This window comes from Pelecanus crispus, chromosome 1 (genome assembly GCF_030463565.1).
Source record: "Pelecanus crispus isolate bPelCri1 chromosome 1, bPelCri1.pri, whole genome shotgun sequence".
In the NCBI taxonomy this organism is placed as follows: Eukaryota; Metazoa; Chordata; class Aves; order Pelecaniformes; family Pelecanidae; genus Pelecanus; species Pelecanus crispus.
This window is the reverse complement of record NC_134643.1, coordinates 23,553,189-23,697,367: the sequence shown is the minus strand read 5'-3', so window position 1 is coordinate 23,697,367 and position 144,179 is coordinate 23,553,189. Positions and strand designations below refer to the sequence as shown.

At 41.9% G+C, this 144,179-nt stretch overlaps 1 protein-coding gene across 1 annotated transcript; it reads left to right on the top strand.

Moving 5' to 3' along the window:
• Positions 1-36,407: 36,407 nt before the first annotated feature.
• On the top strand, positions 36,408-116,396 carry PLXNB2 (plexin B2). Its single transcript, XM_075707333.1, has 35 exons — positions 36,408-37,505; positions 39,215-39,397; positions 42,088-42,210; positions 46,025-46,125; positions 48,326-48,452; positions 50,105-50,255; positions 52,567-52,681; positions 53,410-53,512; positions 53,985-54,086; positions 59,705-59,797; positions 60,977-61,058; positions 65,394-65,566; positions 68,376-68,524; positions 71,541-71,649; positions 84,332-84,468; positions 85,107-85,274; positions 86,881-86,989; positions 88,732-88,959; positions 89,442-89,618; positions 90,086-90,225; positions 91,187-91,287; positions 93,501-93,730; positions 94,723-94,904; positions 95,670-95,736; positions 95,853-95,999; positions 99,273-99,429; positions 100,433-100,533; positions 101,434-101,518; positions 107,111-107,265; positions 109,039-109,199; positions 109,790-109,937; positions 110,428-110,492; positions 111,220-111,295; positions 113,283-113,357; positions 116,292-116,396. The coding sequence occupies exons 1-35, from the start codon at positions 36,408-36,410 to the stop codon at positions 116,394-116,396; spliced, it is 5,523 nt and encodes a 1,840-aa protein (XP_075563448.1).
• Positions 116,397-144,179: the final 27,783 nt, after the last annotated feature.

The window sequence follows — 144,179 nt, the reverse complement described above, 5'->3', positions numbered from 1 at the left end:
GCACTTCTGGACAATTCCACATGTGTGTGATGAGTTTGTACACGTGAAAGTTTTTCTTGAGTTACTTTCACGTTATTCTCACCATCTCGATCTTCAGCTGTTTCTCCTAGGAGACTTGGGAAGAGATGCTATTGTCTTCAGTTCCCATTTTTTGTGAAATAGGCAGAATTTGGGGGGTTGGTTTGTTTGTGGTTTTTTAAGTGCCTGTTTAGCAGGAGATCACCATTTGAGTATGGGCTGAATTGTAAAAGATATCTGTCCAGTTAAAATGTCATTTCATATATGTATGTATGTGCAAACAAATAAAAGACATGAAGTAGAGCTGTATTTCACGAAGTCCAGTAGTAGACTATTGGCAACGTGATTATTAGCTGGTCATGAAACATCCTTCTGGAGAGATAGACACACTTTGTCCTTGATGTAAAAATAAATATGATCTCCGATAGATGTTATTTTTCTGATATTTTAATTTTGTGCATGTGTAGACTGAGCTCCTGAATGGAAGCTGTCTTCTTGATCTGGCTCTTGCAGCTATCTGACATTAAAATTACAGATTTATCCTTCTAAACTTGAATAATATGCAAAAATTAATTGGCCTCATGTTGGCTGGGATTTTTGCAGTAACACCAAATTAACAGGTATATGTGGAGAGGAGAAAACACCTTTTCATATCTACTTTTGGTTTTGTACCACAGAAGTGGCTACGGAGACATTCTCATATAAAAAGTCAGCAGAGCCCAGGAGAGGGAACAAAGCACTTAACGGGAACTAAGAGGAGCAGTAGCTTTACCTGCAGTCACTCACAAACTGGAGGTAGAGCCCTGAAACTATGAAATCCAGCACCTTCTCTTACAATCATCCATTTTGATGTGTAGCACATCCAGAGATATTTATTAAAAATTTTTGGTTTAGTCAAAATTGAAAATTAAATCTGGAACTTGAGTTTGAATACATTATAATGGTTTGGTAGGACAGCTGGTAGGATTTTGGCTTTGGTTACCCATGAAGCCAGAAAGTGGAATAAACTTGCAGAAACTTCCTCTTCCTCATTCTCTTCCAACAAACTTCTGGACTAACCTTTCATAGAGTTGAAAGCCAAAGTTGGGATGCTGGAGGAATCCAGTGAAATGTTGGTTTGCTGTGTTTCTTCACCTGGTGAAGAGGAGAGAGGAGATGGGGAGAGAGAGGGTTTTTTTCCCCTTATAAAGTAGAGAAAAGCTGGGAAAAATGTAAAATGGACTGGAGGGGATGATAAACTGCTAATTATATTGCATTATACTGAAACATCAACATAATCTTGAGGCAGTGACTGCAAGGAGAAGGAAGGACAGTGTGTACCTTATGGAATCAGGAGCAGGCACCGTTAAGTGCAGAGCACAGGCAGGAAAGCGCACAGGGTAGGGGGGAAGAGCACCCAGCACTAAATAGATAAAAATTAGGTTCTCGCTGCACATCTTGTAATCCGAGATCCCTGGAACAAGTTCTTAATGTAGCATTGACTGGTTTGTTCACTGTTCTCAACAGTATTTCTTATATAAAATGCGTGCACTGGTACTGTAAATAGTCTGGTTCAAACACCCTTGTGAAGGGTGAGGACCTCGTCATGTCATGTGCCGTCACTCAGCTCGGCTTGCTGGTAGGCAGGTTCTTTCTGAAAAGACTATGGAGATGCTTTTAGACTTCTAGGATTATGAAGTAGTTGCTCAAAAACAGTGCCCATCCCAAAAATGTCCACCTTCATTTCAGGATCCAGCTGGGTATTGTAAAATTAATTGTTGTTTATAAGAACTTGGGTCCTATATCGTGAATGCTATAAATAATTCTCAGCAGCATTTGGATAGCATGGTAAATAAAGCATAGAGCCACACTGGATAATGAGGAGAAAAATAAATATTGAAGAGCTGCTAGTTCATTAAGTAATGTCTATACTGTGCATGAAATGAGACAGGGGAACAGGGGAAAAAGTCTCCCATTGTAGAGACTATCATGAAGCATTCGCATAAGGAACTGTAATTCTAGTATTTTTTAGATATGACAGTCAATCAGACGTGAGTCCCCAGAATCACCTCCAAGACTCATCTTTAGATCCGTAGGACTTAAGTCACCAGAACATCGGGTAACATTTGTTCAGTATCTTCTGCATGTCTTGGGCAGTGGGCGAGAACGAGACGTGGGCTTTGCGAAATGTTCTCACGGAATTTCTGCTGTCGTCACCCTGAGACCCTAAAGGGAGTTTGGGGGGACTACACAGGGGTTGCATCTATCTTCATGCAAGTGCTTTCTGGCATCTCTTCCAGTACCCGTGTCCCATCTTTTTCTCTTTCCCTCCAGCTCTGTCTTCCCTGTGTTGCCTGGCTGACAGTAAGGAAAATACTGCAGCTCCAGGAGAGATGATGTGTCTGCACTACCAGCACAAGTAGCCTGTGACACCAGGTCAGGCTGTAACCACCAGCAGTAGCAACCACAGGAAAGCCCTGCATAATGATCTCTCTGGGGTGTGCAGAGCAGCTTATTTGGAGACTTATGCTGCTGTTTTCCCATATGCTATCAAGTACAATCTTTTATTTCCCTCTAATCTGGGTTTATATTCACTGGGCCATGTAAAGGCCAAATGTCATGCCTTTGCTGCTAGATCTTTGTGACAGGAGTGCCCATGGTGAAAGTCCTGCCCTTATTATTCAGTGTAGAGTGGCTGGGAGAGAGCTGGCTCCGCAGGCAAGCCTTGGCTCTCCATCTTTCCCTGGCAGCAGCCTACATGGGTGACCCATCTAGCAAAAGCGTCGCACAGTTTTGTACATATTTCATATCACTGGCTACAGAAGAAACTGTAATAGAGTTTCACCCATATGTTGGCACCTTTCCCTCTATGGAGAAACGAGGCCACGCTTTACCAGTAGGTGCAGTACTTGAATTCACCCGCAACATGTTATGAACTTCTCGTACTTCACTTTGAGACCTGCCTTGTAAATAATACTAGTAAGTTAGTTATAAAAAGGTGACTTATTGAGGGATAGGGGTGTCCTTTCTCCCTGCATTCAGTAACATTTGACCTAAGTCCACAGGTCTGGCTACAAGACCCACAGGAGAGAAGGTTCTTGCAACAAAATGCAGCTTTTTATTTAGAGGTATCTGTTCATCTTCCCTGAAACATAGATCCGCATGTCAGTCTGTCTTTCTCATATTTCTCTGAAATAATCTCCTGGGGAATATGTAGAAAAACAAACAGTAGATTCTTTACCATTTTAGGAGAGGGATGGAGACAAATTCAACTTCAAAATACTAGCTATTTTAAATGCAAAATGATCCTTCCTTAATTAATACTTGGCAAAGCATTTTAAAGATCAAAGTGTCAATATTAGCTAATTCTCATGACACACCTGTCAGGTAAGTAAAAATTATATCCATTTATAGTCCAGGAAGCTGAAATACTGTCTAACATCAGCATTTTCACAGTTGCTACCTAGTTAATTTACTGAAATAACTAGTCTAATTCTCAGAGGTTCTGCATATTCTTAGTTGTCCTAAATTACAAGTGGAGCTCAAGAGTATTCACAGTTTTGAAACCGAGTGCAAGTATTTTGTTACAGAAATGTGGGTATGGCAGCTGAACCTGAGGCATCCACACTTAAGGCTTTTTCCAAACTTAAGCATCCCTAAGAAGTCTAGAGCTGGAACTTGTGTGCTGTCGACTCCCAAGCTGGACTCGGGCTCCTGTACTGCCCAGCTCTCATAGCTTAAGGCATAGGGTTGTTTCTCTGTGGACCTGCAAAAGGTATGAGGTATAGCTGGGCTTGGGAAGGTGAGTCTAGAGATTTTTTTTTTTGCAGGAAGGAGTGTTTAGAGAGGGTGCTTGAAGTGGGAAGAAAAATGGTGTGAGATGGCAGTTAATTTTTCTACCTCCTGCTGTTGCTTCCATTAGAGATGCAGGTTACCTTTTTATTTCTGTCATGGCTCTTTCCCCTTTTGCTACAGCATCAGCAGAGTGGTATAATTGGGCTGGAGGACAAATTTTTTGCTGCCCCGTTGAGCAACGATGGGAAAGGAGAGGGGATTTTGAACAAATGCTGTCTCCCCTTCAGTATGCAGTGCAGCTTGTTTGCAAGTGGTGTTTTAGTTGGAGCGGTGGTGGTGTTCAAGTGCCTCGCTTTGTCTGTGGAAACAGTTTTTGTAACCTGTTTGCTCTGTTCGGTGTGGCAATGCCCAGCCCTGAATACAGCACAAAACTTAAGGATGGCGTCACTCCGTCCCAGTCTGTTCTCCCTCTTGCAGGAGCAGGTGGGAACAGACAAAATCCCAGCCAAAGGCCGTCGATGGGTTGGCAGTTAAAGGAGGGAAAAGCCTAGGCTACAAAAAGGGGTCTCAAGGGATTGAACAGCCTGGAGCAGGCGTGCACGGCTGAATTAGGAGTTGGAATTGTTTGGCTTTCAAATTCAGAGGACTTGTTTGCTGTCTTGGCCCTGCTCAAAGTGAATAAGCGCTACTGCTAATAACAAAGCCCAAAACAGAGGAGGAGTGAAGGATTAAAACCAGAAAATGATGATTCACCCTCCCCTCTCCCCCCTCCCCAGTTTCAGTCCCCATTAAACCACTTTACCTCATCAAAGCCCTGGTGGCTTTTCGTTTATAAATAATCATGTGTTTGAAATGTTAAAATGTGTAGGCAGGGATTAAAAGGATATGTGATGCTACAGCATTAAAACAGTGCAGACCTCTGCAAGGGAATTGTGAAGGAAAATTAAAATGTAGTTATTTTTGGCAGGGGCTGCTGCATCCTGGGAAGATCAAGAGAAAGCAATAAGCAGTTTACCCAAGCATAGCAAAACTGAGTAGAATAGTGGGGTGCAGTAAAGTAGGGCTTTTCATCAGTTCTTTGTCCTACTAAAGCTGAATTTGAAGTTTTGAGGTTCTCTCAGTTTTAGGGGGATGCAGAGAGGAGATTCACTGAGAAATTTCTGTTGAAGGTGCCAGCCTAAACTGTCCTTTTCCTCCTGTAAAGGTTGGTGAATACAACTGCTTGGTTATTACCCACGTTGTAACAGGTTTCTTCCTTATAATCCACAGTGGGACTGAGAGGTGGATGGATGCCTGTAGCACTCCCAGTTCAGTCTGTCAGCCCACAGGATTTTACAAAATAAACAGGTTGCGATGCCTGTTTGGGGTATTATTCCGTATTCCCACAGAAGTGAGAATATTGGCACCAAGTTTCTTGTTGTGTCTGGCAATGAAAATTGAGAATTGTCCCTGCTTATAAAAAGAAATGCATTAAGGACTTAGAGGGAACTCTTGCAAAGCAGTTGTCAGCATTGACTCTAGCATTGATTCTGGAGTTTGAATATCATTTTTAGTGTCATTCTGAGATGCTATGTTAACTTTGTCTCCATAAACCTTTGATTCCTGGCCAAAGTGAGCCCTTTCGTGGGACTGCCGATGTTGGAGCTGGTGAAATCTGCCTCCTCGCCCCCCTTCTTTTTAATTTTAGGCGAGTGAATGACACCAATGTGAGAATACCAGTGTGAACAGGCACAGATAAGGGCACTGTTCTGCTGCTTTTCTTGCTCGTGATCTTGCTGCTGTCTGCTTGTTGGTACAGGGGAAGCCTCTGAATGCTATGCCTGTAGCAACTGTGCAATTACTAATAAACAATTTTAGGAGGCCCCATTCATTTCAGGTCTAATTAATTTTTGACACACACTCCGAGCCTACAGAACCCAAGGAGCAGGGCTTTGGGGGGATCGCCTTGGAGGAGGCAGGGCGGTGCCACCCCCCTCACCTCAGCTGCCCCGCAGGCTGGAGTAGTGGCCCCTGCGGCTCCCAGCTCCCTGCACCGGGCTTTCACTCCATGGCTTTCAGACCAGGGCTTCTGCAAAAGTCTATCTGAAGCCTTCACGCTGCTGATCCCCCTGGGTTTGGTGCTGGAACAGCCTGGCTGCGGGGGCGTTACGAGTCTCTTCATAGCTAGCAGTTTGAGGACTTCTGCTCCATTCCTGCCCTGCATCCTCTTGCTTTATGATAGCAATGGTGGTGGTTAGGCGATTGTCTTAGGTGAACTGGTATGTGGCTGTGATAAAAGGAAACGGTTTGCATTAACGTGTTCATTTGTATGGAACATGCCACCTCCGCTGCTCTGAACCTTTGCTGTTACTTTTGTGCTAGCAAACATGAAAAGATGCCCTGTGCTCTGAGGGTGTTACTTTTTTAATGCTGTTTATGTGAATCTGTTTATAAGCTCAGCTTGTGTTCTTGTTTTGTTTTTCTCCCTACTTTAATGCATTTAAATGTATTAGTTGAGAAAAATCTCTATAATAATCTTTAGTTCAATTAATGTTATATTTAATTAGAGGATTTAACAAGGATAAAAGTAAGAATTAAATACTTTTCTGATTAATAATTTTTTAGGTGTAAATTCAAGGCAAGCCTCAACCTTATTTGATTCAGTTAATGCAGTACGTGCAAAAGACTTGATATTTAAAAATAGCTGTTCCTTTGGACAGCTAGACAATATTCTAGTGCCCTGTTACTGCAGCACTCAATTTGATCAAGCACAATGTCATGAAGTAATGTCAAGACGTAAAAATATCTAGTTTTACAGAGGAAATTTCTCATTGTCAGTCAGTAAGCCGATGACTTTGTAAACGGAAGTATTCCAGGGACACACAAAAACCAGTCTTGTTATCCATGCTGGTTTTCCTTAAAATTGCATCAGTTTAATTTGTGACGAGTTAAATGAATCTTATTAAATTACAGTTCCTGGGAACTTCTGAGTTTGCGAAACAATGCAACTCTTGTGTTTACACATAGCTAGTATTTTCTTTAAAATGTGTCTGGAAATTTCCAGACAACTGAAGGGACCTGCCACGGTTTTCTTCAAAGCTAGACCTATGTTTTCAAAAAGCATGTTTTTTAGAGCTTGTTCTTTGGGGTTTTTTTGAACCTGGAGGAAGAATGATGGTGCTGGTTGCACCGAGGAGGCAGAAGGTGTGTGTTGCTTTGAGAGCTCTGGCTGATTATTTTTCATACATAAACACAGAGCTGTGTTTAACTTTATTTCTAAAAATATTTTTTTCCCCTCCTGTAGAAATGATGACTTCACAAATCATGGTACCTGTTATGGGCAATGTTATGGGGATTTATACTCTGACACCGTCTCTTGCCTTCCTTTCTTGAGGTGTTTTCTGCCAAGATCCTCTCCCTGCATGTCAGAGGAGTCCTGAGGACACTGCAGGGGATGCTGGGGAGCCCTCACTAAGAACAGAAAGCTGGGTCACAGTTTTGACTTTGGCATCCTCTGCATCAGTTCCACATCCAGAAGTCTCCACCACAGGCTACTGGCCATTTTACTCATAGAGGGGCGGGAAAACCGGTCACAATACCTTTTCCATTGTAATGAGCAGAAACATACAGTACAGCTGACGTCAGGGGTAGTGGAGCAGATTCCTGAAGTCCTTTAGCACTTCTTATAGCCAGCATCTTTAGAAAGCATGAGCTATATGATTCTGTACAGGAGAAACTGGACTAGTTTGGTCTCTGCTCTGCAGTGGCATTGATTGCCAGTGCTTCATCAGAAGTATCCAGAATTGGAATGACTGTAGATAGGTCTACTTGGTTGCAAAGCCAAGGAGATCCTGTTCAAAGGCCAGGATGGTGCTAGGAAGGGAAGGTCTGTGTGGTCAATAACCCAGGGATCAGCTGATTCGTTACATTCCCAGGTTTTTCATACCCTTGGGCAAACTTAAATCAGGCCATCCATCCATATGTGAATTCTTTGGTTGATTGACTCAAAAGATATATTGGATAGAGTTTGTTTATAGCTGCAGGATATGGATTCTTTCTGGCATATAAATATTTGTGGTGCTACCCTGGGTTTGCTTTGCAGGATGTGTACGCTTCCTTCTTGAGCTGCGCCACATGGGAACGTTCTACCTGTTTGCATGATTACAGATGTTGCCTAAAGGAGCTCTATGCAAAGAAGTTATCTCTCCGAAGGGAGGTATATGTGAGCAAAGCTTTTACAGCTGGGGGGCAAGCTATGCTGAGAGAAATTGTTCTTTGAAAATATGTCTTTGAAGTATATATAGGACCAGGAGGAAAAGAACAAGTAAATGACGTAGATGGGGAATGGAAACAAAAAACTAAAGAAAGGAAAATGTTCCCAATACATCTATTTTGCACGACTTGAGCAAAATTGAATATGCTAACATTTTTGTAAGCAAAAGCAGTACCCTGAAAATAGTTACCTTATACAAAAGCAGGTGTTTATTCTCATGAAAGAAGAACGAGCAGAGATAACATCCTCTCCCAGCAAGCCTGTCTGTCTGTTGTCTTTGACAAGGTGAGAGGCAGGGCCTCTTTCTCCAGTTGTAGGAAACCTACTGAAGGTGTTTTACTTAAATTGTGTCAGGACACGTTTATACAGTCACTTCATTGGGTACCAGTCCATGCTGTTGCCGAACAAGGTAGGTTGGTTCTCCCATCTACCCTAGCTGCTTGTTTCTGCTGCTTCCATGGGTGGGATAAGTATGGGTGCAACCAAACCTCAAGCCTAAGCAAGAGCTGAAAACTAACCTGGCCAGGAGCTGAAAAATGGATAGTTCCTGCTGGAGCAGCTTCATGAGTGTCTTCTCACTGCCTCTTGCATGCCAGTACCAGCCCAAAGCAGAGACTTTCCTTTCAGAGCAAGGGACTGCTGCGCTTAGAGGCAACACAGATTCTCTCTAGTGATGAACTACGTATCAACTGTTCTGCCCAGATGTTAGGCAAAGTATAACATTTACCCAAGATCTTTCTTTGAAATGAATGTCAGGACAACCTGTGGAGAGAAGGGCAAGCTGCTTGCTGTCAGATTCACTAGACAAAACTGAAACTCTGACCCTGTGGGACAGTAGAGGAAAAACAGGGTGTCCCAAGTGGGGCGTTAGGCATGCTGTGATCTTCTTCATGCATCTGTTAAGCAGCTGACAGAAGCCTTGCCTGTGACTCCAATTGCTGAATAACTGGGGAGAGGAAAGGGAAGCGGGGGGGGCACATTTGATGTTTTGTGACACATGATTTTGAGGCAAGCATCTCTGCAATGATGCTTCTTGTCTTGTTCTACCAACTCCTTTACTGAAGTTGAACTACATTTATTGTCTTTGGCATTAGTCTAATACATCTAACATTCTTGGGCAAGGTAAATATCTGACAGCCCCTGTGCAGTTAATTCGTCCCCATGCTTTAAAGATTTGCGGTATCCTTGTAAAATATTGTCATATAAGTAGTGGGTGGTAGAGTGCATGCTGTTACAGTAAGGAAAGTAGGGCCTTTTAAGTAAATTCCCTAAGCAGATGCACATTAGAGCGTACAACTATGTTTTCTGGAAGTGGTTGGAATTGCACTAGGGTCTCAATTTTACATTCACCGGCACTGGAAAAGGCATAAGCATCTAAGAGATGGAAATTAGTACAAATTGATCTCATAAGTGCAAATTTTATTAAAATTCTTGTCTGTCAGTGTGTGAGTGATCTTGATAAATTAGATTACCAAATTATTTTGTTCACGACAAGTTTGCTTTCATTATGGGTGAAATATGCAAAATAATATCTAAATAAAGACTAAGTTAAGCTGTTAAATGCTGCTTCCGGGAGTAATCAGACATGTTCTGGCTTGTGCTTTGATTTGAAGGCTGTCTGTCAGCCTTCATCTTTATTCGTGGTAAATAAAACCTCTTCCCTGAAGGGATCAAGGTATGAGCTCGTAAGAACCATAATATTATGCCTACCGTAATCAGTGATTTTGTAGGGATCTCGTTAAAGTTCAAGTTCTTTCCCTGCAATTGAGCAGAAATACCAGTATATGCTGGAAATAAATCAGTCACTGTTAAAGGGGATCAAGGAAGCTTAAAATACAGGGAGGCTGCTCAAGGCAGGTGTCAGGACCCTTTGGGAGAGAAGACGCTAAAGATAAAATGATAAACACCAAAGACTCTAGCTGGGTCTCTCCCTCAGCCCTTCCTCCAGCCAGCAGTTGTTGGTCCTGTGCTAGTTTGAAAACCAGGGAGGTCACAGCCTGGGGAAGCACAGAGAATTCACTCGATGAGTGGATAGCAAAGAAAGACTAACCGAGGGACCTGCGTGAGGAGAGGCACATACATGCATTGAGTAAACTCTTGGGCATCATACAAATGGATACTCGGGCAATTTACTTCACATGACCCTTTCTATGTCCATTGTCAATGGGACTATGAAAATGTCAATATGCTGAAGAAACCAAAACCTCTGTGAACATCCTCTCGGCAGTTGACCTTCCATGGTGATGATCGTCAGGCACTAGTCCAAAGGCAGCAGGTAAAGTGCTGCCCGCGGTCATAAGCGATGGACTGCGCACCAAATTTTGTCACTGGGGACAGAGCAAGGCTCCGAAGTGGTTAGTGCTGTACCAGTCCCTAAAGGTTTGATGGAAGTTAAGGCAGATCTGACTGAAAAGCTCATTCGGGAGGAGGCAGCTTTTCATAACATGATCAAGTATTTACATGAAGATCTAATAGATGATGGCGTGGAGAGGACTAACAAAGTCCGTTGTAACAGTAATAAGAAGCCCAGGTAGGAACAGAAAGAATATCATGTATTTGGGGAAAAGAAACTAGCATATGCAAGTGGCTGAGCATCAAGCTGTGTAGGATTAACTGATCTCGGAGCTCTTTTAGGCACAAAAGGGCCTGGCGGTGTCTGATAATAAGCTCTGACTGAAACATGCTGCCTAATGGCAAAACATTGATTGACTCTCATTTAGTATTATTTCTGGACTGTGGTGTATCTGACGTGGCCCAGATTTTGAATTTTAGTGTCTCTTCTTACTGGTTTATTTTTGTGTGTATGGCCACTATAGCACAGTGCTTTTGTAGGGTAGGAGTAAAAGCACCATACAACAGATTTCTCAACTATATATCGAGATCGTACATCACTTGACAGAGTGTTGCTTTCACGTTCGCACAAATGTAATTCCCTTTTGTTGAGAATACAGTAAGAGAGTATAACCGCCATAAGGACCAACAGATGATGTAAAGTATTTGGTGAAAAATTAAATTGCTCAAATACTTAAGAATTGTTGTATTAACTGTTTTCATGGAATAATGAAATGTAATGTTCTAAAAAGCAGATGCCAGATTTTGCTTATTTAGTGATCTGTTGCTGCTCTACAGTGTTACATTATTAAAGGCATCTCTGTCTTTTTATCTGTTTAGTTATCCCTTGTCCTCTGTCCTTACTGCACAAATCAAGATTTTTGCAGTAGAGAGCCTGAGGGTTTACCCTGTGCCAAATAGTGATCCACAGGCTGAAACAGGGTTAGAAATTCTTGGTTTTATTCCATAGACCATCCTGGTTTAGAGTTGGGACTATGAAGACTGCGCTTCTTCCCTACAGACCACTCAGTTCTAAAAATAACTATTTTCTGAAGGGTTCTGTGTGAAAGTGTGTATGTATGCTTATTACACATAATTTCCGCGTTGCTTTTGCTTGGGTGTCATTTCTTTGTCCTGCTTTGGTTCCCTCTGAATTTTGAGCTGAGCTCTCAGGGGATGAGCGCGCTGGAGATCACCATGGCAACACTCCGAAAAACGCACACTGCAGGCGCCAGGCTTCGCGCCCTTATCCCTGCGAGAGCTCTGATGATCTGTGGACTTGCGGACTTATTCAGGAGCTGTGAGAGGGATGGAGTCAGTGGCTGAGAGCTGGGGATACCGTGCCTATTAAAAACGTTTCCTGTGTAAATTGAGGAACTCTGGATATTGTTCACTGATGTACAGCACTAGCATCCAGCATTTTCATAGCTTACCACTGAGATTTCCCTTAGCAGACTGTAAACCCTCTTTTTTTATTCCACATAATTCTAATATTAGTCTCTTACGTCTTAGCTCTCCCCATTTTCACTCAAGACTACTGTGGGAGCCATTGCAAATGCAAAGATTGTTATCCTGGTAAAAGCTTAAAGATGGTTGATGATAAAACATGTCATAAAGATTATGATGCAGAGTTTAAAAGAGGTGAGTGCTTGTGTCCCTGCTGTTCCCAAATCCTTTTTCAGGAGAAAAAGAAAACATTCAAGGAAGGGTTATTTTATAGATGAGTATTTTACGGCAGTGGTTGGGAGAGAATGGGTTCTCTCCAGCAGCAGGAAATAATGGAAACTGGATAAAAGTGTACTGCCTTCTGAGACAAGAATTAGGGGCTCTAGTTTGTGTTCTGACAGGGGAAGTGTGACATTGGAGTTTTGTTTTATATTACTGAAATAAGAAGTACAGCATACCCCAGTACGTGGAGGGGTTTTTTGGTGGGTTTTCTTTCTTTCTTTTTTTAAAGTACTACCTCAGTCCAACAGCCGTAAGGCTAGACCATCAGAAACACGTGGGCTTGTAATTCTCAGAGCAGTGACTAATTCAAGTGTGATCAGCAGCCTTGAATAAGGTACCTCCGCTTCCAGTTATCACATGGGGACCACTAAGCCCATGAGAGCACAGTTCGTGAGCAAGCAGGATGCAGAGCAGGAATGCCCAAAATAGTTGGCAGGGAACGCTTAGGAGGAAAATGTATTTGAAATCTTCCTTTCTAGGGGTTTTCCCAGTCCTGTTTGTGGATGCATAGGGGTCAATACCCATGTTAAACTCAGTTTCACAGCACAGACCCTTGCACAATCAGGTCTCCAGTGCTGTTCTTTAGGAGAAAATGGAGCAAGGCTCACTCTCTCTTCTTTTGAAATGCACTGGACCAGGAACATGATGTGGACACTGGTGCCCTTCCCTTTACATCCATTCTGAAGAAGTGTAGGACCAGGGTTCGTTGCGTTCCTCAGCATGAGGAAAGAGGGGGCTGAGGCATCAAAACCAACTCCCCTTCCCATTCAGATAGCTAAGAGAAGGCTGTGGTGGCTGTGCCCACTCCTCTCTTTCCTCGCCCTTTCTAACTTGGCAGAAAAAAGACTTGAAAGCTCCTGGCCTGGGGAGGGAGCATGCGCAAGGAGCGGGACATGGGCACCCAGCTCCCCTGGGTGGGGAGGAGCAGCAGGGGGAAGAGGGAAGCTCAGATTCCCACTCTGAAAATGGGTTACACGTTTTGCATTCATCACTGGGTAAAATGCACAAGCTGGGCTTGTGCCAGGGAGCCCAGATCACCCATGCAACTGAACACCTTAGAAGTCAGGTTTCCCTCAATCTGTTCCTATAAACGTAGAAGCGTTTCTTCTACAGCACTGGATCAAGGAGCCCCCCTCCGGGCAAAAGCATCTGGTAGCAAAGCATCAGAGCAATTGGTACGGATCCACTCAACAGCCTGAATTGAGATTTCCCAATTCCTAAAAAAAGTGTTCGTGCTACAGAGCTACTGTACAAGCACCGCCGCATTATCTGCATGCTCCCGTCCGCTCCCTCCAGCCAAGGGCATGCGTTTCTTCCTGAATGTAGGTGGCTCTGGCATCTAAGTGCAGAGATCCACGCTGCTGTGTTTAAGTGCTCAAAATCCTGGATTGAGCTTCTACTCGAGACAAGGATAATAGTGTTTAGTCTGAGGTTCCCAGACAGGCTTGAGCATGAGAAAAAGAGCAGAGCCACTGAGTGCTGAAAAGGTGAAGGTAGTTCAGCTTCTGTAGAATCCAGAATTTTGGGGAATTTGGGGGGGAAAAAATAGAAAACTAATGGTATGCAGGGGCAGAAGTTATGAGAACGACACTCTGGTATGACAAACCTTAGGAATGCTACTTTCATTTTTTGTTTTTATAGGGCTAAGAATGGCTTATGTAACCATTAATGTGGAATAAATCGGCCAATTTCCTTCTAAGGCCAATTAATTAATAAACTACACATGCCTCTTTGAAAGAAGCAGTAAAATTATAAGCGATGCCATGTATTTTAACCCATTTATACAGAATAGAACTTCAGCAGATCAAGAGGTGTGGAAACATTCCTGTAAGTGCTAGCCAAAGAGTCCAGCACTCTTTTAAGAGATTCACTGAAGAGAAACAAACTTCATGGGTTATTATAATTTCCTGTTTATCTATTTAAAGTTCATATTTTGAAAACAGGACTGAAAAAGCATATTCGTGCATTTTGGAAGAATCTCATTCCCAAGATTTCATCGAGATAAAACTTTTTAAAACTTAATGTTAAAAAAAGTATTTATTGGTGGTGATATGGTTCTAGGCAACCCCTCAACTCCAAATGCAGTTGGCAGGGATGCCACAAGTCAAAAAATGTACCTGAGCCCTATTTTTTAACTGTAACTGAGAGAACAGTGTGGAGGTTATGTGCTGCCAGAATGCATAACGTAAACAGGATAAAACGGTTGGGAGCTCATGGAATCTCGGCATGAACAAAGTTTTAAGAAGTGCTGACTTCCTACTACAACTTCTAGCATCAGCATTAATCGAATCCAGTATATTTATCTTCCTTTGCCATTCTCACTAAAATTAGATTGTTTACATTTTTGAGCAAGCTAATGGCACACTTACTGCTCACCTCTACTAGGCAGAAACAACCTAGCAGAGAACCAGCCTGCTCCTTTCACCGCTAAAAACACAATAGAAACGTTTCTCCTAGATGAGAAAGTTGAGAAGTTTAGCTCAAAGAGGCTTCTGATTCCTTTCCTGTGCTGAGATGTATAGCTGTCTTGAGGTACGCAGTACTCAATTCTGCCAGTTCAGTTCCTGAGGGCTCTGCAGAGAAAAGAGGGCAAAAAGATCTTCAGAAGCTTTCCCAGAAAACCAACTTTAGATGCTGACCAGGATTAATACCCAGTATTGTTTGTTACAAGTCTGCTTGTTCCTAAAAATGTAAATGTCTTATCCTTGAGGTTCTTGCACTAACTCATTATTTGAATGTGTCTCAACTTTGATGTGGAAAAGCAATTTCTGCTGTGTATATAAAATGTTATTTGGAAAAATACATTTTGCTGCTCATACAGTGAAAGAATTCTTCAATTCAGCCACATTTCCCTACCTCAGCCCTGTTGTTTCTAACGATGCTTTCACCTAGCAAATCCAGGCCTTGAAGAGAATAATGCAGTAGGTAACGCTTTTAATCAGTATAGGAAATATGAAACAGCAGGGAATTAATTTCCAACTGAGCAAACAAGAAAAAAAAAAGGAAACATGTGAAAGCTGGTTTTTTCATTTCTTTCTCCTTAGATTGGGCTTACCCATGGGGCTTTTATGGTGCCACAGTTGCATACTTATCAATAATTGTTTCCTAATTCTGCTCTGTTTCTGCACTGAAGCAGTATAAAATGTTGAGCTCCATGCAGCCAGTCAATTTTCAAGATCCCATGTGGACAACAGAAACCAGTGTGCTGTTAGTAATCTGTTAAAAGGATAATTTTCCTCTTGTATCAGTGTTTAATTGGATGGAATCTCAAATCTTAATAGTACCTACATCACTTAAAATACAGTTCTTGTCAAGGCTGCTTGTTTGAACAGGAAGCTTCTGTCTAATTAGTCTAACCCATACCTGAGTGGGCAAAAAAAGAAGTTTACCAAAGTCATTTCAAGAGTCAGAATTGGATACTTGCTCGTGGGAGCTGTTTGCTCATACTGGGGTGTTATTAAATAATGTGTAAACTGAACATGTGTTTGGGGAAGGCTCACATCCACAGGCATTCAAGCAGGGATGAGGGATGTACTGTAAGCACAAGGTCAGCAGGTGGTTTTTTTGAATGGCCAGGGATAAGAAAGACAGGTGGAGTATCTGCACTGGTGGTCAGGGATGTTATTAGAAATGAGGAAGCATCGCTCAAAATGCACCCCAGCTTGAGTACTGCATCCAGCTCTGGGGCCCACAGTACAAGAAATACATGGCCCTGTTGGAGCGGGTCCAGAGGAGGGCCACAAAAATGGTCAGAGGGATGGAACACCTCTTTTATGGGTAGAGGCTGAGAGAGTTGGGGTTGTTCAGCCTGGAGAAGGCAAGGCTCCAGGGAGACCGTATTGCAGCCTTTCAGTATATAAAGGGGGCTTATACGAAAGATGGAGAAAGACTTTTTACCAAGGTCTGTAGTGACAGGACAAGGGACAACAGTTTTAGACTGGAAGAGGGTATGTTTAGATTTGGTATAAGGAAGAAATTCTTTATGATGAGGGTGGTGAGACACTGGAACAGGTTGCTCAGAGGAACAGGTTGCTCAGAGAAGTTGTGGCTGCCCTGTCATTGGAAGTGTTCAAGGTCAGGTTGGATGGGGCTTTGAGCAACCTGATCTAGTGAAAGATGCCCATTGCTATGGCAGAGGGCTTGGACTAGATGGTGTTTGAAGGTCCCTTCCAACCCAAACCATTCTATGATTCTATAAAGTTGATTCTATAATGATTCTGAAGTCCTGTCCAAATAAAGAAAATTAGAAGAGATTTTTAACTCCAGCAGGTTGAATATAAAAGTTTCAGTGCAATTAGGCAGGCTAAAAGAGGCTTTTGAAGAATGACTTACCAGACTAGGCTAAACTAATACTCAGACCTCCTTCAGACATGCCAGGAACAAAAAGCTCACTGTAGGGGCCAACTGGTGGCTGGGATTTGAAAGGACGCTCAGAGAAGATGAGGCCTTCATTCTTGCTACATCCTGTTCCCTCTGGAAGAGGTCAGGGATTTTTCACGGCGAAGTCCTTTGGGTGGTTGGGACAGGGGAGCGCTGCCACAGGCTCGCTTGAGAACCTGTCTCAGTGGGAAATGACCATGCGATAGATCTCATGTTTATACAGAATAAAGATGAGTTTAAATACACAAAAAGGAAATGTCTTTGACTATCCAGCTCCACACTTAAGAGCTAAGACCTTTTTCTTCCCTCTGCTGTCACTGGGCTCTGGCATCAAGGCTTTACCATGCAGAAATGTAGTTTTTCTAGCAATTGTCATGGAGCCATTAGGAAGTGACTTATTTCTAAGTTATCTCTCGCTGTTACTCACTGTCCTCTTTCTTCCTACTCTGTCTTCCATTAAAAAAAAAGCCCCTGGCAAGTCAGTCAGGGGTAGTGAAAAACAGTTGAAATCTTTCCATAAGAAATGGGGTTTGGCAGTTCCCCAGGATGAAAGGAAAAAAGATGATGTGAAAGTAGCAGCAGTCCTGATTCCTTATTTACCAATTCTTGGTTCAAATAAATAGGGTCCAATTAAGATATAGGCGATTAGGGCTAAAAAGGAGTGGGTTAGAAAGCCATTTATTTCCAAACATCTTTTTGAAAGAAGCAGTCATGCCCACGATGGTCACCCACTGTGGCATGAAGGGAGCACCATACGCTTGGGTGTTTCATCACTGGATGCAATACAGTGCAAAGCTCTTGAAAGCTTCCAGTCATTAAACTTTGCTAAACAACATAAAGCTTTTTTCAAAGAATGGTACTCCTGCTTCAGTGAGCTGGCCACCATCCAGCCCTAATTACCTTCTGCCTATCTAAATTGCTCTGTTTATTTAATTGGACAAGGTCATATGTCAAAAGATGTTGTTGGGTAGGGTGGGTGATGCTCGGACAATAGGTACTGTGTCACCCGCCTCATTCAGGGCTGGGTGAAGCAATTCCTATGTGCAGATCATAGTGATTTTGTGCAAATCACTCTGAAGCTTGCAAAGGACTTCATAAATCAAATAGCAGTTCCAGTAAGTTTAAACAAAGTGTTATTAATACAAGTGCTGATCCCTGTCAAGCTACCTAGACCACTGTGGGAGTTGTATGTGAATATTGTTATAGTAATCCAGAATGTATGAAGGAGAGAGGCCTGGCTGGTATGAGAAATGAAGAAATTTATCCATATGCATCTACCACAGGCTAGTGGCCATCCCATACTGATGCAGTGCTGGAGGAGATAAGGACAATTGATTCTTTTGAGCAAAGGTGGTTGTCTCTTCCAAGTAGATTTTTTTTTTCCTGTCACACTGCTGCTTAAATGCTCATACAAACCTTAATAAAACGTTAACGTTTGTGTCATCAGTAAGATACCCAGCGCACTTCCTTGAGCTCCGTATCCATGCTTGCGGTGTGGGAGGGACTGGGGGATGCGACTGTCAGATTGAGACCCTGGTGTTTCAGGTGCCTGGTACAGTGAAATCAGCTGTCCAACACAAAGTATGGCAGACTGCTTTGTCAGCGGTTCTTAAACTTACTCTCAGGATTTGACCTAGACTGGAAGGATATGAAAAAGACATTACAAGTTGAAGAACTTCTTCAAATAAGCAAACAATGGTCCTGCTGAGCAGAGCTGTTTTTGAGGGGGGGAGATGTTTGTTTAATCACCTAGTGGAGCTGGTGCATTTTTTCCAGATGTACTCAGATCAAGCAGCGGCCTCTGAAATCAGTACTGTAGTTGTCTTGGATTTGTTTTTCTTTTGTGTATGGAGGTAGGGATCCGGCCGCCTCCCCTAGCTCTTCCTGTGGCAGTGAGCATGCTTTACATACTGGTGAGACTGAGCAAGGTGACCTTGCTTTGCTCTTTGAATTATAACCTCCTCAGTTTGAACATTTGCAGTGCTTTAACACTGAACCACTGCCTCTCTTGCTGAAGGCACTGTACAGTGGGAGTAGAGACAGTTTAAATCCATTGCTAGAGAGCGAGAGAGATTTCCTTAATGTCTGGAGTCTTTGAATCCCACCGGTGTTACTGTCTTTAGCATCAGGGATCAATTATTTCAATGAAATAACAAGTGCACCCAACACAGGCAATTCTTACCTCCATTCAAACTTAGTAGGCAGTTTCCCTATAGCTGTGTCTTCTGGGTGGTGGTACTGGGCAGGCGGGGTGTCCCAGGGGTTGGCCAGTTTCCCAACAGAGTTAAAAAGTAAATGACGACTTCTCACCATGTTCTTGTTTCATTCTTTTCTGCAAATCTTTGTGCTCTCTACTTTTCAAAGGCTTGTGTGAATTCCCAAGATGGTTTAATGTTACTGAATGATTATATCAATTTAGCTGAATACTCTTATTTGACATAAGCCTAACTACGTCTAAATAAATATTTATACTCAGCCTAAACAAACCTAAGCATCAAGTATTGAATTAAAAGTATTTAAGTGCCTGATTTCAAAACCTTATTTAAGAGACGAATGAGTACAGGTAAAGTTGAAACCTAAACAAGTGTGCTCATCTAACCATGTGTTTTTACAGCCTGCTGGATATCACACCATAGGAAAAGCAGTGCAAATCTATGAAAGCTGGGGCTAAAAATGTGTTGTCTTTTTTTCTCTAAAAGCAGTTTAGTGCTTTCACTAAAATTAGTGGGTGAGACTGTATGAGAATTTCTGGGCATTTTGGTGACAGGGCATGCTTTCAAACATCTAGTTAGCAGGGAGAGTAGGGTGGCTGGGCATATACTGGGCAACATGGACTAATTTGCATGATAGTTTCCCTACTGTGCAACCATAGTTCTTTCTAAATGCACGGAAGCAGCGCTCTTGCTTACCATTTTTTAATGACTGTACGGTTAGACCTAAGGCCAAGAGGCTATTGTTAAAAACCCTTCTTTTGCCTGCATGGGAATCCTGCCCACCACGTTTCTGTGAAGCAAACATGGTGGCGATGGAGACCAGAGCGAGCGGCAGAGTCCTGGATCCATCTTCCTCTGCATGATGTAGCAGAGCCGGAGACACGGTAGTGGAATTCAGGCCTTCCCTCAGTCGCTGTGAGCAGGGACCAGCCAAAGGGCAGTGGCTGTCCTTTATAGACACTCCAATTGGAAAACTAAGTGGAGAGACACATTTCTGTCTGAAATGCATATGAATTTTCTGCCTGAAAATGTTTACCCAAAACTTTAAGGAAAGTTTAATACTGTGGCTAGTTTTAGCAATGTACTGGACCTGTCTGGGTGCTTGTTTTGGCTTTTTGAATCTTGCCATGAGGTAAGTTCTCATTTTATGTAATGTTTTTCATCCGTGTGTCACACATCCTTTGCAAAGGAATAAAAACACTGTACCCCAGTCTTGCAGCCAGGAGACTGAAGCATTGAGCCTTCAACTTGCTCAGCTTCATGGTGGAGTAACCTTCTGGTTCGAGCCCCTTGTCCAGCATGGTTCCATCTTTTGGTACCAACCGTTTTCCGTGCCATCTTTCTGTGAATCACTATTAGGACTTCACTTGCCAGTCACCTTAACTATATCAAACGGCAGTGTACTCAGCCTGAATGAACTCCAGCTTTTTATGGATGCTGATCCAGAACTAGTCCAGAGACAAAGCCTTGGTGAGTTGCTGTTACTTGAATTCTCAGAGCAAGCAAACACAGATTTCAGACGTAGTCAAAGAATGATCTTCATCATCTTGAGGTGGGTGTTGGTCTCTTCTCCCAAGTAGCTAGCGATAGGACGAGAGGAAATGGGCTCAAGCTGCGCCAGGGGAGGTTTAGGCTGGAAATTAGGAAAAATTTCTTTACGGAAAGGGTGGTCAAGCATTGGAACAGGCTGCCCAGAGAGGTGGTGGAGTCCCCATCCCTGGAAGTGTTCAACAAACAGGTAGATGTGGCACTTCGGGATATGGTTTAGTCTAGTCTACCCTTGATTGGTTTAGGTGGGCTTGGGAGTGTAGGTTAATGGTTGGACTGGATGATCTTAAAGGTCTTTTCCAACCTAGACGATTCTATGATTCTATGATTCTATCTCAGACATCCTTACATTTCAGTACTTTAGTAACTAATTTCTGAATATCTCTGTAATGTCAGTTACAATTCATGCCTGCTCTTCTCCCATCAAACAAACGGGGAATAGTAAGTTTGAGTTTCCTACTGGCTTTTCTTTATGTCATTGTTCAAGTCCTATAGAAAGCTAGTGAGAAAAATCTGTGCTCAGATACACATGTGCAACTCCCACTGTTTTCTGTGGGAGATGGTGCATAGTTATTTGATGGTAGATTGTATTAGCAAAATCATTTGCGAAGCATCATAGGATATACAAGTCATTTATGTCTTGGAGTGAAGCTTCCTCTGATGTGACTCCACAGGCTCTGTACACGTGCAGCAAAAACCTGTTGGAAATTTGTCTCTTGTTGAGGACTCAGTCATACTGCGATTTCCAGGTGTGAAAATGGGATTTCTGGCCTCTGGGACTGATTTCTAGCTTTGTTTTGGAAGGGCAAACTCTTGCACAGCGGAGTTTCCAATGCTTGAAAGCCTTCCTGTGCCCAGCAGGTTCTAGCCTCGCATGTTTAACAAACCTCCATGGTTATCTTACTGTCATGAGCTCGATGGTAGGCGTATTTGAAGCTTGCAGATACGGTGTTTCTGATGGCAGTCATAAATGCCCAAAATATTAGCATCTGAATGTCTTTAGAAATTCACATTGAAAAGACCAGGCCAAGGGGTAGGAATTTTTAGTCTTGTGCTAGCACTCTGTCACGGCTACAGATTGCTGGTACGTCACATCCAGGGCATGCAGCCTGAACAGGCAAATATCTCTCTACTGTGATGTGACTGATAATACTTTGCAAGCATCATACATTTCCACTAATTGGATGCTATTACTACCTGATGTGTAGGTCATTGCTCCTAATTAATTAAGGGCCAAGAAGGTACTTAGTACTTTACAAGATGCAGATGAAGACAGATGTGTGCTTGGGAAATTAAAATGTACCAGTTTGAGGGTCTTATATAAAACCAGATCAACTACACAAATCTGATATCTAGATCCTAATCAACCTGATGAAAATTAGAGAAATTAGATCAGCTTAAAGCTAATAAAATGTGACAGAAATGTTCAAAGTTGTCTGCAAAAACGCTTTCAGGCAGAAGGATTAGCATGAAGCATATTTTTACAAGGATTAGGGAGAATATTTTACAGGGTAAACTAGCCCATAAAATTTCTCTTTTTTATTTGAGTCTATAGAAGGACTTCTCTCATGAGATACATGGCCCAAAGAAAAACTTTCAGTCTTTGGCTATTGCAATAACAGTTTGTTCTTTCCCTTATGCACCATATGTAAAATCAGAAGTGGTCCTGAAACAACTGAGCTATGCATGCTGGTTACTTGGAAATAAGACTATCCAAACAAATGCTTCAGAAAACATATATTAAACAGTGTAATTCTGACTGTCCTTCAGTTATTTGCAGGGGAATGCAGGGTCTGTTTTCAGTGATGTCATGCTTTGGGGCGTACACATGCGCACTATAAACTTTATGTCTTAATGTAGCCCTATAAATTTTCATCTTATTTGCTTTCAAAGAGTTAAAGAAAAGTGTTTATGCATGGTGATCATGTTTGAAGACTTTCCTAGATATATATTCTCTGTTAGAAAGTGTGCAGACTGTGTTTGAATTTAGAGTTTATCTACTGAACAAAATTTCTAAATACATTGAGTGGCCACTGTAAATCCAAATTTGAAATATATATATACCAAAGTACCCCATGTACAAAGCAAACATTGTAAAATATACTTGGATTAGACCTTTTAACCACATCAGTGGATGCCATAAAAGAAACATTTAGCCTAAGAACTCAGAAGATGCATGACGAAAGCTGCCCAACAGAAGTCTTTGGAGGCTGCCTGAATAATTAGGGTTGTGGGATGAAATTGGTCATGCAAGGAAGAAGATTTACACTGCTCTCCTATTTGCCTCATATAATGTAGCTGGCCCTTATTGGCTCTACTAACTTGTGTCCACATGCACGTACCAGTGAGAAAAATGTTCCCATCAGCTGCCGAGCAGCCTTGCAGTGGCTTCTCTATCCTGCTACAAACACACAGAAGAAACTCATCTTGTTGCAACCACAGTTCAGCCGTGCCCTGCAGCAGCAGAGGCTACAACACTGGGGAGCAGGTATCTTGTCACCGGGAGCATACCTGGCATTTTATGTCAGGTCTGTGGGAAGCCAGTAGTTTTGGTCAAGACCTCTTTTCCATTTGTTAGTATTGGCAGTTTCATGGGGCATACTGTGCATTTATTCAAACATCAAAACGAAATGGTGTCAGGAAATGGGGTCTCCATAGGCAGGACTGTGTGTGAGGCAAACGCTGTGCCCAACTGGTCCTGCAGCTTCTCTGGTAAGAAAGTAGTAAGTGTTTGCATGGCTTTACTCATGGGTTTGCATCTTTTGTTGTGTGTTTTTTCATAGGGACGCCTTGGCAGCACTCATTTAAGCAATAGGTTAAAGATGCACTGTGCTGCCAGAAGCGTGAAAAGTGCTGCTCCTTTATTTGAGCATGGTTAGCCCAGCTCATCAATCAAGGACAGAGAGGGTTTAGAGTTACCAACTTTTTGGAAGAGTCAACTCTGAGTATTAGGAAACCAAAACCAGATGCTTTATTTACAGCACAAACAGTGCTTCCCCCCCTCCCCCCCTTTTTTTTTCTTTAAAGATAACATTTCTGAGTTTTGCAGTTGTTTTAGGTTAAAATAAAATTTGAGAAAGGCTTGATTGCAAAATCAGCAGGCAGATAAATAAATCCCCCAAACCATGGGTTGTTATTGGTAGTAGTGGAAGGGCTGGTCTGCTTGTCTGTCCCTGTTTACTTCCATGCATCTCAAATTGCAACCTCTGATCTTTAGGAGCATGACTTGTGGTTCTTGAAGCCTTTGAGGAGACGGGAGAAAATTGTAAATATGGGACCAGTAATTATAGGGACAAATTCTGGGACTTAGGCCTATGTTTTTTTCAGGACAGAAAGGAAAAGACCATACATATATGTGCACTTACTGGACAGCAGCATTTCCAAGTACAAATTGCACCCTGTGTAGGGGGGCCCTGTTCAGTACTTAAAGGGGGCTTAGAAGAAAGATGGAGAGAGGCTTTTTACCAGAGCCTGTAGTGACAGGACAAAGGGCAGTGGTTTTAAACTGAAAGAGGGTAGGTTTAGATCAGACATAAGAAAGAAATTCTTTACGATGAGGGTGGTGAGGCACTGGAACGGGTTGCCCAGAGCAGCTGTGGCTGCCCCATCACTGGAAGTGTTCAAGGCCAGCTTGGATGGACCTTTAAGCAACCTGATCTAAGGAAAGATGTCCCTACCCATGTCAGGGGGCTTGGACTAGATGATCTTTGAAGGTCCCTTCCAACCCAAACCGTTTTGTGATTCTCTGCAAGTTTATGCATCACCTAAATCCTGTTGGAGCCCTCAAGACAGGCCATAGACAGTTCCTGGCCTGGTTGGCAGGTTCAGATGGAGTGGGTCCTGAGCCCACCTACGCAAACTGGCTGGTTTTATTCACATCTGTCGCACGTGTTAGAGCCACTCTGCAGAGATTGCAGCATTGTGTTCAGCGTGTCTGAGGACTTGTAATTTTAAAGGAAGGACCTCTGTTTTGCAGGGGTTAGGCAGGGACTGGTGTGAAATGGCCGGTAATATATCTTCATCACACATTGTATCGTGCTCCTTTTTTGAAATAAAGTGCTCCTGGAGATGAAATCGTGTTGGACAGTTCTGAAGCTAGGAAAACACATTTTATGACTGTGTTATGCACCCATAAAAAGGGGATTTTATAATTCTTTTGCCGACAGGCCCTTAAATAGACAGGCACAGGTAGACGCTGCTGTCAGGTTCGTGCAAATTACTGGTTAACTGGCTATATAAATTTGGAGTGAAATATAATGAATAGAAACATAGAAGAAGTGCACACAGTATCTGTCCGGGTAGATTGGATCGGCACAAGCCAGCGCTGCTCTGTTAGAGCAGCATTCATTTAGATGAGCCTCACATGTTTATTTAAAAAAAAAAACAAAACAAAACACCAGGAAAAGGTAAACACAAGTCAAAATGCTGCAATTCTGTTTTGTCTTTTCTCGCCTGCGGCAGCCAAAAACCACAATGGATAAATGAATAAGTGCAATCAAATGCGACTTGGTAACACACAGCCTGCTCTATATTTGTTTGCATCTCCAGTGCTTAACCCTTTACACTGTGTATGGTATTTATTTTAGCACGTTCAATTTCTTGCAAGCCTTCTTTATTGTGGATTCTATTTCACTCATCTCCCCACTACCTTAAAAGCCTCTCCAAATATTTACCACGTGCCCTTTCTTGCTGCGCTTCTCTTCTGCTTCTCCAAGCTTTTTCTGCCCTGTTGTCATGGGTCTCCCAATCTTCTCCTAGCTCTCTTCTCAGCTGCAGGAGTTACCTGTCTGTGAGCAGAAGCAGCCCCCCCAGTTTGTTGTTTCTGCTGTGCTGCTTCACCCGCACCGTGTACCGCTACCCCTTCTTGGTTCCCTGGGGCAGGACACCAGTTCACCCAGCACAGTCTCTTCTGTGCCTACGTTCCCTCCTCCTCAAACTGGAGTGAACATTGAGTATGTAAAATCAGCAGGTGTCATGAAGTTAAGGATGTCTCGCTGTATTTTTCTTTCCTCTGAAAAAGCAGGAGAAAACTGAAGAGGAGGAAAAAGCAGTCAAGAAACAAAAGAGGTGTTTCCAGATAAGGCTTGGAAAGAGATAGGAAGTCAATGAGGTAGTGAGTACGGCTGAGCTCCCCATCAAGGTCTGAAAATCACCTGAGGTTCTTGTTCTTTTTTTTTTTTTTCCCCTCCCTTTTTTATTTCTACCTCCTGCTTTGTCATCGAGACTTTCCACCAGAGTATTCAAGCTGTAGTAGCAGCAGCTGTAGGAAAGGAAAACTTGGAGGCTGTGCCTGAGAAGGAAAGAAAAGAAGGTGGGGGGAGGAGGTGCTGTAAGAAGATGTGAAAAGATGTGTAAGGGAGGAAAAATAAAAGGGCTTTTTAAAAACTGTCACAAACATTCATTTGAAGGGCAGACAGAAAAAAAAAAAAAACACTTTAATCTCAGAGCAATCAAAATGAGCAACACCACCATGGACATACAGATGGTCCAAATGAAAGTTTAAAGAATTTCAAGAAAGACAAACCCCTGTGATTTCTCTCCAGCAGCAAAAGCCAGGAAAATTCTCCATTCCTTAGCTATGTGTTTCTTGGCTCCTTACATTCAATAAACTTTCCGTTTCAAGAATTTTCCCCATCCTCCTCTGCCTCTCTCTCTTTGTGGCTTGCATTATCAGCTGCCTCAGTACAATATATATTGTAGTACTCCATTTAGTGCGGTTGACAGCTTCCCATTTTCATAGAGCTTCTGCCCCACCTCTCAGAAGTTCTGGATAGATTGCTGGCACAGCCAGATAAGTACATTAAAATGAAGAACACAGGAATCTGTTAAACCCAAATGGGAAAACAAAATCAGGAGAAACAGAAGAATAAGACGACAGCACGATGATGAGACAGGGAATCTCACAGCAAACACCACCAAGTGAGAGGCAGAATTAGAGGGAAAGGATTTCATTGCATGGGGCTTTATGAATTACTCACCGTATTTGCGTTTCATTGATTTAAGGGTTAAAATTGACTTATCCCACTGATTTATGGGAAAAATTTCATATAGCCTTATCATTTCAGCTTGTTACATGATTCTTCTATTAAGTCCTATGACATCATAATGTAACGGGAAGAAAAAAATTATGGCTCTGCCTCGTGCCAAAATGCTGCTTAACTTTGAAAGTCTGTATGCCATCCTGTGCAGCCGTATCGCAGCGAGGAAATCCCTGGCTGTTTCCAGCTCTCCTCTCACTGCACTCGAGTCAGGAGGGGCTGTGTGCAGGTTCGAGCTGCTGCCGAAGTGGGCTGGTGTCTCCACAAAAGGCTGCGGCTGCGTTGGACAACCAGAGCGTGGTTTGGTGCTTCTGTTTTGAGGAGAAAGGCGAGATGGATTGTCTGCCTCTGACCTCTCGAGTCCCGTTTGTACAATCTGTAGGGAAAGGAAAGCTTCACACTTGCTGGAAATGTCATCCTTTTGATTTGATTATTTTTTGTGCGTGTGATTAATGGTTAATTACGAGGAAGAACTGGTTCTGGCAAGGAAGGAGCCGGAATACTTTGTGTTTGTTTCCACATGGTCATGCTCAGATTCCCCCACACTGGAAAAAAATCCGCCTCCTTTCTTGTTTCTTCCAGGGGAAGTCCAAAACCAGTCCTTGAAGATGACCTTAGCACTGAAAACAAGCAATTCGTTGTTGTAGTGTGGAGCTGGTGACACAGAGTCCTTTTACTATCAGTATAAATGCATTTTTTGCCTTGTGCTGTAATACCCTTATTAGCGCAGGGGAAGTCAGCAAATTAAAGCTATCCTAACTCCCTGGGTTTTCCTTGCCATGCTCCAGGCTCGCTCTCATTTTCTGCTGGTCCCTCAGAAAAAAGAAAACAAAAAAGTTTTCCCGAGTTGCAGAAGGGGTAAAATAATCCAGAGCTTGCACAGAGCTGGTGGACAGGCACGGGGCGGTCCCTGGCTTCTGCCGGGCTTCTGTGGCCGCCTTGCATAGCACTTGCTGCAGGGAGCCATCCCCCCTCGAAGCTCAGGCAGCTCGGACACTGTGGTGGGTGTTTACACTTAGGGCCAAATTAGATTTGGCCATTTGCAGGATCAGGGAGGATAAAAGTCTCTCTAAGTGACTTTGGGAGTGTCTGGAGGGGCCTGTGGTCCTGTGCCAACTGCAGACTGGTGCACCTGGGTATCGGTCCATATGGCATCACGGGGCTTAGCGTTCAATGAGGTTTGGAAAAAAAAATAAAAGCCTAAAATTTTGTTAGCTGGGAGACCTCGTGGTTTTTACAAAACCATGCAGTGGGTCAAAGAGGGGATTCTGCGGGTTCAGATTCCTGCCGAGTCAGCTGCTTGCTATTAAACACGTCACTTGGCTGCTTCCCTTGCAGATCAACTACATCTTTGTAACACTGGGAAAGCGAGGCCTCATTAAAATGGGTGCTTCATTTCTACTGAGAGAACGCAAAAAAGATGGAGGGGTGAATGTAGAAGCCCAAACTGAAAGGGAGGTGTGGTCCAGGAGGGCAGGAATGCAGGCCTTCTCATGCAGCGTTTCTCTTCCCTGTGTGCGCTCCTGCCTGCATCGGTGGGGCTGGATTGTGTATATGCAGCCCTCTTATTTGAGTTGGTAATGTGAACGCTTGTCTTCATAATAACAATTACAATAAGAAAAATTAGGATTTGAAGAAACCTTTCTGGCATAAGCTACCTGTGTCTCAGACTGGTTTATACTCTGTAATTGCTGGTAGTTAATACTGTGGAATGAGATCTTTCTACAGCAGTTATTTTTATTGACTTTTTTTAAGCTACTTGGCATTGTGAACTCTTGAAGATGCTTTCACTTAAGAGAATCTTTGTTTTGATTCCTAAGAGCAGCAAAAACCCCAGCCTTGGACTGTGGCAGAACCCATGATATAAAAGATTTTCAAAATCAAAACACTGGCAGGTCTGGCTGTAATAAACCAGGGAATTCATTAGAGTTCAGCTTTGTATAGCACAGCTCTGCTTCTAAGCGTGCATATAAATCTGCAAAGTGCTGCTCTTCTTTTTTGTTTACCTGCTGATGTTGCAGAGACAGCACATTACTGGAAGTTCTTGAGTGCAGTCACAAAATATGTAAGTATGCATTTTCTGAGTCTCATTGCCTGTTGTTAATGCTCTTTTGAGCGACTCCTAGTTGAAAAATTAAGACTCACGTTGCTCCCTCTTGCTCTGAATTTAGATCTGGATCAGAATATTAAATACTTTGGAGTTCAGGTGTGCACGGATGAAAGGTTTTGATTCAGACTACTAATAGTGTTATTAATTTAGCTTGAAGCTAATGACATAATTATTAATGTGAACTCTGAAGTTTCTAGCTGTTTGCCTCGCTTAAACTTTTGACCCAAACCCTGCTGATTTTGCACCAAGTTCATGAGAGTCCGTGACATGGAGATGCTGGTGGATACAGGACCTACTGTGAAAAGCAGTTGTGCTCCTCAGCTGTTAATTCAACTGCAATGCCTGGAGAAACCTTTTCCATGTTCGGACAGGAAAACATTTCTGTTTGGGTTGCTGGCCTGTGTATATGTGGCAATACTGTTTTACTGTAGTTGCCAGAGATACTGGAGCTGGATGTCCCTGCTCACTGCAGGGGGGTTGGGCTAGATGATCTCTAAAGGTCCCTTCCAAAGCAAACCATTCTATGATTCTGTGATTCTATGAGATCCCCTGTTTAATCCCTTCCCTACCTTGTTGGAGATTGTGGTACATGAGGAAGGTTTGGTGATCTTTAGTAAATGACTGGTGGTACAAATTCTCCAAACTCATCTTCTGCCTTTGTGGGAAGCTTGATGGGGATGACCTTGTAAGTAAAGGTCAAGAAAAGTCCTTAAAATTCTCTGTGAGTGGCCTTGTTTATGCAACACTGCGTCATCCTTTCAAATGCATCCCTTTGCCCTTGAGCTCCCAGCTAACCAGACTGTGGGATGCCTCAGTGTCCACTGGAGTTAATGGACTCGGTCAGGGAGTGAGTTACCCAAGCTCTTTCTCCTGCTGATACCTCAGATCTGAAAGATGAGAGTCTCCAGAGTGATGTAAGGATCTTGCCCATGCCCCTTTCCCAGGGGAACCACGCAGTGCACGCTCTCCTCTCCCAGTCACCGCTGGCCTCTGCTGGTGCTGCAGGCGCAAGAGGTAGATGTACTCCTCTTTGGGCCCCAGAGTACAGCTCATTCTTTCCAGATGAAACCATGGTATAGGTGTATTGGGTTTGCATAGCAAGGTTTTGGCAGTGGGGGGGGCTACAGGGGTGGCTTCTGTGAGAAGATGCCAGAAGCTTCCCCCATGTCCGATAGAGACCATGCCAGCCGGCTCCAAGATGGCCCTGCCGCTGGCCAAGGTTGAGCCTATCAGCAATAGTGGTAGTGCCTCTGCAATAACATATTTAAGAAGGGGAAAAAACTGGTGCAGGACAGCAGCCAGGAGAGAGGAGTGAGAATACGTGAGAAAAACAGCTCTGTAGACACTAAAGTCAGTGAAGAAGGAGGGGGAGGAGGAGGTGCTCCAGGCGCCAGAGCAGAGATTCCCCTGCAGCCCATGGTGCTGGGGGATTCCAGAGATTCCTCTCACCACCATGGTGAGGCAGGCTGTCCCCCTGCAGCCCATGGGGGTTAGTGGTGGAGCAGATCTCCACCTGCAGCCCATGGAGGACCCCAGGCTGGAGCAGGTGGATGTGCCTGAAGGAGGATGTGACCCCATGGGAAGCCTGTGCTGGAGCAGGCTCCTGGCAGGACCTGTGGCCCCGTGGAGAGAGGAGCCCAGGCTGGAGCAGGTTTTCTGGCAGGACTTGTGACCTCGTGGGGGACCCACGCTGGAGCAGTCTGCTCCTGAAGGACTGCACCCTGTGGAAGGGACCCACACTGGAACAGTTCACAAAGAAATGCAGCCCGTGGGAAGGACCCACGTTAGAGAAGTTTGTGGAGGACTGTCTCCCATGGGAGGGACCCCACACTGGAGCAGGGGAAGAGTGTGAAGAGTCCTCCCCCTGAGGAGGAAGAAGCGGCAGAAACAATGTGTGATGAACTGACCGCAACCCCCATTCCCTGTCCCCCTATGCTGCTCAAGGGGAGGAGGTATAGAAATGGGGAGTGAAGTTGAGCCTAGGAAGAAGGGAGGGGTGGGGGAAGGTGTTTCAAGATTTGGTTTTATTTCTCATTAGCCTACTCTGATTTGATTGGCAGTAAATTAAATTAATTTCCCCAAGTTGAGTCTGTTTTGCCCGTGACAGTAATTGCTGAGTGATCTCTCCCTGTCCTTATCTCAACCCACAAGCGTTTTGTTGTGTTTTTCTCCCCCTATCCAGCTGAGGATAAAAGTGGCTTTGGTGGGCACCTGGTGTCCAGCCAGGGTCAACCCATCACAACTCATTTTTGCTGGATGAAACCATGGTATAGGAAACCCTGGTTTTCGGTAACCCGAGTTTGTGGTTTCATGTGTCTTCCATTTGTTTTACCCAGGGATTGCAGAAAAACACCTGCAGAATGCGCAGGGACTGAGAGCGTAACATTCATTATTTCCTTGGCAAATCCATAATTTCCAAGCAGTCCTTGTAAAAGAAGATTCATATCAATATAACTATTACACATATTAAAAAAGAAACCTTGTATTATTGAAAATTACTCAAAAAGATGAAGAAAAACTATTGAGAATTTGCCTTTTGAGAGCAATGAAAACTTTTGTCTTCCACATCAGGACTAGAATCTGTATTATAAGTATTTGTCCATTTTTTGCCACTTTTCCAGCAGTTTGACCAGATGGGATGGTTTGTCCCATACGAAGATGCCCTATATCTTAGCAAATTGTGTTTTGAGGAGCAGTGAAAGAGAAGGAAAATGACTCCTTTTATGTTTGGTTAGTACAGGCTATCACAACTTCTAATGAAATGGATATTGGTTTTTCATTCTCCACAAAGTGACCTTCCGGAGCTCACTGACCCGCAGGTCCCATCTGCTAACAGCAAACCGTCCCAGCTAGAGGGATGGACACCCATCACAGTGACCACTATTCTCAGTGGTTCTACTAAACCAATTTTGGACCTATGCCATAGTCTACAAAGAAGTCATTATTCTCTCTCCAAAGCCTTTGCAGCATGTTGCTGTGCCCTTGGGAAGCAGGTTTGAATCCTGCAGAGTGTTTTTCCAGGTGATTCCTTCACTGAACCAGCGAGCTCCATCGTTCATTGGTTTTAGGCAATAGTAATAAAAGCGGTAGCTGGGGAGGAGAGTGCTTATGTTTACCTACAGTTCTTACAGAAGTAGAAGCTTTGAAATCCAAATTGAAAATCTGCTCATCCCCTGCCTCACACGCATTCTCTAGTTTCTGTTCTGAATTCCTTTGAGCTTAAAAAGGAAAGCTGAATTCTTTTGGACTTGTGGAAAACCTATTGGAAACTAAAAGCAAAGTTACTCAAAATTAGGGGGAAGATAAATTTCTTTCCATTCCTCTTTCCCCAAATATCTACACCATTTGGGTGCATTCTTTGGACTTTTACCTTTTTTATGTTGCAATTTTGGGGTCTTTTTACCAATTTTTTCCCAATTTTAGGGTCTTTCTGATCTTTTGGGGTCTTCCTGATTAGGGGAAAGTGTGCAGGGAGAACCACAGTACTCTGCATTGCATACCATTAAAGCATATCAGTATATGCCTCTCTTGGCAGAAGCGTTTGTCTCTAGACCCAGAATTTCAAGTAACAGAACTTTGTCTGGATGAGATGACGTAACAGAATTTAGTTCAGTGTATATATATGGTTAGTGAAGAACGACTCTGCAAAAACACCACAGAAGCTAAACTGGTGAGATTATTCTTTTGCTGAAGACTTTTTTGTCCATCATTTTAGGAATAACTTTTGTTTTAGTTCTCAGTTATTCCGATTTCAGGCAAAATTTGGTATTCTTTCGCTTCAGCTGAAATGAATGCAGGAAATTAAGTAACATAAAGCTAAAGTTATATTGAAGGCTAAAGAAAAGTGACTGGCGATGGCTGAAAAGTTGAAGGTTCCCTTATAGAGGTACAGCAGAGGATTGTGCAGTGAAGGAGGAAAACACTTGCCACATCCATGTCAGCATGTTGCTAGTGCTAATTCTTGAAGGTATTTATAATAGTCTGAAGTCAATTTGAAACTCACTTTGTGCTTGTAGATTATAGATGCTCTTTTCTTCTGCGTGCCTTTTGAAAAATTGACTGTTACTTAAGGTTATGGGACTTGCTTGAGTAGAAAGACATAAAGTTATGGGTACTTAAAATTGATCTAGCAGTGGGACAGAACTCTGGTAGCTGTGTCATTGCAGCACAGTGTCACTTTATGGCAGTTCCCATGTATGAAGTGTTCTCCTGGGTGCTGTGCATTTTCTGCACATAACTTCTAGAGTTTCATATTTCTTGTAAGCGGCAAGATGCTTTCTTCAGTGGGTTTCTTTTAAAGTGCTTGGTCGCTGCCATCCCGCTTTCCTTGTCGCCTGTCGTGTCTCCAAGAGACTGGGCGTATGTTATCCACACTTTCTTTTTAATTAACACACACCTTTTTATAGTAATTTTTTCCTGCTTTGGGAGTGTGTTTATTATTACTGCCATCCTTCTAGGATACTCATCAAAATCACGTTCAGTTGTTTCTAAGGTACGTAAATCAGAAGAGGAGTATGTTTTGAGACGGGGGAAGGGATAGGGAAGGCAATGATGAAAAAGGGAGGAATCCAAAAAGGAAATAACTTTGCAATTCAGGTAATCTTGATGGGAGAGTGATAAAGATGATTCTAATGATATCATGGGGTGTGGGAAGCAAGAGGCAGGATGAAGACAAGAGTTTGAGAGAGAAAAAAATGATGTGGTCAACTGCTCTGTTGGGCTTCTTTCATCTTCAGTGTGCCAAGGGCTTAAAACTAAGTGCAAACTGAGGTCAGAGGGTGTATGTCAGCTCTCAGTACTGGGGCGTGACTTTGAGTAAGCCACACATGCCCATGTGTAATTAAAGTATGTGATTAAGCCATTAGAAATACATTTGCCATGCTGAACACCTCGCATTCCATGCTCCAGCCTGGGCTTCTTATTCATTTTCTCTTGTGTTTCCATGACTTGTTCATTTAAAACTGAGGTTTTTCACAGCAGGAAACTGTTCCTTGATACATTTCCATAGCACCTAACTCACTAGGGCGTCTGTGTTAATAGCAGCCCTGTAGGTCCTACCACATCAGCTGGTCATAGCAGGTTTCCTCCAGCTGCTACTTCCCGATTAAGTTAAGATCAGGTGAGAATGAGCTGTGGTTATAGTGCATCTCATTTCGTTTTGTTTGCTTTTTTCTTTCCTTAAGCCTGGTATTTGAGAATTGCGTGGGAATTTAGTTCTGGATCTTTTCCATAGCATATCTAAATTTCTTTACTGTTTGCTTTGGGCGGGGCAGGGGGGAATGAAACAAATAGGTACAGAGAATGAAGAACTGTTACCTTGCATAAAAAAAAAGGCAGAATTAATGGAGAATGCATGTAGTTCTGAATAATTCAAGTCAAAAATTGGTAAGCAAACAAGGCAGCGAATCAGTAGGGAGGAAGCATTACCCATTTTTGTACAGAGAGATTACTCCTGTTAGAGTCTGCTTTAGGGGTGCAAAATGTACTTTTCCTTAAATCTTGGCTCTGGCATGAACCAGCAAAACTCTTTGTTCTGCCTGTGGGATGAAGGCAGGTGTATTGCAAGTGTAGCCTCCGTGTCATTAAGCTGGGTGCCACAAATGGACAAAATATTTTATTGATCCACTGAAATAAATGGACATGGAGGTGAACCAAGTACAGAAATTAAGGTACAATAAATTACTTTCCATTCATTTGAGGCATATTTTCTAAGTATAGCTATTTATGGCTTTTTTTTTGACTGAGAGCAGAGATGATTGTAATCTAACAATAATTACGTTGTGGGAAAAACAGGAACGATGAATCTGAATTCCTTGGCATTTGATCCTTGTGCAATAGATAGTAGAATGATAAAACTTTTATGAAACAACATTGCAGTAGTATGTCAACCTGTTTTTCTATTTCATTGCAGATAACTGTAAGGGAAAATATTTGAAACTAGATAACATGCATTATAACATACCATTTAGCGACAGAGGTGTAAGCTGGGATCAAAGCTTTTTTGGAAAATTGAGGTCCTCGGGAGCAGGAAGAAAGGAGGAGTTTCTAACAAGTAATGTCAGAATTCTTCTGGGTTCCTCAGAAGAGGTCTAAGGTTGTTGTAGAGAGGTCCAACACTTCATTACATTGCAAGGCATGTGCCGAAGTCCATGTGTCTGACGAATGGGTTATAATTCTTAGCCTTTTCTTGGTCACTGTCATATGAGGTCAACCTATCATTAGAAGTCAGGCTTGTGCTGTTGGTAATGTACTGTCTCTTCTTTGACCTCATTTTACAGTTAGCTACTCAGTTTGGTACATGATAAGAGCTTTAGCAAAACAAGATTGAAGTTAGCCTTTTATTTTGCCTTCATTATTACCCTGAGTTACATTTAGTAGGTTTTTGTTTTTTTAGAAGTTAGAATCACTCTGCTTTTAGAAAAGCTGTTCTCACCATTGCACACACGTTTTCTCCATAGAGGAGCAAAATGCAGTCAATGCTGGAGGGCAGGAGTTGTCTTTCTGCATTGCTGGCGATGCTGGGATGGTCTGGGGAGCTGGCAGATGGCTTGTGCTCACGAGAGTCCTTCTGTCCCTGCTCAAACTTTTGCAGCCCAGTTGTTGACGTTTAACCTTAATTATCCAGTATAAATGATGATTCAGGCAATTCTCTTTCACATCCCACCAAAGTCTATTGCTGCTGCCAAAACAGAAGTTATATCTGACACAGGAGCATGGTTCCTTTATTATTATTTTTATTATTTTTCTTTTATTTTTTCCGATCCTCGTTTTGGCATTCTGTGCTATTCTCCTCCTCCTACAAGGTTTTCGCCTGTTAGATTACTTTGTTAAATGTTTCTCTTCTCTTTTCTGGGTTTTTATTTTTTCCTTTTTATTCACAGTTCCAGATATTTTCAGATTTAACTTGAGATTCCCTGTAAGGTTACAGGTTCTTTCCTCATCAGACTATGGAGTCACATGGCTAACTTGGAAAATTAAAATACTGTGGATCATATTTGTTTTTCAGCACTTCCTCCGAAGAGTATTTATCTTTTCCCCCTAACATCGGTGTGTCCAAGCATGCCACCTTCTGTTTTCTGCTCTCAGAACTACACACTTGCAGAAAACATTGACAAAATGTTTTCTGCTTAGGAAGCCAATTGGGACTTGCTTCCTCATTTAACTCTTCAGGTTAAAATTAGAGCCCTTCTTATAAGTTTCAGAAGATCTTTGTCTAATTCTAAACAGCCAGATGATCTGCTTGGGAAGTAAAAATTGTGGGAAAAAACCCCAGTAACAGAATCTTAAGCCCATAAATCTCTTAAGTGATGTTCTTAAGACAGATTTGAAACTATTAAGTTGCAGTGCTCAAGTGAATTGAAGTGTTGGACTGTAATGCACACCGGCAGTCAAAGGCAATGTTGCATATTAAGGGCTCTGCTGTCTTCCAGCTTTACACTGATGAAGGATTAGCGTAACCCCTTCTCGAAGAGCATCAGCAGCCAGATCCAGACTTACTTGTAGTCAATGGAACGCTTTTTTCCTTTCTGAGGAAAGTCCTGCAACACCAAATGTCGTCTCAAACACTTTTATGTGAATTCTTCCCCTCTATTAAGGAAGAGCCACCTGAAACACTGCAATCTTCCAGCTTATTTTAAAATCTCAACAATAAATAATTCACACAGTATGAAACTGTCTGGAGAAGCACTGCCACTTCTTGGCACTCTACATTGTTTCAAATTTCCTGTTGTTCTCATTGTGCTTTAGCATAGGATTGATTATCTAATTGGTTATATGATAATCAATTAGACATATGGCCTTGTTTAATCCTCCCCCAACATATTAAATTGCTAGGCAATTAACAGGGTTTGAGGCTTTCCATAATCTTCATGGTGTCTGCGCATGCATAAGGATAAGTATATTTGGGTCTGAAATCATGAAGGAAAGAACCCTTCATGTTGCTGAATTTTGTGTAAATTTTATTTTTCAGTATGTTTCATGTTGCTCTTCTTTCCCTTTTTAGGTATTGCATAGAAATGGCTTTATGGATCTGGACACTGAGCATTTTGAGCTGTTTTTGCATCACCTTATCCAGAAATGAGGAACTGAAATTTTTTCAGAGTGCTACAGAGCTAAATCACCTAACAGTGGATAATGACACTGGGACAATTTATCTGGGAGTGGTAAATGCTCTGTATCAGCTTACAGAAAACCTGGACGTAATAAGGTCTGTAGAAACAGGTCCAAAAAAGGACAACAAAAAGTGCACACCTCCCATTGATGAAAACCAATGTAAAGAGGCAGTACTGACTGACAATTATAACAAATTACTGTTGCTGAACAAGGCGGATCAAGCAATTGTAGTGTGTGGAAGCCTTTTTAAGGGAATCTGTGCCATCAGAGATCTAGAAAACATTAGCAAAGTGACGCATTATGTAGACAGTAGCGGAGAAAAGTCCTTTGTAGCAAGCAACGATGAGAATGTATCAACTGTGGGACTGATCACTTCCTTGAATAACGACCGAGTGCTGTTTGTTGGCAAAGGGAATGGACCAAATGATAATGGGATAATAATCAGCACTCGGCAGCTCTACCAAAGGGATGGAAAAGACTTTTTTGAAATGTATACAGACTCAGCAGCTGTTAAGTCAGCTTATCACTCGTCAAGCACACAACAATTTGTGGCAGTCTTTGAGGATAAAAATTATGTTTATTTTATTTTTAATCAGCAAGAGAAACAGTCTGTCAATAACCGCACACTGATTGCACGTCTGTGCAAAGATGATGCCCATTATTATTCCTACTTTGAAATGGACTTGGGTTGCAAAGATGATGATGGTGCCTATGACCACTGTCATTCTGCTTATGTCACTACCCCAGGAGAAGAGCTGGCTCAGAGCATGGCTCAGCAGAGACAAACTACGGATGCTCTCTCAGATGACAAAGTTCTTCTTGCACTCTTCAGCAAAGTAAACAAAGATAATGGCTCTCTAAAATCTGCCATGTGTGTGTTTTCCTTGCGGCACATCAATGAAAAGATGGAAAAAAACCGGAACGATTGCTACACTAAAAAGAATACCAGCTCATTTTACAAACTTTTTGCAACAGAAAACCCGTGTGCATCACATGGACTGGTAATATCAGTTCTAAAACTGATGTTTTAGAATCTGTGTTAGAATTACTGGAAAATATACAACTGCGTGGTTTTGGGGGGACTTGAATTAAACTATAGTGGGATCAGATGACTGAAAACTCAATAGCTGGATTCACTATAGAAATGGAATGTGGTTGGGGGGGTTACGGAACAGGTCAAGCAAGAAGTGGCAGGAGAGTCATAATTTTAAGTCTTTTAAAAAAGATTTGATGTCTTCTGAAAGATGAATATTTGTTTCCTAAATGCATTTCTTTTAAGGGGTTCCTCATGGTATGGAAATTACTGAGTCAAAGGCAGTGATTTGTTACGCCCATGATCAGCTTCCAGATGATCACTGTAGACAATTCTGGTCTCAGCAAACATACTCGTAATGTTTTTAAATGGTATTAAGAATCTTGTAGGTGATATATGGAGTTCAGTATTGTTTCTCACTTGGATTTGAATTTTCAGATAACTGGAAATATGCTTGTTTCTTATATTCAGGTGGCGTTCGTATTTTGCTCTGGCTCAAAATATTTCCATAGCATGATGGCCATCTTTCTTTTGGATATAACCTTGGCTGTAAGGTTTTTGGAGGGCACTATTACACCCCTCCAGATATTGTTCTTCAATTTATGACTGAACCTCTGAGAGGCAGTTTTCAGCATCTCTGTTGACTTTATGATGTTTTTGCCCACACCACGCAACCTATTCCCAAGTCCTACTTGTGCATGCCATTCGTTACTGCAACCAATCCTGAACTGGGTTGAGGAATTGAATCATCTTAAAAATAACTCAGCCACCTTTTAGGAGGATGTCTTAATTCTCCAACCTGAGCAAGTTACACACTTGCCTAAGCAGGTGTTTTGAGCACAGCTTGAGAAGTGGTGCGCTGTGGTCCAGGGGTAGGAATGAACAGCTGAAGAGATGGGACATGGGAATACCTTACATTGGTATTGACCCAGAATCCTTCACCTCATGAAATCACAGCCCTCTCCCACACAGCTGGTTGCTAGCACTGATAAGAAGCCAAAAGAACACTCTTTGCTTCCAACACCAGCATTAGTCACTGCAGTACCCTGCATCTGAGGTGAGCATCAAACATAGAAATCCTGAATGTGACAAGTGGAGTGGCCATGGCATCCAGCAAAAAAGAGGTGTGGATCTGAGATCAGAAAGACAGTCTAATTACTAAATATAGCAGGAAAGGCAGGGTGTGAATGAACTTCCTTCTGGTGGCTCTCCCTGCAGCTCAGGATTAAAGCGTAGTGAAGAAGGAATGTGTTGAAGTTCATGAGACAGTTGCCAGTGGGTTGCTTTTCTATGCATAGCAGGAAATTAACAAACAAAACAGCATTAAAAAAACAGTCTTCAACACAGAATTCGTCAACCCAATCCGTATGACACGTTCATGTTAATTAAACAAACTGGTTACTTTTTAAACTGTGCTGCTATAATGAAAGAGAAACAAAAAATTTTCTCCCCCCATGTCTCCTGGAAAGTGAAAGCATTGAAGCAGTTTGCAATTAGCAGGCTGCTTTCTGATTGCTGCCTGTTGGCTGGGGGAAAATGGTCAGACAATCCATTACTCTCCGCTCCTCTATGTCTGAGGGGTATTATACTGTCTGGTAATAGGGTTGCACTTCATTCTTAGCTGGGAATTAGTGATCTGAATGTTTAACATCGCTCTGTATTGCTATTCCTTATTAGAATGCAAGCAAAAATTTCCCCTGTGGCTCCGAACACTTGCCGTACCTTTTGGGAAGTAAGAACGGTGTTATAGAGAAGCCGGTACTACAAAAAGAAGGCATGAATCTGACAGCCGTCACTGTGGCTGTGGAGAATGGGCATACCGTGGCCTTTCTGGGAACATCAGATGGTAAAATTCTTAAGGTAACAAATCTGACTTAAAAGACAAACGTATATAAAAGGTCGCAAACTGTAGAGATAGCGTACTTCCACTCTAAAAGTAAATGGGATTTATAAGATCGCATACCAGGAGCAAATTCTCTTGGAGCTTGGTATTTTTAATTTCAGAGAAAAACCACATATTTCTGATGTACCTCAGGTATCCAGTACACAGGTTGAATTAGCATTGCCTGAATGACACTTTTCCCGAAGGATTAGATACCTACTGAGAGCCCTGTATAAACAGCCTTAGGTAATCTAACAGCTGCTCTAGCCTTATCTCTATTCAAGCCCATAGTAGTTTAAGAGCAGCTTCTCATTTTGTAATCATTCTGGCCATTCAGTGAATAGAGATGGCAATACAAAGCCTAAGCTGGAGCTCTGCTAAGTTCTGAGTGTGTCCTGTAGGGCTCAAGAGTTCACGTGTTTGTGGTGTTAAAATGTCAAGACTGCAACACCAAACACCTTCTTTTGCTTGAAAGGGGAGCGATGGCCATGTACCACTACATGGTTTGAGATTTGAAGCTGAAGCTGTTGGTTACCATAAGGAAAGACAACAAATTTGAACACCTTCAAATGCAAAGACTCTGCGCTGAAAATTTTAATTTTACAGCACTAAAATAAATAGGTATTTACAAAAAAAGATACAAATATTAGCTATTGTGAGCAGTGAGCAATTTCTTTTAATGAGTTCTATGTTTTGCTTGCTGCTTTTAATGCCATATATTGCAAATTGCAATGTTTTCCCTAACATGAATTTGTGAACTCGAGGAAACAGGATTTTCATTAGTCATAGAATCATAGAATCATTTAGGTTGGAAAAGACCTTTAAGATCATCTAGTCCAACCATTAACCTAACACTGCCAAGTCCACCACTAAACCATGTCCTTAAGTCCTACGCATATTTTAAATACCTCCAGGCATGGTGATTCAACCACTTCCCTGGGCAGCCTATTCCAGTGCTTGACAACCCCTTCAGTGAAGAAATTTTTCCTAATATCTAAACCTCCCCTGGTGCAACTTGAGGCCATTTCCTCTCATCCTATCACTTGTTACTTCGGAAAAGAGACCAACACCCACCTCGCTACAACCTCCTTTCAGGTAGTTGTAGAGAGCGATAAGGTCTCCCCTCAGCCTCCTCTTCTCCAGGCTAAACAACCCCAGTTCCCTCAGCCGCTCCTCATAAGACTTATGCTCTAGACCCTTCACCAGCTTCGTTGCCCTTTGGACACACTCCAGCACCTCAATGTCTTTCTTGTACTGAGGGGCCCAAAACTGAACAGAGTTTGAGGTGCAGCCTCACCAGCACCGAGTACAGGGGGACAATCACTTCCTTAGTCCTGCTGACCATGCTATTCCTGATACAAGCCCAGGATGCTGTTGGCCTTCTTGGCCACCTGGGCACACTGCTGGCTCATGTTCAGCTGGCTGTCGACCAACACCCCCAGGTCCTTTTCGGCCAGGCAGCTTTCCAGCCACTCCTCCCCAGGCCTGTAGCGTTGCATGGGGTTGTTGTGACCCAGGTGCAGGACCTGGCAGCACTCAGCGTTGTTGAACCTCATACAGTTGGCCTCAGCTTATCGATCCAGCCTGTCCAGATCCCTCTGTAGATCCTTTCTACCCTCAAGCAGATCAACACTCCTGCCCAACTTGATGTTATCTGCAAACTTACTGAGGGTGCACTCAATCCCCTTGTCAAGATCATTGATAAAGATAGTAAACAGAACTGGCCCCAGTATTGAGCCCTGGGGAACAGCACTTGTGACTGGCTGCCAACTGGATTTAACTCTGTTCACCACAACTCTTTGGGCCCAGCCATCCAGCCAGTTTTTTACCCAGCAAAAAGTATGCCCATCCAACCCATAAGCAGCCAGTTTCTCCAGGAGAATGCTGTGGGAGATGGTGTCAAAGGCTTTACTAAAGTTGAGATGGACAACATCCACAGCCTTTCCTTCATCCACTGGGCAGGTCACCTTGTCATAGAAGGAGATCAGGTTGGTCAAGCAGGACCTGCCTTTCATAAACCCACGCTGACTAGGCATGATCGCCTGGTTGTCCTGTATGTGCCGTGTGGTGGCACTCAGGATGATCTGCTCCATGACCTTCCCCAGCACCGAGGTCAGACTGACAGATCTGTAGTTCCCCAGATCCTCCTTCCGGCCCTTCTTGTAGATGGGCATCACATTTGCTAACCTCCAGTCACCTGGGACCTCCCTGATTAGCCAGGAGTGCTGATAAAGGATTGAAAGTGGCTTGGTGAGCACTTCCGCCAGCTCCCTCAGTACCCTTGGGTGGGTCCCATCTGGCCCCATAGACTTGTGTGTGTCGAAGTAGTATAGCAGGTTGCTAACCATTTCCCCTGGGATTATGGGGGCTTCATTCCACTCCCTGTCCCTGTCTTCCAGCTCAGGGGGCTGGGTACCCTGAGAACAACTGGTCTGACTGTTAAAGACTGAGGCAAAGAAGGCATTAAGTACCTCAGCCTTTTCCTTATCCTGTGTCACTGGGTTTTCCCCTGCATCCAGTAAAGGGTGGAGATTCTCCTTAGCCCTCCTTTTGTTGTTAATGTATTTATAGAAACATTTTTAATTGTCTTTTTTGTTAGCAGCCAGGTATAATGATATTTGGGGGAAAAAAAGCAACATTAACCACCTTTCTTTCTTCCATGAAATAGGTGTTCCTGTCATCCGCTGCAACTGAGTACAGCTCTCTTACTATTGAACGAAACAAACCCATAAAGAATGACCTGGTCCTTGACCAAACCCAACAAAATCTCTACGTGATGACCACAGACAAGGTAACATGTCCTGCGTGCATTAAGGACCAGGTCCGCTTTCACTTTTTCTGCAACTTTACCTGAGATTTGTACGTTTCTCTGTTGTTCCTGGGAGTTGTCCCATTTGGTGGGGCTCCTCCCCACTCTGTGTATGTGAAGACCTTTCTCAAGTCGAAGCTGATGGACTTGATTGTTGTGACTTGGAGAACTGTTATATCCTTGATGCTTAGTGATTGGGAATGGAAGTGCGTTCACCTCTAAAGCTCTCTTATGGGGTGTGTGAGAAGGATGAAGTTGAGATGTTTGCACCAGCACGCCATGGGGTCAGGCAGCCCTAGCATGTGGTGTGGTGTCCATGGGGTACCGGTGGATGCTCTAGCTGCCATCGGTCCTTTTCAAGAGTACTTCAGGATTTAGGATGCTGGCAGCTGACATAAAAGCATTTTGACGCCCGTAAAGCCACCAGGAGTTTTAGTGGGTCTTTCTGTCAAAAACTAAGAAGCAATGGAGAGAACATCTTTGGGAAACACTTTTGTTTGAGCTTCTGCTAGAACCAAGCAAGTGTAGCAGGAGAGGTCAGACTTTGCTACGAAAGGCACAGGCAGTCTCTTCTAGGTTCCCCTTCTCTGTGCTGGCAGGTGAGGCACAATGGAGGTTTGTAAAGAAAGGAAGAAAAAAAAGCAAGTAGGAGACAAGAGGGATGCCAGATTTCTCCTTCACCTCCAGCTGTAACCCTCTTCTAACACTTCTCTTTGTGGTGGCCGGAGCTGCCAGCCTCAAACGCGTGGTTCAGTGGCTCTCCAGGATGGGGTGGGTGACAGGCTGCCACCATCTGCAGCACTGATAGTGACACAAACTATGTGAAACAATAGGACATGCGAAACAATCCCGCAGCAGTAACATGGGGAGAATGAGGGGGGCTGTGAAAGGAGAGTATTTGGGGAAAACAGTGCAAGAGGCATGTTCTTTGTCTGTTTTATAAAAGGATTAATATAAATTCCTGCTGTCGGAATGTTATATTCTAGCTGAAGGTTTTCAGGCTAGAAGCCACATTGGAAAAAGTGCAAGATAGGTGACTGATAAAGCATTTAATAATATGACAGTGTGTGAGAGAGGTTACCTCATTTTTTTGTAGTAGTAGTTGATACTTCTTATTTGGCTTCTGTTCAGATTTGGAACCGAACTCCAAACTTCAGCATTGTCCACAAAAGCTTGGGCATTCTGGCACCCTGTTGAACAAGCTGGCACGTTGTTTAAAAGCCCTGAGGTCTCCACCAGGCTGTGGCATGAGCTGCTGAGCAGTGTAAAGGGTGGCAGCAACCTTGAAGGAAGACAAGTTTTCTGGTGATAGTGTGCTTGAACTGGTAGAATTTAGGAAGGCCACAGACAAATTTTTTAGAGAAAATTTGCAAATAAATAATTCCATCTCTACAAAATGTTTAAATTTAGAAAGCAGCGAATGTCTGCATAAGAAAGGATTTCAGTTTAATCTTTTCCAGATAGCTCTCACAGACACTGCGGTTTCTGAATAATGCGAATAATAGTTTTCTTTTACAAAACCTGTTCAGTTCAAATATGAATAACTAAAGTTGGGAGCTCTGTAATGGCATTACATTACTGTCATCTCCAGGAGTTAATTACAATGAGCAGTCCCACCCACTTTTAGAAGCAGATAGACAGGAGGAGAATGGAGGCCTTCGGAGCTGGGAGAAAGGAAGCAACGTAAGCGAGGGGAGAAGAATAAATGCTGAAACACGCACTTCTGGGTTAAGCACGTCTGGGAGTTGTGGGAATAGAGTTATCAGAACCCTGCCCTGGGAGTTAAAATGGTTTAGAGTTATTTAAAATAAGGTAAACAATAAAGGGCAGGCTAGCTGCACTGATAGGCGTGCTTAATGCTAAGCTACCTGGCACATGCAGCCTGCCTCAGCATTTGAAATTAATTGCTTGGGCTCTGTAAGCACTTGAGCAAAGTGAAAGTGATGATGTGGTGGGTGATAACTTGAAGCAGCCTTTAAAAAGAAATCAGATTGAGAGAAATACAGGGAAGAACGATGGAGAGGTTAAGAGCCATCGTCAGAAATAAGGTCTTGCTTTCCAGTTTCACTTCTCCTCCCCCTTCTCCTCCCAGCTTCTGCTGCTGTGTCAATAGCAGTGGGTGGCTTGGAGCAAATGCTTTCAAAAGTCAGCCCCCTCCTCCCCGCTCTGCAACCAGAGCTTGGGCAGAGAGCAGGAGAAACCCCTTGCAGCTTCTTGGGGGACTTGGAAAGGAGCGTACCCACCCCTGCCATGCTCACACTCATTCATTGCAAGTGAACATCACTGGTAGGATCCCAGATCCCTTATTGGAAGGAATACTGGGAGGAAAGCAGAAGCCTGTGGCCATCACTTACCACCATCACTAGCTTCTTTGCTTGTTTTAGCTTTTACCACCCTCTTTGAGTAAGAGTGCCAATGAGAAAATCTCTAAAATCAGTTTCTCTGCATTTTGAAGCTGGCTGTAAACGGAGCTACTATTTTTTTTTAAAATCCATTAAGTTTACATAAAACTTGCAGAGACGGCAATCTCTAGGGCTTGTTTCTGCCCGCCAGAATTATGAAATAAATACTTTGTCATAAAAAACCCATTCGCTGGATATTAAATTACTCATGGGTACCAGTTAGTGAAACAGAGTGCCAGTAACTCATGTCCAGTTAGGTAAGAATCTGTGGAAGAAGAGAATGCTGAAAAGGTAAACCTCTGTATTAATAAATGCAAGAAAACTACCCAATATTGACATTTTCCTTAACTGAGTCAGACTGACCTCTCCGAATGTGAAAGAAAAGGCCAAACTCAGACTTTCGAAGTAGATATGTGAGTGCCACTTGTTTTAAGTGAGAGGATAAGGTAGAAAAAAGAAAGCTTGCATCTCAGAGTTACTGTTGCTAGAATTTTGTGCTCTTTAAAAGTAAAACATAGTCATCGACAGGAAGACGTATGTCCCGTTCTCCTCTTGTATCATTTCAGCAGCATAACTAAAAGGGATGGTTTTGTGCTGGCTCCCTTTTCTGTGCACCGAAGACAGACAAAATTATTTATTCTCAGCACCAAAGGAAATCAAAACCACAAGCTGTATATTTACTGGGAGACTGAGACATGAGAACTGATGATGCTCTTTTCCCTGCTGCTTATATTCATAATTATTTCCATTTTCTTTGGTGAATGTATTGCATGGTGGAGGGTTATGCATGGAGAAGTACAGTAACGCAAAGTGCCTTGGCTCTTTCATACTTGCAAACTTTCCGAGATGCCTTCTGGCTAAAAGTGCCACTGACGGTCATGTTTCCAAACGATTTCATCTCCATGTCAGCAATATGGAGGGGAGGATATTCTGTTTAAAAAAATGATCTAGCCAGTACCAAGTTAGCCTTTCAAAAGTATCTGTCCTGCAGTAGCTGTTTCTTGAATTCGGAGAGTGGTTCATGCAGTTGCTGTTCTGCAGTGGATTGCGGATTTCCAGAAGTAACGTAACTGGTGGGACTGAAAAGCTCAATTTTTGGAGACTTGCTCATGATTCTTGATTATAACAATGTCCTGCATTACTTTGGAGAGAGATTAGAGACTATTGGAGAGAAAAAGAGCAGGAAAAGTGTGTAAATTTGGACTTTGTTAAGGGGGGTAACCACACTCCAGTATTGTACAGATTTTCTTAAACTGAGCTCTGATCATAATAATACTGGGTCAAGTATTCTGCTGCCACAGGCAATGGCGCTGTACGATCCTGTCCACAAACATTCCCATCTCCTTGTGCCTTCTTCAGATCCTTTACGGTTTGCCTTACTTTTGGTTCTTCAGGTGCATCGGCTACCTGTGCAGGACTGCCACAAGTATTCGGACTGTGAGAAGTGTACTCAAGCAAGGGATCCGTACTGCGGCTGGTGTGTGAGAGAGGGCAGGTGAGTGCCACTGGTGTTTTCTCAGGTGCAGGCAGTGGAAGAGCTCAAATTTTGATGCGTGCTCTGGGTTACTGCTTGGCATAGCAATCCCAGCTTTTTGTTCTCAGCCTTACGCTCCTGATAGCGATTTAATTTTATCATGCAGACATCGATATCAATCTTCTGTGCACACAAATAAGACCCCATTGACTTCTGCAGATTTGATTAGTTTGGGAAAATGTATACTTTTCTGCTGGTACTGAAAATCAGTATACATCTTCTAACTGCATGTATTGCCATTCTCTGAACTGTACAGTCAAATGTTCTCACAGAAATTAAAAGAGTGCTCCCTATTTAAAATTCAGAAAATATAGGATATATTTTAAATAGAGCAGGAAAGTGTAAAACAGAGCATAAAAGAAAAAACTGATCACGTCTGAAATAAAGTATATAGCTCACATGCTGTTTTTGTAGAAACATCATCTATCAAGGCATGTAGCTACACTGAACCCTCACCCAACTGTGGAAGAGCAGAAAGTGGCAGTTGGCTGACTATCTGCAGAGGTTAACTGAATTAATATTCAGACACCTGTAAATTAGGACAGCACTGAACAGCTCTAGAATGTCTCTTCCTTGCACTCTTCATTGATTGGAGTGGTGAGAGGGAAGAGGGGTCCTGCAGCTCTCTTTTTGACTACTAAGTTAATTAACCCCTTGGCATGAGCAGTTGGGAATTCGTGATTCTAAGTACTTGCTGTTGGAACAAAGGGGCTATTTAATTATAGTATGCAGATGAATTTCAGGCTTCTAGCTTCCTGTCTGAAAATGTGAACTATCACATTAAGTTACCTATCAGCCTGATGTGTAGCATAATATAGAGCACTGCAGAGAAACTTATGCAGTGTGTGCAGGTTTATGTAATATACTGTAACTCTTCCAGTCTGGGTTTCAGTTGCTGTGGATGAAACCTGGGGATTTGGAATATACACCTCAAACTCCTCCTGGGCTGCTGGGAGTTGAAGGCCACATCATATATCATACAAAACGCAATTTTCCTTAGATTTCCCTTCAGGTTTCTGATACGACCACTGACCTCAATATCTCAAAGTATTAGTGGTCTCTGAGAACAGGCAAACATGAATTTTTGCATTTGCTAGTATTTATTTCCAGTGAGGGAAAGAAAGTGTTTAATTTCTAATGTTCTTCTCATCTGCAGCGAGTTCTGCCACATCATCACACACAGCACTTAATAGTGTGTTTAGGGATATGTTATATGAATGTAGACTCTGTTTGTAAATAATATCTTTAAGGGTAGGGTTGACAGAACTGTGCAGCAACTGCACTGTGCTAAAGCTCCTGACAAGTTAATAGTCTGCTACAGCAGACAGAGATCCTACAGCATTTTCTCCTAAACTTTGCACAGAATGAAAAGAATACACATGAGACTGTCCCGACACACACACACTTTGACAAGCTTTTATCGCCACATATGCAGCTTCTGCACTGCAGCATCTCTTCTTTCTGTCCTTCTTGTACGCGAGTTGGGAAAATCTCCCAATATTTTTGGTGAGGCTGCACATCTGCTGTTGTCTTACCACAATGGTGGCGGTGCCCTGGCAGAGAGACGTCTTAAATAGTGGCAGGAGTTAATGAGAACGATCACTACAAAAGGAACATTTCTAGTGTTACAGTTTCACAGGAGCTCTCTGCAAGCCTGTGTGCCTCCAGCAATACTCCTCTATTGCATTTGTACTGTCATGCATCGGGTGTCTTTTTACTGGCAACACATCGCTGTCTGCCACTTGACCTGCAGAAAAGCTAGACTGTGCCCACTCATTCAGGAGTTTGTTATGTATTACAATGAAGATTAATCAGCCTGGTTTCAGATGATAAGGCAATGGCTCCATTGCCTGATGGCTCCTGTGCTAAATATTACTGCCTCTGTATGGATTTGGGTTGTCTAATTCAAGGTGGTGTCCAAAATATTATAGGTATATGTTTCCCCACTTGCTTTTGACAGCTCAAACCATCAATACTTATTCCTCCACTTACTCTATTAAAAGTCATCTATTAGCAACCTGAATAGTCAAAATTAAAGGAAATTCCCAGTCATCTTGTGTTGTAATTTCAGTCTCTAATGCTGAAAGTGTTGTGCAGTTCAGAGAAAGCAGAGTCCAGCTGTAATATTGCTTTGCTTTGGTTTTTGTTCCTGTTTTGTCAGGTGCACAAAGAAGGCAGATTGTGGAACAGCTGATAAGGAGAACCACTGGCTGTGGAGTCCAAGTGGCACATGTATGACTATCATTAGCGCAGACCCTCTAAATATGAGTCGCAGAGCCCCTGAAAAGGTATGACAAGAAAGTGCATTCCCTACATGTTCTTAAAGCACATTGATGTGACTACCAGGAAGATGAATATCTGCGTTTCTTTATGCGCAGTGGTGACTAGGAATAGGATAGTGTTTGGGGTATCAGTCTCCAGCATTTCTCACAGTGCCGTCAAAATGGTGCACTAGTATGGATGATAAAGCACTTCGACTTATCTGAATATTATGAAAGTGTTGCACAATGTTGTGTAACCCATAAAAAGTAACTGCTAGCAGAGATTTCATGCTGCCCTTTCAGCTTACTTGAGCATAAACTTAAGCAAGCAGTGAAGCTTTAAAATCAGCAGTGGATTTGCCTACACAGTGAAGTCTAGGTACAAGGAGGAGGTAAATTCAGCACACAAAATGACTCTGTGGCAAAAAAATGAGTGTTCAGAGTGTGACCAGTGTGTCATAGCTTGCTTTAACTCCAAATGGAGCATGCCAGTGCAGACTGAGGGCTTCCTGGGGGTGCTCAGAAAGTAAAATCAGTAAAATGGCTTTTAATCCCTCTTAATCAGAAAGAAAGAGACTTTAATTCAAGTCAGTTTAATTCCATTCCTAAATGATGTAAACAGCATTGTGTTAAGGCCATTTCTATGTTGAATAAAAATGTTAGTAGAGTGCAACTAGTCCGCTTAAAATCCACACCTTCTCTGAGTTCAGATCTTGTCAACTTGTGTTGACAAGTCTCTGGTGTCTCACATCAGCACCTGAGGCCAAAATACCTAAAAACCAAAACCAAACCCAAGTTCAGATGAGCATTTACATGCTGGCCGTACCATCACTAATGCCGCTGTCTCCTCGTGATTCCTTTACTCACTGAAAAACATTGCAGCTCATAACATAGTGGACTGGTTTCAGTGCAGAAGGGATGATTGTCATTTCTACTGGCAATACAAAATGGAAAAAGTTACACTGTGTAATTAACACATTAGCATTAAATCAAGGACAGCATCCAAAATTTCGTTTCAATTTTTTCCTCTTTCCTTGCTAAGTTTTCCCATTTTATTTTGCTTTTAGTTTCTCACATGCACTCTGTATTGATAATTTCCTTGAGGAGGTGAAGATCTCACCATCACTCTTTCAGAAATCCTTTTTCAGCAGTAATGATAGATCTCAGTGGGTTTCTTGCATGTACATTGAGTCTTGAGGAAGCCACTTTTCTGTTCAGCCCTTTCAAACTCCAGCTTTTCCAGCCCATCCAGCCTTGGTTTCATTATTCACTAGTAACACCTAAAGTTAATGTAATTTTAATTAAGTTTGTCAGGATTTAAGTGTTAACCACTCTGTTTACTGTTGTTAAACTGGATGCTGAGGACAAGAATAAAAGGCTTAGGGTGTGTCTGTACAGACATTTGTGTTCAGATCTACTACGTTGACAAGACAAGAAGGTTTTGTACCAGTCTAATTCAACATCGACCCAGCCTGGAAAAATTGATAGAGGTATAAGAAAAAAAGATTAGCAGACAGGAAGAACTAAAAATTGAAAAGGAGAACGATATTCTGTGATACTAGACAAAATATCACTGCTGGCCAAAAAAAAAGAGCAGTTGAAATTCTCTGGCCATAAACCTTACTGGGTCTTGGTTCGCTTCTTTCAAATACTTTACCCTTTTTAAATTTTGTTTCCAGGTGGAACTGACTGTAAGTCCATTGCCAGCTTTGACTGAGAGTGACCAGGTTTTGTGTACATTTGGTGAAACAACCCATTACGCTCAATTAAGAGAAGGAGGAGTTATCTGTCATCCACCCGATATAATTCCTCCGACACCAAAAGGTCAAGGTAAAGAAATACTGCTACCCTCTATGTATAATAAGAGGAAAGAACATAGCCTGCCGCTTCTAATGTGATGCTCTTATATGAGCTGCGTTCAAGTTTTTTTTTCCTCTTCCAGTCCCTTTCCCCAAATAGTCTATTGCTGAACTTTGTCCATTCAAACATTTGAAAAAAAAAAAAAAAAGGTTTGCTCAAACTGTTTCCATTGCTGTATTTACAAGCTGTAACATTCCCAGTGTTCCTACCAGGAACCTGAAACAGGAGCTTGGCAGAGGAATAGACATGGAGCCAGAGAAGTGCTATTCTATGTCCCAAACAAAACCCAGCTTCTCTGATCTTACCCTAATCACTCCAAGTTGTGGAGCCCGAAGAGCCACATATGCACTTCAGATGTGAAGTTTTTCATCTCTGATGTCTTAGTTTTGCTCTCGTCAGCTGTAGTTCAGTGGCGTGTTTTCTGGTCCATGTCACAAGGGTGTTCTTTCTCTCACAAAGCCTTCTGCCTCTTCTACTATGTGCCCTCCAGCTTCTGCAATAGTAAGTCCGGTGGAAAAATACATGATCGTATAATTAAAGACTGTATCATTGTTCTGAACCACTGATTATATGCTTAAGGTCTGTTGCCAACCATAATTCTTGTGCTATTTCCTAGACAGTGCTTTATTCGTGCTTTAAGTTCATACATCTTGATGCATAAACACATGGAATAAAACTAGTTACGCAGCACTGTTTATTATGTATCAAGTTTAAAAAAACAAAGAAACAAAACCCCCACAAAAAAACAGGTGGTCTTGCAGCAGTACCCCTGAGGATAACCCTTTTATATGTATCACAACAGCCATGAACTGTCAGTTAGAGCAGTGCTTGGAAGCACTTTTCAAGGTAAGTTTCAATTCTCTTAAGGCTGAAACAGGCCAAAATCCAGTTTTAGTTGCAGGAAGAGTAATGATGTTAAAATCTCACTCTCAAGTTTTAAACTAGCTGGGGTGTGTCACGGTATCAGATACTGCTAAGTGTTAAAGCAGCACTCTGTTACTTAGGGCCAACTCATATTCCCTAAATATTTTGTAAAGCAGGACAAAGTGACCAGGTTGATAAACATGACATCTTGATGTCTTCCAGCATAAAATGTGAGACTAGAACCCTGTGACGGATGGCATTAGAGTAACCAAGTCACCCAGAAATAAGATGCGTCTGAGTTGGTTGGACAGGGATCCATCTGAAAGGATGTTCAAAAATAATATAAAGATGCTCAGAAGCTTGGCAGACACTTCAGCAGAAGGCAGACGTTTATGAACACAGGTGGTGGTTCCTGGCAGCATGTGGCAAAAAATCCTGAGCCATCCACTTGCTGTTAAGAAACCCTACTGAGTTTGGAAAAGTCTGGGTTACTTTAGTTGTGGTTGGTTCCAAAAGGAAGAGGACAGTTCTAGAGAGGAAGGATGCTTTTTCACAGTCCTGTTGTTAGGAAATCCCCTGGCATTCCTATCAGTCTGAAATATTCAAGGGGACCCAGTGCAGGCAAAGGTGACTTCCAGCCAAGCAGCTTCTTTGAAGAACCTTTTCAAGGAAAGCAGAGTTTGAAATTGCCCAATAGCTTGTGAAATAGCTTGTCATAAGGGCTTAATGATTTCTCCAAAAGGTATTTCAAACAGCTTCGCTGAGGAAAGTACCCGTTTCTGAAGATAAATTTTCCACTCTTAGTTCAGTAATGATCCAGACAAAGTACGTTTGTGGAGAAATCATGTACAGCAAACTGAAGATCACAAGTGCCTGTGGTAACTTAGTGTTGCAGGCATTGTTGGGCATTAACCACAGAGATCACTTGGTTTAATTCACATGACAATGACAGTTTTAATCCACAAATGGAACAACTAATTTTACATGCAGACATATTCATATTTAAGAAAATGTTTTACTTAAAATTACTGTTCTCGTGCCAGTTTTATCTTTGTTCAATTATCTCCTTTCTCAGTTTTCCTTATTCTTCTAGACTCTTTAAAATTCTAGCATGATGATAGCACTGCTGAGAAACAATTCTGTAAAACAAAGCTATTCTATAATTTTGCTTCTTCCCTTTATCCCATCTCTGCTTTTCTTCCGACAACCATGTGCTGAAAAATTTGCAAAGCTTAAAAAGACAAATCAGAGCTTATAGATCTGAAGTATAACAGGTCATGAGATCCATAGTGTCAACAGTATAGTTAAATATTTGTTTATGTCCTGTAAAATAATAAAAGTATTATCATTGTGTCGTTCAGCTCAAGAGCTAAAGAATTCAGCAACCACTTAGATTTTCTTTTTTCTTTTGTGATAGATCATGTTTCAGTTCCACTTCAGTTAACCTTTGAAGAGAACAAGGTATTTTTTGCATCACATACTTACCCTTTTTATGATTGTGAAGAAGCAATGCATCTTTTGGAAAATCAGCCGTAAGTATCTCAGCTTCTTAACTTAGGTGTTTAGATCCTGTAGCATGGTGTTTCAGGTAACTGGCAGCTGAGTTACTCAATCATTTCATAATTAAGCCTTTGGCACTCTAAAAATCTGCCAGTGTCCAAATCCTTTTTCTTACATTTTAATGGAGTTGGAAAACGGTTGAAGGGCACCAGGTGAGCTGGTAACATAAACCACGTGGACTGGGAATATTCATGGCACATATAATTAAGGGCCAGTTCATTGGATTGCCATTGCAGGTGAGCTGTGTGGACATCTGCTTAACTTACTTGTTCCCTCAAACGTTAGATTGGTGCTTTGGGTTGCAGTGCATTCAAATAGGACAATCAAAACTGACTCTGCCCCCATCATCTGCCCTGCTCGAGATGTTGCTGCCCCAGGGCAGGCGCAGCCAACCCAAACGCCACTTTGTTCCATCTTATGTATGAAAGTTGATCGAGATCATTTCCAGTCCTCTCAGACTTGATCTCAAATTTTGTGCGAGATGCTGTGGATTTCTGATACTTGTTCAAATATTTAAGGAGAAAATAGCTTTTGGGGCTTCTTGAACTGTTCTTACTATCAAGTTTTCAGCTTAATATAGTAAGGACACTGTAACAGATTGATCTACCCTCTGTGAGTAAAGATGGAATTTCATTTACTTTTTTTGTCAATGGGGGAAAAAGCCTGACAGTTTGTCATGACTATCATGTTATATTTGTAGATGCTATTCCTGTGCAAGCAATAGATGGAATTGCCAGTGGGACTGGAAGAGACATATCTGTGAAGAGTCCTCTTCAAAACAGGATGTGATTAAACAAAACATGGTAATGTTTAAAAATAAGATTATTAGGTTTTTATTAGAGCACTTCAATATTTTATTTTCTTTTTCTCTCATATCAGTTGGTTGAATTAGGGATTTAAAAACGATTCTAAAGTTAACTCCAGAAGTGTAAGATATGTTTTTTTAGTGACAGTGCGGGGGTGGGAATTTAAGGGTGTGATTGAGGAGGGGCAGTGAGACTGAATAACTCCTGAAAGGATATTTTTGTTCCTTTTACTATTTTGCTTCAATGGGAGGAACAAGATTTCAAGGCTGGGAAAGATAATCACCCACAGCTTTGACATATGCTGCAGTCATTTTTAGCATGTCTAATTTGAAAGGGTGTAATCAAATCTGTCACTGTATTTTAAGCATGAAGTTCTTCAGAACAATCATTCCATTGTCCAAAGGCCATCGGAGCTTGTTGTGATAAGACTTTTTATTTGGAATAACATACAAAATATTTCTTTCCCCAGGAAGAAGAATGCCCGCAGTTTCTAAACCCTAACCCTCCAATAATACCCATGGAGTACCCAACAATGGTGTATTTTGAGGGAAGACATCTAGTTTATTATCAGGTAAGCAGATTAATTCAAAGCTAGCTGTCATTTGAATTCCACTTAAACTGCGGCCACACCCCTAAACTAAAGCATTAGTTTCAGTTCTTTGGAGATCCTGCTCGTAATTGTTTTAAAGAACAAAAAGAGCTACACATTCAAGTTTGATATAATATGGGTTACTGTGGTAGAGTCATCACCAAGACAGAATCAGAGCTGGACAAAATATTTTAACTACTAGATATGGGGGGTTTTTTAAAGTATGTAAGTTGGACCTACTGGAACACTTGACAATTATTTTTCATCTAATGAAATCTTCTCTGAAGATTTAGGAATTGTGAATGTTTCATGACTCAATGATCTTAAAGGTCTTTTCCAACCTAAATGATTCTGTCATTCTATCTGTATCTTTTTTCTAATTAAATACTCGCCTTTTTTTTTTGCTCTAGAATGACATCACTCGGTGTGCTTACTTCAGTTTTCACTTTTCAAACAAAAAAATGCACTCAGTTTTCTTAGTGGGGATAAAACAATCTTTCGCTTTTTTTTTTTTTTTCATGTGTGTGTGACCATCAAAACAGATCAGGTATTTTCTCAGCTGTAGCAAAGGCTTCTCTTTCTCAGTACTCGCTGCCAGAAAGTAAATTACAGAGCTTCTAAGAAGCCAGACTTTGACTCCACAATGTATAAAATGTTATTGTTAGTTTGATAAAAATGAAGCTTAAAAAACACTTCTTTCTTCTTAGTTTTGCTCTTAGTTTCTATTGTTTGTTTCTGTGTTGTCTTTTTGTAAATGCGAATTGATGATAGATATGCTGGAGATTGCATCGATCACTTTAACTACCAGACATCTATCAAGGGAAAGAAGGCTCTTGTTTTTTGAGGTTTTTTCCTTTCCTTTGCCAAATTGAAGTACTGTATAGCCTACAAGGTCCTTTCATCACCTCTGCTACACCTGCCAAGGGATGGAAAAGAGTAGACAGGTCTGGAGAGTTAACAGTGTAAGAAGGGTATTCAGAGAAGGGTAAAAACAACCCGTAAGCGCTGTGTATCACTACACTATACATATATCAAGACCATGCTATACAAACGTATGTTCAAAACCAAACATTTTTGCTTGACGACCTTAAAATAGATGTAAACAAAGAAAAGCAATTTGGTGAATTTGATCTGTTCTCCGAGGTACCAGAACTGGTCCCTGGTAGGATGTCTGGCTGTGTGCAAGATGTGGGACACAACACTTGACCTAAAGGCCACAGATCTCTTTGCTAAAAATGGAAAAGTATTCCAGAGAATTTACTCACATTTCTTTTGTTTAGTATTGTGAAGAGCTGTTTTTCTGCACAAGAGGAAAATCTTTCCCTGCTTCCTTGATATAAGTGGAAGAGCCCATTCTCTCTTGAGAACAAATTCAGAGCAGTTGAATAATCTAGATGTGCTGAATTTGACTTCTAAGGGACCCTTTTCCTCCAAGGAGGAGAAACAGTAGCAGGAACCCAGAAACTCCTTCATCTAGTGTATCATTCTGTGAATAAGCACTTTAATCTTTCTGAACTAGTAGTAGAGAAAAGGGAGAAAAGAAGTAGAGAAGAAAAAGTAGAAAAAAGTGAAAAAAAAGAAAAAAGTAGAGAAGTAAAGTAGAGAAAATGCTTCTGCCCTTTTTTTTTCTTCTGTGAGGTATCACTTACATTTAACAAAGGCAGACACATCCTGTGGATTCAGTGCTTTGTCATGGGTAGCAGTGTTTAAAAGTTTGCCTACAGACCAGACCTAGTATGCATTTATTTAACTTGGAACTGGCAAGGCTTACATGGAATTCAACTCTCTGTAAGAAGTAAGATGAATGCATGGGCCCTAGGCTGGAAAGATGCTGGAGAGCAATGAGTGTATGAGTGTCAAATGATGTCAGAATAATTTTTTTTAGGTGAGAGCCATGTAGGAACATCATCTCTGTCATGGGAGCAGCCCCATATATCCTGGTACAGAGGTGCATTTTTAAGCCAAAGTAATAATGCCTTCAGTGCCAGGACTTGAATAGGCACACACAGTGACTACAGCTGTATACACAGACCTCTAAGTATATGTGAAAACAGACAAATAAGGCATGAAATAGTTGTAATCGTACAGGCACTCATGCCTGTGGGGTCATGCTATCTGAAGCAATAACTTTGGTTACTGAAAGTTCGTTTGAGTAAGGGCATAACTTACACTTGGCCTTTGGTAAACATGTCATGGAGGGCAGGGTGGCTCAGGAGAAGCCATGGATGAATATTTAGTAGGGGTTGGCCCGTAGTGCAAAGGCAAAATAGCATGTGGCTTCTCATGCGGAACAATTTTGCCACAGGTTATGCTGGACATTACAGCGTGTTTGGAGGTAGCAGTCATGCAGCTATGAGCACATTTATAGTCTTTATTGATTAGAACATTGGTATGTATCCATTTTCCTTGTATTTTCCTTGCCTAAATTTGTGCTTACAAAAAGTTGATCAGCAAGAACGAATGTTCTGTTGTCACTTTGAACTACTAGCTCTATTATATTGGTTTAATCTGTGCTTTGTTTTAAAGGGTGGTGCACAACGTACTTAATCATGGGTGACTAAGTGCACTAGCCAGTAGCATGCGTATAAACATCTCTGTTTATAGGTGGAGATTAGCAGTGAAGGTTTGGGCTTACCCAGTGAATAGAAGATGTGGACAGCTTCTAAAACTGCTATTGCAGAACAGAGGGTGGAAGAATAAGCTCACACTTCTTGTACGCGCCTCTTAACTTGTGAACGCTTACAATACAACAACCTCATGAGGGCTTCCACTGCAGGGAAGTAGACTGAAAGAGAAGCTGTTGGCAAGTTTTCTGCCCCTCCTTCCTCTGAAAGAATTCCAGTGGGAAGGAGAAGTAAATCCATGCTGTCATCATTCTCTTGGGAATAGCCTCATCCAGGACAAGTGGGTGAGAGGAAAGTTTAGTACTGATCAGTCATATCGCATGCAACTTCTGAGAGGCATTCTCCAGCTAAGTCCTTGAGAGACTGGCACAGTAGAAGAGACAGATGTACCAGCATCAAGATAAGCTTATTAGCCCTCCAAAGATTTTCGTTAAAAGTAATTCCCCATTTGGATTTGTCTTTGTCATGTGTGTCTGATGTGTAATCCACTTCCCAATGTTTGCTACATGTCTCTTCTTGCACCCAGACTGCTGAATGTGAGCTCTGTGGCCTTCTGCTCGAGAGCCTGGTATAGCAACTCCTGATTTCAGTTCACTCCAGGTGGCAGCTGTCATGCACACCAAAGCTCCCCTCCTCTCCCAGCACCTTCTGTTAAGCATGTGGGAAAGCCTTACGCAGCAGCAGCAGAATTTGAACACTTTTGAAAAATACATGATATATTGAAACATAGAGTAGGGAAAGCGAGGCAGCATTCCTCAGAAAAGAGATTTGTAAGATACTTTAAAACTTGGAGTATGTAGGCATTTTCTGTAAAGCAGAATGGGCTGTAAAACTTTCAGAAAAAGCTTTTCAAAGCTCAGTCAGTAGCTTATTTTCTGTATGCAGCTTCTGAGAAGGAAGAAGTAAAAGGTCTGTTCCCCCCTATAACATAAACCTCCCAGAGACTGGAGTCAGGCCCTTTACCTGGTTAAAGCGTGTGCTCCTCCTCAGCCCCAAACCTTGGTGGGCTCTTGTGTCTGCTACCCAACCTGTCACAGTGAAGGTACAATAGGAAAAGTTTCCACTGCACTAATTAGATAAGCCTAGTGGCCCATGAGTTACCAGTGATTCCACCATTGGAGAAGTAGCTACAAATAAACAGGATAAGATCCTCATACACAAGTCTTAGATGACAGCAGGAGATAACTTACTAATCCTTGAAGCAGGAAAGAGGAATCAAGTAATCTTTTTTTTTTTTTTTCCATCTACTCCAAGACTCAAGCAGTCCTGGGCAAAAGCAGGGACTAGTTCTTTACATCCACAGAAGGTATCAAAGTGAAGTTCTCATGAAGTTCAAAAAGGCCAAGTTCAAGGTCCTGCACCTGGGTCAGGGCAATCCCCAATATCAATACAGGATGGGGGATGAATGGATTGAGAGCAGCCCTGTGGAGAAGGACTTGGGGATGCTGGTGGATGAACAATTAGATACGAGCCAGCAATGTGCGCTTGCAGCCCTGAAAGACAACCGTATCCAGGGCTGCATAAAAAGAAGCGTGGCCAGCAGGTCAAGGGAGGTGATTCTGCCCCTCTACTCTGCTCTCATGAGACCCCACCTGGAGTACTGCGTCCAGCTCTGAGGTCCCCAGTACAAGAAATACCTGTTGGAGCAGATCCAGAGGAGGGCCACAAAAATGATCAGGGGGCTGGAACACCTGCCCTATGAGGAAAAGCTCAGAGAGTTGGATTGTTTAGCCTGGAGAAGAGAAGGCTCCAGGGAGACCTTATTGCAGCCTTTCAATATATAAAGAGGGCTTATAAAAAAGGTGGAGAGAGACTTTTTACCAAGGTCTGTAGTGACAGGACAAGGGGCAACAGTTTTAGAATGAAAGAGGGTATGTTTAGATTGGGTATAAGGAAGAAATTCTTTACGGTGAGGGTGGTGAGACACTGGAATAGGTTGCCCAGAGAAGTTGTGGCTGCCCCATCGTTGGAAGTGTTCAAGGTCAGGTCAGATGGGGCCTTGAGCAACCTGGTCTAGTGAAGGATGTCCCTGCCTAATGCAGGGGGGTTGGACTAGATGATCTTTGAAGGTCCCTTCCAGACTGAGGCATTCTGTGATTCTGAAAAGGTGAAGGTGTTCTTGTCCCCCAGTGGGCCCTGATTTCATAAGTCTTTACCAACAGTACTGCCTGAAAATATCCTTGCTACTTATTTCTTTGGTTCTTCTGGCAAAGCTGTTTGCACAGCTGTGCTGTGGGCCAGAGCAGAAGAATGACCCAGCATAGAAACAGTGTCATGGCGTGATGTGTTTGTATTTTAGCCAGCTCAGTTCCTCAATTGGATCAGACAACAGCCGAGCTGAGAGTTTCGCCAGTGCAGTGCAGGTCAGTATGTGCTGCAGCCTAAAGGCAGGAATGAATGGATTTAGGGCCTAGGGAGAAGAGAGGGGGAAGAAGGTGTCTAGGTGGTAGGAATACCCTTGAGCTGGTGCTGCCATCAAAGACTGTCCTGTGAAAATACAGCTTGAGTTATGGTAAAACAGGAGAAACAAAGCCAGCAAGGCCTGCGAGATGTTTGTTCCGGTTTCCCATGTAATTCTTGCATTCTTGCTCTGCCCAGGATCCCTACAGAGAAAACTTTAAAGGGCAAAACTCACACAGCTCTGTTAATAACACATCTGATGTGTGAAGCCATCCAGTATTCACATCTCTTGGCTTTTTCTTATTGTTCCCTGAAACAGAGTGCTAGATACGTTCTTGCTTTATTTGTACTGCTCTAGTGCTTCCACCTTTAATGAATGTTGGAAGGGTGCAGCAAAGCAGCAGATTGCGCTGGCTCGATGTTTCACTAGCTTTGTTTTCAGGGGATGACTTTAACAGGTTAGCCTTCTCCATTTGGTCTTATTACTTCCTGTGCTGAACAGGATATTGCCTGGTGATATTTTATTACATTTGGTGATACTGTACAAATTTTAAGCTGAACTTTTCTCTTCCATAGGGTAAAAAATTTGTGGTTGGGAACAGCCAATTTGAATTCAAAGCTCCTGTTGATGAATCACATGAAGGAAATTTTTCATTCATGAGTAAAGAGGTAAATGCAAAAATATGATTCAACTACCAAATATAATCACTTCTTATAGTTCCAGTGTCCACATGTGTCCAGAAATATAGGGGTAATACTGGTTTCCCTCAGAGAAGAAAGTCAGCTCTGATGGAGATTCTCCTTTGGCAGTAGTAGTCAAAGGCAGCAGCTATGGCTTAGAGCTCTTGGGGTCTCCCCTCAAAGCCCTCCATCTTTCTCCTTGATTTCTGTATCTGTGCAATCCATGGATTCATTGAACTGTCCCTGGAGGAATTCAGGACCATTCCTCTTTTATTCTTCACTTTTTATGCAATCTCATTAAATCATTGAGGAGAGAAGATGAGAATTTCAGAGGTCTCCCTCTCCAATTCATTGTCTTTCCCATTTTACATCTGTAAAAATGGGAATGGTAACAGTATGCTGTTGTTTGGCTACTTACTAGCTGTGCTTCTTTCACTCTGGTTTATTTTACAGGGAAAGGAAATAATATTTAAAAAAATAGTCTGTTTACCAAGCTCAAAGTTGGACTCACAAATGTTATGCTGACTTGAACCTTTATGTCTTATAAGCTTACTAACAAAGTAGTTTTGAGAACTAATTAGCATTTATGCAGCATTTGAGCCTAGCACAAAGCATTTGCTTTATAAAGCCACTGTATTTTTCTTTGCTCTTTTTCTTTCCCACCGTTTGTTATTGCTGCTGTCTTTCAACCTGAGCAGAAGCTCGTATCTTGGAGCATGTGAACCTTGTGCTTTGGCTATAACGAGGGGGTTGCACTGCAAAAGATGCAAGAGATTTCCCCTCCATGTGGTGCGAGTCTGCCGTGTCCACAGAAGTAATGGGGCCAGATGGTGTGGGAAGGGAGAACTCAGCAGGGTCGGCAGTTATACTTACTGAATCTGAACAGTAGCTTTGCTACTTGGATACTTATAACCAAATGTAAATTAAATTAATGAAAAGCGGTATTCAGATACTGCTGTCCCTTGATACTTGAAAATTCTGATTGTGAAGGATTAGGTTCATTAAAACATTTTTCTATAAATGTATTTGGCCAAGATGAAAAAAAGACCATAAGGTTTGGGATAGTTTCTAAAACCTTCGCAGCTCTGATTATTGAATCATAGAAAACGCGTGAAATAACCTTGCCAAATGAAGGTATAAATATCTCTATTGTGTCATCTTTTCCAGTTCTCCTATAGTGCAAATGAAACCGTACAACTTAACTTATCCATAAAAACAGATAAGGTCCAGATTGACAGCAAACTGATGGGTAAGTATGAAATATGGGATTAAAGAGAGATTAATTACAGTAAACAGAAATCTATTCCTTCATAATTTGGAGTCATGTGAATAAGAATGTTACCTTTGTAGGTTTTACTCGTTTGGGTGAAACAATTAAATCTGACAGATCAGAAGTTATTAATACTAAACTCGTGAATTAAACATCAGTGTTGTATGTATTAAAGGCTGTTTTAAATATGCTACCATTATTTTCAAGTTTGCTTTTGCTCTGAAGGGCAATCTTAATTGCAAAGCTTCACAGTTCAAATGTACTTAAGTAGTTTGATCTATCTTTTTTCAACAGCCATTTCCCCTTCCCCAATGAACTTGCCCCCTCCGATAGCAGAAAGGGGACCCTTCTCACTGCCACTTGTATGGACCTCACCTGAAATCTCAACTTTCAGCTGGATCTCAGCTCAGACAGGTTCTGAAGTCTTTACATCTGCTGGCGATCAGCAATACACAGAAACATTCAGCGTGCTTTCAGCTGATTACTTTATTCATTAATTTCTATGGCAACAAAAAGTATATTAAGTTTTATAGCACAAAGACTTGGTCTCTGATATAAATTGCTTATTTCTTTATTTTTATTTTTTTCAATCTACAACAATGAAGCAATTATGTCTGTGAGCCTAGTCCTGAGCTGAGGAAGCTCCATCAAAATCAGTGGAGCAGTATCTGGGAGCTAGGACATACCTTACACTCCTTTGGACTGAAGTTTAAGGCATAATCTTGCAAAAACTGCCAGGCAACACACTTGTTACTTGTGTGATGAGTCAACGTCAGGAAAACTAATACTGCCCCCAAGTAATTTCCCCTGCAGATTAAATCATCAGACCATATTTTTCCATCTGTACAATATTTAAATTTACTCCCTTTCTTATTGACAGCATAGAAGTATGTTTTTAGAATATTTTTCTTACAGCTCTGTGTGCAGTGTTGAAAGCACTTAAAAGAGGACCTGGCATGAATGTTATGGGGAGGTCATATTGCAATCTCACACCATCTTTAATTTGCATTCCAAAGGTTGTGGTGTTTAAAACTGCAGAATTTTGACCAAATATCCCCACCATCTTTTTTCCCAGTCTGGGAAAAACATGGAAAAAAAAAGTAGCTAAATTATTAAAGCAATGTTATAATTTAAATTGAAATATAGAGCCCTTGCAGAAGGGGAATTGAAAAATTACCAACAAATGTCTCTTTTTCTTATAAAAGGGATTTTTTTTAATCCAAATTCTCTCCTGCTTTTAGATTTCCCTGCCATATGAAATCCAGAGTGTAATGTTTTTTATGCATCTTGAAAAGAATTGGCTTTGGGTATATAGTTGCTGCTGAGAAGCACCTTTGAACCTGCCAGTGAAAGAACCCTTTCTTTGTATAACACTTAGTGAATACTAAGTTACGATAGCGTTTTTACATCTCAAGCCATCAGGGGTTCTGAACAGTATGAAATCCAATATATCCCTTTTATCCTTTGTCCTTTTTATCAGTGATTTCACAGCTGGTATCTCAAGGTGATGGATAAGAGTCTGAATCTAATGAGTGGCTTGCTGCTGGTACATTTAATGAGCTGATCAGTGAACAGGGGGAGTGTTTAATGCTTTAAGGCCGTAGATTTCTCCATTGCATTTATGCAACTGGATGTGAGGGACATCAAGATGTTGCAGCGCTAACATTGTTTACTGAGGGATGGGATGAAAATCCCTGTCCAGCCAATGCAGGATAACAAAGTAATTCAATAAGCATATTCCCATGCTTTATCAGGTGGCCATGTGGCAGGGTGGGTGGGAAATGCAGGGTTTAGGAAGCCAAGAGGAAGATTTGTTTGACAATATTACCTGCTCAAGTCCCTGTGCAGTAGCAGCCTTTCAGAGTGCTGGATTAAGAAAGCAATCTGGTTCCTGCAAAAGCAATTTGCAGCGTAGACACGAGGAAACTTTTCCTTGCCGCTGCCCACACCATCTCTTCTGCTTATAAAAGCAAACAGCAACATACCAGGGCTGTCAGTCTGGTGCTTTTCCCCAGCATTACATTCACATCCAACATACAGAGTGAATAGTTAATACACAAACTGTTGAAAATATTGCTTGCGTTATATTTGTTGCTCAATGACATCTGTATTGATGTGCTCAGTGTATGAAGCAAATGATGCTACTCCTGCTTTGTGCTCATCGATTTCCTGAGAATTCAAGATAGGGGTTGAATCAAATGGATGCTCTTTCTCATCGATTCATTCTTACAAATGCCAAAGTCCCTCAGCTTTGCATACACCTCCAGTGATGTCTCGACTGAGCTTGTGCTGGTAGAGCTACTTGAAATCAAGTGGATATGCTGATTAGATGTAAGAAGGGTTAAAACCAGCCTTCATCATCACATTAACTCCTCAGTGTAAGGAAAAGAAAAAAAAATGTGTTATTCTGCTAAAGACTAGCTGTGAAACTGAATGCTGAGGTTTTAAAATATGCATCATTTAGAGAAAAAGTGCCCTTATGAGGTTGTATGCTCTCATGCAAGTGGCAGAGAGACTGTAGCCAAGTTTTGGGCATCTGTAATATTGTTCATGCATGGCAGGGGAATAAGGCACTGCTGAAAAATAATGGAAAACCAGCATTCTCATTTTACTTTTTCATTTCAGTAGGTATCTGACATGGTAGCCTCTTGGAATTAGATTTAAAAAGCTACTGCTGCCGCTGTTATCTAGGAAGATATCAAGTGCCTTGAAATGTTAGTGACTGGAGGGTGCTTTTACTGGTGTCCTTCCTAGAGTCCTGCTCCTCTGAGAATAAAAGCTTTCTTTAAATAGATGTTTTTGATGGCCTTTACCATATGCAGTCTCAAAGGGGTTTATCGTAGTCTCTCTTGCCCACATCTGATCACCTCTGTTTACTTTGCTTTGCTTCCTGCATCTTTAAGGATGAAACTCCTTTGAAAAAAGCCCAGTGTCACAAAGGGTACCATTTCTTGAGACTTAATGAGCACATAAAACAGCTTTTCACTACTGGAAAGGGGAGATGTTTGGTCTCTGTCTTGTACTCCCCACTCCCATCTGTGAGCACATTTAACTCTTGAAAGACCACAGGAGGAAACCTGGATAGTTTTCTGCTGTTCTGGAAAGTTGATTTGCAAGAAGACTCAACAAGTGCCAGAGCCTTGGTGGCAGAGGGTGAGGCTGTGTGGCCAGAAAAGAAGAGCAGCCAGAAACAGAGAGAAGCAGGGATGAAAGGAAGGAGGAGAAAAAGAGGGAGCAAGAAGTTCCCCTCTTTACAATAATTGTCTCACCTTCCCGGGGAAGCACAGCACTCAGGCACTGAGTAATCTATGCAACTTGCACGCTTGCACTAGAGAAACGTGTGGCATCTTTTCAGTCTGTCGTCTTCTGGGCTAGCTCTCAAGTGCATCTCCAAATGTTTTCTTGCAAGCCCAGGCTTTGCTTATGGTGCTGAACCACCCAGCTACGTCTCAAGGCTTTGCATCTATTTGGGAAAGTTAATTTTGTTCAGTGACTGTGCATCATGCTAGAGATTGATGGGAGCCAAAACAAGCTTAGTGTCTGGGACAGTTGGTGCGTGGTTCATCAGTAAGAGAGGCATGACTGTCAGACCTGATTTCTTGGCTCAGAAAAACTAGAATTAAACCCCACTACAGAAGGAATAAGGCATACATCAGGATGGCAATTCAAGACAAAAGGGAAAACAAAAGCAAGAAAGTAGAGGAGGATGGAGAAATGAAGAGGTATTAACTTGAACAAAGGATAACACTTCAGTAACTGTTAACTTTCTGTTCAGTTCAGGCTTTAGCAATGATTTTGGAAAGGCCCAAATGTCCTGGAAACGGCCAACAAAGGCAGCTCTCTTCCTTTAAATATGCAGCTGGCAGAGGTCCCATGCCAGCTGATGTCTGTCCCTACCGACACCCATGCAGAGTTTATACCCTTCCACATCTGACTCCTGGTGCGCCAGGAGGACCTGTTTGTCTGAACTAGTCTTTGAACAGTTCTATAGGCAGGTTCATTGAGGATAGTCAAAGAAAGGACTTTGTACTTAAACATTTTGACAATGCCTGAGTGACAAAAATGTGTTTCGGTTCTACTTGATAGTTTATTCATACTCTGCACATGGATAGATTTCAGGTTTTTCCATACAGGGAAAAATACGGTTTTCTCTCTGCATCATTCAGGGGTTAAGTACACAGCGTGCATATTCTTCACATGACTCAACTGAGCAACAGGCAGGCTTTGTACATAGGATTAGTTTTCCTTCCTATAACACACTGAATATCCTTAAAACAGGAAAATGTCTAAGTGCCTTTACCATTCATATTTCAGTGACTCTGTACAACTGCTCTTATGGACGAAGCGACTGCAGCTTATGTCTCGCGGCCCATAGCGACTATAAGTGTGTCTGGTGTGAAGAAGATGGCAAGCCCAGCAAGTGCGTTTATGAAAAACTCTGTCACGTTTCTCCCACCGACACATGTCCTCATCCAGAAATCACTCGCGTAAGATTGCTTTTTTCTCTCCCTACCAGTGTATTATTTTTCAGGAGAAGGCATCCAAGCAAGTTCATACGGAAAGGCAGTTTTTTCCTAGGGTGTTAAGTAAGCCTCTGAAATAGCTGCAAGGAAATAATGCCAGTAGTGATGTGTGTGAGAGATTTGTAAAGACTCAAAATAAGAGACTGAATGGAGTCTTTGAGACTCCTTGTTTTTCAAGCCTTGTCCTCACTGTGCCAGAAGCCAGGCTAGCAGTGTACGCTTAAACGTGGCACTTGATTCTTGGGAATTAGCATGGATTTTTTTTCTCTCCTGAAGTCTTTTCTACCAGAAATAAGTCTGTAAGAGAGGTTCAGTGCTCCTGGAACTACAAGCACTTGCAGGCTCATTAACCAGCTTCAAACTAGACTTTTAAATAGTATTTAATAAGGGAGCAGGTTGTTTCTGCATTTACAATGTGTTTTCCAGGTGTCAGTGATATTTTCCAGTCCACACCGGAATCAAACCCAAGGCTGTAGAAGTTGAATGTAAGGAGTCAGAGAGGCCAAATGTGCACCCTCAACTTACTCTGTGGTTGGAGCATTCCCCTAGGGCAAGGGAAGAGCGTTGTCCACCTTGATGGACCAGTAGCCAAAGCGAGAATTGATAAATCCTTGTCCTTTTCAGCAACAAGCCAAATGCTGTTTTTCTGGGCATAATTGTCGAGAAAAGAGTGATATATACTTCCATTGGGCAAATCTAAATTGCTGCGACAGTAGTATCAGTACTTTGAAACTCAGACACACCGTTTGATGAGAACATATCCCAAGCTATCACAAAATGTGGTAACTGTATGACAGAGGTTGAGAGTCGTAACAGGGGTGTTTCACTCAGTAGGAACTGTTTAATTCTGAAACCTGTGGCTCAAACTGGTAGAGATGCTGAATCTCCTGAGGCTGCGCAGTTAGAGGTGCAGTGTGGGTACAGGCAGACCGGCAGCAGGCTGGATGAGGTTGGCCACTGTCGGGGTTTAGCCCCAGCCAGCAACTCAGCACCACGCAGCCGCTCGCTCACTCCCCCTGCCCTGGTGGGATGGGGGAGAGAATCGGAGGAGTAAGAGTGAGAAAACTCCTGGGTTGAGATAAGAACAGTTGAATAATTGAAATAAAGTAAAATAGTAATGATAGTAGCAATAATATACAAAGCAAGTGATGCACAATACAATTGCTCACCACCCGCTGACTGATACCCAGCCAGTCCCCGAGCAGTGATCGCTGCTCCCAGCCAGCTCCCCACAGTTTCTATACTGAGCATGACGCCATATGGTATGGAATAGCCCTTTGGTCAGTTTGGGTCAGCTGTCCTGGCTGTGCCCCCTCCCAGTTTCTTGTGCACCTGGCAGAGCATGGGAAGCTGAAAAGTCCTTGACTAGCATAAGCAGTACTTAGCAACAACTAAAACATCAGTGCGTTATCAGCATTCTTTTCATACTACATCCAAAACACAGCACTATGCCTGCTACTAGGAGGAAAATTAACTCTATTCCAGCCGAAACCAGGACAGCCATGATGGTATATCTAAGAAGAAATGGTGGGTAAACAGTTGAAGTCTGCCAAGGAGGGCAAATACCCTGAAATCTCGACAGAAAGTGTGGAGAAGAATACTTGTGTGATAGCTGGCCCAGATAAAGACAATTTGAGTGGGAAAGAAAAGGAAAATTAAGAAAAAGTGTTTTCACCTGGGATACTGCTTGTACATGATTGTGGATTAAATATTAAGTACTAAAATACTAGTTTTTTCGAAGCTTTTGTTAGCTTCAGATTTGAACAAAGTAGTTGGAAACATTTACACAAACCCTTGAGTCATTTTTCAGCTAGTGTATTTATGGGTTGAGTGCAAAGTGATGGTCCAGCAGGCAGAAGCTTTAGAAAGTTGAACCAGTGGGAAAACAGAGCAAGTGATTCTGGAGCTGGGCTGGGCAGCAGGCAGCAGCAGCCATGTCTCTGTGCTCAGGCTTGCTCAGATCTAAGAAATTCTGATTTTGATGGAGCAGACATTAAAGTCCAGACTTTCAGAAGCTGTATTTGTTTGGCTTCCAATTACTGCATATGGAACTGTGCAACCTCCCTCTTCTTGATGGAAAACTTGCAGCCCTCCAAAGCTGAAGACCTGAAAAGATCTTGCTGGAGGTGCTCCAAATATTACATAGGAAAGCAGATTAGTCTCCCAACAAATACTTGGAATTCAAGTGCCTGTTCGGGCCATATTTCAACCTGAGAAGTCCACTGCAACTGCAGGATTTTCTCAGTCCTCATTTTAATTGCAAATTATTTAGTTAGCATCATGAGATGCAGTAAGGAAGATCAGGGGACTAGAGGAACTTTTGAAGACACTATGTGGGGCAGCACTGTGTGTTAGGAAGGTGCAGTGTTCTGAGGTGGACCTAAGGGGAGAAAATCATGGCAAAAAAAAATGCTAGAAAAGCTCTGTGGAATGACTGTGAGAAGAGCCAGATCCATTTGCTTTTCAAAATCACAGTGCTTTAGTGGAGGAAGCAAACTTAAACCAGAGTAAACACCAGGCAAGGGTTCTGTACATAACAGTCTGCCACAGGAGATGCGAAATCTGCAGCTGATGAATACTGGTTCTGAGCAAGCAGATGATTAATTAACATTAAAAAGTTACATAGCATGTTTTTGCGGGGGTCCTGCAAGAAACATCTTTTTGCATTTCAAGCACAGGTAAGTCAAAGTAGCTTTAAATAATATGGAAGAGCAACATGGTCACTGCAGTATTTAATTTTGCTTTTTTTTTACTTTCCCTCATGCAAACACAGATTGAGCCAAAAACTGGACCACTAAGTGGTGGAATTCTTTTGACCATAATGGGTTCTAATTTGGGAATAAAAGCAGAAGACGTAAAAAATATAACGGTGGCAGGCGAGGAATGTCTTTTCCAAAAGGAATTCTACTCTGTTTCCACAAGGTAATTGCTGATATTTTTCACAAGATTTTAGAAGAAAAAAGGAACTTCTGTGCATTTTCAGGAGAAGATGATCTTCCTGTGCTTATAAAAGATTATCAATACAAGAAAGAACTAGTGAGATATACCCGCAATATTTCACAGTAACATGTCTGAGTCTTTATTTAAAATTGTTATAGATTCTGATACAGCAATAAATTTACAATGGCATACTACCATCCTGCTTCTGTATTGGTTGAATTTTTTTTCCTTATTTGTTTGAAAAGCTTTCGTAAACTATTACTGCAGGTATCTCAAGACTATTTATTTGGTTTTAAATTAAAGGCATCGTAGGTGTGCATCTAATCATTAAAATCTTTGCTAAATCTGAACCACAGTGCAGCCAAGCATACAAGATTTATGGGAAAGTAGGCAAAGCAAGAGAAAGCTTAAATCTTTTTGGTTTAGTCCAGCCACAAAGTTTCTTTCCTGGGGGCAGGGAGGGAGCCCAGAGTTTTGGTTTAGCTTTAGATGACTAAGTTTCATCGCAGAGCCAACAAGTCCATGGATGTTGAATTGCCTAAGCAGGTTGGTAGATGTTTTGCAGATTACTTGTCACACTCTTAAGCATTGCCAAAAATTAAAACAAAGTGCTTAAATTCTTTTAGGTGTCTAGGTGTTTACTACAGATTATATCAAGCATCTAATTTCAACAGGGAAATACCCTTTTGATATTAGCTGATAAAAAGCATAGCATGAAGGTTTAGTAGTAATATTAAGAGTAATGACATATGTTAAACAGTGTGATTTTTCTTTCATTCACTTTTGATATTTAAAGCTGCAGTTGAAACCTTGGCTTTCTTTCCCTTCAGTTAAAGTGTAATACAGTAACTTTTTGCTATTTCTGTGGTGTGTTTTGAAAGAGATTTTGAAGATACCCAAGTGATTTTTTTAGCTTTTGAAAAATGTTTAGCTTTAGTTAGGTTCTGGATCAGGCATTTAGAAGCTTCCCAGGCCCCTAGGACTTAAGAATGTGTATATAGCTGTATATCTCTTCCTGCTTTCCAAATCCACTGCCATCACTCGTGCATTTACATGTGCATCACCATCCACAAAATTCCCAATTCTTTTACAGTCATCTTTTCCCATTCCCTATTTTCAGCATTTGCAAAAGCTGCACTGAATTACAGCATAGCCTTACAAGAATTTCCCCAGCCTCTTGGCTTTTTCTAAAGCTTCTTGATATTTTTAAATACATGGAAAGGAGCCAGAACTGAGATGACTGGTTCCTTGTATCATAGCAACATTACTGGTTTCCTAAGCTCTGCCAGCGTGGTAATGGGTGAGAACAAATGCAACTTGCATAATGTCATTTATCAACAAATTAGGGGGGTTTGAAGGATGTTCTCCATTAGGGAAGCCTTGAAAAAGAAGTTATTAAAAATCTCCAAATAGGTATATATAATTTTCTGTCTTTATCTTCCTCCATTCTTTGCTTTATTATTACCTTCTTTTGTTTTTTTTTTTTTTTTTTAAAAAAAGTGCCTAGTCTTGCTCCCATATCCTTCTGCAGTAAAAAGCTAGTCATTTTTAGGAGACAGTTGCTTCCATGGGCAGGATTGCAGCAAAATTTAAGACACTTAAGGCTGCTTTGTGGCTCTGCAGTGATTTAATTGTTGGCCTTTGAGAAGTCGTGTTCTCATTCTTTGTAGTTTTCCATTAGTACTGTGGGGGAAGGGAGGCAATTCCAATGCTGGGGAGGGGAGGGAACTTTTCTCAATTAAAATCCCTGCTAACCACACTACGGCATTTCCCTCCCGCACACCCCCTGGTCCCGGCCCCCAACTGCTTTCCCTAGTTTGACATATGGTAGAAATTCCTCCAAAGGCACCGTTTCCTGTTTCTGCCTGACAAGAAGATACAACTTCCAAGAATACAGTAGAGGGATGATGAGGAACAGACTCAGGCAGCCGTACACATGCCAGGACATGCAAGAATTTAGAGAATTTTGTCCATTTGCCAGTACCCAGGCAGAAAAGTCTGGAGTGATCTGCAGAGGGACTGGACAATCCTTTTATTATAAGTCCCAATTTAAGTACATTATACCCAGTAGTTTGGGGTTGTTGTGGGGTTTTTTTTCTATTTGAGGTTTTTTTTTTTTTTTTTTTAAAGCAGTTATGCACTGCTTAAGGAAGAATAGCAATAATGCTGGAGGGAAAGAGCAAAGGAAATGATCAGTGATCCTTAGGGTGTGTCCTATATGAAACTGTCTGCCTGTGCAGGTTGCAGACATTGTATACGTCCTTATCTAGCTGTATTATCAGCTCTGCATTAAGCATTTGTCCCAGTTTTCAAGTGTGTCGAATCCTTATTGCATTTTCATGCTTATATTCTGAGGATCACCTATTTGAAATAAAAATTTAAACATCCGTGCTATCACTCAGCAGCAGTGTTAGCTAAGGCACTGTTTTCTCAGCCAGTGTTCCTTGACCTCTGATTTTGTGGGGGTTATCTGAGGATTTATTTTCAGAGAACAGTAATTCTAAAGGGATTTTGATCGTAGGTGTGAAAATACAGTAGCTTAAAGCTGAAAGATAGCAGGATGCACAACAAAAGTATCAGCAGCTAAAACAGACAAAGTTATAAGATAGCTGACGGTCTGATTCCTACATCAAGGTGTGTAGGGAGGTCCTTTGTTTTTCTGACATGACCAAGTCCAGTGAAAACCTTGTGTAGGGTTGAAGAGGTTCATCTCTGACTTCTGGGCTGAATTTGAGTCTTCTGTAGAAGGCAGCTCTACTAACTGACTCCTAAGCAGTTGCTGTGTACAGTGCTCAGGTTTCAGCTTTACCTACCTTTAGATAGAAGATTAAACTATTGTTGCATGTTTTTGCTGGTAATCTGAGGCAGCGTTCAAGTACTTGTGTAGGATAAAGTGAAGTTAGCGCTTTTGCTGACAGTGCGTGTGGTAGCTCATATACATTGCATTGGTATCGCAGCTGTTACTTCTAACAGATAAACTTACATTCTTTCTTGCTAGGATTGTATGTCAAGTTGGACCAATGAATGAAGCAAAACAAGGTCAAATTGAAGTTAACATCAACGGAAAATTAGGTAAATCATCAAGTGTAGAGCTGTTTACATACCAGGTAAGTGCATTTTTTTCAGAGACCTGTTTTATACCTTGTGCATGACTTAAGTTAGAAGTTTACCTGTTAACCACAGAGTCTCTTGTATTTCCCTTACAAACTGTGTTTCATCAATAGCACTGTCATTTAAGTATGTTAGAAAACCTAACTCGAGCATTTCTTTATACAAAGGGTATACCAAAAATCTATTCTGATCAATAGATCCAGAGTCTCAAAACAGGATGATGTTGTTTGCAATTCATGTTAAAAAGATGTGGTAGAAAAGAAACTGTAATAAACTTACTCAGTAGTGACACAATATCTCTTAAGTGCCACTACTGAATATAAAAAAATTAGCACTGGAAAACATTAGATATTCTTTAGACGCACAGTTGGTGCGCTGTTTTAATCACTGTGTTTAGTCTAGCCAATGTTCTTAATTACAAGAATGAATGCAGAGCAGAATAAGTAATGAAGGTACATTAATTTTTTAATAATTTATTTCATTCAAAAATATGGCATGCAGAGCCACAGACAGCATGATGTGTGTTCGTATTATACGTGTGCTTTTTTTTCAGTGTCACTATGAAGGAGAATTTCATTTGTGTCTTAATTGCTCTTACCCTAAATGTGGCCCTAAGTTATAGCTGGTCTAGCCTGTGGGTTTAGCAGCAAGTAGCTTTATCTGTATCTATGAGGTCTTCAAAGTTTATAAGAGCCTGTGATAGTTGAGAGGTTTAAATAATCTCTGTCCTCATATTGATACTTAAAATTACACCTATATACTGTAAATCTATAAAACATAAAGGGTGGGTTAGGCTTTTATCTTCTCCCTTATTTAAAATTCTGTCTCATTAGTTCTTGATATCTTGTGAGAAGGAAAGGAGTCGGCAGTAAGAGGTGGACTAAGTCAAGAATGACATTCAACTGAGAAGAGGATATTCGTGTTTTTGCAAAACAGGCTAGAAGTGGTTTTTCCAAAATTTCCAAGCAAATACCTCCTCTTCCTGGTGATATGTCTGCAAAACCACCCTTTTTGCTTGAAAATGTCCTCTGTTCCTTTGTGGAAATGCAGGTTATAATTAAGTCTTTCTTTGTTGATCTCATTCATCTTAACCAGAGAAGAAGAACATAATCTCCCATGTTTATGTGTTTGTGGTCTCTAGGACAGAGCCTATGACAGTAAACCCTACATGAAACAAGATTTTTGTGGGGGATGTGTTTTACACCAGTTCTCCTATGCTTCTTCTGTGTGTAAAGATTCTCCCATGGTTTGCATAAAAACCACACAAAGAACTTACAGAGTGTGTTGAAATGTAATCTGAAGCCCCCAGGTAGGCTTTTGAAGCCTGGCTGTGAACTTGTTCTGGTGAGATTTCCTGCTCAGCCCATCTGGGAGGCGAGATAAGCAGCCACCGCTTTTGGCTACTTAAGGGAAAGATTCTTGATGGCCCGTCAGTGAGGCGCTAGGAGAAGCCGCTGTGCACAGATGTCATCCAGGTGGAGGTTTTCCTGCACATCCAGGACTTCCTCTGGGCTGATCTCTGCCTGCATTGAGGTTACTGAAATGTCAGATACCTAAGCTAACTGCTGATAAAGAGCATTTTTATTTACTGCAAAAATCTTTCCATGGGGACTCTACTTGCAAAATGCAAAGCAATGGCAAGTAATACAGTTCATGCCTTAAAACTGGTGAAATTGGTTTCGAGTTTCATTTCTCTTTATTCCACGAGAAAATGAAGCCAGCTGTGGACTGCAGTAGGATTAAAAGTCAGTACAGGGGCGTCGCATTCACGCGCACCTCTACAAGTGTGACACGAGCGCTTTTCACATGAGAACAGACAATCAGAGCAGACGGTCGCGTCATTGATGTTGTCTTAAAAGGTACAATCTTGTTTCACTGTTGTTTCTAGGCAGGTCTTTGGTGACTTCTTTCAGCAGACATGCGAAATCCGTGCTTTGTTTAAAACCTCTTCTATTCGGTATATACAAAGGAAAGAAAATACTCTTCTTTCCAAGAGCCTTCCTAAAATAAATTTCCTATTATGTATTTCCCCCTTTCTTTGGCACATTGTCTGGCTACCCTCCTGCTAGTAATTATCACTGTTTTTACTGTGTGCTCTGATCACCTGAAGCACAATAGCTTCAGCTTTAGCAGTGACCACTCTAAATGCGGTGCGTGGCAGCACAGGGCAAAAGTGCACAAGTAGCGCACAGGGAGACACTGCAGCTGCTCAACCCGGTGTGCCCATGTGCACCGGCGGTGTCACCATACTCCCCACAGTCTCAGCCTCGAACATGTGACTAGCATCTACCACCAAAAGCACATAGTCAGTTATCAAGTAGGTTGGATATAAGGAAGAATTTTTTTATGTTGATGGTGGGGACACAATACTGGAACAGGTTGCCCAGAGAAGTTGTGGCTGCCCCATCACTGGAAGTGTTCAAGGTCAGGTTGGATGGGGCTTTGAGCAACCTGATCTAGTGAAAGATGTCCCTGCCCATGGTAAGGGGGTTGGACTAGATGATCTTTGAAGGTCCCTTCCAACCCAAACCATTCTGTGATTCTGTAAGTACTACTACATTTGGCTCTTGTTGATACCCAGTCTGAACGACGGGATGCGTTTTTAAAGCTGGATTGATGAGGATCAATAGGTAGCACAACTCAGGGCTCAGAGTCGTGCTTCTGCCCCATCTGCTAGCACAGCACCTTTCTGAGCCAAGGAACGTGCAAGACCTCCATTAAATGGTTCAAAAATCCAGTTAAAAGGGAAGCCATGATTTCAATTTAAAATGATTTCTGAACTAAAATGCCCTGGTTCACAAGAGTCTGTGCTGTGCAGTAAACACTTCATTTATATTTGCTGCGTAACAGGGGAAGAAAGCTCTGTTTCTCCCTACCTGTCACAGTTTCTCTATCCAACCTGAGTGCTGTTCAAGTCCAGCCATTCCAATGAAATTAAATTCTGGTAACCCAGTCCTCCTCTACTGACATTTCTGTTGTTTCACTATAAGCAGGATCAGGCAATAACCATTCTCCTGTTTAGTGAAATAGAAATGAAGTGATGCTACATTTTAATATCCAGCTATGCGGTACATCTGGAGCACTGACATCTTGGCCGGTCTCTAAGCAGGTGGAGCAGTAACATGGCTAAAGGCCATTCCTGCTTTTTCATTTGTTGTTAACTTTATCTGATTTGCTTGGTACTATGGTAGTGAGAAGCAATATCAAAGGAAGGAGTTAAACTTTTCCTAGGTGTGTGGCCCAGATTTGCTGGGCCACAAGCGTGATTCCTGTCTCAGAATGCCTTGTCTTCAGACCTGAGCCACCAGAAACGAGAGCTTGCAGCTGGTTCTGGGATCTCCAGTGTCTGTTTGCAAGAGCAATTCTGTGAGGTTTAGGCTGTGCAGGCTAAAAAGACTATATGGTTTCAGAAAGCTCAAATAAATGTAAGATGGTGAAATTAGAGGTAGAACTTTGCAAAAGTGTAATACATTTCTGAGGTGCTGAAGGTAGTTTAAGGGACTGGCTTGGAAATAATGACTTCTAGTAAACCAGGAAGTCCATTTACCTGAACAAGATGAGATGAATAACCCAAAAGACGAAGAAGCAGGGATAAATTAGAGTCTGATCTGAAAACAAACATGCACATGACTACCATACTGGAAGTTTGAATGTGAACCTGAACAGCACAGTTACATTTAACAAGGTGCAGACTTCCACCTTGATGTTTGAAGCAATTGCCCTGGGAGCTCTCACCAGTGCAGTGCCGTTAGTGCCACAGGGCTTTTGGGGAGAGCTTTAGCTCACTCCTTGATTTTTCTCCCTGAGTCTTTACCTCAACACATGCATTTTACACTGTAGTTGGGCGTTTTGGGTGGATTTTTGCAGGGGGGGTATTACATGCTTGTTGCCATTACGATTGATGCTCATAAACCACACATCCGCAGCAGTCTGGAATTGCTTCCAGAGGATCTTACTTTATTCTTGAGTGCTGGAACACATCTTGTTTGTGTGTCAGCCTGCATAGGGGCCAGGAGAACTCCTGGGTAGCTGAGAGTTTTAGCAAAGTTGGCCCTTCCTCATGTGGATATTATTAGACTTAATTCTCTGTCATCTGAGCTATGCACTTAAACACATGTCCCACCATCCAGTGCTCGTGGTTCTGCTTGAAAGCTGCCAGTGAACACTGGCTGTATGATAATGCAGACTTTCCAGTCATGCATGCTTCCATTTCTCCGTCAAACCTGTCAGCAAAGGCTCTGTGGTCTTTTCAGAAAATCATGTGGTGTCTGCCTCATGATAAAAAGATGCTGCCTGTAGTCCAAAAAATTAGTTGTTTAAAATACCAACCTTTTGCGTAAACATCCCATCCACAGCAGACAGCACACAATGTGCATTGCCAGGCAAATGCTCTGCCTGAGCACCTGGAGTGGCTGGAAGCATTTGATCAGCTCACATGGTGTGACGTTTAGGCAAAGCAGCCCCAGAAAGGCAGGACTCGGCTCACTTCTCTGCTGTTGCAGAAATAACCCAGGAACCGAAGCCTGGCTTGTGTTGTGGATGCTCTGACGAGGCGAGCTGGTGGGTCAGGTCAGCCACTGCGGTGAACACCAGGCTGCCAAGAGTGCGCAATGGAAACTCTCTGGTTGAATATCCTGTGAGTGGGTGGCTTGTCTGAAGAAACAAGAAGCAGGCTCCCTTGAGTCTGAGAAAGGAGGGAAGTGGAGGGGGAAAGAGCAGTTCCTAATGACTTGCATGCCCCATTCAGAAGCTTAATTTAGCTCCCGCGGTTACCTTTGTAGGCCATGAAATGACATTTTGACCTCCAAGAAGGTGTCCAGAATCTACAGCACTTCATGGGCTATGCCTTTAATGCCTTTAATTTTTGTGTGCATTATATGCAAGGGTTGGCAGAATAATCTGGCTTTCAGTGTGGCACAGATAATTTTGGTAACAAATTAGTTGGTTTACAGACCTGCTTCAAGAGCCAGAACTTACTGTAGCTTGGACCAGGATGAGGAAAGGGAAAGGTTACTTGTGGAGGAAAGGGTGGATGAGATACATGCAGAGCAATAATGTGCTCTGTACATTTGTGAAAATCTTATCCACATGTGTGTGCATTGTCATCAGGTCCTTGACACAGCATCCCTGTGCTCTGCTTGTGTGGAACCACAAGAGCCCGTTCCTACTTGTGAAGATGTGCACTTGCATCAAAGGCAAACCCCCAACCAGAGGTCACTGCCTACAGGAGCTGGCAGAAGGGAGCTTAGGTGGCTTTGCCATTTGCTGCCCGTCATGTCCATTTGAACACATCCATCTGTTGCTGGCTTCCCCTTGTGCTGCAGCTGGCATCTCTGATGGCATCATGGGGATATACTCTGCCATCATCCTCTTTTCCCTCCCCAGTTGTCTCTCTGCTTGTGGTCTGGCACAGTTGTGTTTTCTCCAGCATCCCTCTCTGAAGCACAGACTTCATGCCAAGGTTTCTTTGCATCTCCGTTAGGCTCCCCTCCTCTGTTGCCTTCCAACTGTTCCTGATTTTCTGGCCCCTCTTGTGATCCACCAGTAGCCTCCTTGGTGGCTGTTTGTTTCTCCCTTTGATTTTCTGCATCAGTGAAGGATAAAGGGTAACCACTTTTATTTCGGTGGTGTAGTTCTTGGGCTAGAAACTGCCTACCACAGAGGTAGATAGTATCCCTATTTACAGAGTCATGCCCAGGAATACAAAAAGTTGAGGATGTGCTTGGTGACAGATGAGTGGAAAAGTAGAGAAATGGAAAAAGAAGACATGCAGAACTTCGGTGATGCTCCACAGGAGTGCACTCCTCTTGTTCTTGAGTACTGTGTAAGGGACCAGAAGTGAGTTGGCGGGACATGACAGTGTAAACCAGGAAAGCTGCAAAGCAAACAATCCGAGCGAAAAAGAATGTGAATCAGTCTGGCAGATCAGATCCCAAATGCAAGTCGGGTGAGTGAAAAAGAGGCTGGGGGAATGGTTCTCTTTTGCACCTGCCTATCTTTAATGGGAAAATTGCAAAGAAGCTGGATAAAAAAAGAAGAATAGCAGGAACGCCACTGTTAGCCAGGTAAAAGCTGTGCTTTGATTTGGCACCAGCAGACCACAGAGATCTAAAATGCTGGGAGCTCTCTGAAAGCATTTTCAGCCTGTAAAAGGTATCTTTTACTAAAACTGTAATCAGAAACCTGAAGAAATAAGAGATCGCCTTCCTAACTGTGCAAAAAGACTAACTCCAAGTCATAAAATATTAAAGATTAAAAAGTTCATTCTAGATTAAGCCGGCTGAAAAAATGTAAGAGCTGAAATGCGAATGCTCAGAGGGTCTGCAGTAGCTCTGTTAGAGCAGCAGTCACGTACATTGCTAATAAGTAAGTTCGTGTCTAAATGTGATTATAAGCAGAACAGACATGGAGATAATTTACCCTCTAGCACACAGAAAGCATGAAACAACAATGAAAAATACACCAGCATTTCTGCGAACAGATTTGTAAGTAGGAGGTAAAGGATACAAACAGAGCAAGCAAAGCAAAGACTTCTGGCTGGAGAAAACAGGACGCTGGAAAATGGCCTGAGAGTGAAGACATATACATACTTGGGCCAGCGCAAGCTGGTTTGCCAGCACTATGGGTTTTTTTCCAGTACCTCTGAGCTGACAAAGCACAGAGCACCTCAGAGGACATACTGTTGCAAGACCATGACATTACTGTGAGGAGAAACCAAAAAATGTAGTTTGTGAATCTCAGGTTAGTCCCTGATGAAAAGATAAGTCAGTGGCACACAGGAATGTAAATGCCACATAAGGGAATTCATTGGTATTACAAAGAGAATAAATGAATTTGCTACCAAACAAGCCAGCACTATTTGAACGTTACGTACCATAAGCAATGTACAAGGACTTAGAATTTGCCATTGTCTCACTGTTTCAAATTGGAACAAATAACCACTGCTTTCAGGTAAACCATATCAATGGGATGGGCACCAACCACAGTCATAAAACAGAAGAGGTAACCTATTTGTAGCATTATTATCCTTCCAGCCAAGCTGCCTAATGGTTATCAAAGTGCTGGGAAAGCTGCTTATCAGTTCAGGAGTACTAACCCAGCAGTCTGGTACACCATGGGCAAGTTGGGTTGCAGGTGGGCTTTGAGATCTCTAGCTCAACATTATTACACCTAAGTAGGATTTAAGGAAGGTTTGTATATAAGATATGTAAAATGCTCAAATTTCACATGACTGACAAGCTACAATCTGCTCAGACCTACAAGCAAGAAATCCTGTCGAGATCAAATTATTTCTTCAGGATAAGCCATGCAGTAGGGAGCAAGTTACACCTGTTGACAAGTTGGACAATATGATCGTTGTAGGTCCCAGCTGAACTATTCTGCTGTGTTTTATTCTGAGTAGCGTAGCTGTGGATGTGCCTATGTTTTACCAAAACTGCAAATCCACTTCCTACAACCACGGGGCATGATCATGAGAGCTTAAGGCAGTGGAGTCCCGGTGGTGGGAAGTCCTGCTGCTGGGAGATGGCTTACCCGACTCGGCAAGAAGCAGGCCACTGAACAACTGACAGATGTTGGAACAGGCTTTTTTAAACTAGACTATCAAAAACCCCACATAACAAGGTAACCTGTTATTGCAGAAAATATTTATGCTCAAACATTAAACTACCTGGAAGACATGAACAATATTTTCCCGGTGACAAAAGGAAAAGTATAGACCTGAAAGAACATTCCTCATTTCAAGCAAAATAAGAAAAGGACAGAAATATGTATGAATTATGATTTTCTACACTTTAAGGAATTATAAAACAAGGGTTAAATTAGTGTTTGCAGGGTTGTTTAAATTTTACTGTGTCCATGAGAAATGAAGTATTGCCAAGTCCTCAGAACGGCTGATGTTTTCCAGAATTATTACAAGACTGCTACAAATTCCATATAGGACACATAATCAAATGTTCTGCTTAACATCATAATTGCAGTGAGCACTGCGGTGTGATGTTATAGTGGTGCGCTGCGCTGTGGTGTTATAGAAAGTGTGACTTCCCCCAGGCCAACAAAGATCCCGAGGTGCAGAGGGCTGAAAATGAAAGTGGGGTATTTATTGTGGCGGCAGGCATACTTCTGATTCAGAGACTGAAATGAGAAAAGGGCAGAAACAAGGAGAGAGGAAATCCTTGAGGGGATCTGGAAAAGGTGGCATCACTGATCTCGCAGCACTCAAGGTCCTAGGTTTATCAGTGCTGTTTGTAATGGTTGAACATTCAGTATTGCTCGGGGTTGAGTCCAAATTAAAGGGGGTTGCCTCTTGGTAAAAGCAGCTTTTTTATTATCCCTCAAACAAAGTCTGCAGTGAAGGATTTACCCTTTGCCCCTCATTTTCCTCTGCAAGGAGAAGGAATCTCCTGCGGGGCTGCGGTAAGCAACGTAGAGCTGTGGGTTCGGTGCAGCTTTGCTAGACTGCGTAAGATCGGGCTGTGTAAGATAAGACCGGACCTGGCAGCTTCCAAGGATCTGAACCTGTCTGTCCCACTGGGAGTGCCATGTCAGCCGTGGGAAGGGGCTACCTTCTGCTTAGGTAACACAGTTCTTGCTGAAGGCTTGTACTGATGGTACTTACGCTGATGGTACTTTTTCGAATTATCTTGGCATTCAGAAAAATATCCTTCTCCTGCTGATCCTATCTACCTAACTGCATTTTTGAAAAATGCTTTCTAGTTGAGCATTTGGACGACCCAATTTTTTTTTTTCTCTGTTGGTACTCTTAAGCAGACCATCAGGTGGGCCAAGGTAGCCTTGCTCTTTGAGCCATCCATGAATATTTTAGAAGAGCACTAAAACTTGCTCGTAGCATATTGGTTTTGCAGTAAAATGGTTATTAAAATTGTTAAAATGCTTGATAATTTGTTTTAACTACTTATTTTTTCTGGCAGGTCCTTAAGAGGAAGGGAAAGGAGGAAAATGTGAAACAGAAAATAGCAAGTTAAAATTAGTCAAATCATTTTCCTGACAAGTTTACAGTAACAAAGTGTTACTATATGATGCTTTGTCTTAGCAGTCATGCTGAAGAATTCCTCTGCACACAGAGCACAGTTCAGCTTCTCCTTATTAGATCATCTTTATGAGGCATCCACATTATTTGGTCTCTGGAGAGCTCTTGGTATTTGCAAAATTACTTTAAATACGTTAAATATGAATACTTAGAATTAAGCTGGTTTAAAATGGTCCTTTGAGGAAATGCTGCAAGGTCAGCGATTAAAGAGAAAATAAGGGTTAAACATAACTATTCCACCTCCTCCTCGGCTGCTACCCGTGTTAGCTCCCAGAGCGGTTCTTGGCCTCAGCTCTCCGTTCAGCCTGAAGTGCAGCCAAGCCGTGCCCACGCCGTGGTGCGGCTGCGCCGTGGACGGGGTGAGGTGTGGGTGGCACGTTCTCCCGTCCAGCGTAGCTGGGCTTTAACTTCCAGCAGAGTTGGAGTCTTGCTAAGAAAAGAAAGTTTCTGGGGAAAACGGAACTCGTTTCACTTCCCCCTTGTGGCTGTGTTATTCAGAGATAACTTTGCTATTTGGTTGCCTACACACCCCTATTCCTAGGAAGGCAATCACAGGCCACCACTAAAAGGTCCCCCACAGAAAATGGTGCTGGATGGTTCTGTTTCAAGTTTGCGGCTCACTCGATATTTGCTGGTTGTTAGCAACAGAGCCAGCTGACGCCCTGCCAAAGTTACCCATCAGATAGTCCAGCAGAGCTTTAACAGGGCAATTATTGCCCATTTTTGCAGGAAGAAAGGAATACGGCTGTCTAGCAGAAGTTCTTAGCAAGCTTCCTTTCATTTTTTATGCTGAGGTTACAGAGAACAGGGGTTTGTGATGCTTCAGAAACCTTTTCTTGTTCCCTTCCCTCCTAAGTCTGTCCTTAGAGGCTAGGCTTTCAGTGGAGGCAGTATTTAGGGAGAAGGCTGTGAGTTTTAAATAGTTTTTCTGAGGTTCAGGGATAACGAATTTGTCCATTCTGATTCTTCAGTGGTTCTTGGGGGATACTTTCGTCTGAAAGCTATCCCAGGCATGTTATACAGCTAATCATTGCTGTGGATTTTTACTGTGGATGGTAACAGAGGTCCAACATGCTTAACAATTTAGAGCAATTAAGATGTAATTTGAGGTTAATAAAAGGTATGGTTTTCTGTCAGTGTGGTGAGGTTATACTTAAAGTATTTGATACATTTTTATGAACTATTTATTGACTCTGTATTTTTTATACAATTTTGATTGTAATTTTCTTAGCAACAAAATTGTGTTACAAAAAAGCACAAAGGAGTTTTTCTGTGAAGTGCACGTCTGGATTTCTGTAATTGAAACTTCAAGTGTGATTTTTAAAACTGACCCCCTCAAACTTTATTTACCCTGGCGTGACTTATTTCAATTTAGCTTAAATCATCAAGCAATTAAATCCAAAGAAGAGTACTCACAGAGAGGGTTGTATAGACCTAAGTGAGCAAGTTTTAGTCAACTCCGTTATACTGAATCAAGGCTCCTTCTTGTTTAAAAAATGCTTTTAAATGACTGTGAGTCACTTCCCTACATAAAATCTTGTAACCCGAGTGATGTATTAAATTAAAACGAAATCAAAGGTTAGCGCATGAAAGCAGTCATATGCTGCAGCAATGTACATCTTGAGGAGTGAAGCGTTTACAAACAGATTTCTCTCAGGGAAGTAAAGCAATTGATACCCAATTAGTGTTAGAGCGTATTCCTAAAGCTCAACGACTTGAGAGCAAATTACAGTTGTCACTGTGGATTTGTGAAGTGTGCTGAACGATGCTGCGTTCCTTTGGAGGGAAGTTGGTCAGACGTGAAAGTATAAAACAAGCACAGCAAGTAAGAGTTCTCTGTGTTTCTGTAATATCTGTGCTTCAATAAAACAAATTTGTAAAGTAACCATGAGGTCAGTTGGATGCAATTTTACAGATTCCTGCTGCTTGTTAAAAAGCTGTCCATGGCTCACCGAGCTTTGAACCGAACTGGGGTACATCAGTCCCCCTCCTCCCTGGCATTCACGGGCCCTCGGTTTTGGAGCTGTAAGCTGTCACAGAGATGGCAGTCTGTGCCTGAGCAAAACGACGCGGGGGAAAGGGTTTTGCTGCACAGCTAGTAAGGTGTGGGCTTGTTGCTCTCCGTTTCTGAGTGGGGCTTTTCCTTCTTAGAGTGGGAGATCAGTGCAGTGTGATGGCGATCAGGGAAACCCTCATCAGCAAGGGAAGTTTTCAAACTTCTTTGCTCTTCCTTTATTTGCATATGCTTCATACGGAATAGCCCCAAGCCCAGACTTTATTATCAGTCAACCATTTTAGCAAGACTATGCAAGAGGAAGAGGAGAGCAGGTGTCATTTACAAATACACATGAGATTGGGAAATAAGCTTATTGCGTGTTTGACGTGTTTAAGGAAACCTTGTGTTTGAATATGGATCAAGAAGCACAATTACACATCAGAAAAGGCATTTCCTATTCACAGCCTCCCTAGGCTGTTGATCTGGTATGCTTTAGCTCGTATGCTATAGCAAATGCAGGGTCCCTCACAGCAATGCCCCCGCCGCACGCGTGGACCTGGCATCCTGTGGCGGTGCACGTGGCAGCTGGCTGCGTGGGAGCACCGTGCTGCCTGCATGCACAGCAGCTGCCGCCCCGGTGCGAGGGCTGCGGCACGTCTGCCGCCAGCCCGTGCCCCGCAGGCATGGCCAGGCCATGGAGTCGGCAGGCAGCGCTCGCCTGGAGCCGGCTGGGAACCCATCGCATGCAGCTTGCATGGCTTTGGTCATCCTCTTGATTCAGCAGCTTCAGTGTTGTCCTGAATAAGGATGCTTTTCTCAGCTGGAAGCAGGGACTACGTAGAGATGAAGTAATTAAATCGCGCTATTCATGAACAGCCCTCACTGTTAATTTACAGTATTTGTCATAGCTGCCAGAATACAATCACAGAAACAAAGACTGAATTGAGAACAAAAGGAGGGAACTTATTTGAGAAATTTAGATTTCCAACAAATTTCATAACAATTTCAAGCATATCTGCTTGTTTCAATTGATTTTAAGAATCCTCTCCAAGGCTCTAGGTGTATAAGGAAAAGTTTAGCGTTTTCTGATTTTCCTTCTTTGCAAGCTCATTGCTCAAGAAAGGGATGACAACTATACTGCAATTAAGAGCCTGAAGAAACAAATGGAATCTGAATATTCTCTCTGTTCAGTACCAGTTTGGGAAATCTTGCTCCATCTCTCCTGTAGCTGATGCAGAATGTAGGAAAGGATAAGGAAAGGTGAGGGTAGACTCATCCATAAGCAAGAGAGAAATCTTAAAATAAGTATGAAAACAGGAAATACAACAGGAAGCTCTTACAAACTTAATGGCAGCTAATTCTACATATTGCAAATAGGGAATTTAAATTCATGTAAAGCCTTCTAAAATACAGTATGGAAAAAATGTAAGTACATTCACATCATCTGTTACTTCTTCCTTCAGCATGGATAATGAAAGATGTTGTTTTATTTTAGAAGAATTGTCCATCATTATTTTAATTTTATTACTTTCCAGGTAGTAATATTAAACTTCTATTAGCTATTATACCAGTTAATACTGGTTTAAATTTTATTTTCTTTTTTTTAATTAGTTTGACCATCTTCTCTTTGCAGGAACCTCATCCTTATGCTATAAGGCCTGAAAGTGGTCCACAGGCGGGTGGAACCACACTTACCATCACTGGTATGAACCTGGCCACTGGTTCCAAGAAGGATGTTCAAGTTTCAGTCGGTAGCCAGCCTTGCAATGTGTACGTACCCCAAGTAATTAACAATATAGAGCTGTATCCTAATGAAGCACCAACCTTTTCTGGCCTTTCAAAATTACGCAAATCCATTGTCTATCTCTTCGTGACTCATCCCATGCAATGGAGCTCTGCACGTAACATTCAGACAGAAACTCTCTCAGAGGCTCCAGCTGGAAGAGGCAGCTGTAAAAACAACCAAAGTGGGAGAACTCAGATATCCAAAGAATTTTCCAGTTTCGTCTTTCTCTGCTTGACTGGCTGCTCCAGACCCACCCAGGCTTTCACTCAACACCTCCCCAGTGGTTCCATATAAAGTCTTAATCTTCTAGTGCCCCTTGGCTCTCACTTCTTTTTCCTTTTATTAATTGCTGCCCTTCTCTCCCCCCAAAAAATGAAATTACATGAAGTGTGCTGACATTGCATTGTTCTTGTGTTTGTACACTATTCCTTTTCATATCCTATATCTTTTTTAAAGATCCTAAGTGATCTGGAGAAAGAGCTGTCTCTTCTCATAACTACTCAGTGCCTAGCAAAAATAGAGCCCTCTTTTTGTTGTTTCTGGGGTACTACCGTAAAGAATACAAATCATTATAGTGTTAGTAACTGAACATGTTTCTTCTTCTTTTTCTTCTCCAATCTAGTACTGAGTTTGGAGACGAGATCGTTTGTATTACAGGACCTAATAGCAAGGTTGAAAGTGTTAAAGTCACGATGGACTATGGGGGCACGACAGTTAGTGTACCGATGCGGTTTTCATACAGTGAGAACCCTACTGTCACCAAGTTCCTGCCAGTAAATAGCTTCAGCAGGTAATGAAATGTTTGTCATAACTTCATTTACAATTGGGTTAAAGTATGTTTAATAATAAACCTATTACATATAGAACTGTTCAAAATAAAAACTCCTGTACAATAGCCATGCACGCATTTAGATACGTAGAATTTGTGATCTTCCTTAATGGCAGCTGATGTTCATTTACCTCCAAACTTTAATCCCCACTTCAAAGGTAAATCCTGAAACCAGAAAAGGTAATGAGCTTCTTTTAAATGAAGAGTCTCAAAGAAAGAGATTTGAAGCATTTTAGCATGATGTCAGACAACATGATCTTCGCATTACTCACAAATCTTTATCCTGTCTAAAGGAGAGATCATCATCTGAAAGTGATATAAAAGGTTTCTAACAGTTCTTCTGTTCCGCTTTTAATAAGTAAGCTGGAAAGAGAAGAAAGTTATGGCTTGTCATGTCTTAATCCCATGAGGAGAAAAAGTAACTCTTTAGGAAATCTAGATCAGGGTTCAATAAGGCTTTTAAAATGTATGCTCTCCCCTGTGATGGTACTCATTAACACCCCATCTGGTAGCTGCTCCTTCTGGAAAAAAGCTCACCTAGTACTAACTGTGAAACCAAACAAATGTATGCCACTCTTATATTTGTAGCAAAATGGCAAGTTGTCTGCATAAATGTCCTCATAGCATACCTCTGATTTTGAGAGTCATTCTGTGACTGATACAGCGACAAACTTGTGACTTTGGCTCATGTTGGTCTCTGCTGTTCCCTAATATTCTGGTGTTTCTGCCTAGTGGGGTACAGTTGGCAGAGAGAGGTCATGATGTTTACACTTTCTTTCAGTAAAAAGAAGTGTAAGATCAGGACCTTACAAATAGGATATTAAAAATAAATTTGGCTGTGACTTCTCATGGAGAAATTGGTGCCTGCCTCCTTGAATATTGAGCAGTCACTTATGTAAAATAGGATTTGGTTTTAATATTTGCTTTCGATTTTGGTTTGGGTGGTTTTGGGGCCTGAAGGGTTTTTTTGGTAGATCAATAGTGATTTACCCCAGGGAATTTAAAGGACTTCTTTTTTTCCTCTGTATAAACTGAAGTTTACTTCAATGGATTGCTTTGAGGATTGCTGTCCCTTTAAATCCATCTTACTTCGATGACTTTAATTCCCACTGGCGACTTGCATGCATTCTTCTTATTATGCAAATGCATTATTTTTTAAACAATGTATTGCAAATGAAAGGGAATAAAAAGCCAGGTCCCTGCAGACTTGTGGAAAATACACTCTCACCTTTGTCTCTGTGTGTGTGGACAGCGGAGTGATTTTAACAAAAACACTGGAGAAGTAAAGAACACAAAGATAGGCATCAATGAACAGCCACAAATACTGGCAAAGCGATTTGTACTTTTTTATTCTGCTGTTTTAAAATGCGTTTGAAGTTGACATTGCTGCTTTTAAATGCTGTGGTCATCAACAGCTTTAGCAGAAGTCCTTTGTGTAGGATATCTAATTCTCATATAGGCATTAGGTAGCTGTTTTCAGTGGAAGCAGTAGCAGTGCAGGATAAAGCAGTCTATAGCTGTGGTAGTTTGCCAATGACTTGACTTCTTTTTTAATTCTGCCTTTCAGTGGAGGGAGAAATATTACAGTAACTGGAACCGGGTTTGAGCTCATCCAGACTTTCTCGTTGGTGGTATACGCAGAACGTCCAGAAGCAGGGAAACTGAATCTCAAAAGGGTAATTTTCTTTCTTTCCCCCCAAAGGCATCACGCTGGATGCATAACATATAATCTTGTTCAAAAAATGCATTTAAGTTTGCCCACTGGACTTCACAGGGCTTGGAGTGGAATAAGGTTTGAACAGATTTCTGGTCTGTGCAGGGTTTCCGTGGAAGAAGAGCCTACTTTACCATCTTGACTTACATTCACTTGTACCTTGCAATCTTCTGCTTAAAATTATTTTCATTCAGTGTGAATAAGGATAGAAAAATTAAGCTTTGAGTGGTAAAGTGGATGTATTTCAGAATTTGAAAGTGTTTATTTTTTCTTTATCTTTCTCCTTCCTCTCCCCCTGCAAGCTTTAGACATTTGCCTGAAACAGGACCCAAATCCAGACAATGCTGAGTATTCAGCTTTGCACAGTCAGTGCCTTTTATTTTCTCACACCTCAATGAACCAAGTCGTCTTTTCTTTCTTGCTTCATGCATATTCCACCTATAGCATGTTCACAAAAACTTGTGAAAAATAACATTAAAAAAAAAAATGAACCCTTCTTGCATCGCATGTTAAGAAGAACTGACATTACCAATAGTCTCAATTTCCCACTCTTCTAATGAAGATCACAATTTAGTGCAATGATTGAGGACTTAAAAGTGATCTTCCAGTAAGAACATTATAAGACTTTTTCTAAGGCTGGCTTTTCAATTTAAGACTGTCTTGTGATCCATATGGACTTGGTAATGTGCGTGTTTTGTATTATATGCATGATTCAAGTTTTAGAGTATGCCAAAGCCAGCTGAATTTGGGTCCATCAGAACCCTATCCTTAAAAATTTTAAGAGGAAAACCACCTATGTTTTTTGGGCCATAAACTGCAAGACGTAATTATCTTGATAACCTTAACTCACGGGACAATCTTAAATTCTATTTAGCATTCTTGACAGTGTTTTTCAACATTTCTTCCCCGCCTCCTTATGTACACTCGGCATCTGCTCAGCACATTAGTTTATGTCAGCATTATGTTCAGCATGCATTCTTGGTTAAGACTAGAAACTTTTCTAATTTTTGTTTTGCTTCCACTTATATGGCAATATCAAAAATGTGAGGGAAAAGCTATCAAATTGCCTTTCCCAAAGTGAGAAACTGAGGTGGTGATAGAAAAAATGTTGACGGTTCCTATTAGTCTTGTTGGCTGTGGCTGATGTTACTGAATGACTGAAGGAGTTTCTAGGATAAAAACATTTATGTAATTGGGGATGGAGGACAGGTTAACTGAGTTGTTACCTTGGGTACTTAACTGACAATTGGTAAATTTTATTCCAAAATTTCACTTAGTAATTGTGTTGAATTTCAGCGAGGTATTTTATAGTGTCAGTAGAAAAGAAAGTACCCGAGATACTTAATGGTACAGAAGATGATCGGGATTAAAGGTGCCATGTTAACCACTTCATCTTAGAGCAGTTTAATGGTATCAGCCCAGTGTGATCCAGAGCCACAGAATTTGGAGGTAATGGAAACTGATCTGTAGCCTAAGCTTTTTCTGCAGGCAGCTGCCAGAACATAATGAATCAACAATTTATTCCCACCAACGAATTTGTTTCATTTTCTTTTTGGAAAATACTTCATACTATGTTATTTCTGCTGCATGGAGAGGATATAAATCCAGTGGGTTTATTTCTACAGTCTAAAGTTATCAACAGTTATGTACAGAAATGAGTCAAACTCCAAAATGTGTATGTTGTTCTTGTCTTGTTTCTTACAGTTTGATGGAAAGCTTGTTACAAGACTCAATAAAACCACAGTGGTTTTTTCTTCCCCACCCATACTGGAAGACCCAGAAAACTATAACATTACCACTATTATTCTAATGGATCATTATCATTTGGTTGTAAAAAATGAGAGCCACTCCTTTGCCTATGTTGCAGACCCAACCTTTGAAAACTTCACAGATGGCATCAAAAAACAAGTCAACAAACTTATTAATGCAAAGGTAAACTTGTCAAAGAGATGGTGGTTGCTCATTTTGTCCTTGAAGCGTGTATGGAATTTTTCCTTCCTTTCTTGAACCCTTAACAGCTGTTCGGTACCATACCCAAAATGCTTGGTAGAGTCCCTTACCTCTGCTAGATGATGAACATTGTCAGCTCCCCTTTCCTCACCCCTCCCCTTCTCAGAGATAGTTGCTATCTTTTTAGCCATACTTTGGGTTTCCCAGGAATGCCCCCTCCTGCTGAGCCTGGCATTTAGAAATGCTCTCTGCTGTAGAGCTCCCAAGGACTGGAGGGGACATCTCTTCTTGCACCAGGAAGGAAAGGAGATGAATTGCATAATTCCCAACCACTCTGCTCTTCTGTACACTGCAGTGCAAATCACATCTGCTGCTAAAAATGATCCAAATGGAAAGTTGCAGCTCAGGACTTCTTGTCTCCCAAGACTTTGTGATGATGACTTAGCCTTGTATTTTCTGTCTAGGGCAGTAATCTGAACAAAGCCATGACGATAGATGAGGCCCAGGCTTTTGTGGGTGACGAGCCTTGCAACATAAAAACACTAACTGAAACGGACTTATATTGTGAGCCACCAGAAGTACAGCCTCAACCAAAGAAACGGCAGAAGAGAGATACCATCGATAACCTTCCTGAATTCATTGTACGTTACCTTTTCAATAGAATTTAATATCATGTGTAAGTGACACTGATACAGTGCTTCTTAACTGAAGTAATTTGTTCTCCAAAGTTCTTGTAGTACCGTGAGGAAACTCCTCGCAGTTCTTTCTTCCTCCAGCTTCTGCCTGCTGTCTAGAAGACGCCACACGCAAAGAGTGGTCCCAAGCTGCCAAATGCCTTCTACCTTCATTACATAGGAATGTAAAATTGTAGCTAGACAGGCTGGGGATTTTTCTTCCTCTGCTAAGCAAAATAAAATTACTTCATGGAATAAAGTGCTAGTGACCTAAATTCAGTATAAAATATTCAGAAATATTTCCTTTGTTTGGCAGTTTGAGCTAGAAATTCACTTAGTGAGAGTTACTAAGAATTTAGAGCACAACTGAGAAGGGCACCACTGCCCATTTGCACTTTTTGAGACAAATGTCTGTGCTTATCTAATTTAATTAGGTGAAATTTGGGCTCCGGGAATGGATCCTTGGAAGGGTGGAATATGATACACGTGTGAGTGACATCCCACTGAATCTTATTTTGCCACTGGTACTTATTCCCATGGTAGCAATCATCATCATTTCTATCATCTGTTACAGGTAAGTTCCTTTAATTAGGTGTTTTTGCTGTCCTAAACCTTTCAAGGTACTACCTGATTGTTTTCAGATCAGTCTACAGAAATTATCTTCATCTTTTTTATGAGCTGCAGAGTTAAGAAAGGCAGTTACAGCTGGAAATATGTATGAGCGCCAATTTATTCCTCTCACGCACACCAAATTCCTTGTTGTCAGTCAGCCCAGTCTGTCCTTTATACATAAGCACAACAATTGGTCCCAGGCTTGCCAAGCGCACAATTGCAGAGTGAGTTGCACACATACATTCTTGAAATGGCAGCTAAAGTGCCTCTTATGAAGGAGATAACTTATTCTGTATACATATCCATCAGGATTTATCCTGCCTCAGTCAGCACTAGGTATGAGCTGGATGGATTTGCCTAAGGGGTCGTTTTGGCCTTTCCAGCTGAGATAAGTGTTACCCACACACAAATTTCATGATTAATGGTGAAATTCATGCTTCACAAAGGGCCAGAACAATGTCTGTATTTCACTTAAGACCTACTTAGCCCAATTTTAAGGTTAGTAATGAGGACCTCATACTGTCCCTCAGGAGGGGGTGGATTTCACTCTTACAGTGCATATCAATATAGCCAAAGGAATGCTGAGGTATGTGCTGTACAGCACTGATGTTCTCGTGGACCTCCTGCAACCTTCTCAGTTCAGTCCCAGACACCCTCCTGGGTGGCTCAGAGCCAGCGCAGGACATGTTGCAAGCAATCATTGTTCAGTACATACAAATGGAGTTTCTGTACTTAGTATGTGATTGAAAGCGTTTATAGCTACTGCTGATTGGATTTTAAATCGCTGGCCCAAGTGTGCTTTGGAACAGCAGGCCCGTGATGGTGCCAGGTTGATTTACACGGAATGAAGACTTGGTCTTGTTGCAAATTATTTCCTTTTGCAGTTTGTAACGTTTTTAAAATCTTACCTCTTTTCCATAAAGACGCAAGAGTCAACAAGCAGAACGAGAGTATGAAAAAATTAAATCACAACTTGAAGGCCTGGAGGAGAGTGTCAGAGACCGGTGCAAGAAGGAATTCACAGGTATGCCAGATATTTGCACTCCTGTGGGTCCTCTTGAGCAATCAGAAGATGGGCTGGAGCAATGGTGCTAGCTTGCTAAAACTGTCTTCTGGGAACACATAATTAGTAGATCTTAGTCTTGATTACTGACATTGACATACAGCAGATATTTTGTTATTATATACGAAAGCCGTAAATAAAATAAAATAGGGAGCTGAGGTTATTAAAGGAAATGGATAGTTTTACTCTAAAAGAAGCACAGAGTTAGCAACTGGGAAATAGAAACTAGTTGAGATTGAGGTTACTTATAGCCATTTAATGTGAGTGTCCATTGATACGGAGGAAAGAATGTTTTATAGTGACTAACCGTGCACTTAGTATTTAGCACAATGGCTGTATGTGCCAAGTATGCATATTAAAAACTGTTTTCAGAGCTGCAAAATTTATTTGCAGCAATCAGCATACAAAGGGATAATTTGGCAAGCTCGCAGGAAAGAAATAGCATTTTACCCTGTTTATTGTGGGAAAACCTTAAGCTTGATTTGAGGAGCTAGCTAATAGTTCTTTGTAAATGTAGAGGCATCATCCCAGGGAAGGCAGCAGGAGGTGTGAAGGCTCAGCATTTCTACACGTTGAACTACTCATTGCAACACTTAAATTAGGCATCTGAGTGCAAAAATTGCAAATATTGGCCTAAATGATTACCATGAAATGTCACTTCATTATCTGAATTATACTTGCTGTTGGGTCATGTTGAAATAATTTCTACTAAAAAAAACCCCACGTTTTATTTCTAAAGAGAAATAGATTATTTCATATTGACAGTGGCTAAAAAGCAGGATTGAATTAAACAGCAATTTCAGGTTAGAGTTTGAAATTAATTTAAGAAGCTCAGGGTATCTCAAAGATTTCGGCCATGCTGGAAGCCTCTCCCAGTCTTGTTTTTCTGGTATTTCTGGGACAGGATGTTCTTTTCTTGTACCAGCTCGCTTTCTCTAGAAAACTGACTCCTTCCAGATTCTGGACACAAACCAAGAGCAAATGTTTGACTCAAGAACTATTCTCTAATGGGCTTCATTTCAAACTGCATTTTGAACTGTGAGAGGATTGATCAAGGTTAACAGCCCTCCCTCTCACCATGGAACTTCATACCCATTTCTGAAAGGAGAAGGTAACTTTCGCTTGCTGACACTCCTAGTAGGGGGCTACAGACTCCTGCTGCCTATTGGGTTGAAGGTTTCCTCTCTGCTCCATCAAGCACAAACACTGGGGAAGTAGAATGCACATCCAAGGAGTAATCCAGTTCCTAAACTGCATCCACCTTGGCTGACAGTAAAATGAAACGCTGAAGTCAGAACACGTTCTGGATCCATGCTGTGAAACTGTAATGTGGAAGTGCAGACAGTCTAAAATGCATGGGACCAAAGATAGCCAAGGAAAGGGGCATCAGGGAGGAAGTACAAATACCACAAAGCTGGAAACCACAAGATGCTTTCTCCCTCAGCTTTGCTGAATGCTATAAAACAAAGAGGTAAAGGAATGAATAAGAGCAATAAAACTGCTGAGACAGTAGGTCACTGTATTAATTATCATGGCATTCTAGTCAATCAGCAATATTGGGTAATTGGAAAGCCTTCAGCTAGAATAGCTGCTCCAAAGGATGATTCCCTAATTGTTGTCCCTTTTAAGAACTTCAGAGCTTTTGAGTCCCACAGAAATGTTTCCATCAATTTCGATGAACCATTTAACCTTCTTACTTCCTGCCAGCCCCTTCCTTCCAATTAAATTAGCATGCTTTACACTTTAAACCTTTCTTTCCTTGATTGCTCTGTGTTTTTTAAAATAGCCTTTATTACTACCTAGACTCAGGGGGACTAGAATGTGCATTGAAAAAAAAAAACCAAGAAAACAATATGGCAGTGTCTTTTTTTGGCTCTGTGCTACACTCATACATTCGTACTCACCCAGACGTTCATTAAGGCCCTTTTTCGGATAGGCAACAACAAGGAAACCATCTGCGCTAAAGGCAGTTATTCTCATGTCACCATAGGATTAGCTGTGGTCATAGTTAACAGGATAATTGGTTAAAGTAGCAAGAGAAAATGTGAGATGAAATAGAATTTTTGCTGTTGAGTTGCTTTTTCTCCTTTACAAGGCACCCAAAGAGATCGTGCTGCCTAAAAAAGCTGCAGGCTTTTTTTAAGTGAACCTTTAAACTGTATTGCATATTCCAGATCTAATGATAGAGATGGAGGATCAGACAAATGATATCAATGAAGCTGGAATTCCAGTACTGGACTACAAAACCTACACAGACAGAGTCTTCTTCTTGCCCTCCAAAGATGGAGAGAAAGACGTGATGATTACAGGGAAGCTCGATATTCCCGAAGCCAGGCGGCAGACTGCGGAGCAGGCTTTGAACCAGTTCTCCAACCTCCTCAATAGCAAATCATTTCTCATTAATGTGAGTACCGAAGTAGATTCACCTTGTCTCCTAGCTAGGCATACCCATGTGTGCAAGACAGTAGGTTTGCAAGCACAACTGAATCAAAATTATTAAAAATACGTGATTTTCATACGGTTCTGGTTCTGCTGTAGATATGTGGCATCACAGCCAGAGCTTTCTGGTGGGGTGGAGAGGCAAGATCATGTTTCTGTGCCAGGTCATGTAGTATGAAGTTAGTCAACATTGCAGTGGCTGTAGGAAAACAGGTATTACCCAATCTGGGATAAAAACTGCTGTTACAAGTTTGGTTTAGCCTTTTAAGAAACATGATCGGAGAATGCTGATTCCATCCTGCTTCATCACGGGAGTCACCTGTGGGCAGTCATCTGCTAGATCTCTGTCCCAGAGAGGCAGAGGCTCCTCAAGTGGCCTATTCATCAAGATTGATGAGTGCTCACAGCAGCTCTGAAGAGACTTCTAATTGCTCACTCTCAAAAACTGAGGCTGATTGTCAGACACATAAATATAGATTTAGGCTTCTAACTTCTTCTTTTTTTTAAAATGAGGCTCCAGTGCTGAGTTAGTCAATGGTAGCATTACAGTTTATGGCAGATGAGAGCGCATTGCCAGGTTTACTTAGATTAGTGGCTTTGTAATTTGATGTGAAAGGACTGGGGATTTGGGGGAGAGGGGAGTTGATTTTCTCTTTTAAAAAATTGTCACAGAATGCCTTTTTTTCATTTAATTAAAGCATCCTTTTTAGATAAGGCTTCAGTTAAAGTATATAAGCATTCCTTGGATTAGTCCAGTACACTCTGTGTGTATTTAAAACAACTTAGAGGCAACATTTTCTTATAAGTAGTTTTTTCAAACTTCTGAAAACTTTTCCATTCTGTGCTTAGGAGATTAATATTAAAATAATAGTGCTTGTCGTCTTAGTGCAGACAAGTGTTGAGGTTCTTCAGAAACCTCTCATCTGACTTGATTCTACATTTCTTTTCTGTTTTCAGTTTATTCACACGCTGGAAAACCAAAGGGAGTTCTCTGCTCGAGCTAAAGTGTATTTTGCATCTTTACTGACAGTTGCTTTACATGGAAAACTAGAATACTATACTGACATCATGAGGACGCTGTTCTTAGAACTGATAGAGCAGTATGTTGTGGCCAAAAACCCAAAGCTGATGCTAAGAAGGTTTGAATGATTTCTGTAGTTCTCTGGTTTCTGTAAATGTATTTATTTGCAATGTGACTGTATTAAAATGCCAACTATCCGTGAAAGTCAGAAATAGCCTGGCCCAAGCATATTAGGAAGACAAGCTCACCAGGAATAGCCATGGAAGGCACAGGCAGGGCTGCTGGCAGCAGATTTCCTTACTCAGATACTGTAGTGTAGAATCTGCATCGAGATTACCGAAACATCTACCTTACTTCAAAATACAATACCGAATGTTTCATGTACTTTTTAATCTAATTTTATTCCAAATGATCTAGCATTTATACCACACATCATCTCCATAATGAGCACACATAATCAGCTTGCGTTGTGCATTCAGTGAGGGCTTGCTCTAGTGTTTTTAACCCTGTTGTCATCCCAAATAAATGACAAAAGACCTTGCTCTGTGTACATTGTAGCTTTGTAATCTGTAGGTTATTTCCCAGTAACTGCACAACTGGGTTAATTTTTTACCTCTTACAGCATAGACCCAATTTATGATTTTGCATAAAGGCTGTGTGCTTTTCAGTTAATGAGCTGAAGGTACCCGGGAATGATGAGCAATACAAAGCACTTATCCTAAAGCAAGTACATGCTCTCAAGACTCTGTAGGGAAATCATTGCATTAGGAGAGTGCATGCAGTTAAGCATGTAAAAATATTGTATTTCAAGCAAGCAATGTTTTTCTTTAAAACTTTGTCATTAAGTACCCTTACCATACTCAGGGTTGATTTTTTTTTTCAGATCTGAAACGGTTGTTGAGAGAATGTTGTCTAACTGGATGTCTATTTGTTTGTATCAGTACCTCAAGGTAAGAGTTGAAGTCTGTCGCCTGTGGGGTTTTTTATCAATAATACTTAAACAAGCTGCACTGAGTGTATATCTTGGTTTTGCTTTATTTCATTTCATTTCCTTTCCTTTAAACAGGACAATGCCGGGGAGCCTCTTTATAAATTGTTCAAGGCTATCAAACACCAGGTAGAAAAAGGCCCAGTGGATGCTGTACTAAAGAAAGCCAAGTATACATTGAATGACACTGGCTTACTGGGAGATGATGTAGAGTATACGCAGTTGGTAAGCAAAGCATGATTAATAGATTATAAAGTATTTTTTTTCTTTTAAAATTAAGTCCTGTAGTGTTAATTCTGTACATACTTTTCTGGACTACTGTGATCTGCATAGGAATTCTGGTCATGGGCAGGACTGGCGACAGTTTGATGAAAGCAAGTCTCCAAGCAGGAAAATAGAATTATAAAGTACCTTCTAAGCGTTAAATCCAAGTCCTGCCACTGTGGAATCCATTTCAGTAAATCCCTTTCATAATTTTTGAAGTCTGTCTGAACAGTGGTCAGGGTGCTTGGCTCCTTCCCTTTTCCCATCTAAATGAACTGGCAATTGATTTTTGCAGAATTCTTGTGCTAACTTTATACTTGGACTTTGGGTTGTCTTTCTCCCTTGTGATTGCTGCTCATCAGCACATCAAACGTCATTCTAGAGATCATTTTATTAGTATACCAGGATGAGCTCCTCTACAGTCCTGTGAGATGGCTCTGCAATCTCCAAAACGCTTTATGAACCTATTTCTGCACTTGCTCCTGTGTGAGTCAAACCCTTCTGAACAAGGGCAGCCCAACTGGCATTGAAAGGGGTTTATTTCCACCTAAGGAAATAATTCCCTACAGTGATGAGGGGAAGCTGCCTCTCCAGGCAGTTCTGGAGACGTGTGTTAGATGCCCAAGGAATTCCCCATCTGAGTTGCACCACCCCTTTAATCTGAACACCAGTGCCATAGTCCAGTTCTTTTCTATTATGAATTCTGCTTTGACTTAATTCTGTTCACTGCCACAAATTTACACCACTTTTTCAACCAGGCTCCAGCACACGGATTCACTGTCTTTTTAAAAAATGGACGCCCCCCACTCCTTAGCTGTTTAGGGAATGTAAATTCCAGTTTTACTCTTTCTGACAGTCTTGCTGGTTTTCTTCAGGATATAGTGTAACGAATATGAAAGATACATAGACCAACACAGGATTTTTTTTTCCCCCTCTCTGATTTCTCTTTTATTGACATGTTAGGAGCCATTTCTGGTTGTCTCCAACTGAGAAAGATGCAGTGACATATCTGCAGTGTGGAAATAATAAAAAGCCTTATTAAGTCCTGGTAAAAAAAAAAATCACCGTTTTGTGTATTCTGAAGGGATGCTGATAGGAGGGGCTGATGTGAGGAGATTGCTGTAGGACTTTCACTCACAGAATTACTAGACTGTGACCTAGACTGCCTGGCAGAAAAGGGTGTGCTGGGCAAGAAGGAATGTTTTAAGTTCAGTTGATACTTTGGGGATTAGGTGAGTTGCCATCTTCGTATCTGAGCTGAAAGTGCCACCCGTAGAAACCACACTGACTGGCAGTGCTAGTTAGATTTTCTCTTGTGTATGGAGAACAAAATTTACTTGCACTATACATCGTGTAAGACTTAATGGCAATAATTCTTTAGTCAGTCTGTTTCTTTTCACAAAAAAGCCAATGCCTGCAATTAAGCTAAATTAAGGCAGTGTGAAAGCAGAAAATTTGTGTATGTAATCAGATGTGGGCACAACAAGCATACTAGCTAGATATTAAACATTTTAACATTGTACAGTAGCAGTATTTGGTCCAGATTTACAGATTTTCCATCAGACAAAGATTTTGTGTGCGTGCATGTAAGATGATGTGATGTATGTATATATATGTGTAGATATGTGTATGATGAAAGATTATGAAGGGGGTTACTATTGCTATAAATTATTGGGATCTTTGGCATGATGATGACATTGTTGTGGTAACTGTGAACAGTTAGGGAGCATTTGTGCACCAAGGTAGGTTAAAGCATGAGTTAATTAGTTCACTTCTGCCTGGAAGTGAGACACGGTGGTAAAGTACGGTACAGAGCAGTTGTCTGCTCTCTAATTGTTCTTATTTAAAAGATGAATCTGTTTTGCATCACTGGTTACACTGACATGCTGCATACTGAACCAGCAGCAAAATCATGTCTAATTACCATAAAGCTAATAGGAAAAGGAAGGTGAAATCTCATGATTAGTTTGAGAGTTCTGTCAAGGGACAGTGCAATCATGTTTAATTTGACTGCCGTATGGCGTAGCTTTTCTTCACTGTTTAAAAATACCAGCCATGCAAGTTTATTTCTAAGGTTTGAGATGATAAACTCAGGCATTATGGTTGGCAGGACCATATGTATCCGAGAGGTGCGGCGCTTCGGATGTGCCTGGCCTCCAAAGCTACCTGACTGGCAAAAGATCCACGAGGGCTCTGAGCTGTTGCACTGATTCAGATAGTGAAAGAAAGAGGCTTTGCATAACGTGTTTGGTTTTGGTGGTTTTTTTTCCTTCTGGGGAGGTTTCCTGGCCATTGTTTTCTCATTTGCTTTTGTCTGTATTAAAACTGACACTTATATAGCGAAGCTACTTTTAAAAAAATCACTCTGGATTTAGCAAATTACAGGCTTTCAAGAAATTCTCTTTAACATTAAAAAAAAACCATGTCAATACTATCAGAGAACAGTAATATTTTAGAACTAGCGTAAACTACTTAGGTATATTTCCTGGAACTATTAGAGTTATTGTTGCAAAAGCAAGCAGTAAATGAACTCTTTGAACACCAAAGATGATACAAATGGCTTTTATATCTAAATACATGTGTGTATGTGTGTGCGTATTTATATATATCTAATGAACAGCTGGTCACAGGAGTTAAAGTTACAGGAGCTGAACAAGTCACTGCTCATCAGCTGAGCCATGTTAAATCACCATATGTACAGACCTAGTCCGCTCGACTTGAGAAGTAAAACACAACCACGAAGACAGCGTAAAGCAAGGCAAAAGCACACAATATTCTAGGAGTTCGGCGAAGTGCGGCTCAAATGATTATTGGGAACTCATTAAGTTTGGGCACTGCATTACTTGTGCTTTTCTATGTTCCAGGTTATCAGGCTACATGAGAAGCATGTAACTAGTCAGTGGTCCAGCTGCTTGTTGTTGTGCGTCCCTCTTTAATAAATTCCCAAGACTCAATTAATAGTAGCATATTAGACATGAGTAAACTTATTCTGCATCTTTTCTGTTCTGTCATAGTGAGAAGAATTAGCTGGAATTGATGATATCTGGTTGGCTGTATAACAGCGAAGGATCCCTCAAATAATCCATACTCCCATTGCAAATATGTACTGTTGCGCGACAACTGTTGCACAGTGAATTGTAGATATTGTTTGCATTTAAATCGCCCAGAAAAATGGGTTCAGAGGTAATTCAGCACTCATTTGTCTTAATAACCATGTACATTCTTTTTTTACAGACAGTAAATGTATATGTACAAGATGGAGGAACCGATTCCGTACCTGTGAAGGTGCTGAACTGTGATACTATATCACAAGTAAAGGAAAAGATAATAGACCAAGTTTACCGAAATCTGCCGTGTTCTCAGTGGCCAAAAGCTGAGAGTGTAGTTCTTGGTAGGTAGCTACTTGTGATACCGTATTGAGCAGGTGAAACATGTTGTGTGATTTTGTATTTTCCCCAGATACATCTATAAAAGCAATTTATTGTTTTTTTTTTTTAAAAAAAAGTTGAATTCATGTTCAGCTAGATGCAAAAATACAGCATTTTGCAGCAATCTTAATATGCATGAAAAATTAATGCTTTCTTATAGAGTTCTTTATCCTGACTCTTAAAGTTTTGGTGTACTGTCATTAGTGTGCAAAGAGCCTGTTAATGACTGTTAGCACAAATGTATTCATGTCTGACAGAGTCAGTATCGCAGGTACTAATTAATGTGATAATGACAGCATGGACAATTAACTGATGGAGAAGTAATGATGCAATTTCAGAAACTGGTACTGATTTTGACTTGCCTTTATGATGGTTATTCAAAAGAATTATAACTTACAGGAGCTGCACTTTTAGGAGATGATGAGCCACACAGCCTCTGAAAATCATGCTCCTTGAAGGCTTTCAAAATTGCTGTTCTCTTCTTGACGAAAAAAAAATGATGTAACTTAAAAGGCCTAATAATCTCATAATAAAAGCTCCAATTAATAGTTTTGCAATATCTTCCTTACTGGCTTAATCTGAAAGTAGAGGATGCAATTCTTGCTCTTCAGAAAATCCTACTAAATTACCTAAAATTGCCTTTTCTATTCCATAGAAAGTCCTACTCCTCTATTTTGGACTGATGGCAGTTATTATTGTATATACTTGTAGTATTCTATGCAAAGGAATTTAACTTTCTGTGGAAAATAATCAGAAGTCATGTGCATGGTTAGGAATAGTTCATGCAAACTTCTGTAGTAAAGGCCAAACTATTGAGCAACAAAAAAACCTCATTGTGGCATATGCCAAATTACTTCTTTTAATGTTCCACAACGTGTCAGTAGGTCTCTAAACTGAAACATTCTTGGAGTAGTTATTTTTGCACATGGTTAAAAACTGTTTTTTCTCATTTTAATTGCCCCTTAGAGTGGCGTCCAGGTTCTACTGCACAAACCCTCTCAGACTTGGATTTAACATCCCAAAGAGATGGCAGATGGAGACGTATCAACACACTAATGCATTATAATGTAAGGAGGTGTTTCAGAGCAGTTGTTCGCATCTGTTAACTGTTCTCTAGTAATAAATAAAATCTTTATTTGTTTTTAGAGAAACTTCTGTGCTACATTAAGAATGAAAGAAAACCCTAGCTCTTAGTCTAGGCAGTAAAAGCTTGGGAGTGTGAAAGGCTCTGTCTAGACATGGTGCCTACACTTCTTACCAAAAACACATCACCTAAATGCCAGCACTTGGATTTCCTCATCATTGCAGTGGCCAAATCCAAATTCCCCTTTGAACATGCAAAAGCTTCTTTTGCTAGGTGTCATATTCATCTCTTCTTTTCTCTACCACTTCCTACCCCCGAGAATTACCTTTGTCCTTGCTCTGCTGCTAAATAGATTTTGGGTTGGTCTGGTTTGTTCAACAGCCCACTCAGGAGAGCAGATGTTGACGTTTTTGTACTGTCTGTTGTAGGTTTCGTACTGTGCACTCTACCAAGCACTTGCAATCCACTTATCTTCCCTTTGTATGCTATTTATTGCTTTCTAGCAATAGATATCCTGATTAGGAAAGATAGAAGTTAGTTAGTTTTCCCTCAGAAAACAGACAAATCCAATTCTTCACGATAAACCCCATTTTTGTACAAAGGGTGCCCACACCAGATTGAGGAACCACTGAAGTCTTGGAGATGCTTTCAGCATTTTCAGCAATCTCAGAAGAGGTGCTGGTGGGATCTCTTGTTAAAGGAGGGGGAGGGAGTCTGTTCGGAATTGCAGAGCCAGTTGCCCAAGAAGCCTTTGAAAGGCAGCATTAATCGTAGGTCTAGATTACCTGCAAAAGATTAGAGAAACCGCAGCTGAGGTGTTAAGAAGGAGGTTCAGTAGTGCATACTTCTTTCAAATAAAATCCCTGTGTTTGTATTTTCAAAGGTCCGAGATGGTGCCACACTCATCTTATCAAAAATGGGAATTTCCCAGCAGCCAGAGGATAACCAGCAAGATGTCCCAGGGGAAAGTAAGTATCTTGTGGCTTCACTACTTTCCAAAATGTCTAGAAGTCAAAACACACAGAGAGAGTGACACTACTGTCTTGATCTTGTTTATCAAGCATGTCTGTGGAGCTTTTAGATATTCCCCACCAGACTATATAGGGCTTATTTGTTGTGTGTTACCCACTGCACACTTGCAATGCGTTTTTTGTCCTTATTATAAAAGCCTTAAAAAATGGTGCTTTAACCATAATCGCTGTGAGTCTATACCCTGGCTTAATAGAAAGCACTCTTAGCAAACATTTCCTTGCATATTTTGTTTCTTAATCCCACTACATCTATAGTCAAACCATATGTTTCATCTTTCCAAAGCTTTATCTCTTTTTCTCCTTCCTTCTTCCTTTCTTTACTTTCCTCTCCAAATTTCTTCCACTTCTTATTAGACTGAGAATTGAAATGCAGTGTTCTAGATGAACCACAGTAGAGACCAGCTCCCCTCTCTGTGACATAATGGATCTGATATAATTTTTTTATTGCGTTTCTTACAACTATGTTCCTTGCAAACTCATCTCTGTTATGTTCACATTTTGTCTCTCCCTCCTTTTGAGTGATGTTTCACCATCTATGCTAGCTTGGTTTTTCCAGGGTTTGTTGGTTGGGTTTGTTCATTCCATATAAGTTATCTCTTTAGATGCAGCATTTTCCACAATTCCTTTGTTCTTTTTAAGGTTTGCAATCCGCTGTAAGTTAGTGTCAGGGATTTCCTTGTAATGTTTCCTCTCTTTTAACAACGCTAAAGCAGCTGTTGCATAATTCTTATATTGCTGTTTGCTACAGTATGCTGGACTTCTCAACACGAAAGACAGCCTGTTAGCTTGCAACCTGTCTTTTAAAGCTTTTACTTCGACACATTAGTATTCTGTCTACACCAACTTCCTTTATCTCAAAATCTCTTGAGACACAATATCTATTACAGCCTAAAATCCACTCAGATTTTTATGGAAATATTTACGGGTAAATTTATGTTCTTTGTCACATGTGTTTCCTTTACATTTCAGATGTTCAGTTTCTCTTTTTTTTAATCCTTATATTCAGTTATTTTACACGAAGTAGAAGGTAGATTTATGGAACAATAATTTTTGAGATCATTCTTCCTTCTGTGAACTCATTTGATATGCTTTTATGTCTAGCACTGATTGCAAAAGCCATTGCTTCACCTAATAGTTTCACTCCTTTAAACAGATTTACCAACCTTAGATTTAATAGGTTTTAAGGGCTGGGCAGTCAAACAGATTGGAAATAATATGCCAGAAATGTACATTTTCCAAGAAGATGGGTCTCGGCTGATAGCTCTGGCATATATCTCTATTTAACAAAAATGTGCAGACTTCCATTTCATTTGTGTTGAGTGTTGGCCAGGAAGTTAGGACGGGCAAAATTACTTGCTGTTTACTTTTTACTCTGTCCTCCTGGATGCTTTCTGTTTAGACTTTTTCCAACATCCTTGAAGGGTCTTCTAATGGTTGTGGCTACACCTCTGCTGCTATCCTCTCACCCCTTTACTGCAAGTGCCTGCCATAGTTGGCCAAGTGGTGACTACTCTGTCACAGCAGGTGCCAACCCAGCACGTTAACTTAAAAAGCCATCCAGTTTAATACAGAGGGCAGTGAAGTGCAGCCAGGCGAGGAGCTGATTCCTAGTCTCTGTTCAGTTTGGTTGCACTGGTTGCTGGGATCACTGCTGAGGTGGTAGTCGCCTCTGCTCTAAAGAACTGGATTGGACCATGAATGGAACCTGGTGGTGTCCTTAGCTTGCTTTGCTTTCTTAACACAGAGCAGTGTTCAGTCTCCCGTTCTGGGCTCCCAGGCTTCATCCTCCCCACCTCACTACCCTTGTGGCAAGCAGTAGAGGGCCAGACCATGTGGTTTTCTTTTTTTGTTGGGTTTTTTTTTTTTCCTTTTCTCCTTCTCTACGATTATATCTTTAGCTATGATTCAGTATGATGAAGCTCTCTGAACATACGTGATCTGTACTCCAAGATGAACTCCTTAGTTATATGTGTGGCATACTAAATTGTAAAGGAAAGGCAAACTTCTGGGGACAGTGCTGTCACACAAGGGCTCTTGTACATGAGAGAAAAATCTGCAGAGAGAATTCAGATCCCAAAGTATGGCGTGAAGACAACTTCCACCATGTTTCTTCTCCATACTCTGTTTTGCACCATGGTAGTGTACAAATTTGGGCAGACATTATTTCATGCCAGGCTAGCCCATTTTCTTTAGTGCCGAAGGGTCCTCAGAGCTATCTGGTGCCAACTTGTTCTTTTGGGAAGCTATAAAATGTTACAAAGCTAATGCAAAGCGAGAGCCTGCAGTGACAGTGATTTGTGAGATGCTATGTGTATAAAAGGGAGAGGAGAGGATCAGTCTTCCCCTCCCACATATACACATTTATATGACACAGGGATTTACAAGGTTGGAATAAAGAGAAATCCTATCCCAGCTCTATGAATGAGGCTTGTGACGAAGTGGTTTTCCTTTTATTCAGAGTCTGTCATTAACTTGCACCTTTTGCATTGAGAAGTGTCAGCTGAAGCCATTGACTGTCTGCCAAAGTACCAGGCTTTGCACAGAACAAAAATGTAAAACGATGTTCAGAGATGTTGCTCTAAAACCTGGCATTGCTTCCATGCTGCTTTTGATTCACAGCTTCTAACAGGAAGACACTAGAAGCTGAAGGTTGTGGCAAATTAAATGCAGCATCTTTTGCTTCTGGAAATAATAAATGCAATTACTAATTTGTATCAAGATGGAGAATGGTTCCAATGATTTCATGCTAGTATTTCTGTACTGAACTATAAGCCAAAGCAGCACGCTCGCTTATTCCGGGGGTTTTCTATGGGGTTTTTCTTCCCCTTTTTTAATTCTGAATAAAAATAGACAGAGGGTTGCAGATCAGAAACACCGATTAGCAGATCCGTGTAGGGCAGCTCTTCCTTCACCTCCATGGAGTGGTGTATTCACAGGGGGGAGGAGACTGGAAGGAAGCTAATTTGCTGCAGGCCACGCAAGGGGAAAGGGGCTACATTGCCTGTCACAATCTCACTTGCTTCCATCATGTTTACATCATGGTTCATAACGCTATAATTAGTCAGTGCAGTCAATATTTGGCATAAACACCCCCCCGCAGCGTTATTTTATATTGGCCAAAGAATGTCCAAGGGCCAAGACAAAGAGTTTGGGGGGAAGCATTTGACCCAGTGGGTGCAGCCTTCTCCCCACTTACGGCTTGACATATAATGTGGCTACCACAATAAAAAAGGAGGTGTTTTCCCCTGTCTTTTATTTTCTTCACCTCCTACTTTTCCATTGGGGAAAATATTATGTCACAGAAATGTTATTTTCTCTTAGCAACCATAGTGCTGACACGTTTTTTTGCCCCATGTTCTGAATTTCTCTTCCTCTTTCTTCCTGCTATTTTTAGCAATGAAGTGGGATCTTTGTGTTGCAGAAGTTCATCTGGTTGAGCTGTAGCCTCTTCATCCCTACTTTCCTATGAAGTAACTACTATTTCCCTAGTAGCCAATTCTGTTGTTGCTAAACAAACAAGGGCCAAATTAAGCTGCACATAAGGGCCAGTAATCTCAGTGGAAACCTCTTCGCTTCTCTCCAAAGTTAAATTGGGCCATATACCATCAGGAGGGCAAAGAGAGGATAAATTCCTTTCAATCAAAGGAGGAAGCAGAAGTGTACCAAGCGACTGATATAAGGCTGGAAAATAGTTTGTGCTCTAACTGCGTGATTTGATCTATTAATTTACAAAAGTAAATAACAGGCATTGAAAAAGAAATTCCAGACTTCAGGCCCAGCAGTGGTTCTTACTGTAGGGGCGGATGATTGCTACGAATGGTATCGATTGCGAAATCACAGCTGCTTCAAAATAAAGTGATAGCTTTTATTTCTTTCTTGCTTCATTCGCATGAACTTCCAAGTCAAATTAAGGACTCTCAAAGGATAATGTGATTTCATGTGGGATTTTTTTTTATTTTTCCCTACCTGGCTAAAAAGAAGTAAAGGCCCCAGAAGACTGCATAGCTAATGCTTTTCATGAGGATGTATAAAGTAGATTCAAGCAGAAGTGTTGGCTTGGCCATATTACACATAAATGTTATTTTCCCCTGTGATGTAAAATATTGAACATACATGCAAGCTGGTAAATTTAATGTAGCTGCTGAGGAACTTAGTTAATAAACTACTGTGGCCAAAACTTTGAAAGGACAAAATTCATGCAATTAGAAACTGATATTTTCTGCTGTAACTGGGATTCAGTTATGTTAGATACATATATTAAAGCATAAAACTTAGCAGTAATGCAAAATAATTTGTGCAGTAGGGTTGAATCACAATTTTTATGGGAAAAATAACTTCCACATTTTTCAGATGTCAATGATTTTAAATGCACTGATTCAGTAACTTCCACTGGCAAAGCGCCATTGATTTTAGGGACTATGCCAAGTAGATATAAAAAATCAGAAATTAAAGGAAGAGCAAGCAAAACCAGGAGATTTGAAACAGAATCTTTTTTCAAGGGATATTAATTGCAAGTTAAAACAATTGTATCATCTCTTGTAGAACTGTTCATAACAAAAGATTCTCGAGCATAGAGTTTATCTGAACATTCATGTTGATGCTGAAATGCAAGACCCCCTTTATTCCACTGCGTGATCATTGAACCAAGCTCAGGGACCAGATGCATGACCAAGCCACGGATAGCATAGCGAGGCACTGTAATCAGATGAGCTGTCAGTAGCATCCAGGTGCTTACTCCTGTTTCTGCTATATGGTAATAGACTTGATACGAGTCTCTCTCTCTGGTTTAAGCTATGAATACTGACAAACAAATATTTTTTAAATCTTATTATAATGGATTATGAATTTGCTGCAGTCATTACCTCTGCTGGAGTGAATGTCGTCTCAGCAGACGGGTGCATTTTCGCTTCTTTCAGCTACAAAGTCAAGTGGTGCTGGTCAAATGCCGATAAAGGCAGGTTTGAACTGAGGTACCATACTTTGAACTCAGCAGTTAGGGTAAAATTGTAAATTGTAATGGTGATACCTAGAAAAAAAGTTGAGATCATAAATTCTTAAATTGTCACTGCCAAATCCTCCAGAGCTGCTACAATAATATCTTGCATTGTACCTGGAGTAGGCTACAATTGCTCTTTCTGTGGTGGCTGTTGGGTCAGGCCTAGCTGAGTTTCTGTAACTTGATCATGTCCCTGAGAATTCACAAAGGGGTAGAGTACTTCAGTGTGCGGACCTCAAAAAATATACACACTCTGCTTACGTGACCGAACAAGAGTTTCTTTATTGTGATACCTTCCTCTCCCTTTGCTCTTGACAAAAGCAAGCTTTTTCAGCTTATGTATTATTGAGCATTTAGTACTTGAGTTGTATATGTTGGACAGGAACAGAGTAATCCAGATCCTCTTGGCAAGAAGACAGGTATGTTAAGGATAGGGAACAAAGCTCTTACATGTACTTATGTATATGATTATTTTCGTGTTGCTGTTCTGGGTGTGGGGCATTTTTTGTAATTATTGCGATTACTGTTTCTAGGGCATGCACTCCTGGAAGATGAAAATAAGGTCTGGCATCTAGTCCGGCCAGTAGATGAAATAGATGAAGGTAAATCGAAGCGGGGCAGCGTGAAAGAAAAAGAGAGGACCAAAGCTATTACAGAAATCTACCTGACCAGACTTCTTTCTGTGAAGGTAGGGCTCAGATGTGCCACGGTACACCTTACTGCTATAGCTTTTGAGGTACAACTGGAGAAAATGATGCAACTATTAGTCATGCATTTGGCTGCCATTTTGAATATGTGTCATGTACATACAAGCTGGTGTTCAGGGCTTCAAGTGATTAATATGCCCTGAGGAACATGACTGGGAACGAGATAAAGTGTAACTCCCAATCAAAGCTGAGAACCATGATTATGTGTTCATTAAATAAAGATTTTTCCTGCAAGACAAAGATGGATCTTCTCCTCCATGCTACCTGTTTAGATAATATTTTGTTGGGTTTTCTTTTGAACCGAATGCTTTGTAAACTGCTGCAGAGCCTTATATTTCCCTGTTCTTCTGTGTGACCAATGCTGCAGTATAACCTAGAAAAATAAAAATGTTTTCAAATAATAATAGTCCTTTTAGAGTATTTTTAGTGCTTGTACTGCAGAATGGATCACAAGCAAAATAATTTTGCAAAGCATTCCTCCTTGCAGAAAGAATTTAGAATATTGTGTTTAATGACCCTAAAGCCAGGCTCCTTATGAAAATGAGGTTGGTCTGGCTGCAGCTAAGGCCATTTGTCCAAGTGTGAAAGTGGATGTGAAGGAAAGTCTTGTATAGATGACATAGACTCAGGACAAAGAGGCAGCAAGATGCTTACATCCCTCTCTTCTGTTAATAACTCCTTTTCAGCCGCTGCTTTTCTATTCCCAGTAGCCAGTTTATAGATTATTACCAGTCTGGAGCTTTACTAACTCGTACAGAGCTGGTGAGATGTTATGGCTGGGACCACAGCTGCCCCTACAACCCAAGGACTGTTGATGTGTCCTTGCTGACAGCAGAGTGGCTTAGGGCTCCTTGCCTTCTCAGTCCCTGCCCTGTTCTGAGGCTGGCAGCTGGAGTGACGGTGAGAGAGAGGATGCAGCCCTTCAAATGTGTCCATAGGGCCAGCCAGCTGAGCAGGGATGAACTGCATGTGGCCTCAACAGGGTCATCTCTAAATCAGGGGACAGCCTCTGAAGTCGCAGTCTCTAAGGTCCAGGCAGATGCAGGAATCCAACCAAGAAGGGACACTTCTCCTTGGGTTTGGTGGAGCTCATAGACCTGGACCAGACTGGGTGTCTGATGAGACCCGAGTGCTTGCCCTTAAACAAAAAGTCAAATGCTCACTGGCACTTTCTCCTCTCAGTCTCTTTCTAAAAACTTCATGGTGCTCTGGAGTCAGAGAAACTGGAGGTGGGAAGCTGCAAAACCATTAAAAAAAAGGCTAACAATTATTTTATGTGCACAACGACCCTGAAGTGTAAATGTATTGTATGCTTAGCAACCAGTTTCTGATTCTTGGATGGGGCTGTGAGCAACCTGATCTAGTTGAAGATGCCCCTGCTCACTGCAGAGGGGTTGGACTAGATGACCTTTAAAGGTCCCTTCCAACCCAAACTATTCTGTGATTCTATTCCTTCATTCTATGATTCTTCTGTCAAGCAGAAGCACACCTTTCTATGCAAACCATAGAATAGTTGGTGAAGTCGCAACCTTTCAGGCTAGAACATAAGATTGTTCTCTAGAAGGTCTTTACTGTGTTGGCAGATTGTAAGGTCACTGTACTAAGACGTTGCTTGGTTTTTGTCACTTAGCACTCAGGATGAAGGCCATCAGTGACTGCAACTGGATTATGGGCTGTTAGCATCAACAGGAGTAAAAGATTCTAGGTTGGCACCAAGTTCAGCCTGTAACAGATTTTTTAAATTTTGCTTTTAGGGGACACTTCAGCAGTTTGTAGATAACTTCTTTCATAGTGTGCTGAACTCAAACCATGTGGTGCCACCAGCTGTGAAATACTTCTTTGACTTCCTTGATGAGCAAGCAGAAAAACATGACATCAAGGATGAAGATACCATTCACATCTGGAAAACAAACAGGTACAGTATGAACAGAGTAATACTTGTATTGCAGAGCAATGAGAGCGTAATTCCCAGGTATGTACTGGCTCTCTTACCACAAATCAAAGTAAATTTCATTTATAATTCTCAGAATCATTTTAATTGAGATAATACATTTATATGATCAAAAGGATTCCCTGTAAGCCTAGAAGCTGCAAAAATTAAACCAGCCTACCTATGGGATTGTCACTGGCAGATTGACCACTTTAGTTTTTGTCTTTCCTCAGAGAAGAGGAGAGGCAAATGGGACTAGATTTACCTGTGAAAGCACAAAATCTAATAAAATACCGCTCGGGTAGTTTCTCTAACCACGTAGACATCTTCTTTTGCTATTTTGGGGCACTCAAGATTCTTCTCATATGAGTTTTTCTGTGAGAGATGTAAAGGCTTGGTTTTCAGACATGGAAACCAGACAACAGATAGCTTGTATAAATGTTGAAATATAAAATTAAGCTTCACTGTTGTGAAGAAATCAAAATGCAAAACCTGTACTTAATTTCATGTGATTTGCTTGTTGTAGAACATTTATTGTGTAAAAAGGATTATTTATCTTTCTCCTTGCTTTGCAGCCTGCCTCTTAGATTCTGGGTAAACATACTGAAAAATCCCCATTTCATCTTTGATGTTCATGTTCACGAAGTAGTGGATGCTTCCTTGTCAGTCATTGCACAGACTTTCATGGATGCTTGCACAAGAACAGAGCACAAATTAAGCAGAGTAAGTGATTTGCATTCCACATCCTGATTATGCTCATGCCTGACAAGACAAAGGGCATCCTCATAGACAATACCTATTCTCTGAGGAGATACAGCTTTGATAGTTTCTTTTTAGTTTTATAATGAAGTTAGCATTTCACCACTTAACAGGTTGGTGAACATGTCAGTGTTACTGTGTAGTCTGCCAACTGATATTGATAAGAAGGAGAAAATAGCAACTGCTTTTATAAAAAGCAAGTTAAGAACTGATTGTTTCATGTCCACCAATAATTTAGTATCATCTTGCATTGAAACTCAACAGTAATGCCACGTGTAAATGTCATCCTTTTAGGACAAATAATCCTACCAACATTAATAAGCATACAAATGTTAATATCTGTAAACTGAAGTGCATGTGAATATAAAGGCTTGATCTTAAGTTCTTGACTTTCTTTTGCTTCCTAGAGATGTTCATAAATCAACCAAGTTTCTCTCTATTATAAATTTTTCAGGATTCTCCGAGTAATAAATTACTTTACGCAAAAGAAATCTCTAACTATAAGAAAATGGTGGAAGAGTAAGTATAGACTCTTTTCATGCTTATTCGGAGTTGTTAGGGCTTTAAGCCTATGTAAGAGGAAAAGCGAATGCCGAGGTAGTCAAAGCCAGCTGTCAAATGTTAAAAATTTTACACCCGAATGTTAAAATGTTCCCTTGGTGGTAGCATTGCCAGGATTGAAATGGAGCACCGTTATGACCCCGTGTGTGTTCATATCTGTGCAGACAGATGGATAGATTTATTCAGGAGAAAATACGATGCTGTTTTCTGCAGTGGTTCTTGTTACCCATACGATCTGTCTAACCAACGCTGCACTTCCATAACTCAGTAGAGATCAAATCCTGAAAACATTTTCACAAACGCATTTTTTCTATTCCATCTCTGACTTTATTCATTTACTAATTGGCAATTCTGTGAATACCATGGAAGATCTGCCGCAGGACAAAACTCTTGCTAGCTGATGACTTCAAAAGTTTGAAGACCTAAAATAATCATCAGCTGCAATTATAAATAGATTTCTTTCCTGTGGTATGGCCCTGCACAATCAGGTATGATTGGCCGCTTGTGGAGGTACTAATGACTGTTGGAAGGCAGGATTACTAAAGGAATCATTGGTCTGTTGTGGTAGAGCATCTCCTGCATTATTAGGAAGCATGTTTAAAATAATTGCAAAATTGAAAGACAGAATTACCAGAAAACCACGGCTAATTTCACCTAATTGAAAGTCTGTTTTCATCTGTTGCAGTTACTACAAAGGTATTCGTCAGATGGTGCCAGTTAGTGACCAAGACATGAATACCCATCTAGCAGAGATTTCTAGGGTAAGAATAAATTCCATTTTCTTGTCCTGAAATTGGAGCCAAGTATAGAACTGTTTTCTTTTGTCTTCTCTAACTCAACAAGTGGGGGTTTTGTATGTGCAAGCATCAAATGAGTTGTTTCATAAATCTCTGAAATACTCCTGTTTAGTGTAGTGCCTTTTAGCCCTTTGAAATGTTGATTATTGAATGGAACCAAGAGTGGTTATCATCACTAATCTATCTGAGTGATGTAGGTGCCAGAGCAAAGTGTTCGGATTTTTTCACATCCATTGTGGAAAAATTATAGCACCCTTGAATTGTGTTTTCTCTCCACAGCGTATAGAGGATTTTTAGGATTGATCATACCGATAACAAGTAATGACTGAATTCAGAGTGCTACCACAGCAAAAATTAGATTTCAGAAATGAAAGAGGAGGCACGTACATTAAGTAGAGCTTATTTTAGAGCTGTCTGTACGAGGGCAATACTTCTGCTTTACGGTGCATGTGAGATGCTCACCATGTGCTTGCTCAATGGCACTTTTTCTTTTTGCATTATAGGTTATTGGGGGTTACCTCTCATGGAGAAGAGCAGAGGGGGGTGGTTGCCAGCTGGGGACTCTGGTTGGAGACTGGTGGAGCAAAGACAGTACAAAACCTGCTTCAGTCTTGAAAGAGCCTGTCTGCTCTGCGGCTCGGCTTAGCCAGAGCTGGCTCGTGCCTTCAAAGCACTCAATTTAACTTGGAGAACCAGGAGAGTCCCTCACCAGTCTTAAAAGACGTTGCTTAGCCTGAGCAAAGAAACAGTGTACTTACTGGATGGTTTGCTCGTTTGCTTAGTTTAGATGAAGAGTTCTAGCATAAGGAAGATGTTTGGGGAATTTTTTGTCGTTTGTTTATTTCAGTGCCCCTAGGACCTAGCATTTTGCAGATCAGCATCCTCATGAGAGCATTTCTATTTTCAGTCATTCACTACAAAACTCATCTGCAGTGACATTTCATTTTCCAGTTCACTTTATTTATTACACAAATTGAGATGTATATAAAATTAAAGCATTTGGTGATTAAAAGTAAATTCAATGGAATGTTTTAACATCAGCAGAATATGTTGATCCTTTCTATTTACATTATAAATTATGATAAAAATGAATACGGAAGGAGTGCTCGAACACTGCAAATTTTGACCAGCTCTAGAAGTGACTTTTACAGAGCAAGGAAAGATGGATGTTTCTCTGCTGCTTTATGCCTTGGGTAATCATTTATGTCAGTAGCAATATTTTGCAATTCTTCATTTTCTTAACTAACTTAAAAGACTGAAGGCATAGCTAGAGACTTGACTCCTATATGTTTGAATGAAAAACAACTGTTTAGACAGATAGAGCACATCCACTAAAAAAGTTAAATGTCGGGGGGGAGGGAGGAGGAGGTAATGGAAGAGTTATTTCTTGCTTCATTTAAAGTCCTTTTTCTCTCTGTCTCTCTCCCCTTTCCATCTTCATGATTCAGATGGCTTTTTCGAAACATACATGTGCTTGTGATCTTGATGAGTTACACCTTTGCTGTAGTGAGGTGTGACTAATTTCAAAGAGTTAAAAAGAGCTGGAGAAAGGATTTCAAACAGCCATGACAGAACCAATGCTTGATATCTCAACAATATGTTGATTACACAGAGTAAATGCTTTAGTTATACATACCCATGTTGTTAACAGATGTTTGAGCTGTAGTCTGTGGTTTGACATTCAGAGTTCAAAATATTTTCCACCTCCAGTGTTAGAGTTGGGGGCAGGCTGGAAAAACACCAGCAGGAAAGTCTTGATCTAAAAATCACCAAACAGAAGTTTTCTCACCCCTTTTTTCTGCCCCAACTGTCATTTAACAAAAGTTACAGGATGCAGAGCTCGCACTTGGAAATCTTGTATATTGTATCCAACAGTTGTGCATGTGCGTAACCTACAGCTGTCTGTGATCGTATTTTGACACGTTTGCTGCCCGCTTGTGTTGTTTAACAGGCACATACCGATTCCTTAAATACGCTTGTGGCTCTACACCAACTCTACCAGTATGCTAACAAATACTACGATGAGGTAAGTTGCAGCTTTTGTTTTCATTTTTTTAATATCAATGGTAAAAAGTTATGAAGGCTAACATCAGCCTAAAGGAACAACTTCTGGAATTCCCTGGATAATCAGGTAAAAGCAATGCTGAAGAGAAAGCTCTAACTTTGCAGTTATACACCTTGCTTGGCAATTACACTGGTCCAGGGTGTGTTCTTATAAATGAACAATTTCATTATGGGCTGTCTGGTTTTGGTAGGGATACTTTAACACAATCTGAAACAGAAATAGATTTTAAAATCATTTCTCTTCAGTTCCACCGTCCTAATTCCTAAGAATTAGGACATAACAATGTCACCAAGCAAAAATAGTCATCAGAGCTATATCAGGTTTCAGGTCAGTGGGGTTTTTTATTAGGAACAATCCATTAAACTTGTTTTGCTTGTAGGAATGGGGCTGTGCCTTTTTTTATTATTTAAGATGCACTTAAAACTTCCATGCCTGCTACCGTCCCTGTTTTGCCGTGCCAAATGAAGTGCCAGCCCAAGGTAAACCAAAGTAGAGTAACTGTTGAATGTAGCCTGATTCAAAAGGAGGCTCACAGATTCAGTCCAAAACATTTCTTAGGTTTTTCATGCCCCGTGGAAAGGGGGACAAAGAATATCCCAGTGTAGTCGGGCTGTGGCTATGGCTCTCCAAACTTAATCTGAAAACAAAAAGAGAGAAGGAAACTTTTATTCAAAGGTTTCCATGGAAATGAATGCCTCCAGAAAACTCCCAGAATTAAATCAAAGCAAGTAAGAACAGATGCTGAATCAAAAAGGAGTACAGCACATGTGAGCTCTCATCAGTTTGTCTTGCACCTCAGCACAGTTCGTCTTTTCACTTACATTTAGCACTAAAGGCAGTGAGTCTCATCCTCAGCTTCACCGCAGCTGTTTTATACAGGAGCAGCCAGCCTGTCGCAGCTTTTAAACAGATGTAAGCAGGGAAAATCAAATCACCCTGGCAAGTCTTGCAGCAAGGGTCAGTAGGGGAAGCGGCCAGAGGAATGCGGGCCAACCCGATGGCGCTGGGTTCCTCGCCCCTCATCCCCAGCACTAGCCGAGCGGGTTTTCAACGCCTTCCCGAATGTATCCGTCGCCTGACCTCTTACAGAAATGCTCAGGGACCCTGGTGACAGATGAACCGTAAAGCCCTGATTCTTCCACGTCCCTGTGTCCCTGCTTCCACCCGTGGTGTCACGTTTGGTGGCAGGCGCAGGCGGAGTCACCGCTCTGCGGGACTTCATCAGTGGCAGGCCGGCAAACCCCCGTGCGCAGCGGCAGCTCTTCCTTTCACGTACGTCGCTGTACAACAGCAAGGTGCACCTGATGAAAAGGCTGCTAATTCAGAGTTCTGGAGATAATCTGTCAAGAATCATTCAGTAAAATTGATCAAGCTTATTTATTTTCCATGAAAATGTTTTAATTTGCATAAATTGGAACATTTTGCAGCTGCCTTTGTCTTTATTACTGACGCAGCGGTTCCCAGCATGCGCTGTACCTTCTGCATCTCTGCAGGGCTTGACAGTGACTAAGTGGGTACATTCTAATTGTCCACATTTATATGAAGGATATATTCACCAGCAGAGATAATCATAAATTATTTAGTCTAGATTTGAGGAGTTAGAGCTAGATGTAATTGTTTAAATTAAGGGAACAATATCAAATTAAATTAGGCCCAATTTAAATACTGTAATAAGTGTTTATTAACTCTGTCTTGTAAAAATGTTTTCACGCTTTAAAAACAAATCCATTAAAATAATTCTTTCTAAACAAATTTGCTCCAGTGTTTGAAACTCAAATGCTATACCAGTCCTTCCAAGTGAAATTATTGGCTAGATTGATACTGACTGCATTAATCTCCATCATCAATGATCTGCAAGAAGTAATAAGAATCACAGGTAGTGACAGGCAAACTATTTCTCCAGTTCTTGTACTTGCGAGTTTATACAGTATTTAAACAGAGCTAAAGGTTTCTGCTTGATTACAGTGTCTGACTTTTATTAATAAACCCAGTCCTAGAAAAGGAGCTGTTTTGCCGTGTAACACGTTCTCCTAATGGAGAAATCTAATAGTTGGTGGAAAAGTTTCCCTAAAGGATGGTGGAAATAAAAACCTTTCGAAACCTTTGAAATTTGATCTTGAGAAGCCCTAAAAAACTCTATTTGAAGAAAAGCCTTCTCATAACAGCTGACCTTTTCTAGCTCTTGTTTTCAAATCCCTTGTGCCTCAGAGTCATACCTTCCTGTATGTATATTCCGTAGAGCAGAGGCTGCGTGCGGGATGCTGGGGGGCTCCTCTGACGCTCTCTCTGCTTCCTGAGCTACGGGGTGCTGGGCCGGGGTGCTGGGCCAGGGTCTCGGCATTTCTTGGCGACAGCCGACGGGGAGCTGCCGGCAGCTCCCTCACGCTGAGGCCAGACCGTTTTCTTCATCGTATTGCCTGTAGACACAAGAGACCCTGCGTCGCCCTACCTAATGCCTCTGCGTGGACCACCCAGGAGCTCCTCATAACCAAAGCTCATGGGGATGGGGCTTAATTGCTGCTGGTAAATGACCCTTAAGCCTTGTAGGGTGCGCTGCAAGTAAAAGCACTCTTCCTTAAATAGCTATAAAGGCGTTTTTCCCCCTGCCTGCTCCATCTTGGAATGTAGGCTTTCACAAGATAAAGTACTGCCTATTAATTTGCTTGGATCCCAGCATAACGGGAAACATTACAGCAACTTAGATAAAGTAACGGAGACGATCATTTTTATTGCTTTTGTGTAAAAATAGAACATGGGGCCTACTAGATTATCTTTGGTTCAGAGTGAATGCAAAAGACTCTTTACAACCAAAGTCGTATCAAACACTTGGTCCGGGAACTATGTAGTATATTTTAAGCTAAATGATTCTAAACATTCTGTGTTTATTTCTTCCAGATTATAAATGCACTTGAAGAGGATCCAGCTGCACAAAAAATGCAGCTTGCCTTCCGTTTACAGCAAATAGCAGCTGCGTTAGAGAATAAAGTGACTGACCTTTGACTCAAAAGCCGCAATAAAGAAATCTGATCTGAAGATGTTCACATTCATTCTTCCTGTTAAGGAAATAGTGTTCTATTTTTTAATGTATAATTACAACTTTAAATGAAAGATTTCATGGTTTTTTTGATAGCAGAGGTGTAATGTAAAAAATTTTTACTGTAAATTATGCTCCTAATTAAAAGCTGTGTTGTGTGTAAATGAACCTTCTGTGGGAAAGAGTCCTTTGGTTGGGGGCAGGGTGGGGGGTGGAAGAAGGAAAACCTGTAGTTCATTTAATTTAGTAGAATCTGAGACATCAGCATTTAGGATTCATTATGCAAGTCAATTCAATACTATAACATCCTTTCTGCATTAAGCAATATTTGTACTAGGGAAACGATAACATACTCAGAGACACATGCAATATCCCCTTTTATTTTGATAACTGGAAATTGACTTCCGTATAGCTCTAAAACAGTCTGTGCTCGTAATGAACGTCATGAACAATGTGTCCGATTTCTCTGCAAGATCTGAGAATGGGATTTGGTACCACACACGGTTCTTAATTTAATTATTTATGTCCATGGTGATGCACAGTATTGCACCCACCACAGTTGGCTGCAACAGAAGTAAGAATAATGTCAACATAGGAGGGTTCTACCGATAAAGTCTCATTCGGTTCAGAAATCATTGCAAAGAAGGAATTAGTCCTTAAAACTTTACAATTCTTTGTTATTATTGTGAGTTTTATGATATATGCTAATGTGCCTTACTTGTACTAATTCTGTGAATCTGATGAATGGTTTTGTAAAAAGAAGCAGATCAGAAAAGGAAATATTTATGTGCTATTGAATTACTTTTGTGTGAAAAACATGACCAGCAGAATGCTTGTAATTAGCTGCTTGCCGAGAGTGTACTGTTTAACATGGTTTGATTATGTATAATATCTTATTTTAGAATGGTTCTGATGATTTTTTATTTGAATCTTGGAACTGTCCTAGAAATACCATCACTTGTTTTTATTGTATTTGTGGTGTAAAATACTGGTATGATATTGGAAAAATCATATACCTGTCTATGGAAAACCACTCAGTTTTGAGCCTTGGAATGCTGCATTTGATTGCATACACACCATAACCCATAGCAAAGACAATTGAAGTAACTCATCAGAAAGTGTGTGTTTACAATATAGGTAAGCTCCATACAAATCAAAAAGTTAGGTACGTCTTCTTAACTTGCTATATTGCACATCAGAGAACTTTATTCCTCTTTGTCTCGCAAGTTTTTGGCAGTAAAGTAGCATTTTAATGAAGCGCTGCCAGTCTGTACTCCCTTGTTCATTGTCCTGCCAAGCGCCCGGCCTCTGCTGATCCTCAGCAAGCTAACGCAGCGTCCGCTGCCCGCTCTCCCTGCCCGGCAGGTCGTCGTACAGTGACTTTTGCTGTTTGTTGGTATTTCCCCCCCGCCCACCCCCACCCCCTTTTTGAAAATGTCCTCGTATTTGTCAGTGGGCCTTTCCTTCCGTCTCCAAAAATCAAAAGCCTCGCCAGAACTGGTTTCCTGCCCAGTAGGCTGGGAGGAAGTTTTTTGGTTTGTTTTGTATTCGACTTCTTGCATTTGTGTATAATCATTCCTGAACCTGCCTGGGCTGTAAGTTATTTTACACTGTTTAGGACTGAGGTACATGACTTCTGCATAAAGGTGCTTTGCCAGCTACTCCTTATCAAGAAAGGCATCCTAATTTCATGGCTAATCTGTTTCTTTGTCATTATTTGTAAATCCTGTTAATTGTAAATCAAATACAATATTGTTTTTTTCCACAAAGTGTCACGGGATCTTTACTGAAACTGGGGGCTGGGTGTTGAAAGGGGTTTGTAATGCTCCCTCCGGGGGTGATAGAGCAGCAGCGTCCGTCAGTCTGCGGTTGGTAATGGAGGAGCGGAGAACATCCTGCAGATGGTATGCCTGACATCATGCCCTTTTTATGGGCATTTGCTCTGAAAAATGAGAGTACTCCTGAGAAGAGAGGATGTAGTGCAACATCCCGTAGCGAGGTCTTCTTGCCTGATGAAAATCCATCTTGGGACCTGAAAGCCAATTAAAATGCAGGCTCAGCAGCATCTCTCCAGGGAGATCAGAAAGCCCTGCTTGAGCAAGTAGAGCTTTCAGAGGGAACATTACGTGTCCCCCACCATCAGTGACTTGATGCAGAGCAGCTGCAGGCGTGTGCGAGTTCGTGATGGGTCCACTGGTCACTCTTTGGTGCCCTGTTTTTAAACATCCTGGGAAATTTGCAGGCTTTTGGCGCTGCAGTGCCGCCTGCCAGGGAACACGGAGGCAAATAACTGTGAGCAGCTGCAGCTACAAAGGAGACTTAATGCCAGTTCTTCAGTTTCTCTAAGTCTCCTCTCCTGAAAGCCCAGAGTTGGAATTTGAATTGAAGAACGGAGCTGGTTTATTTTATTCTTTCCCCTTTTGGCTAAGCTTCTCCAGTGCTTGTTTTTCCACTCCAGTGCTCTGTTTTGTCCAAGCCTAGTTTTTGGCTTCAGTTTTCCCTACGTTTTAGCAATCTGATTCTTAAAGGCTTCATGCTCCTCCTTCAGTTTCTGCTGCTCCTGCCATCTGGTTCATCTGCAAGATAAAAGAAAAAAGCTCACTGGGGGTCTCCCTCCTTTTCATCCCCTCTGCAGCCCCTCTAAGGGGCACTTCTTTGAGCACAAGAACCTTCTCTCTGCATAACAGGAGCCGCTCTACTCCATAGCAGCAGCTGCGAACAAAACTCCCTCGCTTGGACATCTCCCAGCTGTAGTTCAGAGGTGGGTGCAGGCCGTCGACCACCACCCGCAGGTCTGAATCCCACTGCTGATTTCAGCCCTCCAAGGGGTTCGCTTGGCTCCTCACCAGCAAACAAGCAAGTAGAGATCTCAGATGATGGGACAAGGTCCCTGCCCCTGCTTGCCTAATATGGAGTAACTCTCCCAGCTGAACAGGAATTTGGTTTTTTGTCTCTGGCCAGGAATTTACTTATTCCTTAGTGCCAGGTTTCCCTCTGACACCTTAACTAGATCTTTTTGCCGCTTTCTACATGCTACAGATGTATAAGCAAGTGGCTATGGGTGCAGGGAACCTCGGCTAGCTTGCTTATGTGCGGCGTAGTGCTTCCTCAAGATGGTTTCTCTGATAGTCTGTTAGAGCTGTACTTGAGCCTCCCCCTTCCACAGGCTGCTGCGTGGGACACGTGTTTCTCAGCCTGCTCGGTCTGAGCTGTGCTTACACACACGCTCTAAAGCTGGCCTTTCTGGCAACCTTTTGAAGATCATCACTATAAACAAAAACATACAGAGAATTCAGAAACTCAAACTGGAATTCATAAATTCACAAATTCCCAAACTGTCGTAACATGGGAGGATTTTTAGCCAGCTGCATAAAGACTTGAAATAGCCCTGAGCTTGAAATTCAGCTGTCCTGGATTTACTAGCACTGATGAGATTTTGTGGCCAGTCCTTTACTGTTCCAGGTTCTCGAGCCTTTTTAGTAACACAACCATTTTCAACCATAGTATGGCCTGGTAGTACGTACCTGCATGGCCTGGAAAAAAAAAAAAAAAAATCTCTGAATGTGATCAGGAAACCCCTCTTCCACATGCTTCCTATGCCTGCAACACCTCGATTTACTCTGATAAATTAAGGTTCTAGTCAGGTTTCCCATTTACATCTAACCATGTGGTGTAACAGTTCTCTGAGGTCCTCCTCTCTAAACAATTTGATCTTGAGCAGATTGCCTTCTTTTAAGACTTTTTCCAAGTCTGTTGTCTTCTCTTAGAAAAAGCTTGTGGGGGAAGTTGGTTGGGTTGGTTTTTTTTTTTTTTTTACTTCCTCTGTCTGGGGATAACCTGTCAGAGCAATGAGACAGTCAACTTCAGAAGATTAAAGGAGGATGTCTGGCTGCCATTTTTCTACCAGCCGCTGGCTCAAGCCCTGTGCTATTCTGCTTTACACTCAAAGGGGTTGAAATTTGGCACTTTGAGTCACTAGAGTTGTTGCACTGGAAATCTCAGCACTGTGGTCCTTGTGACTTGCTTTCATCCCTCATTCCCAGCTCAATGCAGTCAAGCTCAGTGCCTGAAGCTTTCCAGGTTCTCCGTTAGACAAGCTCCTCTCTTCTTAGATGTCTGCTTTGCCAGATCTGCCTGGAGCATGGGCTTCCCTGAGGAATGAATGACAGCAGCACACAAGCTAAAATGATGGTTAATTCTGTTTTCTCCGGCTTTGTGCTTACCTAGTCTCCGTTTCTGGGTTTTTTTTTTTTTTCTGAGAAACCTTCCTTCAATTGATAAATGATGGAATTTGAAGGGTGGAACTGTAAACAGAGATGGTCTTTCAGCCTTCCGCTTTTGTTAGCCTTTGTCTTGATGGGGCCTAAAAATGATGGTGGCAGTCTTGGTGTTTGACAATCCTTGCAAAAGAGATGGAAAAGAGACTTTCCAGACCCACAGTTATCAGGAAGTTTTCAAGGGGTTTGTTTTCTTCAAATTGTGTCCCCTTATGGCTCAGTGGCAAGAAGCATTTCTCCATCCATTAGAGAAGAAAGTGGCTTCTCCTGCGCAGGCCTGTAATAACCATCCGTGCTATGCAAGATCACTGCCGTGGTACCAGTCATTCAGGACTGACTTTTGTCTTGCCGGTGCATACTGCTTGATGCAGCGTGTCATTCCCAGAGAGGACAAATCCTACTGTCAGTCATAGCCAGGCAATCAAAAGCTATTTCATTTATCCATGTATTCCTGTTTCTTTGCTGCTTTTCAGATAATTGCCATTTGAACCAGAAGAGAGTTTGAGTGCTTTCCTTCTTTTTTTAAGCTTTTAAAGCACCTATGTGTCTTAACAGATTGACCACTTCAGAAAGAAACTATTTCTTCAGTGGGACAGAGGACAATAGCTCTCGTACAGCTGTATATGGCTCGTCTTAAAAGGAAATAAAAACCCCACCATGAACCACACACTGTGTTTTTGAAATCCTTTATTCAGTGCTCTAATTCTGAACAATGTTTTTGCCTTATTTAGTTCTCCTCAAAATTGCATGTTGAACAAAACTATCTTTTTTTCTTTTAATCTACTGTAATAAGAAAGGAGTGAAATGAAAAATGTATTCCTTTGATACCCTTAATCTTTCCTCTCCTGTGGCTATGCTCCTATTCAGTAAGAGATCATACTTGCTAGTTGCAGAGCCTGGACGCCAATCCATGGGATATAAAACAAACCAAAAATCCATGTTTCCTGCAGCTGCACCTGGGCCCATGGCAATGCTCACAATTGTAAAACTGCCTCCAGGACGTTATTTGGGATTTTATTGTTGTGGGCCTGGCTGGTTTCCTTGTCCTCCTTCATGGGATCCTTCTTGGTGTGGGTTTTCACCTTGTGTTTCAGTGGCACTTGCTGGACCACGACGCTACATTCCTCTGAAAGCCCAAGGAAGGAACAATCGCTGTCTGGATTAGTCATGCACTTTTCATCCCCAAAGCGCCCCATGGGCACTCAGGCCCTCCCAGGCTGAGCTCACTGGAAAATGATAGAAGTGGATTTTTTTATGCTAGAGCAGACAGCCTTACTGAAATATAAAATATTTCCATCTGTCTAAACTAAGTCGTGTTTGTTTTGTTAATAAAAACCCACTGGTTTCGTACAATACTATTCGTATCTGATGTACGAACGGCCCTTCTGAGTTGATCCAAGCTCCACCTAAAGTCTGCAGCACCCTCTGCCCTAGAGCAGTGGCTGCACTATGCTAGCCCCAAACTAGAAAGCAACACAGATGTTAACATCATTTAGCCTTTAGATGAGGCTAAATATCCACATCTCATCTTCTTGATGAGGGTACTTAGCCTCAATGCTGCTTTTAGTGGACTAAAGTTTGTCTTGTAAGGCTGCTATATGGTTATGATATCCAGAAGTTCCATAATGAAGCCTTAAAGTTCAGCTAAGGGAACCACCATCAGTTTCAGCAGCAGCAGCAGGTCTAGCATCCTTCATTCTGCTCAGCCATCAGTATATATTCCACCCTTTATTTTAACATGGTCTTATTTTGATTTCCTTGTGTACTTGAAGCATTTGCAATCCTCCATTTGTATTCTGGCACATTACTACTCGAGATGAGATCATCCATCTGGGTTTTGTGCTATTTTGGAGCTACAGGTTTGGTATTTAATAGGGTCATACCCTGGTGCACTTAACTCCTCTTACAATAATATTCGATTGAGAGCTGTGTCGAGTTATGTTTTTGCTCGCTGTGTGTGAAGATTCATATGCTGATTGCTTTGACCTGGCTATCTATAGTAAGGGGCTGTAACTGCCCGAGTGCTATTATAGCTTTTGATTTAGGTTATGGTTGTGATTTTATCTTTCTTTCCAGTGAAAGGAAGATTAGAAACGTTTTGTTTGCCATTTAACTGGAAAATGTTAATAGTTTAGCTGCATCGCTGAGAGAACAGAGGGGAAAGGGGAGGTGATGTCCTTTCCCTGTGAGGTGGTTTTGGACTATTCTTTTCTGAAGTTAACCGAGACAGTGACGACAAAGACCACTTTCAGCACTGCTGGAACTCACAGACTTAAGTTTCTTTGTGGTTAATCATTCATGTGAATTAGCAGCGCAAGTTTTTTAATACAGAGCTTGAATTTCATTTCAATCTGTGCTGTCCATCATTGTCTGTCTCTATTGGGTTTTTTTGAGATGACAGCATACACAATGTATCTAAGATTAGATTCTGCCTTTAAATATTTAGAGTTTGAATCACATCTATTTGTACTTCATTTCAAGGTTGAGGTAATGTGCCAGGACACACATTCTGCAGTAGTTAAAAACTCACGAATCAAAGGAGTGCTGAATTATTCATTTCAAACTTTTAAGCAATTTCTCTTTGTGGGCCTGAACCCACGTGCTGCTTGGGGTAAGCTGCGGGATTGCCAGCTGGGCTGCGACGCTCTGCCCTGCACGCAGTCCCCTTGTGCTGGTCTGGCAGCCGTGGCCATTGCCCCACTTGCTGGGCCAGCTAAGGTTTGCAGGTTGTTTGTGCTAGTGGCTGATGTGGTTATCTGGGAAATTGATTGAGCCTAACAAAGTCCAGGCTGGGCTTTGGTTAGCTCCTGTTTAACTCAAACCGCTCTCTGACGGGTGATTTCAGAGTCTCATCAGAAGATTTGCTCCACTACTGATGACCAACTGGCATGTCCGCAGCCAAAAACTTTCTATTAACTGTCTGCTGGGAAAGGGCGCTAGTTTTAAGCTCTCTCCAGCAAGTGACAAACCCAAGGACAGATGAGTTCACTGCAAGGCCAGGGAGAGGATCAGATCACTGAGCCTTGCCAAGCTTTGAGGGAGGAGATGGCTGCCTCCATAGGCATGTAGCCCTCAAGACCAGAAGGAGCTGCTCTGAGCGATGGCTGCTGCAAGAGTAACCCCCAGGACTGCTCTCCCCAGGTGGGACCACTGTGAATGCACCATCTTCTGCCTTGCTGACACGCAGGAGGCCAAAAGGCAGGCTAACTCACAGGTGGGACAGTCATTAGATGGCAAACTGGGAACGTGCCTCCAAGATCTCCATCCTCTTTCCATTGCCAAGGATCTGAGCCTGACATGAACTGCACCAAGGCATGGTGCAGGCAACGTTGCTCAACTGAATCTGCTCCAGCACTGAACCAGCAAAACTGCATCTGTATGGCTGGCCATGCATGTGGCACAATAAGCAGACCTTGGTCCAGCCGCCTATGACCAGTGCTGCAGCAGCAGAGCTGGCACCAAGAGTCACTGCCATGTCCAGGCACCCCTCATGGTGCTCTCAGCTCCTGGGTATGGGTCTAGAGACAGGAGTGGCTTACAGGGCTAATTGTTAGGAGCACCTAAATTAAACATAGCTTGTTGAAATCCTCGTTCGGAGTACAGAAAGTCAGAACAATACGAAGAGGAATAAAGGAACCTCAAAGGTCAAAATTAACTCTGCACTCTGGAGGTATAAAGAGAATTTAATCTAAAAAGCATCTTGGAAACATAACCCAGTTCACACCTACTCTTTGCAGTTACCAGCAGCTGAGAAACACTGGTCTGTATGTCGATAGCTGTATTAGAAAGTCTGTGGTGCATATACAGCTCATCCATGAAGTATCTGCACTTTTGTAACTCTGACCATTGTGATGCTCCTGCAAAAATGGTGAACAGGCATATGTTAAAATTTTAAGGAAACGTAAATTTCCTGCCCCTTTTTCCTTAGAGCTATGAGACATTTTTAGCTTCATTGATGAATGGCTGCACCACAGAGGTAAGTCACGTTCACAGCCATATTATGCTCCACAAGAGCTGAATTTCATAGTTTTTTTCCCCCAAACTTCACAGTGACTCTCCTTCTCTGTTTACAAATTTGTCCACAAGGGCTGATGTAGATAGATCTGTTATTCTAGCAGTGTATAGTTGGGCTCTGTTGTGGGCTATCTATATGCACAAAAAATTACATATGTAGTTCTTGATAACAAAGCCAGATACTTTAAATTCTCAGTGGCACTTCTCCCTGATTCTTTTTGTTTGTTTTTTTTTGTTTGTTTTAATGAGGATTCTTTTTTTATTAAAGGAAATTCCTTTAGTAAGGAAATTTTAGCCTTACAAGCCTGCATATTTTATTTTTCCAAATGGAGTTGAATTCCATTCTCATTAGAACTAGCGGGTGTTTTGCTTGGATCTAAGAGCCAAGTATGTGACACAATGCAGTTTTAGACACTATTCATTAGGCTAAAAACCTATTTGATTTGGTTGTAAATCAGGCTATTTTTTTGTAAAGTTCACTTAAAACATTTCACATAAGTAGCAACAAAATCTTTTTCACCTCTGTTTATTGTTCAAAACAGGGAAGAAGCCGAATTCTGTTGTGTGAACGCAGACATCATGATATTTGAGAACAATCTGGCTTGTGTCTGTCAGCTGTATCACCCATGCCTGTAACAAGAAAATAAATGGGCCCAAATTGCTAAGCAATAAAGAAGCTGATGAATGGATCGGATCAGGTCCATCTGCATTCCCTTATCTTTTCAACATGGTCTTATGTATTAACATAGTTGGAGCATTGATCTGGCTATTACTATGCTGCAAATGCAGCCCCTGCTCACCCTGGATCCACTGAAGCATACGGGAGGTCCCCAGTGATTTACAGGGACTCCGGATCTCTCCAAGCAATCTCCAGGTGATTTACTCTAAAATCAATTATTTTTGCTCTAAAATCAATACAATTAGTGCTTTAACATGATCAGGACAAGAGAGGAAACTGGAGGTTGATGCAGGTGGCTAAGGGAGAGAAGGGAGCCAAGCGGATCATACGTCAGGGTGCTACCACTGTCCTGGTGCCTGCTCTGCAAATGGAGGGCTGGCACACCCGGGGCCTGGCCATTAGACATTCTGATTACCATGTGGAATCATGCCTGCCTTCATCCAAAAATCCTGAAATGTTTTACAAACATTAATTAAGCCCTGTGAGGTGGCATCCTGTTTCTGTTGATGCAATAAAAAAAACCCCAAACCCCGCTTGCCTAAGGTTAGAGAACAAGTTAATGGCACAGCTGGGAATAAAACTTAAGATTCCAGATCCTTGGCCCCCAACCCTAACCTGCTGGCTCACATACAGAAAAATGAAAATTGATCCAGCTAAATTCTCCAAGCTGACAATTTTCCATGGCTTTGCGGAGAAAAAAAATCAGACGCAAGGTTGGGACAAGAAAAACCTGCCTGACAAGGGTGATCTGTGTTCAAAATCTGTCATTCAAAGAAAAACTCCTGCCTGTGCTTAAATGTATACAGCTATTTGTTGAAAAGAACTTTGCCCAAGTTGTAGTCTGCAAACTATGGACACTCAGCATCTATGAAGGGGATACATGAGGACAGGTTTTTAGTGTTTCTTAGCATATAGTCTGACCCATCCTATAAACATGGGCAGCACATAACACTACCACTCTCCACACTCCAGCTCTGGGGCCCTCAGCACAAGAAGGACATGGACCTGCTGGAGCGGGTCTGAGGAGGGCCACAAAAATGATCCGAGGGCTGGAGCACCTCTCCTATGAGGCCAGGCTGAGGGAGTTGGGGTTGTTCAGCCTGGAGAAGAGAAGGCTGCGAGGAGACCCTATTGCGGCCTTCCAGTACTTAAAGGGGGCCTACAGGAAGGATGGGGACAATCTTTTTAACAAGGCCTGTTGTGACAGGACAAGGAATAACGGATTTAAACTAAAGAAGGATAGATTTAGGCTAGACATAAGAAAGAAATTTTTTACAGTGAGGGTGGGCAAACACTGGCACAGGTTGCCCAGAGAGGTGGTGGAGGCCCCATCCCTGGCAACATTCAAGGTGAGGTTGGACGGGGCTCTGAGCAACGTGATCTGGTTAAAGCTGTCCCTGCTCACTGCAGGGGGGTTGGGCTGGATGGCCTCTAAAGGTCCCTTCCAACCCAAAGCATTCTGTGATTCTATGATTCTATGATACCAGCCCTGAAACAAGTTTGAGAGTGTAACTTTGGCACCATCTACAACTGCCTAAAATGCCCCCGCAGCTGTGCATGTACACGTGTAGGTGATGCAGGTACTCCCAGGGGGCGGCCAGCTGGGCACGGTCACCTGTGGCGCAGAGCTCAGTGCCACCTGAGGACAAGGGCAGCTCGTCTCTGGCCGCAGCCGCAGCCCCATTGCAGTCCTCAGGGCCGTGGCTGCCCTGTTCTCCTCACCAAGCTGATGTTTAACCAGACTGGGTGTCCCTGCCTGAGCCACAGGAGTCACACCTCCAATTCCTGCAGTGTGGGTCGCTCCACCTACCTCCCTAAGCACGCAGCGGTGCGTAAATGGATCCTTACAGGAATTCTATGGGTCCTGCCCGTGCCCTGGCCATGAGCAAAACCCTGCAGGACACACGGTGCCATCTCAGGAAGAGAGCAAAGGGCTGCACTGTCCCCCTCTCCCAGTCCCACGTACAGGGTTCGGGCGTACAGGGCTGGTGTCCGAGGGCCGTGAGCTCCAGTTTGCACTGCCCTGACAAAACTCATCGCCACGCACCGCAGCCAGACCTGAGCACTGCCGTGCTCCAGGACACAGTGGCAGGGGAACCTGTGCTCCCCTCTCCCGCATGGTCCCCAGTCCACAAGCCACCTGAGTGCACCAGGATAGAGATGCCCAGGCAGCAAGGGCAGCCTTGCCGCAGCTCACAGCACCACCGAAGTGACCTTTCTCAAGCTGGGCTAAATATTTCCACGGTGCAAAACTGGTTATGATCGGATAAAACGTTTCCACACAGACACGATGACAGGAATGAGTTGTCCCGGTGAAGCTGACTGGTCCTCCTGGTTTTGGCTTTGGGGATTTTTTGGGAGGAGAAAGCATTTGGTCAAGATGAATGAAATACAAGATGTTAGAAAAAGCAATACAACTGATACAAAGAATTGCATGGTATTTTAAAGATTTTTTTCCCTTTTAAATAATCTCAAATGTCATTTAGCATGGGCAAGGAAATCTGATTTTACAGATACATAAATATGTATATAACTATACACGTGAGCAGGGAGTGTTGTATAACTATATTTAACAAGGCATGCCTTTAACAAAACTTTCCTGTGGAAAACTCTCAGGGATTTTTTTTTTTTATCCAAGCAGCTCACCATAAAGTTTTCCCCATAACAGTAAATTATGACAATCTTTCACAAGGCTTTAACATCCCTGAGTTTTGCTCACTGCTTTGAATTAGATTGTGATGATCAATATTAATAGTCCCTGATCAGATATGGTCATTGCAAAACAAGATGAAACCCCCTTTGCCTCTGAATTTTACTGCAAAGGTGAACATTTATCAACACTTATGCAAGACATAAATGAGAAAGAGAGCAGCTATATCATGAAAGAGCTTAGTTAAAATTTAACCTCCATGCCACGCATCTAGAATATTTTCCAGAAGCAAATGTAGACTTGGCGTTATTGCAGGAAAGGTGGTAAAATCTGTGAATATTTGTGATCAACATAAACCCTGTCCACTGCTAACTGTTCTGGAGAGTAGGAAAGTGTATTTTTTTCTTTGTGTGATCATAGCTTTCCACTAGCTTTCAGACATACTGGCATGACAGCCTTTCTGTCTCCAGCCGTCATTGTTTATAAAAATTTCCTAAACATCTATTTGCAAATAACAACAATATACCTGAAAACAGCCAAAATACACAGCCCCTTCGGTGCCATCAGCTGTACTGTATCAGCACACCTTTTGTTCGGCTCGTCGGTTTTGCTGCACAGCCGGCGTGAAGAGGCAGCCGCACCGTGTTTAGGCTCACCCAGGATGGGTCACTCTGCACACCCGGGGCTTTCATTTCCTAGCACAACTGCCGTGCTCAGCTGAAGTTTGCCTCCGCCATTTTGACAAGAATTGTCTCAAAACCTTTTGCTTGTGCTCTTTGATGGGACACATAAACATATCTGCAAGGCAAGGCAGAAAAGGTGTTTGCCCAAAAGAGCTGGCAAGGATGGGGAGAATCTTTCAACAAAACATTGGTTAAAAGCAGTGGTTTAGCTGTTGGAATATAAAGCGGTCTCAGAAAGAGAGAGGCGAGTCATTTTTCAAACAGCACAACAGAGCTACTGGGGCCAGGAGGAAAAAGGAAACATGAATTTTTAAAGCAGATTTTGTACGACTCAAGTTGAACACGTTTGTCATTGGAATCAGTACGAGGAGCTTGCTGTGCTAACGACCCTTCAGGGCTGGGACACTACGCGTTTCTCATCTTCTCCCCTCAGGCATGATTTACTACAAGAGGATAATTTTGTCCTGTCACATACCCACCAAGCCAGTGGCTCTGTGGGGTATCTCAGGTGCCCCATCCCGGTTTCTCAGTGCACCTCACACACCCACTCCTTTGTACCGTCTTTGTAAGCCACCGTGTTGGTGCATGTAGCCAGTGACATGAGAGAAGAAAAGACCGCCTGTGGTAGGAAACAGTTCCAAATCCAGTAGGTATTTCCTCCAGTCCCATGCCATGGCTGTGGTGAAAGCAAAAATCTCCTCCTCCTCCTCTTTCTCCAGCACAGAGCCCCTGAAGACCAGACAGCAGATGGGCACCGGGGGGCTGGGCTGCCGCTGCTCCCCAACAGCCCAGCACCCACCTCGTCCACCATCCGCCCTAGCACAAATGTGTGTCCACAGCTTCTCACTGCCAGCAGGTAAAAAGAGAGCTTAGAACCCAGAGACAACATCTCCTGTGTTCACCACAGGTTTGCCTGAACAGTATATTCAATCATTAGTGTCCCAGGAGGTAGAGATGCTGTTATGGTGGGCAGCTTGATCAACTACTCCTGCAACTAGAGGAAAAAAAAGGAAAGAAAAGTGTGAAACAGAGGGTTGGCAGTATTTACTCTCTAGGCCCTAAACCTTGCAATGTCCTCAATTTTTTCTAGGTGTTCTCTAAAACTGTAAGGGCTCACTTCTCAGCTCTAGCAACTGGAGCTTTAAGGAAACACAAAATATCCTGAGGCTTAGGATGCAGTCTGACGAGGTGGTGACAAGCCTGGTCTCCAGCTCAGAGCAGCAGAATGGTTTCACTTGTTGCCCTCCCCTTTGCTTTCTCACATTCCCTTCTCAGCCAGGAGAAGAGGAAGAGCTTTTGCCATGGACTGCCACACTAAAGCATGCCCAGAAACCAAGAAGCCTGCAGGCACGCTTGTATTAATTTCTTCCTCTGAATGTTTGCATTAGAAAGCAATAATAATAGAAAAGAGACCTCAAGTGAGCACAAGTTCCTGCACTATCTTATACCCTAAAATCACCAGGTTCTCTTTCAGGAATTTTCTTCTGAGGTTAATCACTTCATCAGCTCCATTTGCAGAAGATTACCATGATTTCTAGCAAACCTTGGACCCTTTCACTGAACTTCTGGAGGTGAGTTTTCCTAACATTATTTATTGTGACTTCTCCCTTGTTGCCTCAACAGCTTCTCTCCTGTACCACCCCTCATCTTTTCATCCCCCCCCACCCAATGACACTACACAGCCCACTTACTCTCACACAAAGTCTGTTTACCTCCTGCACCCTTATTACCTTATGTCTCTTGGACCTACTAGCCACCACCCATTTCATAGGACCATGGGATAATTCAGGTTGGAAAGGACTTGAGGAAGGGATTATCCCTCTCTACGTAGAAGTGGTTGGACCTCATCTAGAGTACTGTTCCCACTCTGTCTGTCCCACCCAGTGCAAGAAAGACATCTATCAACTGAAACATGTTCAGTGTAGGGCCATGGCAATGGTTGGGTGCTGGAGCAGTTGCCCTGGGAGGGGAAGCTGAGGGAGATGGGCTTGTCCAGCCTGCCTTCAGGCAGACCCAACAGCAGCCCCGCACTACCTAAGGGGAGGTCATCAGAAACACAGAGACAGGCTCTTCATAGTGGGCCATGGCAGGAGGACAAAGGGCAACAGGCACGGGCAAACACCCATTTCATGGACTCCCAGGATAAGCCTGTGGCCAGAGGAACACATAATTTTGTTTGGATGGCACTCCCTGGCCTGCGCTATTTATAAAATCAAAAGTTCTCTTTTTAAGTCTACAAATCCATACATATTCATGTAAAAACGTCTGTTACTAACATGGTACATCAGTAATCTCCCAGACAGTAACAGCATCAAAGACTTTATTCCCACTATTATTAGGTATATTGTTTATAATAGCATAGAAGACCACAGAGAGAGTTAAAAAGATATTTGCCATCTCTCATTAGCAACATCAACGCTGTCTCTTGGGAAACAGGAACTTTGGGTAAAAGGGTAAAATATTCCATCTGGAAGGTTTGAAAGGCTCTCTGAGTTTTTGTTCCTTAAAGTCTTTGGTGTCTGATTCCTGTGTTGGGGAGGAGGGTTGTCTGTATTTCAGTTTCTCTTACTGGAGGCAGGATCTGTTTTGCGAGTTCTCTGTTTTCCTCTCTTTTGCAAAGGGGCAGTAACAAGTCATTCACTCTGTGTTGTTTATAATTTTCTGTTCTTTCAGAATAATTTTCAAAACACTTTGATTTTCTTTTCAGCTGTGAAAGAATAATCCAAGACTAAACATGTTATTCTTTGAAATTAACTCACTCACTAAAGCTGGTTTCCCTATAAATTTTACTGAAGTGGATGATTAAGAACTCTTCTCTACAAATAATGTTTCATGCAATACAGCTGTAATGAGACTACAGTCTGATTATTTAAATGAATGAGCATTTTTATTAACTGCAAAATCAGTTCTGGCATGCTCTATATTTAATAATGAGACTTTGAAATCACAATAGTGGTTTCACACATGGTTAGGGAGGTTAACTCCAAAGGCTGGTTACTTCAGTCCTCAAAGTTGACTCTGGCCTTCATGTTCCTCTAGGGCACCAATTAAACCTAAAGCGCAAGATTTACCAAGAACCTGAACTTGGAGTTAGACTCCATATACTCCCTGCTTTCATACCCTGCACAGAGCAGATGCAGGGTTATTTGGTCCCAGTGGATTTCCCATGTCCTTTAAAGAGCAAAAAGCCCACCTTGAATCGCAGTGATCCACACACATCTGCGAGTGGATATGAGAAAAAAAGGAATTTAACAAATAAAGAAATAAAATTAAGACTGTGATGAAATAATAAAGAATACATGAAGTGAAATGCTTCAGTAGATAGATGTTCTGTATACCGAAGTCAATGAAAATGAGGTTCTAAAAATTCTTCTTCCCTAGCCAGCCTGATCTAGTGGAAGGTGTCCCTGCCCACAGGAGGGGGGATGGACCAGATAATCTTTAAAGGTCACTTCCAAACCCAACCCATTCTATGATTCTGTGATTTATGAAAAAGTATTTCAGCCTCACAGGTAACAAGTCAGAGGGCTCTCAATAAAAATAAGCCATGTTCATTTCCTGAGTATTAACTGGTCCAGAGTACAAATGTACTGAATGAACCTGTCTCTGTATAGATATAAACAACCAGATGATGTTTGAAGTTTGAAGTGCAGAGATTTCATGAGAACTTTTTCCTATGGCAGAATACCACCATTAAAACTTATAAACTAAGGATAAAAAACAAGAAAACCAAAACCGACCACCCAGTTGAGCACTTAAAAGCATCAACAGAGGCTTTCATTTAAGAATTATCCCTTTTACCCTTTATCTTCAGAAAAATTATATAAATGACCAAATCTTTCTCCATTTGGCAACACTTGAGATGGTGCTAAAGATAAGAGCCGTTGTCAGGAGATGGGATGAGAGTGGAGAAGGGGAAAGGGAAGGGGAAGGGGAAAGGGAAGAAAAACTTAGAGATGAGCTGGAAGGCATTTTGCTTTTTTTCTGCTGGAGTCTGATCCGTCTTTCCTGAACACAAATTAGAGAAAGTCACATAAAAGCAACAGATATCAAATGCAGCCTCTGTTTCTGGTGTAACTCTCTGCTGAAGAATGACAGATGCATGTATAGCCTTATCAGTCATAGATGTATACAAGCATCAGGTTGTTTAAAGTTTTTCTTTTAGTTGCCTTTTTGGCCATAGGCTTAGAATAACATTGCAAAGGATTCAAGCTTAGTCAGCTGAACCAAACTTCCATTAAAGAGAAGGCATAAACAACCAGATAAGAAAAGAGAAGAAAGAAGACAAGGAAGCTGAAAAAAGGTGATATTCAGGAAAGACGCAGTGGATGTGATCCAGCCAGGATCTGGCTTTCTGAGCGGATGACACCTCTGGGCTTCTGAAGGCACAGGGTTGTCACCGTGGGTCCCACAACCCTAAAGGTGGGAATGTGGCAGTCACCACCATAAAGCTTGCTCCTTTCAGTCCATCTGCTCTCCTGTCATTGATATTTACAGCCCCACAAATGCGGATAGGCCCAGCCACCCATGCTTTCATTATTAGACCCAGCATGCAGCACATAAAATTTTGTTCATTAATTCCCAATTTCACATTTGTCTTATTTATCAAACACAGCCTTTGGGGGATAACAATGAGAATCTTGGGTTTTGCTAATCTCATCTTGTTCTCTTTAACCCTTTCTTTACTTGTATGAAAAATTTTAGATAATGCCTTGATTCTGGGGTTGTTTTTTTTTTTTTTATTTTGGAGACTTGGAACAGAAATCTCTCATCACTATGTTCTCACCTTCTTTAAGTGATCTGGAGACTTAAGTCCTTCTTGCAGGTAGCAAAAAGAGCCAGAACAGAGGTTGCTAAAGAAGTATTGCTATGTTTTCCTACACTAAACCATCAGTGCCATCTTGCCCTCGTTCTTGTACCATGAGCATCCACTTACCTCCTTCTGTGAACTTTTACCTTCCTTCTGGAATCAGTAAATACCATTTTTTATTGGTTCAACTTAAAAAAAAAAAAAACAGAGGATAGGAATGTAATAAACCCTCATCAACATGGTTTTAGGGAAATAACTCTTGTCAAATAAACCTCAATTACTTCTAAAATGACATTACACCTTTGATTAAGTGCATCATACGTCCACAGTTATCTTTGACTTTTATAGATCTGTTGAATTAATACAACATTACACTGATCTAAAAACTGGCACTATATGACATAAATGCAGTAAGGTAGAAAGTTGACTCTATTTGTGGAAAACTTCATTGCCCATGGAGTACCATCAGTGACTGTGGGAACATTTCACTAATCAGGACTTGGACTGTTTTCACAAGTGATCAAGGAGTAAATTGTAATTCTAGGCACAAGGGCTGAAAAAGTGTTAAAGAGTAATGGATAACAGAGTAGACAAAACCCTCTGCACCGTAATCTGAGCCCATTCGAAGAAACTGGGATAGCCAAAGGATGTTCTTCCTTTTTAGAAAGATGAAGGGAAGCCTAGACTTACCGAATAGGGGAAAGGATGAAAGAAAAGACTCAGGGTACAGTAGACCAAAACTGTAGCAACAAAACCCAGGCTACATTAGCTACAGGAAGGCTGAAGAGGATTAGTAAACTGATTAAGTATTGGTGAGTGAAGATTGAAACACTGTGTGTGGTTTGAGGCCCATTTTTAAAACAAATGCTGACAAACTGGAGAAAAAAAAGCAACTAAATTTTCTGAGAGCTGGAGTGACAAAGATAAAAAGCCCAGTCTCTTTTAGCTTACCAAAATGAAGACCAAAGAGTGGTTAGGTAAGCACTTTCAAAGGAAGAAGCTATTGAGTAATAACACAGTTTTTAATTCCAGCAGTGAAAAACCTATCAAGAACCAGTGGTGAAAGAAAGAAAGAGAAGGAAGGGAAAAAGGAGGGACGAAGGGAGGGAGGCAGGCAGGGAGATAGATCAGGTGTAGAACTAGGTTTGAAAAAGCAGGTGATTAACCGCTGAAACAAGCTACCAAATTAAAAGGTTTACTCTTCATCATTTGGGTTTTCTGAATTAAGTCTACATGCTTTCTCAAACATGGCTTTTAGTGCAAAACAAAATATATGTTAATAAAAAAACTATTATCACTTCAATACAGGGTATCCTTAATTGTCTGTGACACATGGGAAGCCACATCAAATGATCTAAGAACTTCTCCTGCCGTAAATAGTTGCTGGTCATTTTGAGATCAATGATTAAGTTAAATCTGCTCAAAATCTTGTCTTAGGCACTATTTCCTCCTAGTTAAAATTTTGCTAGACATAAGTTGAAAAAAAAAATATGAACTATGTGTCTCATGGTTCCTTTCTTTACAGTCACTTCATGCATGGCAAAAATGGTCTGGTGTTTTCTTTGAGTTGACATGCTGAGGAAGCCTGTTGTCTTTATGGTCTAGAGCAGGAGTTTGAAATACGGCACAGGAAAACTCTCTCCTGCTGGCCACAAAACATCTATGTTTGACCAAATTGTACGCTTCTGAGAATCACTACTTGCATATTGTTAACATGGCAGAGAGGAAAAGTCATTTCCAATAGAAAAGGCAAATTTAATCCTACTAATGACCCCTTAGTTTCATCTCATGGACTGTTAAGCACAACCTCACCAGGCATGTTCAGAGCTTGGCCAGTACGCTCCAGACCAGGCTTTTCTGCCATGGCCCTTCCAGGACACTGTGTGGGGTGTCCATGGCAATGTTTCGGCAGCGGGGGCTGCGGGAATGTTTTGGCAGCGGGGGCTGCGGGGCGGCCTCTGTGCGGAGCGGCCGGGGCAGCCCCATGCCGGACACAGCCAGTTCCAAATAATATATTTAAGAAAGGGGAGGAAATGCCAGACAGGCAGAGGACGATGAGGGAACAAACAGTGTGAGAAATGGCTGAGGGGACACCGAACGTCTTTATCCTGACCCATGAGCTCACTCGCGCCTCTTCTTCCTCTGTTCCCCAGGGCCTGCCCTGCTGAGGGCGGGGGCCGAGCAGCTGGGTGGGGGCTTGGCTGCTAGCCAGGGCCTGCCCACCCCGCACATTTTGCCCATTATGGCATCAAGGGTCAGCGAGGAGCCTGAGAAGCAACGCCGCGTGTTTGGAGGGAACCGGGGCAAGGTCAAGTGCCGCCCTTTTCCTCCTTGTTCCTTCCCGAGAGGTGTGGCAGAATGGCAGCGTACGGTCTCTTCCCCAGGCTGCAGCTCAGCGGACGTGGGCTAGGTCGCCGCTCACTACCTAAATTCTCAGACCAGCACTGGCACGCTGCTGGCCAGGGCCAAGAAATACTCCTCCGCATAATTCTTGGCCATAATTCAGGCATTAGCATACCACTCCCGAGAGGCAAACTGTGTGAGCTGACCCAGTTTTGGCAGATAAGAGAGTTTAATGGTATGGACGCAAGCTGTTTCATACCAGTTGATCTCAGTGTCAGAGACCAGCCCTGGGCACGCTGAGTTTGCTATCGGTGCCACACCCACCTTGTCCTCAGGAATTAGTCCAGGTGAACAAACATGTATTTGCATTTATAGGGTTAATAAAATTAGCTACACCCTCACCTGGCATTAACCAACATATTTAGCTGAAGGCAATGGAGCAAAATGGATTTATACCAGTTTATTTTGGGCTCTTGTGGAAATACTGTACCCCTTTTTTAAGCTCCAGCCCCACAAATCAGTGCCAATGGTGAAGCACTAATTGTTAGGTTTAAAATTCAGAAGTTTAATAAAGGGAAAACCCTCATGTTTTATTTTTGGATAAGTATCATAACTTCAGCCTGTTTCCTAATTTTTTTTTGTCTTGACCAAATCATTGAAGTGCCCAGCTAGAAGGCCCTGGGAATCTGGCTTTCAGTGCTGTGCTTCAGAAGTTTCCATTACTCTCTAAAAGCCCTTTCAGAAGGTTTTTGCCCTGACATAAGGTAGCATTGAAAGGACAGTCATTAAACCCCAGTCAGACATGGCACAGCTATTCCTTGGAACTAACTCTGTCTCTTAAATTTTAATGTTCTTGGGCAAAAAATATTTTCCATTTTTCTAAGCACTGCATACAGTTCTTGTCAATCTCAATGAGTCATTTAATTATCATCTTAAAATCTGTTTCTTTATTTTCAGAGTAAAAATTTGATTTATTATAATTATGCCAAGTGAGAATTAATGCATGTATTTGTGGTATATAATTTGAAATGTTGCAATGCCTTGAGACCTTGAGAAAGACCACATGTGCTTGCTTAAAAAGGCACTTCTGGCGTGGGTACAATTTAAACAAACAGTGTATGCAAATAAGTAGTTGTAATCAAAAGAGAGTTCTCCACTAATAAGACCTAATATTTATTATTGTTCCTATCACCATTCCTGGAGCCAGAAGTTACAAAACTAGTTTTCCTAATTTGACCTATTCGTGAATAAATAAAAAAAACCCCAAGCCTCTTTTTTATTTCTTTTCCTTTTTTTTTTCCCCAAAATGAGTAAAGTCAAGTTTGTTCCCATCTTCCACATTTCTTCTCCCAACTGAGCAGCTTATTGTACTATCAATGGAATGCAACAGATTGTGAAGGAGTCAAGGAGACGTTTGAAAATAGATTTGTTCAGCCATACACTGCAAACAGCACATCTGTTATTGACAGAGTGAAAATAGAGCCTGCAAGGAGTTAGTGCTAAATATAATTCAGACTCAGGAACAGCATTCTTGCCCAGATTTTACTTTCTTATGTTGCTTTGGTAAAATTGTCTCCACTTCAGTAGAACCGCCATAAGCGGACACAGAGGGCCTGTTTTAAAGGTCCCTAGGCAATGAAAGACACCATTCAAAATCATATATTACAAGCTCATTCCACATCGTGCTTGCGACACCTTCACAAATGTGAAAAATCTTTGTTAAAAGAACAGAGAGATTGCAGTGAGAATAGCTCAAACTGTTGGGTCATTGAGGTTATCAAGTCTTGGTGGACGTGCCTCACCTGGAAATGTTACGTTAGAAGAAACTGAGCATTTTAGCACTTCTCTGATCTCTAGAGAGTTCAGCTTTCTGTGCAGCCTGCGTGTAAATTACTTTGATGCAATCTGGGAATTGATGGACCCTTTCCATATGCATCCAAGAAATCTCTTGAAAGAGCTACAGCAATCTTGGGAAATACCAGAATTCAAGCTATCCGTAACAGCATTAATTTGACTCCTGGGATGTAGTCCTAATTCATATCATCTAACTTGAGCTATCTAAAAGTTTCTCTCCAGCCTTCTCTACTCTTCTGCGGTCCCTCTGCAACTCAGGGGGAGGACAGACACATCCAGATGGGGTGACAGAGATCCACAGTGGGATAATAAGGAATTAGATTGGACTAGACACCAGTTTCTGTACAGCTCAAGTTAGGTAAAAAGATTTGCAGCTATTGTATACAGCCATTTTATACTCTTGACATTCACATTCCACGTATTTTACATTTGCATTTTTTCCACGGACCCTCCTGCTTCCAGAATGCACAGCCTTCGCTGAACAGTCACCTGCTCAACATATTTCCTCAATCCATTCAGAAAACACATTCCTTGCTCAGGCCTTCTTGGTTGCACACCATCCAAACCCACACTGAGTTGGGTTGTTCACATTCTCATTACTGGGCCTGTTGGCATGTTTGAGGGGACAAGCCAATAACTCACATGTTGTGTGTTCAGCAACCTGCTAATGGAAGGCAGAGCTCCTGCCTCCAACCTACAGCAGCTGATGGCAGGATGCTGTTCCCCACCACCAATTTCCAAGTGTCTGGTCAAAACCAGCACCACAACAAACACCCCTGAGAGAAGGCTGAGTACAGGCTAGCAGGTGGGAATGTTCTGTCTTCCCATGAAACCATGTCTGACTGGGTGGGTGTCTGCACAATAGCCTGCAGCAGGTTGCTCTGGTTCTGTGGATAAGAGAGAGGACTTAAATCGCCTGTTTGGCTCTTTTTAGGAGCATCACATTTGTCCACAATTCTCAGGCCTGCACTGACCTAGCAGAGATCTCCAGACCTGCTAAGACCTGGAGGAGGCTTTTTTGATTATTAAAAAATTGGATTTCTTTAGAATGTAAATGAATTGAAACCAGCCAGCCTTCAAAGAGAAAGCAGGGTAATTACATTGCTACAATGCAGTAGTTGAATTACTGGTGTAAAGGAGTACTTGCACATGTAACTATCCCAAAGGTAATGTTATTATCAGGCTATATGTGATACAGATGCTATTGCTTCCCAGGCTTACGGCATTCTCCTTTAATATAAGTAGTCTTCTTGTGTTCCTGTTTTCACTGACTTATTTACATCAGGATTTTTAGTCACTTCAGAAATTAATCACCTGCAAGGCTAAATACAAGTCCCAGGGTGAAGGGATGGAGAAAGAGGCTTTCTGGAGCACAGCTGCCCCTGACCTTGCAATCCAGAACACTTCTCCCCTCCTCACAGCTAAATTTCATTTAAAACTGGCAGTTAAACTGATGTTGTAAGGTCTTTTCCAACCTTAAGCATCATAAGCAGCTGGATGTGGGGGGGGAACATTGTCACCGAGGACAAGGAAAAGGCTGAAGTACTTAACGCCTTCTTTGCCTCTGTGTTCAACAGCCAGACCGGTCATCCCCAGGGTACTCAGGCCCTTGAGCAAGAGGATAGGGATAGGGACCAGAATGGAGCCCTCATAGTCCAGGAGGAAGCAGTTAATGACCTGCTATGCCACCTGGACGCTCACAAGTCTATGGGGCCGGATGGGATCCACCCAAGAGTACTGAGGGAGCTGGCAGAGGAGCTTGCCAAGCCACTTTCCATCATCTATCAACAGTCCTGGTTAACAGGGGAGGTCCCTGATGACTGGAGGCTTGCCAATGTGATGCCCATCTACAAGAAGGGCCGGAAGGAGGACCCAGGGAACTACAGGCCTGTCAGCCTGACATCGGTGCCGGGGAAGATTATGGAGAGGTTCATCTTGAGCGAACTCCACAGGCAAGTACAGGTCAACCAGGGGATCAGGCCCAGCCAGCATGGGTTCACAAAAGGCAGGTCCTGCTTGACCAACCTGATCTCCTTCTATGACCTGGTGACCCGCCTGGTAGATGATGGAAAGGCTGTGGATGTCATCTACCTCGACTTTAGCAAAGCTTTTGACACCGTCTCGCATAATATCCTCCTCGGGAAGCTGGCAGCTCACGGCTTAGACAGGCATACTCTTCGCTGGGTAAAGAACTGGTTGGGTGGCCGAGCCCAGAGAGTAGTGATAAATGGTGTTAAGTCCAGTTGGCGGCCGGTCACGAGCGGTGTTCCCCAGGGCTCTGTTTTAGGGCCAGTCTTGTTCAATATCTTTATCAATGATCTGGATGAGGGGATCGAGTGCACCCTCAGTAAGTTTGCAGACGACACCAAATTGGGTGGGAGTGTCGATCTGCTCGAGGGTAGGATGGCCCTGCAGAGGGACCTGGACAGGCTGGATCGATGGGCCGTGGCCAACTGTATGAGGTTCAACAAGGCCAAGTGCCGGGTCCTGCACTTCGGTCACAACAACCCCATGCAACACTACAGGCTTGGGGAGGAGTGGCTGGAAAGCTGCCTGGCCGAAAAGGACCTGGGGGTGTTAGTAGATAGCCGGCTGAACATGAGCCAGCAGTGTGCCCAGGTGGCCAAGAAGGCCAACAGCATCCTGGCTTGTATCAGGAATGCTGTGGCCAGCAGGAGCAGGGAGGTGATTGTGCCCCTGTACTCGGCGCTGGTGAGGCCGCACCTGGAATACTGTGTCCAGTTTTGGGCCCCTCACTACAAGAAAGACATTGAGGTGCTGGAGCGTGTTCAGAGGCGGGCAACGAAGCTGGTGAAGGGTCTGGAGCACAGGCCTTATGAGGAGCGGCTGAGGGAACTGGGGTTGTTTAGCCTGGAGAAGAGGAGGCTGAGGGGAGACCTTATCGCTCTCTACAACTACCTGAAAGGAGGTTGTAGTGAGGTGGGTGTTGGTCTCTTCTCCCAAGTAGCTAGCGATAGGACAAGAGGAAATGGGCTTAAGCTGCGCCAGGGGAGGTTTAGACTGGAAATTAGGAAAAATTTCTTTACGGAAAGGGTGGTCAGGCATTGGAACAGGCTGCCCAGAGAGGTGGTGGAGTCCCCATCCCTGGAGGCGTTTAAAAAACGGGTAGATGTGGCACTTCGGGATATGGTTTAGTCTGGTCTACCCTTGATTAGTCTAGAGTGGGCTTGGTAGTGTAGGTTAATGGTTGGACTGGATGATCTTAAAGGTCTTTTCCAACCTAGATGATTCTATGATTCTATGATTTGCTTTAGTGCACAAACTGAAAGTTTCATGGTAACGATGTTCCTGCCATCTCTTTGGTGTAGCATTTCCAGTCTTGGATGCACTACTGTCAGGGAAACAAATATCACCTACTTTCTTCTGTAAAGTGTTCGCAGTAGCTGATAATTCTTTCTTCTACTACTTGGTATATATATATATTTTTTTAGGATTATAGCTATGGGAAAATATCCTTGGTAAAAAAAAAAATAACATAGACCAGGAAATATTAGGGAAAAGGGGGGATAGAATATCAGTTTTTCTCCATCTGGTAAGCTTTTGTCCATACACTGCAATCTTCTGAGTTTGTTCGAACTGCTGTATTTTATTTTCTAAATGGCAAAATTCACAAAAAATATTGGAAAAGAGCTATCATATCTGCCCAGATAAAATAAAATGCTGAGTAAGATACTCTCAGTGGAGATTTTAAACTTTTTCTACTATGCTTTTTGATGTCCTCTGTAGTTTGACTTTCTGGATCAATAAAAATTATTCTGCTCTCTATTCTGTTTCTCTGGGGGGGAAAAAATCTCATGTAAGTGTTTATCATGAGCTCAAAGAGATAAAAAGTAAAGACATCTCAGGTGGGTCCTTGTGGAGATGGTTTTGTCATATGAACAACCTCAATCAAAGCTTCATCACTGTTAAAAGGTGGAAAGCTTTCCTCCCTCCACTTGCCATGTTCCTTCCCTTCTGCTTTGTTCCTTCCTTCTCTGCCTCCCTCCCTTGCTCCAGGTCAAGGGTTCATCCATAGTGCCAGGTCTTCATGGCTTGTTTCCATGTCACTATCAACTGGGAGATAAGCTATTATCACAAGAATAATTTTATTCCACATTGGGCAATGCTGTATCGCTTACTTTAGCTGTTACACAGCGCTCAATGCCAGCATGTTAGGTAGGCAAATCAATCTGTCATCTTAAAATGGTTAGTGCTTTATTTCCTTTTCTTTCTGTTTAAATGTCATGTTGCTCTGGGTGCTTTCAGTGCATAATTCAGCACAGGGCCCACTGCAACAGCAGGACCGTGACCACTTCACCAGGGCAACTAAATCAGGAACATGACTTCCTTTGCTAAAAATATAATCAACGGGGAAAACCAAGCATATTCAAAGAGTGATTCGACCCATGTACTATCTGACTTGTCCTGCAAACATGGCTCTTCCCCTTTTGTCACAGCAGGAACCCACACCAGCTGTACTCCTATGAGACATCTACATCAAGCTCCACATTTCACCAGCATGAATCTAAGCATGTACCTGCAATGAGAGGAAATACAGGAAATGAGGCCGAAACAACAGCACACAGTAGCTGGCAACCTGATTTTGCCATGGCTATGCCTGGGCTATTGATCTTACCCCTGAAGTGCTCTTGTTTCAGTTTCTCAAGAACTTTTTGAAACAGATTGGGTGGGAAGGAATATGTTTTAAATGTCCAGATCAGCACAGCTTGGGCTTTCATTAATAATGGAAGAGGATATAGGAAGCAATTGTCATAAGCTCAGCATACTGCCTTTCAGGTGTTTCTACCAAGCACTGATTTCAGACCAGCTCACGCTGCTCACCTATACACCATGCAGATCCTTACATTTTGCCAAGGATTTTCTTAGGAGACAAAAAGAGTGCAACATTATTTACATTCATCTGCCAAGTTAGAGATGATAGAACAGAGGCAGAGATATGAATCACTATGTCCAGAGGGTATGTGTCAGGGTGCTGTGCAAACCTCAGCCAGTTCCTCTTGCACTGCAGATGAACCCTGAGTCATGTATGGGTCAAATGTTGTGTCCCCAAACAACCTGTGACATTGCACTGGTGGTTGGGCTTGCAGACAGGATTGCGCTTTTAAATGCAAACACAAACCTTTTCCTGAAGCAGAAAGCCAACTGCCAACAAGTTATTTTTTTCCTCCCATTTTTCATGCTGAGAACACTGATTTGTGTTCGTTTGTTTTTAAAGACTATTGTGAGCACAAGTAGAACTGGAAGATCTAGCATCTCCCATGCTGGCTAGAGTGACCAGAGATCATCCAGGCACGCTAGTACAGAAACAGTTCCTTGTTAATGAGGTGAACTGTGATCAAGTGCATGCACTTTGTGAAAACCTCCAGGCCTAAAACAGGCCAGCAAGCAGCACTGAGTGTTGCTGCTGAGTACTACCATGTGGAAGAGATACTGGCCAGAGTGAGGACTGCCTACCAATCCGCATCTAATTAAGCCTAACGGAAGCCAACAATGCTGTCTCTAATTACACCTACCTAAAAGGTTTGTACAGTCAAAATAGGCCACATGCCTTTTTTTCTCTTGGCAATAGGTTAAAAGGGTTTTTTTTCTTTGTTGTAAGGGACCTCTGTGGCTGTTTCCAAAAGCCTGGAGGGAGGGGGCCAAGAGCAGGGAGAAGGATGAGGAGGGCTCCGCACTGAGGCCAGATTTATCACAGAAGCCATGTGTTGCTTGGACCAGAAGCTGCTGGACTCCACACCCAGCAGAAATTATATCTTTAGTTTTCAAGCTGAAGAGAAAGTTCCAAGCTGTCAGGCTCTCTGCTGTCTAAGTGCTGTCTAAGAAATATCTGTCCTTTCTGTGATCAATGGAAGTACCTTTGCCGGTACGAGTGTGGGGGCAGCTGGGCTGAGCTCCAGCAATGCCTCCTTCTCAACTTCCAAAGAAATTTTTCTGAGTAGTCAAAGCAAGGCCAGTGCCACGACTGTTTTACCACGAATATATGCTGTTCCTGAACAGCCGCTTCTAGCACTGCTTAGGTGGGTGTAGTATCAGCTCAGTAATTAGCAACTACATCCTCAGCAACTGCAGTTGTTTGATAAGACAGCCCTGAGTCATTAGGATTCTGAACTATTGTGTCCTGGAGGACAGCAGCGCAAACTTACTCAAGGAAATAAACTGATAGCTATTAAGGGCGTTTGATAGTTTGCTGTTCATAGCAAAGTCACACAGAGAAGAGCATGAGCAAGGAACTATTTCCTTAACCAAGTGCTAGAGGCACAGGCCTGGGAAGTGAAATGGTTGGGGTCCAGTCCCTACCCCAGCGGCTTTCAAAGAGCTCTGAGCAAAACCAGAGCAGCTAAAACAAGAGAGACTTTGTCCAGATTGGCCTGTAGCTCAGGCACTAGTTCAGTTCCCTTCTCAAAGGTAGGCACAAAAG

Excerpts from the sequence above, each read along its gene's own strand:
- PLXNB2 (XM_075707333.1), top strand. The coding sequence starts at position 36,408 with ATGGCTTTATGGATCTGGACACTGAGCATTTTGAGCTGTTTTTGCATC. Across the intron at positions 52,682-53,409 it reads CATCTTTTGGAAAATCAGCC|ATGCTATTCCTGTGCAAGCA; the intron begins GTAAGTATCTCA and ends TTATATTTGTAG. Across the intron at positions 54,087-59,704 it reads GACATCTAGTTTATTATCAG|GGTAAAAAATTTGTGGTTGG; the intron begins GTAAGCAGATTA and ends TCTCTTCCATAG.